At 41.6% G+C, this 143,899-nt stretch overlaps 2 protein-coding genes and 1 pseudogene across 6 annotated transcripts; all 3 read left to right on the top strand.

Annotated features, from left to right (window-relative positions):
* The first annotated feature begins 8,596 nt into the window (after positions 1-8,596).
* Positions 8,597-92,927, top strand: Intu (inturned planar cell polarity protein). Of its 5 annotated transcripts, none has more exons than XM_039103628.2 (17): positions 8,597-9,057; positions 30,860-31,407; positions 42,060-42,145; positions 51,215-51,418; positions 54,014-54,129; positions 56,884-56,991; positions 58,600-58,689; positions 59,204-59,281; positions 62,906-63,095; positions 73,457-73,510; positions 76,360-76,422; positions 77,367-77,588; positions 78,253-78,723; positions 79,793-79,890; positions 86,143-86,332; positions 88,189-88,346; positions 89,838-92,927. In XM_039103628.2, exons 1-17 carry the CDS (start codon positions 8,966-8,968, stop codon positions 89,947-89,949), a joined length of 2,880 nt encoding a protein of 959 aa, XP_038959556.1. In that variant the 5' UTR covers positions 8,597-8,965; the 3' UTR covers positions 89,950-92,927. The 5 variants fall into 5 exon arrangements, with proteins under 5 accessions (XP_038959556.1, XP_063137202.1, XP_038959555.1 ...); XM_039103627.2 differs by lacking the exon at positions 8,597-9,057 and adding an exon at positions 17,395-17,651; XM_063281132.1 differs by lacking the exon at positions 56,884-56,991 and having other exon boundaries at positions 8,604-9,057.
* A 148-nt stretch (positions 92,928-93,075) lies between these two features.
* Positions 93,076-96,512, top strand: Mynn-ps1 (myoneurin, pseudogene 1; annotated as a pseudogene).
* A 6,450-nt stretch (positions 96,513-102,962) lies between these two features.
* On the top strand, positions 102,963-118,787 carry Slc25a31 (solute carrier family 25 member 31). The gene is made up of 6 exons (XM_039103630.2): positions 102,963-103,394; positions 109,944-110,071; positions 113,815-113,932; positions 114,834-114,988; positions 115,879-116,004; positions 118,042-118,787. Exons 1-6 carry the CDS (start codon positions 103,160-103,162, stop codon positions 118,240-118,242), a joined length of 963 nt encoding a protein of 320 aa, XP_038959558.1. The 5' UTR covers positions 102,963-103,159; the 3' UTR covers positions 118,243-118,787.
* The last annotated feature ends 25,112 nt before the right edge of the window (positions 118,788-143,899 follow it).

The raw sequence follows: 143,899 nt of genomic DNA on the forward strand, positions 1-143,899 counted from the left end.
GTAATTTCATAAAAGTGAAGTTAGCAATAATAATAAAACCTTAGCAGACAAACGTGCTTCAGTTTAAGTGTTCGCAAGTGGTTTTTTTTTTTTTTTTTTTTTTTGGTTCGGTTTTTTAGGTTTTTGAGGGGGTTGTTCTGTTTGTTTTGCCTTAAATCTGAGATGGATATTTGTTTCTCTGTCGGATACAGAAACAAGCTAACAGCGGCATGAGATTCACCCAGGTTTGAAGTCACCCAGCAGTTCAGACTCTGAACTCCGCCCCATGCTCCTTGTTTCCTTTCTGTCTCTGCCCCTCCACCTGAAGCCTTCTTTCCTAGGATCCTGCCACCATGTGGTGTCAGGAGACAAACAAGAGTACAGTTTCTAAAAGCTGTAACTTACTGTGGCTTTTCTATCAAGAACCATAAACCTTCTGTTCCCCCACAGCACCAACAGTCCTCAGTGACAGTAGTGTCCTGCATCCCATTTCAGTGGTATAAGTCCTACGAATCTGACTCCCCAGAGGAACTGGCCCTTAAGTGTAACAGTCAACATGACGCGTTGTTTGTTTCCAGAGATGACACCCATGGTTCGTCGCAGAAGTGTGTTTCTAGAAGGGATTTGTCTTGACACATCGTCACTGCTGTCCGAAAGTCGTCGTGACTGCAGTGAACAATGAGGCAGACGGCTACGTTAGAAGTCCTACCTGTGATCTTGGAGTTTCTGAGCCCACGGCAACCCAGGACACCTGCCCGTCAGCAGTAGGCACTGATAACAGGGCAGTCCAAATCCTAGAATCTAAGTCTCCTGTCTCCCCGTTCTCGTTTTCCATGTGCCTTTCAGAAGGGATCTCAAGATAGTTTTGGGTCTTAGAGAAGCAGGCACCAAAGCAGAGGATTCTGTAAAGGGAAATGTTTGCATGAACAGAAGGAACAAAAATCCAAGACAGCTGTCCTAAGTGGGCAGGCGGAGTCCCACCTTTCCCCCAGGGTGCGGTCTATCTCTGCCCTCCTGTGCCAGGTCCTTGGGGACAGCAGCCTGGCGGGAGGTGTGCCCTAACCAGGAGCCAAAGACAGGAGGGATTTCAGACCCTGTAAGTGGGGACCCTACTGTCCAGTGTGATTTCTCCACCACACACGGTTTGCAGGGAAGGTGTGAGAGAGAAGCTTCTAGGACCTTCCAAAATTAAAACAAGACACCCCCCAAATATTAGATAATTCGTAAAATGGACTAATTCCATATGACTCAAGAACTTCATCAACAGCTTTTCTATAGGAAGGAAGTGTAGAGGATATTTAGCAAATACAAATTGGGCATTACCTCTGCTAACCACCAGGTGGAGCTCTTTTGCTTTTTTAAAACAAAAAGGGATTTTTTTTTTTCTCTTAATTTGAAGTGGGTTAGGATTGTTTGAAAGCTCTTAATCATCTTTTAAAATCACCTGAATGGTTTCACATCATATTTACAAACTACTTGTAAACCTGATTTTCTCCCAGTTATCACAGACTGATCGAATTGCAATGTTACAGAAAAACATTAAGCCACCAAGATGAAAATAAACAATTAAATCACTAAAATAAAATCATAGATAATATTGCTTTTTAAATTAATTTTTTAGGTTGGCATAAAAGTGATGGGTTTCATCATGGCATTTCTTTACATGTATGTCTTGGTCCTTAATGCACGCGCGCGCGCGCACACACACACACACACACACACACACACACACACACACACAGCAGTGCTCTGTGGATCAGGCCGTGGCCCTGAGCTCAGATTTTCATGCTTTTGAGGGAGGTTACTTTTTATCAAATTGTCTCCCGAGCCCAAGCACAATATCTTTAACAACCTCTCTGTGCCCACTCGCCAGAGAAGGCAGCAGACAGAACACACACTGCAGACGGTGACGTGGACCAGGAGCTGGAATGTGTTGGCAGGAGTGTGGTGTGTACTGTGCTTTAGGATGCTGTCACTATCGTCCCAGGGAAACTTTTTTAAAAGAATGTTGTAATAAAAATGCCAAAACATAATAATAAAACCAGTGACACCGCTGGCAGACCTGCTAAGCACGGAGCTAGAGGTCCAGTTTTTACCCTCAGCTGATATTTAATGGTTGCACGTACCACGGGGTAGGTACAGTGTGAAGTGATGTGCGTGTGTCCTCATCTACTTCCTATCACTGAGGTAGAGTAGTGACCAAATGCAACTAGGGGACGAAGGGTCTCGGGAGCCACAGCGAGGGAATCTAGCAGCTGATACAATCTAGGAGATAGAAAAGACCCTGCCACGAACTTACACTCCATCAGACCTGAGACACCACAGAAGAGGAATGGGGAACAGAAATAAAATTAAATAAAAATTAAAATAAAAAGCAACAGGGTTTTAAGGGGGAATTTGCTTTTACAGAGAACGGCAGATGAAAGAGGATGTCAAATTCTCAAAGATGAGTTTTCAGCCTAGCCAAAAGAGCACTCTAGGGTAACTGTGAATAGCATAGTCTGCTTTCTGCTGCTGCAAGGGACACCACCAACAGAAACAACTTGGGAAAGCTTTATTTGGCTTACAGGTTTCAGTCTGTCATCCAGATAAGTCAGGCAGGGACTCGGGCCAGGAACCTGGAGACAGGAACCGAAGTAGAAAGCACAGAAACACACCTTACTAACTTGCTTTCTGTGGCTGGCCCAGCCTGCTTTCTCATACCACCCAGGCCCATCTACCCCGGGATGACATCACCCACAGTGGGGGTGGGTCCTCCTGGGGGACCCTCCCACATTGACCGGTAACTAAGAAAATGCCCTACAGACATCCGTGCAGGCCAATCTGATGGAGGCTATTTCTCAGTTGAGGTTCCTCTTCCAAGTTGACTCTAGGTAGTATCAAGTTGACAAAAACTAATCAAGACAGTGAACATAAAAGATTGGAGGCGTTTGTGAGAATCAGATTGCCAAGGGTCTTCCAACAGAACTAAATCGTCTTTGTTTCCTCCAAGAACCATGGAAAAACTCCACCAGAAAGGATGCAATAACCAGCCTACGAAAGCTCGATATCCAAAGGAGCAACATGTTGAAAATTCGGGAATATCCAAGCAAGATAAACGGATTTGACAGGATTCACTTATTTTTCTTATCCATGAAAATAACTGTGTCCAGTGGGTGGAGAGATGGTTCGTATTTAAGAGCAACTTACTGCTCTACATGGTGGCTCACAAGCATCTTGAACTCCAGTTCCAGGGGACCTGATGCCCTCTTCTGGTCTCTTCAGGTACTGCATGGACATGGTGAACAGACTTACACAAAGACAATGCCTTTACATATAAAATTAAAATAACCATAATAACATTGAGATGCAGGTGCATATGACTCTTCATATCAATGAGTTTTTCATTCTCCTTTTGAAAAGTTCATACCTCTCTCTTCTTGTAATATCCTGTTACCCCCGCACCCTTAAGTGAATTACTCTAATACAAAAAAGTGAGATTTCAATATTTCAGTTTATGAAAAAGGCAATCACTCATTTTCCCCATTTCTAGTCAGGAGATTTCAAAAGGAACAAGTCCAGCTTTTGTGCCATGCTTTGGGTGGTTAAAGAACCCTGAGCTCTGTGGGTCCAGGAGATCTGGGCTCTACATTAGGTGGCCGATTGGGAAGACTACTACGTGCTTCAAAGCACCAAGACATTCACCTCACATTTCGACCTGAAGGTCTTTTCAAGTTATTATAACCTTCACCTTTAAGAGTAGCACGAATGTGGACATCACAACTGCCTTAAAATTAAACAACACATACAACTGAGAGAGAAAATACCTTTGAAAGAATGAGTGGTTTCCTGACACCCGGAAACCGCTGTCCAGGCACCTTGTCTCCAGAGATTACGGTTAATCAATGTGTTACACTGTGTGAACAATACACAGCCATTTACGTTCAAGCTGCTGTTTACCGCTAAACTTCACGTTGTTCAGTTGACTTGTTTTACACTGTGAAGAAGGGGTTTGGTTGAAATGCTGTGATTTTGTTTTTGTTTTGGTGTGTGTGTGTGTGTGTGTGTGTGTGTGTGTGTGTGTGTGTTTTAGCATTGGCACAGTTGTTAAAAACGATGGCGTGATTTCAGTTTAGCTCTACTGCTATCACTTGAAGTCAGACACCTGCTTCCTGTGCAGCCACCGCCTCATGGCAGTTTCTATCTCCTCTCATTTCTTTAACTCCTAGTTATGTGAATACTTCGCCCTGGCTACGCAGAAGGGCATGATCGCCTCCAACACGAAGAGAGAGGCCAGTGATTAAGGTGCTCCGTGCTTTGATTTCCCTTTACTGTGCTATGGGTAGAACCCTGGGCTCTGCAGGGTTAGGCGCGTGTTGTACCACTGAGCTGCTGGCCATGCATTGTCCCCGGCTGCGTGTTCTTCCTAAGGCACAGAACACACAGACGGTCTCTGCAGTAACGAGACCATTTCCAAAGGCGAGCCAGTGGCAGTTTGGACTCCAGAAGCAGCCAGCAATGCCGGAGAAGGGTTTCGGAAGTTGTAAAGCGCCCAGACTCCATCAGCTGTTGTCGAGTTGGTTCCACATTGGGCCCAGGATGCAGCGCCCAGATGTTGCAATAACCCCTATTGATAAACCCTCTGGTAGAGAAGCCCATGTCAGACGAGCCCCTCCTCCACCACCCCCTCTTAGTTCTCCACTCCTTCCCTCTTTCCTCTATATCTCCTTCTGTTGCTCAAGACAAGGTGTCCCCTTACCCCGCCTGCCCTCTAACAATCTGCTTGCCTCCATCTCTAGTGAGGGGATGACAGGCTGGCACGGGCCACCTCATATAGGCTAGTGGGCTTCTTTTTATTCAGTTAGATGCTATGAAGCCTGTCTTTAACCCCTGCTCTCTCATTTGCCCCTTCATTCAGAAACCAACTGTTCCTCGTCCTGCTGAGGACACTGACAGCGAAGATTCTCTGCTGAGTTCCTAGTAACAGCCTTCACTGGAAAAGAATCACCCAAGCAAATGTCTTTACTGGATGCAAGGTCCTCTCCCACTTGCTTCAGTACAGGACAACGCTGCAAGATCATCCCATGCTGGGGACATGGAATTGGCTGAAGATTTGTCCAGATTGTCTCCTGCCCATGTGACTCCTTCATTCCCCTCCTCCCACTACCCCCCCCCAGTAAACTTCAATGTGTGAATCTCCCTCTCAGCAGCTTCCCAAAGGGTCTGACTGCCTTTGTTTATTAGTAAATGTGCTGTTGTGGAAAGACTACTTTTCCTGACTGTAACCTCAGGAAAGAGGTTGGTTTGACGAATCTATTCTACTTGAGAGCCTTTTGGAACTTTGTTGGAAGTTGCTCTGTGTTTGGGAGGGAGAGTCCCAACTTTTATGGCTTAGGAGAAAGAAAAGAACCAGAAAAATACAAGAGCAAGAAACTCAGGAGAGCTCGAGGTGGAGAAGTCCATGCCTGCACTGCACCTGCCAAGGAGCTGCTCCTGCCCACAGACCCAACGGGGCGGGGTCTGCTCCATGTGCAGCCTGCTATCCTCATCCCTGGAAACACCCTGTGTCATTCTCTTGAACCATAGAAAAGGCATAAACTTCGCAGCACCCGACAACTGATTCCGAAGTCTAGTGACAACAGGGGCGCTCTGCTTATGGTGTCCCAGAACAAAGTTAAGGCTTCCCTGAGGTTAAAGCGCTTAAGGATTACAGGAAATCCTCTTCCAAGCTCACACACATTGGCAGAATGTAGTTGTTCCCATTTGCAGTCTGGCTCTCAGCAAGCTCTCTCACTCTCCACTGCTAAAGCTACACAGAGACTCTCCATGCAGCCCCTCTCCCTCCAGGCCATCAATGCTCCAGAGGGATCTCTCCAACTGGGCTGGCTAACCAGCAGGCACCAGGGATCCACTTATCTCTGCCTCCCCAGGGCTAGAACCACAAACAGGGCGACTGATAACACCTAGCTATTCTGACAGTTTCTGACTATCTAATACCCATCCTTGTACTGGCAAGGCAAGCATTTAATCAATTAGACATCTACCTAGCCCTCTCAGCAATCCCATCACAGCGCTCTGCTTTTTAGGACTCATGCAACTAGGTCTCCCTCATAGAATAGTCTCTCCACACTGCATCACCTGCTGCACCATGAAGATTAGCATAGCACAGGGATGATAGCCCATCATGTTCCCAGGCTGTGTGGATTACAGTGTGGTATCTTTGGGAAGAGGTTGAGAAATCCTGCTTATCACAACTCTCAAAACGTTTAGCAAACACTTTACATTAGTGAGTCTGGTCAACCTTCCCTTCTTCTGGCCCACACAGATCGCCTCTTCTGTGCTTTCCTCAGACCTCTGCCTCAGCCTCCTGCTGTGGCCAGCAGATGACCTTGGTCTCTCACTTTCCACACGGAGGAAGCTAGCTGTACTCTCTAGCTCCCTGGGCTTATACAGACAGAGTAGCTGCACATTGGAGGCTTAAAACACCAGAAATCTGTCTTCCCATCATCTTGGAGGCTAGACACCTCAGACGAAGGTGTGTGAAGGACCGTGTTCCTCTGGGGGAGTGATAGAGGACACTTGTCTCCGTGCCTGGCTTCTGGTGCTGTGGTACTGCTAGCTGCTTCCATGTGGTCATTGACTGTCCCAAAAGGCTCATGCGTTTCAGGCTTGGCCCGCAAGGTGGCACTATTGAGGAACCTTGAACACATGAGACTAAGTCATTGGGGCTCTTTCAAGGAAATCTGGTACCTTGATCTCTTCCTCTTTCTCCTCTACTTCCTGGCAGTGAAATGAGCGCCTTGCTTTTCTAAGTGTCTGCTGCTACTGTCATCCACCATCCCTTTAGGCAGTGGGTCTGCCTGTTCATCAGCTGGGACCATGAGCCAAGATAAGTTTCTTGCTTTATAAGTCAATTCTCACAGGTATTTATTTCATGCCAGTGATGGAAGCTGGCTGACACAGGTACAGACCCACCACTCCATAACTGCTGTTCCCTCTCTGTGTGCTGACATGTCCTTCCATGTCTTTCTTTTTCCAGTTCTTTTCTATTTTATATTTGTTTATGTTTTATGTGTATATGTGTTTTTGCCTGTGTGTGTATCTGTGCACCAGTGTTTTGAGTGCTAGCATGTCTGTGCACCACAGGGCAGCAGAGGGCAGAATAGGGCATCAGATCCCCTAGAACTGGAGTTACTGGTGGCTGGTAATCACTGTGGGTGCTAGGAACCAAATCCAGGCCCTCTACAAGAACAGCAAGGATTCTTAACTGATGAGTCATCTCCCCAGACCCTTTTCTCTCTTCTTATAAAGGCTCCCCTGACTGATTAAGGAATGCTCGATAAAATATAATTTCATCTTGGTTCCATGTCAAAGACTATTTCCACTATTAGGACCCACTTGGGAAGGAGGAGTTCAGAACTCCACAAACACTTAGAGAAACTTATGATAGTACCAGAAGACCTTCACTTCCATGGCTGGCAGTACACTATGTGGCCAATAAGCTACACTGAAAATTTGACGATGTTGAGAATCGCTGTGGAAACACAACTCTGGGTCTGTCTAAGGAGCGTTTCCTGAAAGGTTTAACTGAGAAGGAGAGAGCCACCCTGAGTGTGGACAGCCCCGTGCCATAATCTGGGATAGCCAGCCTAATGAACAGGGGACAGTGAGCTGAGCACCGCAGCCCCAACCACTACCCATAACAAACCCTTCTGTTTTTCAATTGCTCCTGTCAGGTAATTTTTTGCTCAGAAAGGAGACACATGACTAGTACAAACTGAATATATAAGTTTGCATTTTCAATATGCACATAGACCTAAATTATAATTATTTTACTGCCATCAAACAATTATCGATTTGTATATTTATTTTTAATTTTTAATAGTTGTTACAATGTTTGTTCATTATTCATACTTATCTTTCACGTTTTTTGCTATGATAAATTATGCTTCAATAAATACCACATTCTTTGTTGCCTTGGATCGATTTCTGAATCAAAAGACAAACACCAGATGAGTGACTGCAGAACAGTCAAGCAAACACTGCAGGCAGGAGGGGTGAGTAAAGGTATGTCTGTGTCTCTGATATACCATGTTTGAAAACACCTTTCAGCTTCTCAGTTTATTCTCCCTACCGTTCTGTCTGATTCTGACTCGGGACAGGTTCGGAACAGAACCTGAAGTCACTACTGGGTCATCCTTTCCCTCAACCCCTATTGAACATGAGTTAAGCTTCCACTTTTATAAATTCCTCTTTCCCTTCTCTGTCTCCCGACCATAGAGGGTAAGGGTACATGTCGCTTTGAAACCAAGGGACAACTGAGGTCAAGAAAACTTCAACCCTATCACCTAAGGAGGATAAAAGGTTCATGTCAATCAGGCCTGCGATCACTCTTTACACTCTTAGCTGGCCTCCAACTGCTAACTATCCTCTGCTTTAGCCTCTGAGTGGGAGAAGAAACGAGAGCCCACAGCGCAGCACGCATATGGTTAAAGTGTTTAAATTCCCACCCACAGGGGCATCTGGCTTCTCTTCTCAACTCACTCTCTCAGTCCGCAGCACAGCCCCAGGGCTGGCGCATCTGTCCCGCAAGCACCTCCTCCTCTCCTGGCTTGTTGGTGGCCTCAGGTGACAGTGCCCTTCCCTGGGGCGGCGTCTGGACACTGGTGTCCTAGCTAGGACTGCCTGATGTAGGCAAACTTAGGGTAAGGCGCTGAGCGCGCACTAGGCGGCGAGAGAGCGCCCCCGGAGCGCGGTTCCCAGGGCGGTCTCGGGGACCCCGGGCACAGACAGGGGCCTCCGTTACCCTGGCCCTGGGGACCTGGGCGGGGCCCCCAGAGCGCCCACCTGCCAGGACGGAGCGATCGGTTCCGCGGGTGATCCCGGCATACGGACCCACGGTGTCACCCGGACATTTGTGTCCTCCATCAGATCCTCACCCGAGCTGGGGACCCGCTGACACCCGCTGCCGCCCGGAGGTCCGCCCTCGAGGCGGCTCCCTACGGGAATGTTTCAGGGGAGCGGCAGGACCAGCATCCCCAAGCCTGCGCCCCGCAACCTGGAGGACCTAGACTCCGTGCAGCGCGTCCTTCTACACAGGTCAGTGTTGCTCACTGGATGCAACCAGGCTGGGCTCAGAGGTGGGGTTCGGCTAGGTGCTGGGCTCCTCTCCCCGAGTGGTTCAGGGACTCAAGCCCAGCACCAACCGGCTCCGTGAGGCTCTAAAAGGAACGGACTATAAGAAGCTAAACTGTCTGTCTTCAAAAAGTGTCTGCACTTTCTGAAGGTGGTTGGGTGAAAGCTGGGAGCTTTGCCTGGACTTTGTGAATAAAATTAGAAAGAATTTCTTTTTTTAACAAATCCAATTTCGCCCCACCCTCCTAGCACCTCGGAACATTAACTGTACAACATAGGAGTTCTCCTGAAGAAGAGAGCCCTAACTTTCCATCCGCTTATCCAACCCTATCTTTTATGCAAAATAGACGAACAAAGATTAAAACGCACGCCTATCGCGGGCGATGAGTTTATTGGTGAGAAAGGAATCCAGGAGAACAAATTTGGCTTGAGGAGTGAATGGATGAGCCGCATGGCAGTTAACGTTGTTAATTCCGAAGGCCTGGCCTGAATGAGATATGATGGGAGGGGGTTTCAGAAGTAAATTACTTTCTCTTGAACACGTTTGTGGTAAAGGAGAGGAGGTTTGTGTGAGTTCTGTCATCTGTAAACGTTTCAAATGACCCTTTTAAGCCTCTGTACAAAACCATATGCGCTGTAGGAAGTGTGCAGGAGGTAGCAGTATGCAAGGGGTTTTAAAGGTGGATTACTGCGACTTGAGAGCTGTCTTCTGAAACTTGAAGTTTTCTGGATCCCACTCTCCACCCAGCAAGGCAGCTGTTGCTATGTAAAATGAAATATTGCTAAATTCCCAAGGCCGATCCCCGCCCCCTTGTGTTTGATAACATTGCAATTCAGGAGCGACCGGGAGTAATACTCACTATAAATGCACTCAAGCCATGAGGTTGGCCAAGTTGGGAGGGATATCTGTTCGAAGCACCGGACTCCACTGCAACAGAATTTTTTCATACTTCTCTTGTTTGAAATATCAAGTGGGGGGAGGGAGTCAAACTTATTAACACCACTGGACTTCAAATCGAAAGCACCAGCCTGCTTGAATGAAGGGGTTGGGGGGAGGGAGTTTAAACTGGAGTCCTCGAACTGAGGTGCTCACTTCAGAATGAGTATTTCTGGAATACACCAGCTCAGCATTAGAAAGAAATTACAAATAACGCCTCCCATCTGCTGGGCCATGGAATCTGAAGCCAGTACCATGGCTAACAGTGAGTCTTCTGAATAGCATATGAAAAATCTTTTTAGCTTTGCACTGCATTGATGGTGTTTTATTATTTTGTATCTTATTGTCATTTTGTGTTGTCAAAACACTTGCTTAAAAACTTGCCACATGTCAGTTCCTCTCTCCCTTGGCTAAGGTGTATTGTCCAACACATTCATACTTTTCAAGTTTTATTTTGCTTACATATATAAAGGACTGTGTGGATATAACAGAAAACCTTTAAATCATATCCACCCGTCTATCCGCATTCTCATGAAATAGGCCAGTGCATATCTGTGTTTTAAAGTCGTTTTGGCAACATTTTTATGTTTTCCTTTTAGAAACATCTCTTGCTTGTTCAGGCCAGCCAGTGGGTTGCGCACACACTCAGAGACTTGAACATAGGAGAGTGGGCAACTCTGCTCAAAAGCAGAGAAAGGGGGTCTTAGCAGGGAGGGGAAGAGGCAGGATAATAGGGAATGAAACAAACTAAAATTCATTGTACATATATGAACCTGCCGAAGAATAAAAAGAAGTAAATACCTTGTAAATCATCGACCAAGTTTCCACAATTGCTTTAAAGAGGCCACAGGAAACCCTGATGGGAGAAAGGGGTACAGTACTTCGTTTTATTTTACATTTACATTTAAAAAGCAGGCCTTCCAGGTGTTTGTTAATGACTTGTGTATTTCCCATCGCAAATACGGTTTTCAACCCCACAACACTGGCTTGCTTTACTGTTGAGAAAGGTGCTAGAAGGAACATGCCAGTACTGAAGACGGTCACTCAGCAGTGAGTGGGGACTTCAGCTAGTCTGTTCAGGTGGAGAGGTCTGTGGAGAAAGGCTTCAGAATGGTATTTGCCAGTTATTTTACTGAAGCAAGCTAATGTTTTTTCTGTTGTCTCGATTATCCCTACTACTCATTAGTATTCCCAAACATTTTTGAACAACTTATGCACATGACTTGTGATTAACCTTCTCAGAGTCATCTTTCTGGGGTAGAGCCATGTAACTTGGTGATCTGGTAACTTCTTCTTCCATAATATGCATGACACCCACGTCAGAATGGTACTGTGAATTTCTGACGACACAGCAACACTCTATGGACACAAAGTCCTTTCAAACATAAGGGATGGTGTTTGTCACTGTCCCCTGAGCTCTAAAACAAAGCACAGGTGGATGACTATTCTTAGAGACTTCCAGAAACACAGCTAAGTCAGTTTGTCTCGTTGTTAATAATAACACTAGACATAGAGAAAGGGTTCTGTGGATACAGTAGAGATGAAAATATTGGATGATCTAAAGTCCATACTCTTTTCAAGAGCAAAATTATGTGTATTCAAAATGTATCAATTACCTAATAAGGTAAATGTAGACCCTATTGACTGACAGTTGTAACATAGTAAAAGATACCTTTTTAAACTCTGGAAGTAAAAAATAAATAGCAATAATTAAATGGAAAGCTTAGGAAAATACAGTGTAAATGTATACTGCTTTATGGTTTTTTTTTTAAGTTCTGAGGCATTTGTCTTTTAACAACACCATGTGGTGGGTAAATTATTAGTACTGTCTTCACATGAGAAAACTTACTTTGTCCACATTCAATTTGTCCTTAGTTCTAGACTCAGAGGACATAGACCTCTAACCAAGGAAAGTATGTAGCTTCAGTACTGTCCAGCATGTGACCATCCCTGCGGGTGACTGCAGGTGACTGCAGGACTCACACCACCATAGGTTTTAGATGGTGCTAGCCATGCTTGTGCACTCTTGTATGCTGTTGTCTTTCCTGACTCTCCTGTCTGCCCTTTGTTTCATTCTTTTCTCTTCAGTAGTACACTGTGGGCCATCCATCAGGAATTCCCCAGGCTGCACATTCCTATGGTAGAGGCCTCCTCTCCTTCTGGCTGGCAAAACAGTTCACCAAATGCATTATAATTTGCAAGTAGAGATAGAAGACAAAGACAAGAAATAGACGAATCATCAGGCTTGGTGCTGGAATGGTGGGTCATCTGTTCTAGTCGCCGGGAGTCCTACACCCAGTGGGAATAATCTAATCCCCTTGGTTTTTGCAGAGGTGGGGACCAAGTTTATGGTCTTGTGTGTGTTAAACAAGTACCTTTCTCTGAGCTCCCTCAGTCCAGGCCTGCTTCTTGAGACTCCTCTATGTTCTTTTCTCATTTAAATGATCTTGCTAAGTCCTATACAGAAAGGGATTCCATTTTCATATGAGAAAATTAAAATTTCAGACTGTAAGTTCATTACCTAAATTTGGCATTGCAGAAGTATCTTTTGTATATTATGATTGTATCTTAAATTTTGGAAAATTCCAAAATTTAGAAAGTTAGAAAGTCATGATGTTTTAAATGATATTTATTGATCTAACATCATTTTAGAAAATAATTTCCTTAAAATATTTTTTAAAATAATTATGTTTAGTTCATAAAGTAAGATTCCTGTGTTCACATTTAAGGCAGTATCAATTAGTTTCTTACAAAGGTCTATGGCATACATTTTTGTCCTGTGACCCTGTTTGCACTTATCCCTCATCGCTACCTTCTTCTGCTACTAAATAAAGAGCCTTCAGCCTGCTGCTATAGTAAATATTTAATTATGTTCTTATCTGGCGTATTTTATGTCTGAATTGTATTGTTTGTCTAATTGAGATGGTAATCTGTGGAAATAAGGGCTGTGAGTCTCCCACGTATTCAACTAAAGGTTTTTGGGGCCTCTATTTTTATACAGTCAAAAACAGAAAATGAGAACATACCCCAAGTCTAAATCTCTAAAGTTTTCTCATGATTTCCAATTATTAAGCCCTTGGACTAACAGAGTATCTTCATAAAGCCCTGAAAATGCCACCTTAATTTTCTTTCTCCATCCTTTCCCAACACATGTAAGGATATTAAATGTTAACAAAGTTAGAAATATAATTTGTTTGTACCACATCCTCTAAATTAAATTATAATAAAAATCACCGTGGTTATAATGTATGTGTGTGTGTGTGTGTGTGTGTGTGTGTGTGTGTGTGTGTAAAAGATCAAGCAAGCAGGATAGACTTCTCTCTCTCTCTCTCTCTCTCTCTCTCTCTCTCTCTCTCTCTCTCTCTCTTCTCCTCTCCTCTCCTCTCCTCTCCTCTCCCTTTCTTCCCAATCAGCTAACAGGTAGAACTTACTTAGTCAAGGAAGCTGATGCGCTGAGTGGCTAATGCAAGGAATCCATCTTAGACAATACGCTTTTATGCGGATCATTTTTTTTCTGTGATTCAAGTTTGCGAAAGGAGAGAAGTTTAACAAAGAAGCATCCAGTCATCTCCCATCTTCAGGAGACTGTCATTTGGTAGCATATGCATACTACATATACATACATATACTCATACACCTACATACACACAAGTGTATATGAGAGACAGCTATTCTCTAGTGAGAATTTCATGGGATATTTGATTGAAGAAAGAAGATAGAGATAGAGGGAAGAGAAGTGTCTGGGGGCTTTGTAAAGACAGCTATTGTGTCTTAAAAAGTTGTATTTGAAGAAATGCATTATGTAGAGGTATCAAGAGAACTCCGTAAGTCTACAAGAGTGGTTCAGTTTACAGATAATGCTTGCACTAATTGTTTTACATGCATTCATGCAAACTCCAAACAGTCCTGGGCAGTAGGAACTCTATCTGAATTTAGAGAGCAGGAAAGTAAAGTGTGTAGAGACTGACGTGCTGGAGGTGGTACAGATGTGGATTCTGTGGAGAGATTCAGAGACAGGTCATATTCACCAAGTGGGAGCTGTGGCAGAGTGCTCAAAAGTGCCAGCCTTCCTGTCTCAGAGAAGCATGGGGCTTAGGCAAAACTTAGGGCATCGTTTCCCAAGACTGAAGAAGCATTCAGGGCCCTCACTTAACTGGAGAGGTGGCTTGAGGTTTAGAACACTTGTTCTTGCAGAGGACCCAGTTTGATTCCCAGCACCTACATGGCAGCTCACAACCATCTTTAACTCCAGTTCTGAGGGATCCAGCACTCTCTTCTGAGCTCTTCAGGTACCAGGCATACATACATGCGTGCAAGGAAAAACAAATCTTTAAAAATAAACAAAACCCCCCAGAGATTTCTAAACTTCTCTGGAGATTCTGATCCTGTTGGTGTGGGGCAAGGTCTCAAATCTGTACCATTAGTAAGCCCTGGGTGATTCTGTTTGATCAAACAAGTTGGACACATTTGCTTAATTTCGTTAATGTATAATAGGAATTAAAGTATCTAAGTCCTAGCTGATCCTCAGTTTTTTGATTTGGGGAAAAATGTTTTTGAGGCTGGATTTCATTCATCCCAAGCTGACCTCCACTTCTCTGTGTAGTTAAGGATGACCACAAACTTCTGCTCCTCCTACCTGTGTCTCCCTAAGGCTGGGTTTGCAGACATGTACTCCATGACTGATTTATGTACTGCCAGGGTGGAACTCAGGGCTTCCTGTATGCAACATAAGTACTCTATCAAGTGAGCTGCAACAGAACATGGGCTCTGTTCTCTAGGGAAGCAACTTTGGCGGGTGATGAGCACAGTGTAAAATTAATAGATGTGCATAGAAATAAATTACAGACTACTGCTTGTGGGGAGAAAACTGGACATTTTGCTATTGAAAATAGCAGTCTTTTACAGGGCTGGAGAGATGGTAGTTGAGAGCACTTGCTGCTCTTCTAGAGAACCCAGATTAGATCAATTCCCAGAACCTGCATGGCAGCTCACAACTGTCTGGAACTCACATTCTAGGGGGTCTGCAGCCCTCTTCTGGCCTCTGAAGTCACCAGGCACAAACAGAGTACACAGATATACTTGCAGGCATAAAAAACCTTATATACATAAGATAAACCATTCTAAAAATCTTTTACTTTTTAAACGTCTAATAGGCTGCTTTAAAAGTGAAGAAACGCAACCAAGCACAGTAGTGCACATCTTTACTTCCAAACACTTGGGAAGCAGAGGAGGGACAATCTCTGTGCATATAAAACCAGTCTGGGGTGGGGGTGGGGCTGGAGAGATGGCTCAGCAGCTAAGAGACACTTTTCCAAAGGTCCTGAGTTCAATTCCCAGCACCCACATGGTGGCTCACAATCATCTGTAATAGCATTAGATTCCCTCTTCTGGTGTATATGAAAACTGAGCAATCCTATACATAAAATAATTAAATTAATCTTGAAAGGAAGAAAGGAAGGAAGGAAGGAAGAAAGGAAGAAAGAGAGAAAGAAAGAAAGAAAGAAAGAAAGAAAGAAATCCTTGTCTACATAGTGAGTTCCAGGCCAGCCAGGCTACACAATGAGACCTTGTTCCAAATAAATAAGTAAACAAGCAAACGAACAAAAGGCTAACTCATCAAGTAGATGCCTAAAGCACTTTTATTTTGCAATAGAATCTTGGGTAAATTTTATTGTTTAAGTGGTAAAAGGTATACACATTTTATCAAAATTTTACATAACTATTATGGAAAGTCCCTGTACTGCAGTGACCTGTCTGACAGTAGGCCATAAGATGATTGTCATCTCAGAGGGGTCCTGCCCCATCCCCGGAAGAAAGAAATGCAAAAGAATAGACACACCTGTCTGTCCACCCAGCCTGTCTGTGACTCCATTTCTGTAAGAACCCTAAAGGACGGATGAAGTTCAGAGTGTGTGGGGTTGATGAGCATGAGGAGGATCTTGGAGAGAGAACACCAAGGAAAGCCACTGAAACACGGTCCCTACTCCCACACCTCACCTATGAGTCTTTTTGTCTATATTCTTTTTAATGACGTACGGTAAAAGGGTAATTATAAAAATTTTCCTGAATCTGGGAGTCACTCAAATAGATTAGTCAAGTACAGGGAGAGAGTTCCAGACATCTCCCTTTGCAGACAGTAGACAAGTAAAAACAAGCCGGGGCTCATGGCTACCATCTTAAAGCCCAGGGCAGTCAAGCGGTAGCAGTCTCAGGGAGTGAGCCTCAGCATGTGCAGTCTGAGATTATATGTCCACTGGATTTCACAGACACTGTGGATGGCCACTGTATTGGACAGATGCTGTTGATGCCCACTGCTTGCTTGCTTGTGGGAAGAAGTCTCCATTCCTTCTGAGGTCACGGGCATCTTCCTTGGTGATTGTTTTTCCTAGACAGAGTGATATTAGGAGAATAATGTAGGCATTGTAACCTACTGTTGATTACCTTACTTAAATACAGTCACTGTGGTACTGATGCCTTGGTGGCTTGTCTTCTAGCCAGTCAGCTACTGTAAGTGACTAACAGGTGTGTTGCATATACAATGTGTGCACACTGACAAAAGTGGGTTTACTGCCAAGTGGGATGGAGCAAGACTGTGAGATTTCCCCACATAACCCAGAGTGATGGACAATCTAGAACTCGTTGTTCAATTCTGGAACTTATCACCCTATACTCTCGCACCTTGGCTGATCTTTGAAACCACAGGTAAGGGGACCTGGAGAAGTTACTCCTGAAGAGAAAATGTAGTGTATTGTAAAGCTTCAAGTTCATTTCTTAGTTGACTTTGTTGCTAGCTGTATACTCGTTCTTAATTCATTAAGCCCTACTTTTTAACTTAAACATAAAAGAACTATTTACTTCGTTGTATGCAAATATTTAGGATGGCATATGAATAGACAGAATGTAACTGAGTCAGCGATGAAGGACTCAATGGATAGTTATTATGTACCTTAAACATACTTGATGTACCTATTCACAAATCACAAATAAATTAAAAAAAAAGAATTGAGGGATTTTCACTAGCACCTAGAAGTGCATGAATGCAGAGGGTCTTTACCTCTAAGGCACTGTTTGTCAAAAATAAAACAAACAAACCCCACAAAAACTAGCTAAATAGAACCTATCCTTTTGGATCACGATTTTAAAACATAATAGAAAAAAGAAAATAAGATATCGTACAAACTGTCAATATGAAAAGAGTAAAAGAATCTTTGCTTGGCTCTCCCGTGCAAGAGCGTGAGGAAATGCCAAACAGGGAAGTTTGTACTAGCTGTGAAAAGAGCACTTTAGTTTCCAAAAATGCTCCGCCTCTGTACCGAGAAGCTTCCCTGTCTCCCGGGCAACCGGCGCCCCAGCCAATCGCAGCTGAGTACCAGGGTCACGTGACCCGGCCTGGCAAAATGGCGGAGCTGCTGAAGGCAGGGCTGGCGGGCTCTAGAGTCTGATTTTTCTCCCCGGGAGCTCTCGCGACCGAAAGGATGGCGGACCCTGCGAGGAGAGACCCGCGAGGTCGCGCGCCCGAGCTCCCTGGAGACCTGTCCTCACAGGAAGAGGAAGAGGAGGAAAGCGACTCCGACGCCGGGGCCAGCAGCTTGGGCTCCTGCTCCTCAGCCAGCAGCGACACGTAAGGCTCCAGGAAACCGAGGGTCCTCTCTCCTGAGCACACGTATGGGGAGTGGGGTGCTGGCCTGCTTGCTGCGGTCTCCGAATAAAAGAGTCCCTGCCTCTGGGTGGATTCTGTGTCTGTGAAGGATCTCTGTGGTGCTCCTGAACCTTCCCCCGTAACATTGCTTCTTACCTCACTTGTGTCTTAGACTCCAGAGCATTCTTTAACATTTATATTTTTATTACTTTTTATTATATGTACCTGTGTGTCTTTGTGTGGGTATCTGCACATGAGTGCAGGTGCCCACAGAGGCCAGCAGAGGGCATTGGATCCCAGGAACTAGAGTTTCCCGGGTTATGAGCCACCGTGTTGGTGGTTGAAACTAAACTCCAGTCTTCTCCAAGAGCAGCAAACGACCCAACCTATGACTTCCCTCTGCACCCTCAGACTCCAGAGTATTTACTGGAGAGAGACACCGTACACACACTTTATAAAGCAACTATTTTATATTGGAGAGATGTTTCTTGTGGAAGTGATAGCAGAAAGAGGACCCTCGTATCAAGACATCCTCTCTGTCTTCAGCATATTCATGCTGTGTTTTTCTGTTCAACTCCAGGGTTTCTACTTCAAGCCAGAATCCTTGGTAATACTATGAATGAATTATTTTGAGTGACAGTATTTCAATTCTTAAGGAATCTGTCCCTGTTGCTATGGATTAAGGACTTCTTGGAAAAGCCACGGGTAACTTACAGTGAATGGCAGGGAAAAGGTTCAGGCCACTGTGTACACAAAGACCATCGGTAGTTTTAGGAGGACATTTTATTTGCAGTTAGAGCTAGCAGTTACAAATAATTGTGACCATCTTCAACCAACCGTATGTAACACATTCTTTCTTTTTTAGTTGTCACGAAAAATAAGGGAAAACCCTGCTTAAATCCATGCTAGAAGCTTACTACAGATAGATCGTGTTCTTAAAACTCTGAACAGATGTAAGAACATCAACTTTTTATAAGTTGTTGTCATCTTAAAAAGTGATTCAAAATGTTGTAGTTTGTTCTAGATTCACATCTGTTGCTCTGGTAAGAAATTATGACCAAAGGCAACTTTGAGGAGAGGGGAGTTTTTTTTTTACTTAAAATCCCAGATCAGAGTCTATTACTGAGTGAAGGACTTCAAGGCAGGACCTTGAGGCAGGCCTGCTTTGCCATTCTACATAGCAATCCTTCCAATCAAAGAACTCACTTCACAGCCAGAGCTTCAAGGCAGGATGCATGGAGGGCAATGATGGCGGGCCGGCTGGTGGGCTGGCGGGCAGGCAGGCACGCTGGTTAAGCCCAGCTAGCTTTCTTGTGTAGTTTCAGAACCACACTGGCTTGGGATCTACATCAGTTATCAATCAAGACAATTCCTTACATGCCCACAGATCCATCTGATTTAGGGCACTTCCTCAATTGAGATTTTCTTCCTAGATAATTCTAGGTTGTCTCAAGTTGGCAGGTAGTACTAACCAGGACACGGTCATTTCATGAGTTTCCTGGAAGGAAACGGACATTACAAAACCTTATTGTGCTGTGGAAGCATCAGACTGAGGTTCTCATGCTTGATTTCTCTACATCTTAGTCACATACCTTTCTCCTAGGAATAATTTGTACCTAAGTCCTGAAATGACCTCGAGCATCCAGTGGGGTTTTCTTGAGAACCTTGTAGGAAAACCTGTATTTTGTGGTCTGGAATACATGTGTCTATGTCTTTATCACTCATTTACCAACCACTCCAAACATCCCAGTGCCCTTGTGCTGATAGTACACGCCTATTGCCTGTTTCCCACCAACATTCAGATTTCTTTTTTGTCTGTTCCTTATTGGTATGTGTAACATGAAGGAGAGATTGCTGACCTGCCTTGGGAAGTTCAAATAGTTTGTTTTATTAGGTATTTACTGCCTGCCATAAGCTACAGTTACAGTGTGAGTTGGGTCATCCAGCTTTGGGAAGAGCCACTCTGATGAGAGGTTTAGAACTATGAATCAGAAGCTTTCAAATCAGAGATGTACAAAGTGCCTGCTACCCCTGTGGCCTCCATGAAGTGTAGAAAGAAAGGCATATTCCATATCCTGGACTTTCAAGATTCCTGTTATTGACTGACTCTTCTTTTTGCAAGTTATTATTTCATGCATGTTTTAATCAAAATAGTTTGACCTGTATGTGATCACGTTAGTAAGTTTATTATTTTTGAGATGAAATTGCCTTAGGATAACATTTCTGGTAGAGTTTTAAAAATATTTAATGTGCACTTAAGTGTCTATATATGTGTGTGCCTGTGTATGCCTGTGTGTGTGTGTGTGTGTGTGTGTGTGTGTGTGTTTGTGCCTGGTGTGTGTGTGTTTGTGTTGTGCCTGGTGTGTATGTGTGTGTGTGTGTGTGTGTGTGCATGCTTGCTCACAGTTGCCATGACATAATTATGGAGGTCAGAAGACAACTTGGAAGAGTTGATTCTCTCCTCCCTACCATGTGGGTTCAGGGTATCACATGTAGGTCATCCAGCAGCAAGTGCCCTTTTGCTGAGGCATTTCTCTGGCCCCAGGTTGTTTTTGTAGTAGATTTATTTTAGGCTTGTTATGGTATAGGGAGGTTTTATGTAGGAGATGCCATTATGTCTAAACTGGCACATGGGCATGACCTCAGGGAGCCTTCAGAGACAAAACTAGTTAGAGAATTGGGTTAAGGAATCCACTGATTGCTTCAGAACTAAGACAATCAACCAGGCATCTCCTTAGCAGTGAAGCCAGGCTTCTTTGCTTTGGTGTATAGTTACCAGTTAGTTCATTGAGGCAGCATTGACTAGTTCCTGTTGGCCAGAAGCTGCCAATTTTATGACATCCATTTTTTTTGGGGGGGTCATTGTTAGTTTTATAACTAGGGCTGAGGGGCTAAAAGAGGAATGACTAAACAATAGATTCTAACTGAGACAGTTCTATCTAAAATGAGATTGGCTAGAGAAGAGAGCAAATACTTCCTTTACATTTCGCTGGAGGCTTTCAGTCACTTTATTGAGGCATATGTGAAAACCTGCACTTCCCTCCATCCACATAGCACATTATCTCTCACCCAGATGTTTCTCCACATGTCTGAGACCATGCATCCTTCTCTCCTATGACCCCTCACTTTCTGCTACTGCAGGTGGCTTTGTATGTTCTAGAGTTTTGAAAAATGCTTAGTCTCTGTTTTATCTTCTCTTTTATTTTTGCTATAGTAGTCCCCTCCCCCCTCTGTGTGTGTGGGGGGATAGGATTCTATCATTTGTCTAGATAACCTTTTTCTTGGGTTTTGACACGGACAGGAACGACTTATGGGATCATATTCATGGTGCCATATTATTATTATACTCTGTTCTAAGTAGTAGTTTCCCCTTTTCTCCTGTTTTGACCCTGACTTTGCTTTTATTTAGTTCTTTTATGAACTCACGTAGTTTAATAAGATAAGTAACCGGGAAGTGGGTCAGTGATGAGAAGGGTCACTCCCAGCTGCCACCTCGAATCACTCATGTTCAGTGTGTTAAATTCTCTCCCTTCCCTTCCCTCCATCCTCCCACCACCACCTTGCTTTACATCTTTAGACTTGATTGCTGTGCACACCCTGGACTGTACCCCACCCCTCACTCCTCTCCCCTCGCTACACTGCCTTACTGCAGGGGCTTGCTTCTCCTGTCTCACACACTCCGTGGACGTCACTTTAACAGATCTGGATGCTCTGCCTCCAGGCATTCCGCCATCCAGCTGCAAGAACTTACTTTCTCAAACACAGTTCTAAAGATTGGAGAGATGAGCCCGGTATGATGGTGCACATCTTTGGTCCTCCCACTTAGAAGGCAGAGATAGGAGGATCTCTGTGAGTTTGAGGCCAGCCTGGTCTACAAAGTGAGTTCCAGGACAGCAGGGCTACACAGGGAGACCTTGTCTTGAGAAATAAAAACAATAACAAAGACTGAAGGAATGGTTCAGTGATTAAGAGCATGGCATGTACTGTTCTAGAAGAAGACCAGAGTTTGGTTTCTAGCATCCATGCCAAGTGGCTCACAAACATATGTAACCCTACCTCCAGGTAGATCTAATGCCTCAGCAGGTACACAGGAACACACACACACACTTCTCTTCTCCATCAATGATGCCTTTCTGGTTTTCTGTATTTAAGATTTGTCAGTAAGAGCCATGAGATCAAGCAAGTCAGCATTCCCTCCTGGAGGGGAAGAGGTTCATGAATGCTTACCCCTAACTGGGGTACTTGATGGTTTCTGAGAAAGGGTGTGGTCCCTAATAAGGGTACTAGGCTCCAATGTATGGCCCCATATCCAGGAATGTGTAGTAGCACTGCTGATCTTGATGCAGTCTTTAAATATTAAGATGACAAAGTTGTGCAGATGCAAGTGAAGGTGGATCTGGAAATCATTAGCAGGAGAAGTTGGGGTAAATACGATCAAAAGACAACCATGTGAAATTATCAGAGAATTAATAAATGTATTTAAAATAAGTCTTTAAAAGATAACACTGTTATAAACCATGTTTCCTGCTCTACTCAGGATAACTTTGACAGCTCTTTTCCTGGCTTAGCCCATCTTTGTTATGTGTGTAGTAAATGTATATAGGTGCGTGTGCCCATGTACTCATCAAGATCAGCTGTGGACATTGGGTGTCTCCACCTATCAGGAAGGGTCTCTCACTGAGCCTGGAGGTAGGCTGGCAGTCAACAAACCCCAGCAATTCTCCTGTTCAGTGCTGGGGTTCTGTGGTGGTTTGGATAGGAATGGCCCGCATAGACTAGTGTGTTTGAATGCTTGGCCCATAGAGAGTAGCACTATTAGGAGGTGTGGCCTTGTCAGAGCAAGTGTGTCAATATGAGGTGGACTTTGAGTTCTGTGCTCAAACTGCACCCAGTGTGGCACAGTCCCCTTCTGCTGCCTACAGAACCTGATGTAGAACTCACCTGCACTCTGCCATTTTTCTCACCATGATGATAATGGACTGAACCTCTGAAGCTGTAAGCCTGCCCCGATTAAATGGTTTTCTTTGTAAGAATTGCCACAGTCATGATGTCTCTTCACAGCAATAAAATCTAAACAAAGACAGAAGCGATACCAGGGACTGGGGTATTGCTGTGATAGGCCATGCTGTAAAAGACCATGACTTTGTTTGGAGGACTGTGGATTTGGGGACTTTGGATTAGGAAAGCAGTGGCATGGCTTAAGTGGCCTAGTAGAGACACGGAAGACAGTGGTGCTGAGGATGATTTGAACTGTGCCCCGCCCCCACTCGACTCAGGAGGTTTCAGAGGATAAAAGAAATTTAGTATGTTGCCTAGAGATCATTCTTGTGATATTTTGACTAAGAGTGTGACTGCTTTTTTTGCCCTTGTTCAAAAAATGTGCCTGAGGCTGAATTGAAGAGTTTGGATTAATTGCATTTTGCAGAAGAGATTTCAAAACAGCCTAGTACTGACTGTGTCTTGTGGTTATCAGTGGCCATACTTCTGAAGATACATAACGAAAAGGAACGAGCCTTTCGCTGTAGCGAAGAAAGCTACAAATGTACAATTTAAGGAAGAATAGAGCTAAATCCTGTGTTCAAGAAGACAAACAGATTAAAGAAAAGCCCGATGTTAAATGGAATAAAGGGATTGTGAACTCAGGAGAAGATTCAACCCAGCTAAGTTTCCAATTTGTGCAAAGGAATTAAAGAAATGCTTAGATCCAGGGATGTTGCTACATATCTTTAATCTTAGCACTTCAGGAGACAGAGGCATACAGATTTCTGAGTTCAAGGCCAGCCTGGTTTACAGGGCCAGTGCCAGGACAGCCAAGCATAAGTGGCAAAGGAAACCATCAAAACCAGAAAGCTGGTGAAGATGTACTTGAACATGGAGGCCATGTTCCAGTCCCAGTAAGCAGCAGACTTGACACCTTCGGCCACATGGTTTGTTCTGGCTTTAGAGTCAAGGATAAAAGAAAGGCTTATGGAATCTCCCTTCATGACTAAGGAAAGACACTGAGGCCAGGTGTGTGGCAGGGGTGTCCCTGGAGACCCAGAGAGACCATTGTGTGAAGCTCTGAAGGTGAAGCCTGGATTGCCTTTGGAGAAACCAAGAGGTTAGAGATGTAAGAGCTGTAGGATACCCGCCCATAAAAGCTGCTAACAGGGAGTAGAGCCAGTCCGATAGATAGAAATGTGCTGCAGTCGACAAAGCTGAGGGGGTTGGAGATCTGAAGAGCACTTTGGCATCAGACATGGAGTGCAGAGTTTGGAGTTTGCCCAGCTGGTGTTTGGTATTGATTTGGTCCATTACCTCTTCACTATGCTTCCTTTTAGAGCAATAATGTAGATTCTGTGCCACTGTATGTTGGAGGTATGTGATCTGCTTTTTGATTTTGATTTTGCAGTTAAGAGTTTATGTGAATATCAGAAGAGACTTTGAACTTTGTACTTTTAAACACTGTTGTGACTGGGATAGACTATGGAGACTTTTGAAGTTGAACTAAATGCATTTTGCATTATGTTATGGCTACAAATCTATGGGGGCCAGGGAGTGAAATGTTGTGATCTGAATAGGTATGGTTGCATACTCACGTGTTTGAATGCTTTGCCCATAGGGAGCGGCACTATTAGAAGATGTGGCCTTGTTGGAGGAAGTAAGTCACTGGAGGTGGGAGTCTGAGGCTTTATGGCATGACCCTGTTTGCTGGTCTCTATCTGCTTCCTGTGTGCAAATGAAATATGATTAACCATCTCCCTACTCCTGCCTCCACTCCTTCCTTCCTGTTGCTATGTTATCCCACTCTGTCCCTTTGGAACTGTGACCTTTCTCCCTTAAGTTGCTTTTTGTCAGGGTGTTTTATCACAGCAACAGACTGAATCTAGGACTGATCCACATCAAGCTGGCAAGTGAGATTAGCCATCGCCCATTAGTCATCACCTCATAACACCCCATCACTGTTTTGTTTTCTACTCTGTAGTTTTTTTTCTGTCCCTAAAGTTGTCCTGCTACTATACCTGTTAGTGCCACATAACTTTGTGGTGATTACTTTGGTAAAGTGCCTTGTACTTTCTGCAAGAGGAGGAGGATGTAATTGTTTGGGACAGTGCAAATTTCTGTTTTCCTTAAATGAGGGAATGTGAAGGTCAGGCTCTATACTGCGTGGCTCTTCTTGCAGTGGTTAAGGAAATTGCCATGCTGTTTCAAATGAAACAAAAAATAATAATAATTTTGGCATTAATGCAAATGAAGACCTAAGAGAGTCGTAAGTTTCAGAAAGGGAAAATAAAAGGTTTCCTATAAACTAAGGGTTTCAGAATACATTAAGAATTGAGCGCTACTAACATTATCTTAAGTCCATTTCCTTTGAATATTATGGAACAACTGTGAGTAAATGTGGTGATTTTCACATTGGCAAATCTTTCCAGGGCAGATGCTGCCCCTGTACACATTATTGCTGGGAGTCTTGGAAACCATTCAAAGCACCTTCAGACCTGTAAGCAGCTAGTAAACCTAAGGTTGTTTCTGATTAGAAAAAGGTAAAATAAACAATGGTGGCTTTCAGGGAAAACATTATTACTCATGAGAACTTCCTGGCTTGTACCATGGAGTCTCAGAGGTGTTTAAAGTACACTACTGCTGACTCTTGAGATCCATGCACTACGAAATGTGAACTGAAACAGCTAGACTTCACTCCTTTTCTAAAAGATTTTTCTAAGTTAAGTTTTGACTTACAGAAAGTTGCAAAGGTGCTGCTGTGCTCCTGTAAAGCCTGTCTCTTTGATGTTAACCTCCTACACAGCTGTTACTCACTCGTCGGGAAGAAGTTAACGTTGGTCTGAGCTGACTCCAGAGCTGGTTTGGATGCTACCGCTCTTCTATTACTGTTCTGTTTTGGTTCCAGGATTCCACCCAGAGTCTCATGTTGCCACCCGTCATCAGTTCGCCTTAATCTCCTGTGGTTTGTGACAGTTTCTCAGCCCATGCCTGGTCTCCTAGCATCCATCTCTGGGTTAAGGCAATGTCTGCTCTGTACCCGGTTCTATGAATGACAACTGTTAAGTCCTCTTTTTCTTCTGCTCCCTAACCCTCTCCTGTCATTTATCCTCTGTGCCTCTGCCTTTTACCTGTCATGTGCACCATCCTAGCTTCTTCTCGTCTTCTCTTCCTCACAGAGCAAAGGTGTTTATTTTTAACTTTGATTTTGTTTTGTTTATTAGTATTGCGTGTATTTGCAAGTGTGAGTGTACAACTACATGTGTACCATGTAGCATACATGGAGAACAAAGAACAACTTTGTGGCATCTGTTCTCTTCGTTCCACTGTGTGGGTGCCAGGAATCGAACTCATGTTGTCTGGCTTGGCAGCAAGCAGTTTTATCTGTTGAGCCTTCTCAATATCACAGGAAATGTGTTTCCTTTACTACATTTGCTACATTCTGTCCACGTGGATCTTTAAAACATAACCAAAAGGTGAATTCATACTCAAACGTTAACAATTCAGATGAACTGGCCTTATATTTAGCAAATGAAAAAGTGCTCTTGAATCTAATATGAAGAACACAGCAAACTGCAAGGATACGATGTTAAAACACACAAGCCACACATTGTTGAAGTTGATAGGAGTATCCGTTATTAGGGATCAGTTGCTTTTCAGCACTGTGACAAGTTAGTTACGTGTGAGGAAGGGTATATGGCAGGGTATATTGTGGCTCCCAATTTCAAAAACATTTGTTTTTTGGCTCTGTTTTTGGGCCTGTGGGGAAAACAGTGCTCGATGGCAGAGGAAGCTGCTCACCTCATGAAAGCCATAAAGGGAGGGGACAGAACATAGTTTGAGAGCATGCTCCTAGCAGCCTCTTCCTCCTCAAAGCCCTGTCATGTGGGTTCATCAGTGGATGGTACCTTCATGATCTCTCCTTTCTCTCTAGCCCACTACCTAGCAACAAGCATTAACACCTCAGTTTTGGGAAAACTTCATAGGCAAACCACAGTGATACCTGATCATATTGTTTGTAGTGTACCAGTGAAATTCATTCTGTCCACAGTGTGCCAGTGATCCTACTGCCCACAGTGTGCCAGTGAGATCCTACTGTCCACAGTGTGCCAGTGAAATCCTAGTGCCCACAGTGTGCCAGTGATCCTACTGCCCACAGTGTGCCAGTGAGATCCTACTGTCCACAGTGTGCCAGTGAGATCCTAGTGCCCACAGTGTGCCAGTGAGATCCTAGTGTCCACAGTGTGCCAGTGAGATCCTACTGTCCACAGTGTGCCAGTGAGATCCTACTGTTCACAGTGTGCCAGTGAGATCCTACTGTCCACAGTGTGCCAGTGAGATCCTACTGTCCATAGTGTGCCAGTGAGATCCTAGTGTCCACAGTGTGCCAGTGAGATCCTACTGTCCACAGTGTGCCAGTGAGATCCTACTGTCCACAGTGTGCCAGTGAGATCCTACTGTCCACAGTGTGCCAGTGAGATCCTAGTGTCCACAGTGTGCCAGTGAGATCCTAGTGTCCACAGTGTGCCAGTGAGATCCTAGTGTCCACAGTGTGCCAGTGAGATCCTACTCTCCACAGTGTGCCAGTGAGATCCTACTCTCCACAGTGTGCCAGTGAGATCCTAGTGCCTACAGTGTGCCAGTGAGATCCTAGTGCCCACAGTGTGCCAGTGAGATCCTACTGCCCACAGTGTGCCAGTGAGATCCTAGTGTCCACAGTGTGCTAGTGAGATCCTACTGTCCACAGTGTGCCAGTGAGATCCTACTGTCCACAGTGTGCCAGTGAGATCCTACTGCCCACAGTGTGCCAGTGAGATCCTACTGTCCACAGTGTAACAGTGAGGACTATTGATCATTTGTCCCCTAAAGGCTTACAGTAGGCCCACAGTTATTTGGAATCTTGAGAGCAGAGCTTCAGAGCTGACCTGTGTGAGCATAGAGGGTGAGGTTGAAGTGGCCAGTGTATGTAGCTGGAGACCTGAGGTCAGGGATACTGAGCATCTTAAAAGATGCCACGTTTGGGAAGGCAGCTAGACCAGTGAAGTGTTAGTTGTGGTATTCTATGCCATTTTTTTTAATGACTCATACACTTGAAAATTTTGTGTTACTAACCAGCTATGTAGACCAGGGAAGGATATTGTATTTTGGGGGACTTTTTTTATAGTATTCAAAAATCAGTATTTGACAGAAATTTAAGTTAAAGAACCAGAGTTGCTAATAAACACTTAAGAAAGCAGAGAAAACTTTTCTATTTGGTTGAAGGATTAGAACACAGATTACATGGCTACTCTTTTTTTTTTTTTATAAGACCTTACATATTTAATACAGTGTGTTACCCCTGTACAAATGGAAAAAACTTAAGTTCAACATTTCTAGACCAATATGGCTGTTAATTTCTGTACAGTGCCAACTCAACACAGTAAACGGGGATACTTTTTTCGAAAGTTGACAGCACAGGTAAAGTTTCAAAAAATTCAAATTATATATCTGTATATATATATTTATATTTATATAAAAAGACCAATAATAGCAGTGTTATGCATCAACAGCAGCAACAGCTTTTCCAGGTTCTGCAGTCATCTGAACAAAACTGTAGAGACATCCAGCACACTCCATTAAAAAAAAAAAGTAAAAAAACAAAACCCGAGAAAACAGCACAGTTCTGTTACTCTTGTGGTACCTGGCACCATTTTTTTTTAAATTAGCTTCTCAATCATCATCTGGAAAGAAAACATTCTGAGCAACATCATTAAAAACAGCTCTGATAAAGCACGGTCACTACTACGTATCATAAAGCAGGTACAAGCTATTTTACATCCACAGAGGTATGATACAGTACTGTCCTACATCTATAATACTAGAGGATACAATTTAAAAGGCATTATTTGAGACTTGATTCTACTTTTCCAGCAGAGGGCCCAAAGGATGGTGTGACACAGCTTTGTAAAGAAACATACTCTAGACAGGATTTCCTTTCACTAGTGGCACACTTCTAAGGATTCATTCTCTCCATGAATGTCAGCTAAAACCGTTATTAAAAAAAATGAAATATCCCTAGAACAAAACCGTATAACCACCGGATTCACATGAAGATGACCTAGTGGAGACAAGCTGGACCTCACCTTACCAACAAGCTATCAAATCTGTTATGTTTAAACAGTGAGACCTCCAAGGAAGGAGATGCCAAGTAGTGCTTCAAAGCTTCGGACCACAATCAAACACAGCATCCTTTTCAACAGAAGCAGAAGCTCATCTGAATATTACATGGCTACTCTTAACCTGTGGCTTATGACCCTTTCATAGGGGTCACCTAAAAGACCATTGAAAACCACAGATATTTACATTATAATTCATAACAGTAGCAAAATTACAGTTATGAAGTAACAATGAAAATAATTGTATGGTTGAGACGGGGATTCACCACAACATGTGGAACTGTATTAAAAGATCCAGGTGTTTAGGAAAGTTGAGAACTGCTGGAGTACACCCTTTCCCACTGAGGTGCTCATCTTAAAGCTCTCCCCACATAGTGGCTTTACAAGGAAACAAGTGTCACTTAATAGACTGGCAGCTCAGAAGGGAGATCAGAGTGTGATCAGTTATGCCTGGGATAAATGTTGCTGCTCTTTAATGCTCTTTCCATAGTTTTAATGGCAATAATTTGGGCTTTTAATAGCTAGCTTCCCATCTGTCCTTTTTTACAGCCACAGGATGAGTTATATAAAGTGTTGGCTTTTCTTTTCTTACTATTACTGCTAATGAGGAGCTGGGCAGAAATTATAGGTTATAGCTAGGCTCATTATGAACTATGATTATAGCTGGTCTGGTTCAGCCACGGCTACAGTTTATGGAAAGATGACTGCTGCTGTTCTGAAAATTGTTATCTGGACAAAGTAGGTAACGCTTAGCCTCGTAGCCTGAAGCCAACCTAAGTACTCATCATGCAAGTAGGATGTTTTCCACACTTTCAATGGCTAATGTGAATTCTGGGATATCCATAGTAAGCTATAATTACACAGGGGATGGATTGGTGTGTGTGTGTGTGTGTGTGTGTGTGTGTGTGTGTGTGTGTGTGTGTGTGAGAGAGAGAGAGAGAGAGAGAGAGAGCGAGAGAGCGCACAGAGGAAGACTAGAGGTTAATAATAGTATTGGTCTTTATCGCACTGTGTCTTATTTGTAAGTCAGAGTCTTTCACTGAACCTGGAGCTTACCCTTTGAGCTAGACATGCGCTACCATGTTGTCATGTGAGGCATTTTTCCAGGAAGATACATAACAGAAGGAGACCCATGGTAGACTGAACCTGTAACCTGGTGAATCAGTGAGGTTTTGTTGGGGTCACTAATGGAAGTTAGGAAGGGGTTAATTACAAGGGGTAGGGACAACTCAAAAGCAAGTATGTCTGTCACCCCAGTACTGGTGAAGCTTGGAAGCCTTAGAGCCCTCTGCACAGTTTATGGGCAGTTCCACATGCCCAGGTGTCTGCTCTCTGCAGCTGCTGATGAGGGTCTCTCCCCAGCAGCTTGTGTCTTTTCTGTAAAGCTGGGCCTTCCCACCTGGGGCTTTCAGGTGTTTACTTCCCCAGATGTGTGCCATTTTCTTTATCTCCTGTGAGGTAAAAATCTTGTGAGCCTCCCCTTCCCTCCTAGAGGGAACATTTCAATTCAGAATTCTCTGCTATACAGCATCGTCCCTCAGCCTGGCTTTCCTGTGTGTGCTGGGGATCTGAACCCAAGTCCTCATGGTTGTGTAGCAAGCACTCTCCCCACCTCCAAATGCAAGAAGCATCTTCCCAGCCTCTGATGTAGGTTTGTGGTTGTGGTTTTGCTTTATTTTTGTCCTTCAAGACAAGTCTCACTCTGTAGCCTAGAACGCACTGTGTAACCCAGGCTGGCCTTGAATTCATGGCAGTCCAACTGCCTTAGTTTCTCAAATGCTAGAATTACAGGTATGAGCCTGAATCAGTTTTATTTTGTAAAATACAGCCCTATACATTAATAAAAAAGGTTTCTTTCCCCTATTCCTTGCCCTTTTATTGGTTTCTTTGGTATCACTCTTCCTGTTTGCTTCCTGCTCCCATTCTTTACAACTCTATATCCTCCTCCCCACCTCCATCTCAGCTGTCAAGGCTGCTGCCCCTCCTACCCAGGAAGGAGAAGCTGTCTTTTTCACATTAGATGACCATTCAGGTGGCCTTTTCTCTCTCCCACAGTGATCTGGAGCCCGAGTGGCTGGACAGTGTGCAGAGGAACGGAGAACTGTTCTACCTGGAGCTGAGTGAGGATGAGGAGGAGAGCCTCCTTCCAGAAACCCAGACTGTGAACCATGTGAACCACGTCAGGTTCAGTGAGAAGGAGGTCATCATTGAAGAGGACGATTCCAGAGAAAGAAAGAAGTATGAGCCCAAGCTCAGACGCTTCACCAAGATCTTGAAAAGCAAAAGCCTTTTACCTAAGCGTCACCACAAAAAGAAAAGCAGTAACACTGGACCTGTGTCCATTCTGAAGCATCAGTCCACCCAGAGGACTGGAGTCACTGTGCAGCAGCGGTACAAGGATGTGACTGTCTACATCAACCCCAAAAAGCTAACGGCCATCAAAGCCAGGGAGCAGGCCAAACTCCTGGAAGTGCTGGTGGGAGTCATCCATCAGACCAAATGGAGCTGGAAAAGGAGCGGGAAGCAGGCAGATGGAGAGAGGCTCGTGGTGCATGGCCTGGTGCCCGGTGGCTCTGCTATGAAGAGCGGTCAGGTACTGGTTGGTAAGTGCTGACACCAGCTCTGGTCCTTGTTTGCAGAGATACATGGTTAAGGGCGGAGCGTGTGAGCTATGGGGTAGAAGACAGAATTTTCAGTCTCCCACTAAAGTCGGTACAAATGGTGTCCCACATGGTCTTAAAAGAACTGCTTTCAGGTACCAAAGACACATGCCGCTAGTTCAGACTGGCAGTCTACCTCATCTGCAAGTTTTGAATAATATAATTTTATTTCATCTTGCTTATGTTTGCTACAAGAAGAAAGTAAGTTGATTATACAGTGATCATTTAGACTGTAACAGCTGTATCCAATAACATGATACAAAATATGTAATTTATGAATAAAAATACTTTTAAATTGTATGTTTGCACTTGAGGACACCGAGTTCTTGGAGTGGATGTAGACTGTTTCAGTCGGCCCTCTCAAGGGCAGTGCTTTTATGCATAAGTCCCTTTGTAAAGGCACTTGTCTAAAATATCCCACCAGTTTTGAGCAGAAAAATACAAGTTGTTTTGAACTTATTGAGTATTTTTGCATTGCTGATTTTAAGCTATGTGTATGAGCTAGTTAGCAACTTTATTCTATTTTATAAAGATAAAAGATAATCAAATATGAAACTATATTTCCTTGTAGCTATTTGTTTGGGCCTGAGCACTTGCTCCTGGACATGTGTGGAGGTCAGGGGCAGCTTGTTAGAGTGGGTTCGAGGTATAGGCCTCAAAGCACTAGGCTTGTTGGCAAGTATGTTCACCCACTGAGCATCTCCCTGGTTCTGAAAATACATTCTTAACAAAATTTCAAACTTGTAATCATCCTGAAAGGTGCCAGTCTTCTCAGTGGACCTGGCTTAAGGCAGGAATATTAGAAACATTTTAAAGTGTGTCTGACTGAAGTCTAAATTCCATCGTTTGTTCATTGATTCAGAACATCTCTGAGCAGGTGCTAAGTGCCAGGCATGCAAATGACAGATATAACAATTTATGTAAGGAGCTCATGTGACAGTGAAGGAAGCACATCGGAAATAGGCAGTGTGGCGGTGTGACAGACACATGACAGAGCATCACACTGCTAATTCTCAGGAGTCAGTCTGAAGGGCATCTGTCAGAGCATGGGTTCCGAAATGCATCTCCACATTGTTGTAAAGTGACATGTCGTCTAGCCAAAGCAGCAGGCATCCGATCCAGTGGGAGACCCTGTCTCAAGGCAGGAAGGCAGAGGCTGATGAAGGAAGATAGCCAACTCCTTGTTCTGGCCTCTGCATATACATCGGGACAACAACCACACACTTGTGCATGTGATACACACACACACACGTGCACACAAACAAACACACACAGCACATGCACATGTCTCATGGGAAAAAAGGCCACATAAGAAAGGTAGAACACTGAATTCTGGGGAAAGGATTTACCTTATTCCAGTGTTTTCTTTGTCTGCACTGGCGTTCATTCTAGCTGATGCAGCTCCAGGAGTTTTTAATGTATGAAAACCTCCTTGCTTGAGGAAGCCAGCAAAGATACTGACCACTTGTGAAGTGCGTGGTGGTATATAAAGACACTCGGGAAACAACAGTGCCATTCCATCATCATTGCTTTTTCTGCCAGACGTGTGGTCTGAATGCAAGTGCATGTGGAACAGCTTCCCACATACTCGAGGGAGAGCTGAGGATGGGAACATTTAATGCGGAATGTTCATGTTGGTATATACAGAATCGAGGGAGTGTCAGACAGAGCAGCCCCATGCAGAGACAGTCTGTGAATGCCAAGTGTTGTGCTCTAAAATAAGCTGCTATTCATCATGATTCAAAACCTTCAGATAGCTTGTGATCACAAGAGGGGGCAGCTGCCAAGCCGTGGTGCATGGTGTGTGGTGCATGGCCTGTGGTGCATGGTGTGTGGTGCTTGGTGTGTGGTGCATGGTCTATGGTGCATGATCTGTGGTGCATGGTCTGTCGTGCATGGTCTATGGTGCATGGTCTGTGATGCATGGTCTATGGTGCATGGTCTGTGGTGCATGGTCTGTGGTGCACGGTCTGATCTGTGATGCATGATCTATCCATGTAATTAGTGTATTTCTTTACACGCCAGATAATTCTTTTACCAGATAATTCTTTTAGCTTTGGGTGTTTTTTTTTAAACTTTAGACATTTTTCCTCTACTATTTTAAGGTGTCAGCAGAGTTTTGTATCATTTATTGGGTTGAGGTGTGTGTGTGTGTGTGTGTGTGTGTGTGTGTGTGTGTGTGTGTCTGTGTCTGTGTCTGTGTCTGTGTCTGTGTTTTCCCCCTATATACACTTATCTTTCATCTCTAATATTGGAGGTATAAATAAAATAAAACCTCTTACAAAGTTTCAATTCATTTTATTTATGTATTAATTTTCAGATTAGACTCCAAGAGAATGAATTGTTACTAAGTTAGCTTCGCGGGTAAATTCGGGTTCCTCACACATGTACTCCTGACTCTCCTGCCTCCACATCCCAAAAGCTAGGATTACAGGCATGTGCCATAAAAACCTGGCTCAAATTTTCCTTAACAAATGAAAATCTTTCTTTTTCCTACACCTGCATTTGATGGCTTGAGATTTCTCAAAATCTTAGCTCTATCAGTAACAGACTCGGTTTCAGTAGCCATAGCTAGGACAGTGCACCTCTACAGACTATAGAGATATGCCTGTAACATCTCTCTCTGTGCGTGTGGCTCGTGTGCTCTCAGCTGTTAGAACCATGCCTGCTGTTAACAGGACAGTCAGGCCAGGGATGTATATCCTTTTACAACAACAGCCCACCCCACATTTCCTTTGCTCAGATCTCGGACACTTGCCACTCGTGGGGTGGTGCCAGGTTTTGCTGCTCCCCTACATTTCTGTTTCTGAGTATCTCCTTCCAGTTTGGCAGTCGGCTGAGAGCAGTGTGCAGCTGTCATCTTCATCCCAGAGCCAATGGGGTTTGCTCTCTTACATCCGTGGTAGGTGCTGCTGAGCACCTTGGGGCTTCTTTCTTCAGTGTCATTCATTTGGTCATCATGGCTCAGTTTTTTCCCAGAGACGAAACATGAGTTTATTGGGCCATGGCTACTTAAAGGGTGTATTAGTCAGGGTTCTCTAGAGTCCCAGAACTTGAAATGAATCCCTGTATATAGTATGTAAAGGGGATTTATTGGAATGCCTTACAGGCTGCAGTCCTAATCCAACAATGGCTGTGAGTGGAAAGTCCAGGCCTCAAGATCTGGATTAAAGACATGTGTCTTCAAAAGGCCGTTCCATCTTTCTGTCAGGCTACCTGCTTCGGAATTGTATGGAACATGGTAACACCAGTGGATTCCATGATGGTGGGCCCACTATCACACTTCTTTGGCTGTCAAGTGAGTTCTTTGGTCAGAAGCAATAGTTCATGGAATATCATGATAGTGGATAAGGCATACTATAAGTCCACAGATAGTGGTTTTAGTAGAAGCAGGAAAGGCAAATCCATAGCCAGAATAAGTATCTATCCAGTAAGGATGAAGAGTTGTTCTTTCCACGAAGGAAGTGATCCAGTGCATTCCACCTGCCACCAAATTGCTGACTGATGACCCTGGGGAATGGTGCCATATCTGGGGCTCAGTGTTGGTCTCTGCTGTTGGCAGATCTGGCACTCATCAGCAGCTGTAGCCAGGTCAGCCTTAGTGAGTGGAAGTCCATGCTGTTGAGCCCATGCTTAAGCCCCACCTCTGCCACCATAGCCAGTTTGTTCATGTGCCCATTGAGCAATGACAGGGATGGCTGGAGAAAGAGGCTGACTATCCACAGAACAGGCCATCTTATCCATGTGATTATTGATGTCACTTTTTTGATGAGAATTTGCATGAGGCACAAGAAATCTTCACATTCTTCATCCATTTGGAGTGCTCGATCCACCCTCCTCCCTAGATGTCTTTCTCACCAATTTTTCATTTGTTATCTTTCCCAAGTCCCTGATCATCTGGCCAATCAATTGGCTACAGTCCAGGAAACAGTAGGCCCTAGTCTTTTCTTCCTCAGTCAGCTGATCATAAGGAACACCCCATGAGGCTGGAGGTACACACTTGACAGCAGAAGGCATTGTAATTGTAACAGGAGTAGAAACCATAGACATTGGTGGGTGGTTTACTAAACCACCAACTGATGAGTATACATGGAGGGACCCATGGCTCCAGCCACTTATGTAGCAGAGGATGGCCTTGTCCAGCATCAATAGGAGGAAATGCCCATGATCCTGTGAAGGCTCCTTTCCCAATGTAGGGTAATGCCAAAGTGTTGAGGCGGGAGTGGGAGCATCTTCATAGAAGAAGGGGGAGGGTATGGGAGATGGAAAGGGGATAACATTTGAAATGTAAATACATAAAATATCCAAGAAAAATAAAAGTAAAAAGTAAAAAAGAAACCATAGGCATTTGGAGAACTTCTTCATGTAACTTGTCTGTGCCTTCCGGACCTGCTCCTGATCAAGTATACACCGCTTCCTTCTGAAACTTCATAAACCAGGCCTCCATCCCTCCATCTTCTGCACTGCTCTCTTACCTTCCAAGCTGCTAAAGGACATCCCACTGAGATCATGACACTCAATGGCTCTTCTAGCCCAAAGTTTAAAAGTTCCTCCTTGATCCTTCCAAAAACATGGTCAGATCTGTCACAGCAATACCGCATGATACTAGTACCAACTTGTTTTAGTTGGGGTTTCTATTTGCTTCGAAGAAACAAAAGCAAATTGGGGAAGGAAGGGTTTATTCATCCTACATTGTCACATTTCCACATTGTCATCCATCATTGAAGGAAGTCAAATAGGGCTGGAACCTGGAAGCAGGAGCTGATACAGAAGCCATGGAGTGTGCCATTTATTGTCATGCTTCACTATGGTTTGTTCACCTGCTCTCTCTTATAGAACCCAGGACCAACAGCCCAGGAATGGTACTACCCACCATGGGCTGAGCCCTCCCTCACTGAGCTGGATCACATGGGGGCATTTCCTCAACTGAGGCTACTTCCTAGCTGATGCTTGTTTCAAATTGACACAAAGTCAGCTTGTACATAAGGGATGAAGCGGGAGGAGTCTGGAGCACTGATGCCATGCTCCATGGACTTGTAGGCCTCGGAGAACTCACCCAAGTAGTGGTCCATCATTTCTGGCTTGCTTATCCCCTGGATGAAAGTCTTGCTGGTGTACACACCCCCACCCTGCCTACATCCTGAGCACGATGGTCAAGTCCTTTAAGTGGGCCTTCACCACTTTGGGCTCCTTCATCCGCAGTGCCTCCTCCTTGACCTTTCTCGGTATTTGAGCAGTGAGTGATGCTTCCAACACAGGTGTGGCTCAGGCCCTGCCGCTGGTAGGTGCTGTACAGCTGTACCAGTCGCTCTAGGACACGTTTCCCCCTCCGTTCCACTTCCACCCCGCTGTTGGCTGCTGGGTCAAGGGTAGATAACTGGATTTTTCTAAGGTTAAGAAGGGAGAAGAAAATCAAACGTTATCTAGCTAACTAACTATAAATAATGTTTATCTATTCATTGATTTGTTTGTTTGTTATTTGTTTTTTGAGAAAATATTCCACTATATAGTCCACAAGCTGGTCTCAAGCTTTTGATTTTCTTGCTTCTGCCTTCCAAGTGCTAGGATTCTATATACCATTGATCTCGGTTTACATATTACTTTTCCAGATTACCTATCTGCAGACTGTTTCTGATAAAGAATGAAGATTTTAATTCCATACTATTTTGTATAGTTTCTTACACCTTCAACTATAGATTTATTTTTTATGACATATGTGGTTTTCTACATTTTTTTAAAAAATGTTTGAAGATATTTGCTCACTTTTCAGAAACGTTTTTGAGGTGTGACATCATTCATAAGTGTATATTGGTCATTTTGTGTGTGTGTTCTCCTGTTCAACAGCCTCCTTGGACCAAAAATCAACATTTTCAGTACTCAGAAGGCTCTACTGCATGCCCACAATCAGTCAGCAAGAAGCCCTGATTCTTCAGATAGAATTGCTTTAGCTTATTCTTCAACTTTGTTTGAATGGGAGTGTGTGTGTGTGTGTGTGTGTGTGTGTGTGTGTGTGTGTGTGTGTGTACATGGATATATTCTCTCTCTCTCTCTCTCTCTCTCTCTCTCTCTCTCTCTCTCTCTTTCTCTCTCTCTCCCCATATATATTCTGTATCTTTTCTTTAACTCAAACTACATCTGTGAGATTTTGTGCCAGGGACAGACTTAGTGACTAAAGCTCCTGCTGCATGAGGTCCTGCATTCAGATCCCCAGCACCCACATAAAGCCAGATGCAACAGCAGGTATGGGCAACCTTGGTGCTTGTATGCAAGGATGGGGCACGATGAGACGGGAATCCCTGGAAGCTGAACAAGAGGCCCTGTCTCAAGCAAAGTAGAAGGCTAGATCAATACCCAAATGTTGTCTTTTGACCTTCATGTGTATACTGTGGCTTGTATGCTGCCAACACCCTATACACACACACACACAATCAAACATGCCATTTTTAAAAGGGGAGAAAAGGGAAGTTCCATGTGACTGCCATGCAGACTTCTCTTCTTGTTTGTTCTGTTTAGATCTGGGCTTTTCTCGAGACAGTTTTCACTGTGTAGCTCAGGCTAATCTCAAACCTGCAGTCCCCCTGCCCCAGCCCTCCAGGGCTGGGATTACAGGCATAGCCACCTTGGTTGGCTAATAGTCTATTTTATTTAGACTATTTTCATTCCATTGTTGTTGAACTTTTTTTTACAAGTAAAATATTTGGAATCCTTTTTAAAAAGATGGTTTGGTTTTCTATGAATACCTAATGTGTTGTTCTCTATGCATTTCTGTTTCCTTTTCGGAATACATTTTCATTTCCCTGTTTGTGTTCCTTGTGCCTTCCTGACTTACTCATGAACAGTGACTCTGCCACAATCTGTCTCCTAGAGCGCTCCTTCTCATGTTTTTGTGCTCTTAGAAGGAGGCTGGAACCCAGAGTTTGTTGGAAGGACTGAATTTCAGAGCTCCCGCTCTGGGAAGCCACTGGGACAGTTATTTCCTTCTGCAGAAGTGAACAGGAGCATTAACAGCACTACTTAGGGGCAAATGGCTCGTCACCAGTAGACCTGGGTCTGTGTGTTCTGATTCCCACTCGTGACTCCGGCCTGTGGTGTTGGTTACCTCGGTCAATGGAGATAGCACCAAAGGATTTATTTCACATTGATGAAAAAGAAGAAGAAAAGAAATTATTTACTCTGTTCAAAATATAATTTAGATGTAAGTATCACTCTGCAGCAGTGTATAATTTAATCCAATCAATTTATTTTTGGACATTTATCTTGAAAAACCATCCAGAGCAGATAGGCACATTAGAGTTGGCAGGTCACAACAGGCTTACTACCTGTGTTTATATAGCCTGTCTAAGACCCACGGCTCCAGCTGCATATGTAGCAGAGGATGGCCTTGCTGGGCACCAATGGGAGAAGCCCTTGGTCCTGCCAAGGCTCGACACCCTCTCCCCCCAGTGTAAGGGAATGTCAGGGCAGGAGGCGGTAAGGACTGTGTAGGTGGGAGGGGGAACACCTCATCGGAGAAGGGGGAGGGGGGTGGTTTTGGATTTATGGACTTATGGATGGGAAACTGGGAAAGGGGATAACATTTGAAATGTAAATTAAAAAATATCCAATTAAAAAAAGTAGCTTGTCTGAAAGGCTTAACTAATTTACAGCATAGGAAAAGGATTTAGAACCCAAATCAAGTATTATTGTACACAGCCCCTGTCTGTTTATCTGTTGTCTGGCAGAGTTCAAGATGGATCTGGTGGGGAGAGTTGAGCAGTTGAACAGAGCATTTATCCACCAAAGCATAAAATGTTTTCTGTGTGATTCTTTTTTTTTTTCTTTTTTCCGGAGCTGAGGATCAAACCCAGGGCCTTGCACTTGCTAGGCAAGCGCTCTACCACTGAGCTAAATCCCCAACTTTCTGTGTGATTCTTAACAGAAAAAGTTTGCTAAGCACAGATCAAAATAGGAAATAAAAGTGGGGGAGGGTAGTTGGGGACATGAGCACCTGAGTTAAAATATCAAATGTGTGTGTGCGTGTGCGTGTGTGTGTGTGTGCGTGTGCGTGTGTGTGCATGTGTGTGCGTGTGTGTGTGCGCGTGCATGCGTGTGTGTGTGTGTGTGTGTGTGTGTGTGTGTGTGTGTGTATGTAATAGTAGTAGTAGTGATTCCACATATGCTTGTAACCCCATTGGTATGGGACAGAGAAGGAGGATCTAAGGGGTTTGCTGGCTCCAGGTTCAGTAAAAAGTGTCACAAGGGACTATGGCAGAGAGAGAACAGGACATCTGATTTCTTTCCCTATCATCTTGTTCACATGGGTACACAGACCAATATACATGTGTGCATATAGCACACACATAAATGGAGGAAGAAAACCATGAGCACAAAAATATTTATCGAGTCATTTACAAATTGGTGTCTTAAATATTTAAAGCATAAAAATGTCAAACAAGTGTATGAATATTTACATTATAAGTTATGTCACTTGCCCATAAAATTAAAATTCTTATAAACTATTTACCAGCACAAACACTGCTGCTACCTGAGAGGCTTAAAAGAATAAAAACATTTTATTCTTCACGCTGGTGAACATAGGAGAGACTAGACTTAGTGTTCGGAAGCCATCGCAGCTGTAGTGCTGAACTGTTTCTGAGCATCTCTGCAGTACTTTTTAACCTGCTGTGGAATAAAGTTGTCATGCAAGCATCTTCTCTGCTTTCCACAGTGGAAACATTTTACATTCATAGAGACAATTTGTGTCCTTGTCACTGTACAGTAAGCTGACTTACTATGCTCAAGAGACTGTTCAAGACAGACAGCTTCTCTGACATTGAAGCCATTTACTGTACAGATATTCTAGAAGAGATGGCCAAGTATAGACCCAGTGCCTTGTGTTGTAAGGCGTGCAGAAACCTAAGCGACCTGTGGAGAAGCATGTGCCATGTTGTGTCTGCCCACACGCATGCCTACTACTCCCCTCAGAGTAGAGTTGGTCTTCTGTAAACCTTTTCTTGATTCTCTATTGCAGTGGTTCAGAACAAGACTTGACCTGCATAGTTTGAAATTACGAGAAAGTACCTAATATATTCATGTTAACACAGCTCACCAGGGTTTTGATAGTACTTTTTAATTATGTTCTTGTAAACCAAAAGTCCCAGGAAAAAAGCTAGACCCTCGGCTGAAAACTCTACAAGGCTAAATGTTGAGTTGGAACATCATGATTGAGCAGATTTGGGGTGTTGCAGAAACACCTGTCTTAGGGTTTTATTGCTGTGAAGAGATAACATGACCAAGGCAGCTTTTATATAGGAAAACATTTAATTGGGCTGGCTTATAGTTTCAGAGGTTCAGTCTGTTATCATCATGGTAGGAAGCATGGCATCATCCAGGCAGACATGGTGCTAGAGAAGGAGCTGAGAGTTCTATATCTTGATCCAAAGGCAGCAAGAGGGTCTTTCCACACTGGGTGGACCTTGAACATAGGAGCTCAAAGCCCATCCCCACAGTGACACACTTCCTCCAACAAGGACACACCTCTGAGGGGTGTCACTCCCGGTGGGCCAAGCATCAAATACATGAGACAATGGGTATCATTCCTATTCAAACTATTACACAGACCAAAGTTATCTTGAACTGTCGTTAGCCCTGGTCATCACCAACCCTGCGTCTGTCTTTTAGGCTCATATAACTTTCCACTTACAGCCTTTTGACAGTCAGGTAAGACTTTTTGAAGTATATTCTTACCAAATCATGAGTTTCCACCAACCCCACAATTCAGACTATTCCCAGAAAACATCTAATACTTACGGAAGCATCTCATGGTGTGCTAGTCTACCTACCTGGGATCCTCACCAGTAAATTTGGTAACTGTTGATTTACAAATTCCTTTTTTTCTGGGTCATGTAACCACTTCCACAGCAGAACATCTTTGGAGCTCCCTGAATCTCTGTCCCCTGGACTGTGATCATTCATATTTAACTCAAGAATAAATTGACTCTTACTTTCTTTTGGGTGAGAGCTGTGTTTTGAATCAATAGTTTGAAAGTAAAATTTCATCTTAATAGTGATCCTGATTTTGAAATGGGATAAATACAAGCATTTGGAGAACAGTCATGGGAAAGAAGATTTTGATTGACATGTGCTGGCCGTGTTGATCCTGTCAGAAGTTGTTGTGTGGACACCAGGGAGTGATGGCAGCAAACATCACTGCACCAAGATGTACCACATGGACTTAATTAAAATTTCAGCTGGATTTTTTTAATTATGGGTCTGAGTGGTTAGATTTAGTTTTTTAAGTTCAGTACTTAACAAAATTTCCATTTGTCCTTTGGGTTCACATAATTCACCCAGTTACACCAAGACTAGAAATATTCACATCTTTAAGTATTCATGGGTTGCAGTGAGTTCTGGAGCAGTGTTGGGCAGCACAATAGATGAGTTGGGAGATTGGCTGTGTCACTAATGTGTGGTGTAACTTTGGATAAGTCCCCAAATGCACCACATTTTCCATTATAACCTTGAGGACGTCTGGATAGCTATTTTCTCATGTTGCAATTCTGGAGCTCTTTGGTTTGGAATATTCACACAGTCGTCTTTTGTTTTTCTGTTTTTAGGCGATGTCCTTGTTGCTGTGAATGATGTAGATGTGACTTCTGAAAACATAGAAAGAGTTCTGTCCTGCATCCCTGGGCCAATGCAGGTGTGGACGTCCCTTCCTATTCTGTGTAGAGTGTTGCTTAAAGTGCATGCATTCTGTGCTGTTTCCTTTGTAAGATGCAGAAGTTTTCATCCTGTGTAATCAGTGAATCCTTGAGCAGCAAGGGCAGCTTCGCCTCTTGCTAACACTTACCTCTGGGGCACTGTTCTAAAAGTAGAGGGATAGCTACAAATAAAACTCATCCTAAGTAAAGGAAGCAGCAGCAGTCATAAAAGTAAGCTTGATTGCCAGCCTACCCTTAGAGTGCCCGTGTTTGCCAGTGACAGCACAGCTCTGGGAAGAATCCCTTAAAAGCCATGGGCCAGGGGTTGGGGATTTAGCTCAGTGGTAGAGTGCTTGCCTAGGAAGCGCAAGGCCCTGGGTTTGGTCCCCAGCTCTGAAAAAAAGAACCAAAAAAAAAAAAAGTAAGTAAATAAATTAAAAAAGCTGTAAATGTATCTCTTAGGTTATAGAAGTACATATTTGTCCTGGAACTCAGAGATCTGCTTGCCTCTGCCTCTGAAGTACTGAGAGTAAGTGTGAGTGCCACCATGCCTAGCAAGAAGTGTTTTTTGTTGTTTCTTAATATGGCTTTGGTTGTTTCAAAACCTGTCTCAGTTAGGGTCTCTATTACTGTGAAAAGACACCATGAGCATGGCAACCCTTATAAAGGAAAATGTTTAACTGGCGCTGGCTTACAGGGTCTACTCCGTTGTCATCATAGCAGAAAGCATGACAACGTACAGACAGACTTAGTGCTGAAGGAGCCAAGAGCTCTATATCTTGATCCACAGGCAGCAGAACGGAACCATGTCCACACTGGGCAGAGCTTGAGCATAAGAGCCCTCACAGCCCACCATGACAGAATTCCTCCAACAAGGCCACACCATCTAACAGTGCCACTCCTCCCCATGAGCCAAACATTCAAACATACAAGTCTCAGGTCATACCTATTCAAATCACCACACACCTAACTATGGTATTTCTCTTAGGCCTTGTAAAGTAGGAGTTTAAGGCATGCAGGAGCATAGAAGCTTGGGCTACCCCATGCCAGCCAGCAGACCGTGTGCACTGCTAATGCCACTTACCTTAAGCTCCCTAGCACTGTGACATGGTGTCAGAGGTTTGAGTCCATGGCCAATTGGCTCTGTGTGTCGCCGAGGAGGACTCTAGGGAGAGGCAGCTATAAGGCAGGCGGAGCCTTATTGTAAGTGATAGCTATAGAACAAAGTGGCTTACTTCCTTATAGCTGAAAGGCAAAAAGAGAGCTAGGAAGATGCTGGGTCCAGATGTCTTCCTCAAGAGCACTCCTCCAGTGACCCCATTTCTCCCCATGTTCTTCAAAGCTCCTTTTAACCCCCCCAAGTGATGTCACATGCTGGCAACCAAGTCTTCGTCATGTGTGCACAACAGGCGTTTAAGACCCAATGCATAGCATTACGTCCTGTATTCACAGGCATGTGCCTACATTATAATGAAAGTGCATTGAGTTCCTCCATAAGAATTTCCAGAGCTGTAACAGGTCCTCATTGCTCAAAAGCATGAGTCCACAGTCTCCTCAGGACTTAATGAAACTAACTCAGTTGTGAACATCCATCGAGATGAGAATAAACTGCGTATTTTCCATGATGCCATAAGCATTCTCATTACATAGGAAGAAACAGGGAGACTGAGGAAGAGCCAGACCTAAGCAAGACTAAGCCAAGCAGCCAGGTCTGCCTCCTGGACAGACAGTGGAACAGTGACTCCAGAAGCTTTGGCGGCCTTGCCCCTGTGGCCCTGCTGGCCAAAGCCCACATGGCAACTACCTTAGGCTGGCTCTGCTCACCAAGACGGCAGCTTCCCTCAGCCAATGCTCCAAGTTCCTGGTGTTTCTGACTTGGTAGGTTTTCCATTGCAGCTTCAGGTTCACTCTCATACCTTCACACCCAGCTAACCGTCAGGGCTGCCTACAGAGTCTATAAACCTGCCACACACTCGATGGCCTCCTCCACTTGCCTTTGAAATTTTGGTTGAAGCCTCCAGGGTCATATCATAGCTCTAGCATTCTGCATGCCTGCAAAACGTATCATCACATGGTTTGCCACTTGTCTAAATCTCGGTAGCCCTACTTAAGCCATGGCTACTACAGTGGCCCCCTTAGCTTTACCAGCTAAACAAGACAAAGAATCCTAGACAAGCAGTTATCTGTGCAGTCTGGGTTTTTAGAGCTGTTCTTTCAAAAGGAGTTATAATTTGACACTTTTGAGCTACGGCATGTAATGTGGAGCTAGCTGGAAAGGGGTCCTGGTCAATCCTGAGGTTTCTTCAGAAGACTTTTCCTATTGTCCCACTGCAAAGTCCTTGGCCTCTTTTGAATAGTGCCAATCTCTCCATATTTATTAGTAGCGACTTTAAACGTATTCAATTTCTAGCTAAAATACAAGTTTTCCAAATGTTTCTGTTCTTTTTCTTACTTTCAATTCCCACTCTTAATCTGGCAAAAATCAGCTATCAACACCCACGCCTGGATGTTGTGTGGCTTTAGACTTCCTGTTAGATTAATTAGTCAGCCCCCCTTTACCTCAGTCTCTCACAGAGTTTGGGTGCATAGGTAAACTGCATTCCCTTTCTTTCCTGCCATGTACAAAGGTTGATCTGCCTCTCAGTCGTAATTTATGCCTGAAACCTACTGAGCCTGGTCTTTGCTGCCTGCAGTTTACATTTCTGTCAGGCTTCTGGTTTTCTAAGTCCTTAAGCAAACTTCCCATTATGTTGCTTAGAAAACCCAGGCTTCTCTATCCTGTTCCTCAGACACTTCCTGCAAACCACCTCCCCAGGCCTCTGAACCACATCAGGCATAGATGTCATGGCAAGAAATCACTCTTTTTAAAGTTGCTTAATTTAAAAAAACTATTCTTTAATAATTTCATGGATAAATACAATGTTTTTCATTCTGTCTATCCCCATCTCCTCCTGTTCCAGTCTTCCTAGACTCCCCTCCCAGTCCAATTAGAGCTGCTTGCATGTACATGGGTGTGGAACATGGTCAACATACCATGATACCAATGAAGAAAGATGACCCTCTTCCCTCAGTGACCACCAGCTGCCTGTAACTCCTCAGGGAAGAGTGGGGCCTTGAGCTCCACCCCCCATCCATGCTGCAGTAAAGATTGGCTTGATCTTCTGCAGATCTTGTGCAGTTGCTGAGGGTTTCAGAGTGCAGTGTCTCCAGAAGACACTTAGTTGCAGACCCTCTGCTCTTCCAGTCTTGCTGCCACCTCTTCCTGAGTGTGTCTCCACCTCTTCAGACAGATTTTCTCACGTCTTAGGTCCTTACCATAAGACACCTGTAAGATTCCAATGGTTAGTCTTCCTATGTTATACTTAAAGGAAAGGAATCTGGAGCACCCAGCAGGCTGAGGCAGTAGGATTATGAGCTATGCTAGCCCGTTTAATGAGATCCAAAGAAGGAGAGAGAATTTAGAAAGTGCTTAATGGTTTTCTCTAAGTTGCCATAAGTTATTCAAAGTACTAATTTTTTTAAACTAACTCAAAGCATGCGCCTTCCTTTTACTTTAACCTATGTGGACCCTGATGTCTCGGTTCCAGACGCGGCTGAGATAGGCCTGCCTGAGGCTTTGTTCCACTGGCTTGTGACTGTGGCATGAGCGAAACAGTCCCTCCAGCAACAGGAAGAAGAAATGCAGGTTTATAAATAATCCCACTGGAGACTTCAACCCAAACGGACCGAACAGTGATATTAAGTATGCACTCGGGGTTCTGCAGCTTCTTGTCCTCCAACAGACAGTGTAATGGGAAGAAAGGCACTGGGAGACCACATCATACCTCTATGCCACACCTCATAGATGGAAAAAAAAAAAAAAAAGAAAAAGCTCAGCACACACAGCATCATGAAAAAGAGGCCAGAGAACTACTACACAATAAGACAGTCTGAACTGTGTATAACCACAGTAATATTTGATATATTAGTAGTATAGGCTGAATATTCCTTACCAAAAATGCTTGCAATCAGGAGTGGTTAGTGCTGAGAAAAGAAGAAAAGGAGGAAGGGAGAGAGGGAGAAAGAGAGGGAGAGAGGGGGAGAAAGAGGAGTGGGGGGAGAGAAATAGCCAGCATGTGATCGAGCAGGATCATGGGAGCACAGTTGACTCAATTTGGGAGTATTGCATGGCTGAACCTCCCTATATAGAGCAACCTGAAACACTAAATACTTAAAATTTAAAACTTTTTTTTTGGTTCTTTTTTTCGGAGCTGGGGACCGAACCCAGGGCCTTGCGCTTCCTAGGTAAGCGCTCTACCACTGAGCTAAATCCCCGGCCCCAAAATTTAAAACTTTTAAAGCACCACATTGATGCTCAAAATATCTGGAATTTTATAGCATTTCAGATTTAGAGAGTTTTGCCTTAAACAACTCAGTGAGATTGCCTAAAAGGGGAAGAGGCTGGAGGAGGATTTGCTGCATCAATTAGACTAATTCCTTACCCATTGTTCTTGAGTTTTGAAAGTGCCACTTGCCAGCTGAAGGAGAATGGATAAGATTGCTGAGAGCCTTGGAGCTGAGAGACGGGCCCTTGCTGACTCAGGTGCAAGGCAGACCAACTCTGCCAGCATCAGGCCCTCACAGCCCGCAGTGTGCAGAGAGGGCTGGAGCTAAGAGGGAGGATGTGTTTGATAGAGGTTAAAGAGGAATTGCTTCTTACATAGCATGAGTTGAAGACAGAAGTGGGGAAGAGATAACCAAAGCCACAAGGTTGGGAAACAATGGGTTATAGAAATCTCATCCATGGACCCGAGGGAACCTGGGCATCATTACTGAGCCGGGAAGGGAGAGGGATAGGCTGGGCGTGTCGCACAAGTAAAGGAGGCAGGAGATATGGGATGCATGTTAAATGCTGTGGAAGAGCATCAGAACACTAAAAGGAGTTTCAAATAAGGTTTATTAGATATGTTTTAAAAAATGTTATCCTGGGCTGGAGAGATGGCTCAGTGGTTAAGAGTGCTCTTCCAAAGGTCCTAAGTTCAATTCCCAGCAACCACATGGTGGCTCACAACCATCTGTAATAAGATCTGATGCCCTTTTCTGGTGAGTCTGAAGACAGCTACAATGTACTCACATACATAAAATAAATAAATCTTTAAGGAGAGAGAGAGAGAGAGAGAGAGAGAGAGAGAGAGAGAGAGAGAGAGAGAGAGAGAGAGAGAGGAAGAAAAGGTTATCCCTGTAACCACATAGTGCCTTTAAGGTTCGTTAACCTTTTTTAAAAAATGGTTCTTATCTTTTTATTTAGTTATAAGTTGTCCCTTAATGTCTCCTTGTCCTAAGGCAGCTGAATTTCTCAGCATTTATAGTTGCTTACCATATTGGACTTTAGACATGTCTTTCTGAAGTGTAATTATCTTTGCATGATGGAACTGACCTTTCTTAAATCAGAGTAGTGCTAAAACAGTTCCTTAAAGAATTTTAATGGGTGACCCCATAGGGTGTGTTTCTCTTCTGGTCATGGCAAGGTGTAAAGGCCCCTGCATCACAGAAAAGAGGTGATGGTGTTTGCAAAAGACACTAGCAAAGTTAGGTTTAATGCACATGTGCCCCTTTCCATAAGCATACTGGAGTGGTATTAAATGTTAGGTTATTGCTGCTTTCTAAAGTATAAATTAGTAAAACTTTTAGTTTACCAACTCATTTTTCCCTCTTCTTATTTTTTGAGGGGAATCAGACCCAATATTTACACCTTCCCACCCATAAGAACCTAAGCTGGAGAAGATGCCCTCCAGCCATGGCTTTCTCTGAGGTTCCTTTCTGGGGATCCTCCTACTGTGAGTAACCCCCCCTAACACACACACCACAGAACAGCTGTCATCTTTGACACTAAATACTGCTTACTCTTGTAGCCTGTTTGTGTCTGTTTTTGTAACATTTATTCATTATGCACACTTATTGGAGGTCAGCGTACAACCAGGAGTTGGTTCTCTCTTTCTGTCATGTGGCTCTCAAAGATCAAACTCGGGTCATCAGGAATGAAGGCAAGTGTGCTCACCCATAGAGTCCCCAAATAGTCAACTCACATCTAAGATGATAATTCCTAAAACTGGGTGCACTCAATTCTCTCTCACTTTAATTATATGTTAATTTTCATCAGTTTAAAAATAAAAACACCTTGATCATCCTTACGTAGGTTTGCTAACTTTTCAAAATTTTTGTTTAGTTTGTTTTTCTTTAACCATACATTAATTTTCTACCCAGATGTTTTTGATACAGTGTCCAGGTACCACGACCCCATGTTTTCACATTGTGTTTACAGGAAACATTTTTTTTAATTCCATAGACACCAGGCTTTCCCACTTGCAGTTTTCCTTCCTGCGCTCCATGTAAGACCCTGCTAGTGCCAGCACACTTCATCTTCACTAAGTGTGTGCGTCTAAGTGAATTTGAACTCCTGTCTTTGCTACAGTAGATTAGCATCCATCACTGTAGTAGCTATCTTAAGCATCGACTGACAGAACAGTTCGTTCTGGCGTGTAGTTTTAGAGGTTCTCTGCTGTGAGCTGTATTTGTTACTCATCTCAGAGTTGGGACCAAACACCTGACCTAATGCAGCTTTCAGGACGCAGGTTCATATTGGCTCTTGGTTTGAAAGGAGAAAGTCTGTCACAGCAGGAAATGCTGTGGCCACAGGAGCCTACAAAGAGACTCTTCACTCTGGGCAGTCCTGGAAGTGAGCAGGGCAGTCTAGGAAGTGCATGCTCAGCTGGGTTTTCTTTTTTCCCCCTTTGATTCAGTCTGGGACACCACACCATGGAATGGTGCCTCCCACATCTAGGATGAGCGTTCCCCACAGTAAACTCTAAGGAATAGGGATCAGACTCCTTCATATTCCCCCTAGGCCCCCACTGGCACTATACCACAGACCAGGCCTTTATCATGTGAATGTTTGAGAACACTTTTCAAACAAAAGAAACTTTTTCACACAACAAATCTCAAATCTTAGAAAAGAATGTGTGTGTCTAACTTAGTTCACTTTGGTACAAGCCACTACCAGCTCCAGATAATCAAATTGAACACAATCCCAAACACTTACTTCTCTGCCGACAAGAAAGAAATACCTGATGCTTTCTCTTTTGGAAGATTTTTTTCAATATGTTTTATATTTTTTTCTTTTAAACAATATAATACTTGTAGCAGTTGGATAGTTAGATTAGGGTTGTAGGTGGTTTTGTTTGTTTTGTTTTAACAGATTTAATACTTTAAATGAAAGTATATAAAAGTTATTTTTTTCTCCATCTTTATTAAATTGGGTATTTCTTATTTACATTTCGAGTGTTATTCCCTTTCCCGGTTTCTGGGCAAACATCCCCCTAGGTCCTTCCCCTCCCCTTCTTTATGGATGTTCCCCTCCCCATCCTCCCCCCATTGCCACCCTCCCCCCAACAATCTAGTTCACTGGGGGTTCAGTCTTAGCAGGACCCAGGGCTTCCCCTTCCACTGGTGCTCTTACTAGTATATTCATTGCTACCTATGGGGTCAGAGTCCAGGGTCAGTCCATGTATAGTCTTTGGATAGTGGCTTAGTCCCTGGAAGCTCTGGTTGCTTGGCATTGTTGTACTTTTGGGGTCTCGAGCCCCTTCAAGCTCTTCCAGTTCTTTCTCTGATTCCTTCAACGGGGGTCCCGTTCTCAGTTCAGTGGTTTGCTGCTGGCATTCGCCTCTGTATTTGCTGTATTCTGGCTGTGTCTCTCAGGAGCGATCTACATCCGGTTCCTGTCGGCCTGCACTTCTTTGCTTCATCCATCTTATTTAGTTTGGTGGCTGTATATGTATGGGCCACATGTGGGGCAGGCTCAAAGTGTTAGTACTTACCACATATTTAGAGTTAGAATGGTACTTCATAATAAATTATTAAAATAGGAATTTTTAGTATTGTTCTTAGTCTTTAAATATTTTCCTCAAATGGAACTTTCTGCCTTAATACAATGTAACCTGCTTTCAAGTTAGTCTTATTTATTCTTGACCAAACATTAATTAATTAACTAATTAATTAATTAAAGGCAGAGTCTTACTGTATAGTCCTAACTGGCCTGGAACTTTTGGTATAGACCAGGCTGACCTTGAACTCACAGAGGTCCACCTGCACTTGGGGGATTAGAGGGAACAGCCGTCATGCCCAGCTTACTCTTATTTTGACAGACACCATTTGGCTCTAAACTTAAAACTTTATGAATTGTTCCCTTTAAGGGGACATTTTTTAAATGTAAACATTCAAAGCACTGTGTGGCTACTGAATTCATGATGATGACAGTAGCGTTCATCATATGCTCACACCGGTGTATCTCTGAAATGGGTGGATTGGTGATGGCCAGCTGGCACTGGGTAAGTGTCTCCGTTTCCAAGGGGAGGTACCTGAGAAGTGGAAGGTGCCTTTCAGCAGCTGGAAGGCAGCCACATTCTGGATTCTGACCAGTCTTGACATTAGGCTGTGAAATTAAAACTATCCTGACAAAAGTGACAGGTAATCCTCCTGGTGGTGCAGAGTGCCACGTGCCAGCGGCTGGTTGTTTGATGCAGCCATCTTTGACCCTTTAAAGAGCTATAAAGGCTGTCTGAGAGAAGAATATTTGAAACCTGTTGCACTTAGAAGGAAAGACAATTCCCAATAGGCAAGGTGGCCCTTGGGCTCCCTCTTCACTGCATTTGAGGGGTCAGAGCCATTAGCACTGAAGACGTGCAGTGACTATTCTGCACTCAAATGAGGTGGATTTCTGCTCTTCCATGCTGCTTCTCTGTGTAGTCAGTGACTGCAGCTGCGTGAATGAGTTTTGTGTAGAATATTGTACTTTTCAATCAATAAACATTTGTAATTTCATATATATGTGTACCCACCACTGTGCAAGGAGCTAGATACAGACACAAGGGGACTCACTGTCTTCACCTTTGACCTTGCTCTGAGGTGCTAGCTCCACTCTGTGCACTCCTGGCTATACCTGTCAGCGCATGTCTTCCTTTGTTAAAATGAATAAATAAAATGATATCTGCCTTATTGAAAAACCAAACATTTTGTTTTCTTCTTTTCAGGTAAAGCTGACATTTGAAAATGCATATGCCGTGAAAAAGGAAACAGCCCAACCAAAAAAGAAAAAGGCACAGTCGAGCACAAATGATTTGGTGAAACTCCTCTGTGGGTCAGAGGCTGATGCTACCCAGCACAGTACCCTGAGCATCCCACACATCACTATGTACCTCACGCTGCAGCTCCAGTCAGAGGTAGCCCGGGAGGAGGTGAGTGTCTGTTCACATATGCTGAGGAAGTGGGGAGACTTTCCATCCTGCAACCTTAGACTTACAGAAGAAAAAGAAGGGTTAGCTGGGCCTTGTCTGTCTGCATATCACATGCTATGCTGTATATTACATGAGCTAGCTGGGCCTTGTCTGTCTGCATATCACATGCTATGCTGTATATTACATGAGCTAGCTGGGTCTTGTCTGCATATCACATGCTATGCTTTATTACATGAGTTAGCTGGATCTTGTCTGTCTGCATATCACATGCTATGCTATATATTACATGAGTTAGCTGGGCCTTGTCTGTCTGCATATCACATGCTATGCTATATATTACATGAGTTAGCTGGGCCTTGTCTGTCTGCATATCACATGCTATGCTGTATATTACATGAGCTAGCTGGGTCTTGTCTGTCTGCATATCACATGCTATGCTATATATTACATGAGCTAGCTGGGCCTTGTCTGTCTGCATATCACATGCTATGCTGTATATTACATGAGTTAGCTGGGCCTTGTCTGTCTGCCTATCACATGCTATGCTGTATATTACATGAGTTAGCTGGGCCTTGTTGCTGTCCTCTATGTATCACATGTTACAATGTGTTTTAAAATAAACAAGAGAAAAGCAGATGCACCATTCAGGTGTTCTAAACAACAGGGAAAGACCAAAAGCTCTCTTCATGTGCTTTTGCAGGTTGTAATGTGATGTGTGTGTTTCCTTGTGTTGTTTTTCTGTCTGTTTAATAAAAAGTTGAAAATGGTAAAGGTCAGCTTAGTTGTAGATGTACCACCTGGCATTTTCTGTGCTCTGGGGAATACATAGACACCCAGTGATAATCACTCTAATTTCCCACACCTGCTGACTCCTCGTATCTTTAGAACAAATGAGACCTTTAGTTTTTTAACACTCCCACCCCCAGGTTTTGAGGTACTATCCCGAGCTTTTCTAGTCAGAAGACTGCTGAGCCCACACGTCATTGCCCGTTTCTCCCTGGGAAAATGCAGATGCCTCACAGATGAACAGGTTCCTGAATGTGGTCAGTTCTGTATCAATACCATAATTAGGAGAGGCTCTTTATTCTTGCCACGCAGAGTGGAAGCATCTGTAAGTGCAGGCTCCTAACAAGGACTTTAAAAATACAGCTAATTAAATTGGCTGGGCACTTCAGAGCCTGCCAGCCCTTCAATACCAAGGCTTTTAAGACTACTGTGGAGACTTCTTTAAATGGCCTTTTTACTCATATGATACTTTACAACAAAATGTCATGGGGTCATTTCTTTCCCTGAGAGTTACATAATTGATACAGAGCTTGTCTTTAAATTACAAGATGGAGACTTGTAAAAAGCTAGTCAAAGACTATTTAAAGCAGCATTTGCTATTTCGCCAAAACTGAATGGAAGAATTTGTTGGACATGGTTTAAATTTATTATGTCTATATCACAGAAGATTTTAATTCCTTTGACTTAATTTCTGGAAATAAATAATAAAAATTATAAGAAAACACTTTGTAGCTATTTTCATAATGAAAAGTGCGGAAACATGTGAATCATTATTATTCAGTACTTGGCAGACACATCCGTAGCAGATATTGAATGATCTACATATCTTAGGCACTCACAATAAATATAAGCAGAAGGTATGCACAGTGTATCATATCTGTGATAATGTAAAAGTGTGCATTCATGGACCCCACAGCAGGTAACTATTTCTCAGATAGATGTTTAACAATCTTTAGAAAAAGAACCAAGGAAAGCTAGGCCGGCGTGATCAGCAGGAGTGTGCACTTCCTATTGTAACAATTGTAGTGATTTGAGCAACTAGAAGTTACTCTGAATTCTTCAGGGTTTCTACTTAGAAGTTTTAATTTTGTCTGATTTTTAAGTTGCCCTTTGAGAAATTAGATATTGCCTCAGTCTCAGCAGGGAGAGAGGCTCACGCTGCCCATCTCTGCCTTTGGAGCATCAGCACAGTGGAGCGCCTACGTGGGGAGTCATTATTTTATTCCAGTAAAAGCTCCTGGAAATAGGTTCTCACTAAAAATAGAAAAACATTTAGCATTTTGTAAATTATCCTGTAAATTAGCATTTTCTGTAATTTAAAATAGAACATGACTTGCCATATGGGATTAATTTGTGCTAGTTAAGCCCTCTCAGACTCAAGTCAGTTTTTATAATCCTCTTTCCTTCCCGTTTGCACTTCTTCAGTTTGGTATTCCCACTTTGTAAATTAAGTGCATACTAATAACATTACCAGAAGTATCTTTTAAGGTTCACTATAAAAGAAATTAAAGGCTCCTGTGGGTTTCATGTGGGGATTAAAGCTGAAAGCACTATTTGAAATCAGTAATTTCAGTTAATTGTGTAGATTTTGTCTTTGTAGTCTCTAAATGACTTTCAAGCGTGGTGTTGGAAATGCTTGCTGAAGTGTTAACATACCAGGCATAGCTCTGTCCTGGGACTGAGCGAAACTGGCTAAGGCTGAAGCTGAAAGGATCCTGTTTTGTTCTTAATACAAAATCTGAACTTTGGGACGAATGTTGGTTGGAGCATCTAGGAGCCTGATCCTCTGTTTCCTTTCTCCAACCGCAGGAAATGCTTTACCATTACCCTGTGTCTGAAGCATCTCAGAAACTCAAGAGTGTGAGGGGGATTTTTCTCACACTCTGTGACATGCTGGAAAGTGTAACTGGGACACAAGTCACAAGGTAATGATGCTTAACTCTGTATTCACGTTCTCACCTTTAGTTATCTCTGATAGGAACCATTCCCTGTTGTGGGGAGGATAGCTGTGCATTGGTTTTGGCCAAACATTGATTTTATCTCAAGTGTGTGTTTTTAATTCAGCTACAGGTCTAGGATTTTCTAGCATCATTTAATTGACAGAGTTAGCTATTTACCTGTAGTTACAATTCTTAATGAAAATGTTGTCTCTGAGTTGGAAAGATGGTTTAAGAGGAAAGGTGCTTACTATCCCTGGAACCAGATGGTGAAATGAGAAAACAGCCTTCTATAAATTGTCCTCCAACTTCACACTCAAACTATGATACACACACACACACACTCACACACACACTCACACACACACTCACACACACTCACACACACTCACACACACACTCACACACTCACACACACTCACACACACTCACAAACTCACACACACTCACACACTCACACACACACTCACACACTCACAAACTCACACACACTCACACACACACTCACACACTCACACACACACTCACACACTCACACACACACTCACACACACACTCACACACTCACAAACTCACACACACTCACACACACACTCACACACTCACACACACACTCACACACTCACACACACACTCACACACACACTCACTCACACACACACACACTCACACACACATGCAGGCATGCGCACACATCCGCGTGCACATAATCACTTTATAAGAAAGTTTTATCTTTTAAACATGTCATTTTTATGCATCTTGGCTTCCTTGCATTTTTATTGTGATTGTCAAGTCACAAAGCTAAATTTTTACACCATTAGAAAATACTCTGACTTTACAATAATAATAGAGAAATACAGACAGTGCTTTAGAATTCAGAATTCAGGGTTATGTGAATTTTATTTAGTGACGGAAAGACAAAAGTCACAAGTCAGATGGTCCTGCAGAGGTGGAACTGTAGTCAGCACACAGCAAGTGGCCTTGGGTCCAGTCCTACACTAGGGGAGCGAGAGGAGAGGGGAGGGGAGGGGAGGGGAGGGGAGGGAAGATGGGGGAAGGGAGGGAGAGGACAGGAGAACTTCTTAGCCAGTAAAGAACTCCTCATAGATTGTCAAGCCTGGCTTGGATGTTATTGTTAAGGCAAGGGATGAAGAGCCCAGAGCTTTCTATTTTAGCTTTTTATAAAATAAATTATTATAATTTTTATACTTTAGTATTTCAAGTAATCTAAAATTCGTCATAAAAAGCTTACTTCAAGCTTTAAGAGCTTCCATATTACTGATAAAATATGAAGTTGGATTTTTTCAGATTTTTATCTTTATTTTTCCCATCTCCTGGTAAAAATTACACGTAAACATTTTAGACAATGTGGGATTTGTAAAATAATGGGGAGAATTTACTTGTTTTCCTAAGTAAAAGTGAGGCACAAATCTCTGACTGTTAATACATGGGCAGACTGATCCCATAGATTTTAATACATGGGCAGACTGATTGTATAGATTTTAATACATGGGCAGACTGATTCTATAGATTTGCGGACAGCGGTTCTTGACACTTCATTTCATATATAAATTTATATCTATTGAAGCAGCTTGTCAAACCTCTGTTTATTCTTCTGTTTATTCTTTCCTTCATTCACTGGAGGGATCAAAAAGGTACACATCTACCAGTCATAGGCTGAGAACCACTGAGCTAGGTCCCAGCCAGTTCCACACTGAATACCACTGAGCTAGGCCCCAGCCAGTCCCACACTGAGAACCACTGAGCTAAGCCCCAGCCAGTCCCACACTAAGAACCTCTGAGCTAGGCCCCAGCCAGTCCCATACTGAGTACCACTGAGCTAGGTCCCAGCCAGTCTCACACTGAGTACCACTAAGCTAGGCCCCAGCCAGTCCCACACTGAGAACCACTGAGCTAGGTCCCAGCCAGTCCCACACTGAGTACCACAGAGCTAGGTCCCAGCCATTCCCACACTGAGTACCACTGAGCTAGGTCCCAGCTAGTCTCACACTGAGTACCACTAAGCTAGGCCCCAGCCAGTCCCACACTGAGAACCACTGAGCTAGGCCCCAGCCAGTCCCATACTGAGAACCACTGAGCTAGGCCCCAGCCAGTCACAGGCTGAGAACCACTGAGCTAAGCCCCAGCCAGTCCCACACTGAGTACCACTGAGCTAGGTCCCAGCCAGTCACAGGCTGAGAACCACTGAGCTAGGTCCCAGCCAGTCCCACACTGAGAACCACTGAGTTAGGCCCCAGCCAGTCCCACACTGAGTACCACTGAGCTAGGCCCCAGCCAGTCCCACACTGAGTACCACTGAGCTAGGTCCCAGCCAGTCCCATACTGAGAACCACTGAGCTAGGTCCCAGCCAGTCACATACTGAGAACCACTGAGCTAGGCCCCAGCCAGTCCCACACTGAGAACCACTGAGTTAGGCCCCAGCCAGTCACAGGCTGAGAACCACTGAGCTAGGTCCCAGCCAGTCCCACACTGAGAACCACTGAGCTAGGTCCCAGCCAGTCACAGGCTGAGAACCACTGAGCTAGGCCCCAGCCTCTCTTTTTAATTTTTAATAGCTCTGTTCAGCTATACTTCATAAATCATACAGTTTACCCAGGCTTAAAGTATAGATGTAGGAGCTGGAGAGATGGCTCAGAGATTAGGAACATTGGTGCTTTTGCAGAGGATCTGGACTTGGTTCCTAGCATCCACACAGTATCTCAAATTATCTGTAACTCTAGTTCCAGGGGATCCGGTGCCCTCTTATGGCCTCTGGTGGCACCAGGTGAGCACATGGCTATACAGACAAACATGGAGGTAAAACAGTCAAACACACAAAATAAAAACAAGTAAGTCTGTTTCAAGTATATTCAGAGATATTGGCCATGGTCAATGTCAGAACATTTTTATCACCTTCAAAAGAAACCCTGTGCCCCTTGTCATCCTGGATATCACAGCTCAAGCCCCAGGTACCCGCTGACTTGCTAACCATACCTGGTAGGGGTTGCTACAGTAGACATTTGAAATGAATGCAGTCATAAAATATAAGTGCTCATTTATTTCTTAAAGATACTTTTTAAATTGTGTGTGTGTGTGTGTGTGTGTGTGTGTGTGTGTGTGTGTGTGTGTGTGTGTGTATGGGTATGTGCCTCTGCAAATATGAGAATAGCTGCCCACAGAAGCCAGAGGTATCAGATTCCTTGAAGCTGGAGTTACAGGCACCCGTGCTTACCTGACATGAAGGCTGGGAACAGCACTTGTCCTCTGGAAGAGCAGCGAGTGCCCCTGACTAGCAAGCCATCTCTCCAGCTCTGAGTAATGTTTCTAACAACATTTAAGGTTTTTCGTGTAGATTTGTTCTTTGTCTTTCTCTGCTGTGTAAGATGGATGCTACTTCACTTCTTGTCAGTAGTGATAAGACATGAGGTAACCTGTGCAAGCAATGATGACAGCTAGGAAAGCCTTTTTGAGGAAACAATAAATGTGAAATGTTGTCTTCCAGTTCTTGTTGCACATTCTTTTTTAAGAATTGTATTAAGATTAGTATGATATAAAAGAGGTTAATGTTTGCCTAAAGGTATATGTACCTTATGCTTTAACATTAAAAACAATATTCTGTTTGGAAAAATCTTTTTCATAGTTCATATTTAAAGTAGCACACACTTGCATTCCCTATATTCCCATAGTTGGTTATTGTATTTCTTTTGAGAAGTTATTTAATTGTTTGCAGCTGTGTGAAGTATAATCATGAAGACATTGCATGAAATATACATAGCAACAGCTTGTGACAGAAGCACTCTCTCGGCAGCCATCACGTGGTGTGCCCCTGCTCTGTCCAGGAGTCCCCTTGAGCTCCTATGTGCGCATGGCCCGAATTCCATCACTTGCTTCTAACCCGTGTCTCACACTGGGCTGTCATCCTCCAGGTGCAATCGCTGTTTTGTCTTTGTGATCTCCTTAGTGACTGTGCCCATACATGGGCAATCCCAGAGGGGCTGTGGAATTAATGAGCTAGGACACAGAGTCTTTTAAAAATATCCTAAACTGTGTGTAGATACTTCATGTCAAGAAAACATTTCACACATCCCCGAGTTTTAGACAGGGTCTCATTATGTGGCCCTGTTGGCCTGGGACTCACTGTGTCACTCAAACTGGCTTCAAACCCATAGCAGTCCTTCCGCCACAGCAGTAACCTCCTGAGAGCCAGGATTGTTAGCATGTAATGATTCTACTTTTGTGTGTCTTGGAGGTTTGGAGATAATTCCAAATGTGCTTTTGTTGTTACAAAACCCCTGCCTTTTCTGTGTGTCAGTTAGGTATGTGGCAAGAAATTTGCTTATTAAGCAATTCAGTTCTTAAATTATACCATGTGTAACCTTTTAAGGATATTTTTAAAGTTTTGTAACAGTTAAAGATATTCTAACTGCATGTTGAATTTATGTTTTGTTTTTTTTTAGCTCATCCCTCCATGTAAATGGGAAACAAATTCATGTTGCTTACTTGAAAGAGTCTGACAAGTTGCTGTTAATTGGCCTGCCTGCTGAAGAGTGAGTTGGGATCTTTTTGTTTCCCTTTAAACATTTCTGAAACTATGGCAACAACAACAACAAAAGTAAAATAACAGTAACAAGGCCTGCCTCATTACCATCATGGCGCTTTTGTCAAAAAGCAAACTCCCTGTGAAGGGTCCATGATCCCAAGGCGCTGCACTGGGGAAGTGCTATTGCCCTGTCTTCGGGCTGTCAGTGTAGACACCACAGTGGTAACTGGGCGGGGTGTTTTCTTCCACTCAGACTTCACAGGAATGGGCTTTGGACTTAGTGAGCCCATATTTTATTCACTGGAGAATATGGGGGTCAAGGCTCAGCACAGGGTATTTCTCCCCCTGATGTTGTACATCTTTGGTAAAACAGTGACTCTGCAATGCCAAAGTGACTTCCTACGTCTGGGTGACCTCGTTATGGGGTAAGCTCCCTTTACACTCTGCCCGCAGCTGACCAAATGGAGGTCGGTGTCATCAGATCATGTCACAAACTCCTCTTTTATTTTTTTATGTTTAAGAGTTCCTCTCCCCCAGCTAAGGAACATGACAGAGGACGTCGCCCAAACCCTAAAGTTCATGTATGGTTCTTTAGACAGGTGAGTGTTTCTCTGAAATCTGTCTCACATCCAGTGTCTTCTGTGTCATCCTCTGGGTCTGGCAGTGCCCTTGCCTGAGAAGCAGGCTGTTTGGTTTGTTTACTCCTTGCCTTGCGACAGTCCCCTCATGTTTTCTTTCTCTTTAAATTTTTATTTAATTCAACCATGAATTAATTTTCAAGGCAGGATCTTGCTGTGTAGCTCACACGGACCTAGACCTTGCTCTGTAGCCTGGGATGGTGAGAGCTCATAATTGAGCTCCCTCAGCCTTCAGGTGCTAGGACTGTGGGCGTGAACCGCCACACCAGATTTTAGTGAGCCGTGATGCTATTTCTCCTTCCACATTGTATCCCGTAATGTACAATGTGGAAACTCATATAAACTACTAATTAGTACAGGATCTAGTGATTACAAGGCCTTATTGTGATGTATAGTAACTGGCACATACTGGTTCTCTTGTTTAGAGGCAGATAGATAGCACATGTCTGTGTAGCATATAGACAAGAGTGAGGTTTTAAGTAAAATATTTTGGTTTTCTTGCTATCATACTGCCCCAAAATGCTTCTTTATTCAAAAAATTTAATCCAAAATGTGCATTTAGTTAGGCATAGTGGCTCACATCTGTAAACTCAGCATTTGTGAGTCTGAGGCATGAGGATTACTGTAAGTTCAAGGCTGACCTAGGCTATTTAAGTGGTTTTCAGGCCAGTCTGAGTTATAGACCTTGTCTCAAAAGCCAAGATAAACGAACAGAGCACAGTTAGTAGGAGTCAGATGCACAGTACGGAATGGTACAGTGCTGTGTGTTCCTTCACGTATTCTCTGTAAACACGAGTATGCCTTCCGTTTCATGATGACCTTCTGCTTCTCTTTTCTTGTAAGTTTGTAGTCATCCTCACTCTTCATGACCCTCTCACCTCCTCCTACTACTACTGAAACCCTCTTTCCTCCCACAAGCCCCCTCCTACTTACATGTCTTTTGTGTGACCCACTGAGTTGATTGAGGTTACTTACAGGTGTTTGAGCATTATCTGGAACTTTGCTAGGGCCCTCCATCCATGGCAAAATGCCTACCATACCGTCTTGTACAGGTCTTGTGTAGATAACTGTAGCCGAGTGAGTTCCAGAGGACATCTTTGTGTGTCACGCCTCCTTCCACACCCTCTGAGTCTCACCTTCTCCTGAGATGTCGCCTGAGCCCTGGGGAGGATCATGCAGATGTCCTATAGGGTCAGGCGCTTACCCATCGCTCATTCTTGGAGCTGTGGCCTGTTGTAGGTGCTCTTGGTTTTTAGTCTTATAATGTGATACATATTTCTTGATTTGAAGGGGAAAAAATTGAGGTAACTGTTAATCATTTGAATGTACAGGATTATGCCTGGAAAATATTTTTCTCCAGTAGGATTTCTGCAGATTCCGGTGCCTCTGCAGGCAAACGTGATGCCTCTGCTCGAACACCAGAGTACACCAGTATAGAGACTGAAAGATAGTTGATGCATTTTTTTAAAAACATGGTGATATCTCTCTCTGATTGTCTATGGGGAAAGTTTAGTAGGACTGTGCTCAAGGCATCAGAGATGAACTTCTGTGATTATATTAATCTGGAGAGATCATTTTTTAATCACATTTTCTGCTGGAGAACCTGTGGGGAGCTACGTCCCTCCCAGACTTGATTACTTATGAGGAACTTTCAATAAATGAGGTGCAAAAGGCTGGTCATCCAAACACAGTACCTTCTCCCTTTCCTAATGTGACTTAATCTATGTGGAATGAGATTGTGGTGTTAATTGCTTTTTTAGAGTTCTGTTAGACTGGAAACTCTGCTGTATTGTGCCCTAGTTGAGCTGTTTGCACAAATTGAGAAATTATCAAAGATAAACTTTCTGTGGTGGATTTCATGCATGTCAACAAATGCTGAAGTTATGTGGTCCACAGAGTAGGTTAAGGGCAGATGGGCCTAGTTTCTCTGCACTTCACCTCCTATTGATATGAACATTTCTCTTTATAGCAGCAAATTTAATTAATTTTTCCTTGTTCAAACAGGAATTTGAAGGGCAAACCAAGAAAACGAATGGGAAAATGTCTGTGTTCTTTAAGAAGCACATGGATACAAGCAGTTACTAATAGACATTTTGTAACAATTCTTAATTAAGCTTTTTTTCTGTAAAAAGATTTCAAAAAGGTTTTTCAAAGGTCCCAAGACTTAATGATCATTTAAAGTTATGAGCTATTTCCTATTAGTGTTATGATCAAATTAAAGCTATATTTCCTTTCTCTGTCTACAGTGCCTGTCCACTCCACCCATTCCTCTCTGTATGTACCATTTTCCTGCCTAACAGCAGCTCCATGGTACTATAGTAGCTGTTTCTGGGTCTCTGTTTTTATTCCTGCTCCATTAATTAATTTCTGTAAAGCAGTTAGAATGACCAGCATTACTACCTGAGTCCCATCTACCTACCTGTCTGATCAGATCTCAAACCACGCCAGTCCCTGCTTATTTATACATTGGCAACATTTGCCCCACCATAGACTCTGCCCTCTTCCCTCCTGCTTGGTCTTCTTCAGACAGGAATATCAACTTAAATGGCCTATTTTCAGAGTGTTTCATAATCATTTTCTCTAAAATAGCATGCTGACCAGGTACAAAGTTGCATGCTTATAGTTGCAGCTCTTTGGGAAGCTGAAGGGACCTGTGACCTCACAAGTTCATGCAGATCCTCTCTTTAAAATAAAGACATGAATAAAACACCTGACTGTCCATCTGTCCCACCATCCGTCATCTCCTTGCCTTAGTCCTTCAGCATGTGTGCGCAGCAGGCATTCATTGTCTTTTGTCTGATTCTGTTGTTGTACTCCCAGCAAAGAGAACGGTGACTGGAACAAAGTAGGCACTTAGATATTTGCAGGATGAGTCAGCGAGTGTTACTTCGGTATGATACAAAACAGCCGTTGTGTCATCTCCTGAGCTGGTCCAAGGAAAAGTTGTGATTATTGCTGGGCTGCTCTTGCTTGTCTAAATCAGCTATTTAATTCCTCCAGTCCCCTCTGTCTCTCTGTATCCTTTCTTTTTGCCTTCCCTTCCTCCCTCCAATGCTTGTGCCACTATTGAGGAGAAAAATAACTTAGCTCTGTGTTTTGTACTTCCCGTATACTCATAATAAGCCCCATAAGAAGCTGTGTGTAGTGACGCTAGGTGATTTGAAGGTGAGTTGGGTCACATTAACCCCAGTTTTAACTTGGAAACCAAAATTCAGAGAGAGGCCTGCTGATTGGCCATATGAGAGTTGCCTAGTAAGAACGATTCAAAGCCAAATCTATTGTACTGCAGAGTTCAGAATCTCTCTTATCTTATCCTCCATGACCTGAAAGACATTGGGAGTTGTAAATGGTTGAAAGATAGAAAGAAAGGAAGTGTGTATTTTGGCCCTTTTCTTGTGCACATGGCCCTGTGTTGGCCCAGCAGTTCTTCCCTGGTGTCCTCCTTCAGTCACCCCACAGCAGTAGCTGTAACTTCAGGAACTGGAGGAGGGAGTGTCAGTGCTGGGGCAGGGCCAGTCCCCTGAGCTAGTGCAGGTCCTGGTCCCCTCCACAGCCTGGGCTCACTTCCAGCTCCTGCTTCCCCAGTGCCTTTTGCCAGGTTGAGAACACACCTCGTCTGGACCATTTCTTCAGCTTGTTCTTCGAACGAGCTCTTCGGCCCGGGAAATTACATCTCAGCGCCAGCCCCAGTGCCCAGCAGTACGATGCAGCCAGTGCTGTGCTTTTGGACAACCTCCCTGGAGTCCGTTGGCTCCTACTTCCACAGGAACTTAAGGTAATCAAGGGGTCCCAAATAAGAATCCGAGCCATCCACCTTATTCTTATTCTCGTTTCCTTTGTAAAACAATTTTTTAAATTTATACTTGGGGCATGCCTGCCACCATGGTATGTGTGGGTCATAGGATAGGTTAGTGTGCTTGGTTCCCTCCCTCTGCCTCTGTCTAGGTTCCAGGACTGAGCTGGCCCTCTTCTCCCTTTCTCTATAGGATATGTGCATGTATGTGCACATGCACGTGTACATCTGTGTGTGTGTGTGTGTGTGTGTGTGTGTGTGTGTGTGTGTGTTTCAGGATTATAGGTGACAACTGAAGAAACTGCTGAAGTAGGAGGTCCAGTGATACAACCTTCAACAAATGAGCCTTAAAAGTAGAAATTGGTTCTCTCGTCATATTTTATATTTAAGCTTTCCAAACTCAGAATTCTTGTCAGAAATCTAAGATGAATGTCTTCCTTGGCAGTTCTGTGGCTCTGATTTTATAGCCCAAGGTCAGCTTTTGTTTCTGTCCAAATTAAAGCTGTAGAGTGTTACTTTCCTTGACGCTAGTAAAAGACTGACTAACCGAATCCTTTGCTGATCGCGTTCGCTGGTTTAACATCAGTCTTAAGAATACAAGGTCCACTGACAGCAAAGCATTCTTTGTTTTGTTTTTGATTCTGAGGGTGAACCCTCAGCCTCTTGCATTCCAGATCATGTTCTACCAACTGAGCCACATCTCCAGGTCCCTGCTGTGTACAGACCTGTTTAGGTCTTGCTTGGTTCCATATGCAGCTGGCCAACACAGGCCTTTGTGATGTTTCGGTGACTGTCCACCACGCATGACTTTGCAAAACTGACAAGATCACTTCAGAAACCTTAGTGTGACCCACCATTAAATTCCGTTACTTATAGCATTTTCTCAACATTAAATGAGGTGGCATTGTATGGCCACCTCTCGGCCCATGATTAAACTCAGACTGTTTTCCTAGAAAAATACCCAAGACTCTGTTCTTCATGAAGTTCTTCATGAATACCCAAGTGACTGACAATTTACTACTAATCATTTAAGTCATATGTCGAGATGGGAAAGCACTCAACTGTAAAAGGGGGAAGGGCTCACTGTGACTGTCGTCACAGCTGTGCAGGCTCCAGTACATGGCTCTTAGTTGAAGTTGGGGTGTCAGCCCATATATACAGGACATTTCATATGCTGCTCTTTGATTTTGTCCTTGGTTCTGTGAGTTGACAGTCTCTGACTAAAATGACCATCTTCTTTTCTTTTTCTTGTCCGAGAACTTGATCGTAGGAGCCCATGCATGCTGGCCAAACATTCTGTCACTGAGTTATATCCCCAACCTCGTTTTCTTAAACCATATCAAACATAAAAGTACCACACATCAATTAGCTGTAGTACAACCACTTTAAGCTTAACCCCAACCAGCTTACAAATATATGAGATTCAGACTATGGTCATTTTATTTGGCTTTGACAATTACTTTTCTAACTGCTGACCTGGCTACCTGCCTGTGGTGTGCCCTAGACACTTGCTGTTTCTCCCAGCCACCTGCTCATGGTCCATCTCCCCTCATGGTAGCTTCCTCCTCTCCCTCCATTCTTCTTCCTTCTCCTCCCAGTCTCTCTCTTCTCATCTGTCTCTGTCTCTGTCTCTCTCTCTCACTCTCTCTCTCTCTCTCTTCCTCTCTGTTTCTCTGTCTCTCTCTCTTTCCCCCTCTCTCTCCAACTCCCCTTCTCTCCCTCTCCATCCTTACTTTTTTTTCCCTCCATCTTTATTAACTTGGGTGTTTCTTATTTACATTTCGAGTGTTATTCCCTTTCCCGGTTTCCAGGCCAACATCCCCCTAGCCCCTCCCCCTCCCCTTCTATGTGGTGGTTCCCCTCCTCATCCTCTCCCCATTACCATCCTCCCTCCCAACAATCACGTTCACTGGGGGTTCAGTCTTGACAGGACCAAGGGCTTCCCCTTCCACTGGTGCTCTTACTAGGATATTCATTGCTACCTATGCAGTTGGAGCTCAGGGTCAGTCCATGTATAGTCTTTGGATAGTGGCTTAGTCCCTGGAAGCTCTGGTTGATTGGCATTGTTGTTCATATGGGGTCTCAAGCCCCTTCAAACTCTTCCAGTTCTTTCTCTGATTCCTTCAACGAGGGTCCCGTTCTCAGTTCAGTGGTTTGCTGCTGGCATTCGCCTCTGTATTTGCTGTATTCTGGCTGTGTCTCTCAGGAGAGATCTACATCCGGCTCCTGTCAGCCTGCACTTCTTTGCTTCATCCACCTTATCTAATTGGGTGGCTGTATATGTATGGGCCACATGTGGGGCAGGCTCTGAATGGGTGTTCCTTCTGCCTCTGTTCTAAACTTTGCCTTCCTATTCCCTCCCAAGGGTATTCTTGTTCCCCTTTTAAAGAAGGAGTGAAGCATTCACATTTTGGTCATCCTTCTTGAGTTTCATGTGTTCTGTGCATCTAGGGTAATTCAAGCATTTGGGCTAATAGCCACTTATCAATGAGTGCATACCATGTGTGTTTTTCTGTGATTGGGTTACCTCACTCAGGATGATATTTTCTAGTTCCATCCATTTGCCTATGAATTTCATGAAGTCACTGTTTTTGGTAGCTGAGTAATATTCCATTGTGTAGATGTGCCACATTTTCTGTATCCATTCCTCTGTTGAAGGGCATCTGGGTTCTTTCCAGCTTCTGGCTATTATAAATAAGGCTGCTATGAACATAGTGGAGCATGTGTCTTTTTTAATATGTTGGGGCATCTTTTGGGTATATGCCCAAGAGAGGTATAGCTGGGTCCTCAGGTAGTTCAATGTCCAATTTTCTGAGGAACCTCCAGACTGATTTCCAGAATGATTGTATCAGTCTGCAATCCCACCAACAATCGAGGAGTGTTCCTCTTTTTCTACTTCCTCGCCAGTATCTGCTGTCTCCGGAGTTTTTGACCTTAGCCTTTCTGACTGGTTTGAGGTGGAAGCTCAGGGTTGTTTTGATTTTCATTTCCCTATGACCCCTGAAGTCTTTTTATTGTTGAGGATAGTTTTAGCTATCCTGGGTTTTTTGTTCTTCCAGATGAATTTGCAAATTGTTCTGTCTAACTCTCTGAAGAATTGGATTGGTATTTTGATGGGGATTGCATTGAATCTGTAGATCACTTTTGGTAAAATAGCCATTTTTACTATGTTAATCCTGCCAATCTATGAGCATGGGAGATCTTTCCATCTTCTGAGATCTTCAATTTCTTTCTTCAGAGGCTTGAAGTTTTTATCAAACAGATCTTTCACTTGGTTAAAGTCACACCGAGGTATTTTATATTATTTGGGACTATTATGAAGGGTATCATTTCCCTAATTTCTTTCTCGGCTTGTTTTTCTTTTGTGTAGAGGAAGGCTACTGATTTATTTGAGTTAATTTTATACACAGCCACTTTGGTGAAGGTGTTTAGCAGGTTTAGTAGTTTGATGGGGGAACTTTTGGGATCACTTAAGTATACAATCATATCACCTGCAAATACTGATATTTTGATTTCTTCCTTTCCAATCTGTATCCCTTTGATCTTCTTTTGTTGTCTGATTGCTCTGGCTAGGACTTTGAGAACTATATTGAATAAGTAGGGAGAGAGTGGGCAGCCTTGTCTAGTCCCTGATTTTAGTGGGATTGCTTCAAGTTTCTCTCTGTTTAGTTTAATATTAGCTTCTGGTTTGCTGTATATGGCTTTTACTCTGTTTAGGTATGGGCCTTGAATTCCTATTCTTTCCAGGACTTTTATCATGAAGGGGTGTTGAATTTTGTCAAATGCTTTCTCAGCATCTAATGAAATGATCATGTGGTTTTTAATCTTTCAGTTTGTTTATGTAGTGGATCATGTTGATGGTTTTCCATATATTAAACCATCCCTGCATCCCTGGAATAAGCCCACTTGATCATGATGGATGAATGTTTTGATGTGCTCTTGGATTCAGTTTGCAAGAATTTTTTTTTCTCTTTTTTTTCAGAGCTTGGGAACCCAGGGCCTTGTGCTTACTAGGCAAGTGCTCTACCACTGAGCTAAATCGCCAACCCCTAGTTTGCAAGAATTTTATTGATTATCTTTTTGTTGATATTCATAAGGGAAATTGGTCTTAAGTTCTCTTTCTTTGTTGGGTCTTTGTATGGTTTAGGTATAAGAGTAATTGTGGCTTCATTTTGGGAAGGAATTCGGTAGGACTCCATCTCTTTCAATTTCATGGAATAGTTTGGATAGTATTGGTATGAGTTCTTCTATGAAGGTCTGATAGAATTCTGCACTGAACCCGTCTTGACCTGGGCTGGTTTGGTTGGGAGACCTTTAATGACTGCTTCTATTTCTTTAGGAGTTATGGGGTTGTGTAAATGGTTTATCTGTTCCTGATTTAACTTCAGTACCTGGTATCTGTCTAGGAAATTGTACATTTCCTCCAGATTTTCAATTTTTGTTGAATATAGGCTTTTGTACTAGGATCTGATGATTTTTTTAATTTCCTCTGACTCTGTTGTTATGTCTCCCTTTTCATTTCTGATTTTGTTAACTTGGACACACTCTCTGTCCTCTGGTTAGTCTGCCTAAGGGTTTATCTATCTTGTTGATTTTTCTCAAAGAACCAACTTTTGGTTCTGTTGATTCTTTGTATGGTCCTTTTTGTTTCTACTTGGTTGATTTCAGCTCTGAGTTTGATTATTTCCTGCCTTCTACTCCTCCTGGGTGTATTTGCTTCTTTTTGTTCTAGAGCTTTTCGGTGTGCTGTCAAGTTGCTGATATATGCTCTCTCCTGTTTCTTTCTGCAGGCACTCAGAGCTATGAGTTTTCCTCTTAGCATAGCTTTCATTGTGTCCCATAAGTTTGGGTATGTTGTACCTTCATTTTCATTAAATTCTAAGAAGTCCTTAATTTCTTTCTTTATTTCTTCCTTGACCAGGTTATCATTAAGTAGAGCATTAATCAACTTCCATGTATATGTGGGCATTCTTTAGCCCGTGGTGGTCTGATACGATGCATGGGATTATTTCTATCTTTCTGAATCTGTTAAGACCTGTTATTACTGATTATATGGTCAGTTTTGGAGAAAGTACCATGAGGTGGTGAGAGGAAGGTATATCCTTTTGTTTTGGGATAGAATGTTCTAAAAATATCTGTTAAATCCATTTGGTTCATGACTTCTCTTAGTCTGTCTATGTCTATGTTTAATTTCTGTTTCCATGATCTGTCCATTGATGAGAGTGGGGTGTTGTGTGAGGTGCAATATGTGCTTTGAGCTTTAGTAAGGTTTCTTTCATGTTTGTAGGTGCCCTTATATTTGGAGCATAGATATTTACGATTGAGAGTTCACCTTGGTGGATTTTTCCTTTGACGAATATGAAGTGTCCTTCCTTATCCTTTTTGATGACTTTTGGTTGAAAATTGATTTTATCTGATATTAGAATGGCTACTCCAGCTTGCTTCTTCCGACCATTTGCTTGGAAAGTTGTTTTCCAGCCTTTCACTCTGAGGTAGTGTCTGTCTTTGTCTCTGAGATGTGTTTCCTGTAGGTAGCAGAATGCAGGGTCCTCGTTGCGTATCCAGTTTGTTAATTTATGTCTTTTTATTGGGGAGTTGAGTCCATTGATGTTGAGAGATATTAAGGAATAGTGATTATTGCTTCCTGTTACATTCATATTTGGATGTGAGGCTATGTTTGTGTGCTTTTCTTCTCTTTGTTTTGTTGCCAAGATGATTAGTTTCTTGCTTCTTCTAGGGTATAACTTGCCTCCTTATTTTGGGCTTTACCATTTATTATCCTTTGTAGTGCTGGATTTGTAGAAAGATATTGTGTAAATTTGGTTTTGTCATGGAATATCTTGGTTTCTCCATCTATGTTAATTGAGAGTTTTGCAAGATACAGTAACCTGGGCTGGCATTTGTGTTCTCTTAAGGTCTGTATGACATCAGTCCAGGATCTTCTGGCTTTCATAGTTTCTGGCGAAAAGTCTGGAGTAATTCTGATAGGTCTGCCTTTATATGTTAGTTCACCTTTTTCCCTTACTCCTTTTACTATTCTTTCTTTGTTTTGTGCATTTGGTGTTTTGACTATTATGTGACAGGAGGAGCTTCTTTTCTGGTCCAATCTATTTGTAGTTCTGTAGGCTTCTTGTATGTTTATGGGCCTCTCTTTCTTTACATTAGGGAAGTTTTCTTCTATGATTTTGTTGAAGATGTTTACTGGTCCTTTGAGTTGGGAGTCTTCACTCTCTTCTATACCTATTATCCTTAGGTTTGATCTTCTCATTGTGTCCTGGATTTCCTGTATGTTTTGGGCCAGTAGCTTTTTCCATTTTACATTATCTTTGACAGTTGTGTTCATGATTTCTATGAAATCTTCTGCTACTGAGATTCTCTCTTCTAACTCTTGCATTCTATTGGTGATGTTTGTATCTATGGCTCCTTGTCTCTTTCTTTGGTTTTCTATATCCAGGGTTGTCTCCCTTTGTGCTTTCTTTATTGCTTCTATTTCCATTTTTAATTCCTTCACCTGTTTGATTGTGTTTTCCTGTAATTCTTTCAGGGATTTTTGCATTTCCTCTCTATAGGCTTCTGCTTGTTTATTTGTGTTTCCCTGCATTTCTCTAAGGGAGTTCTTTATGTCTTTCTTGAAGTCCTCCATCATCATGATCAAATGTGATTTTAAATCAAGAGCTTGCTTTTCTGGTGTGTTCAGATATTCAGTGTTTGCTTTGGTGGGAGAATTGGGCTCCGATGATGCCATGTAGTCTCAGTTTCTGTTGCTTGGATTCCTATGCTTGCCTCTTGCCATCACGTTGTCTCTGGTGTTACCTTGTTCTGCTATTTCTGACAGTGGTCGGACTGTCCTATAGGCCTGTGTGTCAGGAGTGCTGTAGACCTGTTCTCTTTCCACCAGTTATGGGAACAGAGTGTTCTGCTTTCAGGCATGTAGTCGTTCCTGTCTACTGGTCTTCAGGTGTTCCTGTGGGTGTGTGTCCTGATTCCACCAGGCAGGTCACTTGGAGCAGAAAAGTTGGTCTTACCTCTGGTCTCAGGCCTGTAGTCACTTCTCAGAGCCAGGTTTCAGCTCTCTGTGAGGGTAGCAACCAGAAGGGCCTGCCCTAACTTCGCTTGGGACCCTGTGCACAGGGGCCCCAGATGGCGGTAGGCGTTTTCCTCTAGAGTCAGAAATGTGGGCAGAGAGTAGTCTTCTTTGGCTTCCCAGGCGTGTCTGCCCCTCTGAAGGTCTAGCTCTCCCTCCCACCGGATTTGGGTGCAGGGAGCTGTTTGACCGTGTCCCTTCAGATCCGGGCAGTGTCTTGACCACAGCGTTAAGTCCCCCTATCTTCTTGTTCCCAGAGTCACTATACTCTTTCCTCTTGGGCTAGGGATGTGGGCAGGGGTGGGCAGTACTGGCGATCTCTCCTGCCCTGCAGTCTCAGGAGTGCCCACCTGTCTGGGGGGTAAGCTCTCTCTCCAGTGGGATTTGGGAGCACAGAGCTGTGGGCTGGGATCAGCTAGGTTAGGGCCCCAGCTAGAAACCGGAAGTGTACTGTCCTGGAGGAATTTTGCCTTTGTGAGTCCTGAGTTCACCAGGCAGGTCACTTGGAGCAGAAAAGTTGGTCTTACCTCTGGTCTTGAGCCTGGAGTCGCTTCTCAGAGCCGGGTTTCAGCTCTCCATGAGGGCAGCAACCAGAGGGGCCTGCCCTGCCTTTGCTCGGGACTCCCTCTCCATCCTTAACCAGTCTGGAATCTCTCCAGTAATTTGGTGTAACCAATTTTATTTAACCAATCGTTTTAAGCTTGTAAATGTGAGAAGTGACTCTAGGCCCAGACTTCCTAAGGAATTTAGCATTGCAATACATAGTAGCAGACTAACGCTCAACCCTCGGCCTCACCAGTGCTTTCATGAGGAAACACACTTTTTGACATAAGGAAGTACCTAGGTAATGTTGCCTTTAAGATAGAAGGACCCTGTCTCTAAAGTCTATCTCACAACCAGTGTGAAGCTTTTAACCCAGGAGAGGTACCAGCCCTCCAGATCTCTTTCTAATCAGAAGGTACCAGTGAGAGCTGACCTGGCTAAGAGTCACCCCAGACTCATGCCCCTGTCTCATGTTTGGTTCTTTCTTAGGAACTTCATCTCAGCTTATCTTGTCTTCTTTTCTTGCACAGTGTCTCATTCATTTTATTTTAAATTTTCTGGCTGTTAATTCTAATGTACCCATATCTAGTTTAGCCACATCTTAGCTGATACTTTCTATCCTAAATTTGTGGGCTTGCTCTTTGGGGCCTTGTGACCCTTTTTTCTTGGTAGTTAGACATGCTGTATATGTGAAAGGACCACCAGATGTAGGCCCTGCTAATGAAGTGATCAAGTGTTAAGAGGGGAAGCACTCAGTCCAGTGGGGCTGCAGATTGTTGGACTGTGGACCTTAGCGTCATTTGTCAGGCTTCTTCTCCCCTCTGCTGGGACAGGCCGGCTAACTAGCGTGAGCTGGAGTTGGGCATTTCCCTCCACCCAGGTAGGAGGTTACACAGTCCTCTTCTGCACTGAGGAAGGCTCTTGCTGACTGTGCTCACCACCCCAGGTCTGGCACATCCCATGGGTTGTTCTATAGTTAACTAGTTTCTCCATAGGACAGACTTTGTTAAAGGAAGCCCAGTGCTGGAGAGTACAGCTCCATGGTTCCCTTTCTTTCCTAGTGTTTCCTAGAGTCAGGAGGCCATTCACTATGGCAACCTGGTTAGACTCCTGGTGAGAAAACTCACAAAAGCTTGGGGAACCCAACTATGGGAATTACCAGCGTGGAGCCTCTGGCAGCTTGCTGACTACAATGCACATTTTTCTGTGCTGGCCCTGACTGTGACAGTGGCTTCTGCAGTTGTGAGTGTCTGTCTGTCTTTCCGTCTGTCTGTCGGGCCTTGGGAACAGCAGTTTGCTGTGTTCTTGTCCTTCCAGACACAGAAGAAAGAGTTGACTGTTTCTTCTGTTGAGCCTTGGATGTGTTTGGGCTGAGTACCTATGACAGGGTTTGTGCTTGTGTGACCAGGAGCCAGAAGCCCTAAAGATTTTCTGTTTTACTAAAAGGTTCAAAGAATCTTATCTTCTTTTCTTTGAGATTTTTCACTGTCTTAGATGAGTAGCTTTTATTGACAACCTATCTTGTAATGAAAATAGTAAGGAATTTAATCCCACGAAAAACTCAGGTTTGAAAAGTAATTGTGAGGCAGCTTGGCGAATGATCAGTGGAAGTTTTGGTTTTAACTTGGGAACAGTTTGTTTTGTGTGTAGTATTTGATGGGGCCTCCCTTTGGTTTCCTTTCCCAGATGTTTGAGAACTTTTCAGTCTTACTTTCCTGGGACACACTGTCATGGTTAGAGGGACAGTTTTTTACCTATTTTAATGTAAACAGTTTATTAGTCCCATATCAGCCCAGAGACCAAGTAGAGTGAAATTCAAAAATCACAAGTATTTGGTCTCTTTGTCCGACATTTTTCTCAAGGTGCAGGGTTCTCACCAAACAAGAGAACACAAAGAATTTGCTCGATGCAGGAAGACATGGGTCACAAATGAGTAGTAAGTCACACTGTGTGACAGTGTTGAAAGGCATGACTAATGGTTCAGGAGCTTTAGTGCTCAGTACAACGCAGTGTGAGACAAGCCCGCAGAGAATGCCTCAGCCTGTGAGGAAAGAGGGGCGGGGGAAAACGGGACTCCTTATTTATGCATCGTGTGTGTGCTACATGTTTAAGTAACTATTTTTGTATGTACACACATTTATGCACTACAGGTTAATTTTGCTCTGTGTTTAAGTTGTGGATGATTTAAGGGAAAGTTCCAGCAATTTCCATAGAAACAAAAGCCAAATGCTATGTAAAAGATTTTTGTCTAATAACTCTGTGGGGAAGTTCAGCTCTGCCAGATCCCAGGAGAACTCCTGCCTTGATGCTTTAATCTGAATAACGATTGGCAACGCTGTTATTCACAACATTGTTTCCAGGAGAGAGACAGGGAAGAATGTTGGTATTTTCCAAGAATTGAAATTACACAGGAAGCGGAAAAGCGACCTAAAATAGGTTAGCCACATTAATAGTGATTTTGCTTTGAGAAGTTTAACAAGTTAAAAAAAATTAAAGTTTTTTAATCTCATAAATTGTTTTGTGTTGACCATTAGATTTTTTACACTTTGCAGCAACTTTTAACAGAAAACACATATGTTAAATAAGTTACTGTTTTGTGTTTGCAAAGCTTAAAAACAGCATATTCCCTATTGAGATACCCCTTAAGTATTGTGACAGCAAAGGACAGCTGTTTACCCCTTCAGACAGTTCAGTGTTCCTCCTTGTGTTCACATAGGTAGAACTGGACACAGCACTGAGTGACCTTGAGGCCGCCGACTTCCAAGAACTGGTAAGAGGTAGGGGATTTCCACCGAGGCACAATGTTGAACTGCAGTTTGTAATCAGTCATTCTGAGTGTTTGACAAGTGAACTTACAGAGTTCAGCCTCTGGTTTGACAATGGCAAATGTCTACTTGGCCCCAGGCTTTGTATTTAGCCACAGATGCTGGCTGTGCAGTGACTGCCTAACAAGTGCTGGGGCTTCTTGAGGACAGAGATGAAGATGGTTTGATGACTTGAGAATGAACATTGTAGGTGTGAACTTAACTTAGACTTCAAAGTGTGGCTTTCGACTTTTTAAATTTCTACTTCCTTGGTCCCCGGATGAAAAGGCCAGCAGATAAGTTGTCAGTATCTTAATATCTAAGTAGTAGATATCATTAACACTCAAGCCACTGTTTGTAAACAACAGTACCCACCGAAAGGGGCTTCAAGGTGACTACACAGAGATAACAGAAAGATGGCAGGCGGCACATTGCCTGTACTTGTCTTTGCTTCTTTATCTGTTGCTGTAATAAAATACTCTGGGGTTTATTCTGACTCATGGATCAGGTTGCAGCCTGTCATGGAGGGGAGGCCCAGCAGCAGGAGCCAGATGGCCAAGTAGAGCATGTATGCATGCAGGGATCAGCCCGCTGTCTCTATGGTCCAGAAACGCTGCGTAGGGAGTAGTCCTGCCCACTGTTAAGATGGGTCTCCCTATGTCAATTAAGATATTCCAGAAAATCCCCCCAAATATGCCTAGAAGCTTACTTCCCAGATGATTTAGATTCCTAAGTTGACAACAAACACTGTTCACAGTGAGGAAGCACACAAACCACCCATGACATACTTGGGTGAAGCATTAGCTCGTCTAACACCATTAGTAAAGGGCAGATCAAGACCATTTGTGGAAGGGAAGTTATAATCAGTCAAATCCAGACTGGGAAACATGGGATCGTTTCTCTCTATAACAAATAAATCACAGAAAGATGGAGGGAGGCAGAGGCAAAAAGAGAAAGATCCTGAAAGAGACTTAACCATGTGATCCAGTTTCAGTGTGAAGTCTTCCTTGGGCTTCTTCATCATTTGTTCAAAAAAATAACCATAAGGCAGGGCATGGTGGCGCACACTTTAATCCCAGCACTGAGGAGGCAGAGAGAGTTGAATTTCAAGTTAAAGACTTTCCTGGATTACACAGTGAGCCCTGTCTCTAAGTAATAAATATATAAGTAGACATCTGTGAGGTGATTAAGAAAATGTAGTGTTAATGGCTGTATATAAGACAAGAATAAATCTTTAAATAATGGCGTTAATGGCTATATATTTTTTTTAAGATTTCTTCTATTTTAGTTTTTCAAGACAGGTTTTCTGTTTTTCTGTGTAGCCCTGCTGTCCTGGAGCTTAGTTCTGTAGACTAGGCTAGCCTCAACCTTTGAGATAGCTGTCTGCCTCCCAAGTGCTGGGATTAAAGGTGTGCAATACCATTGCCCAGCCAAGCACATTATTTTTTAATTATTTTATTTTATGTGTACGTGTGTATCTGCATCTATTTCTGTGTACTGTGTACATGTTTGATCCCATAAAGGCTAGAAGAGGATATAGGATCCCCTGGAACTGGGCTTGCAGGTGGTTGTGCTCCAATTCTGTGTGTTGAGAACTGAACCTGGGTCCTCTACAAGAGCAGTAAGCTCTCCTAACCACGGAGCATCTCCCTGGCCCCTTAGGGTACACTCCGAAGTTACTTACAGAACAAGTGTGTCTGGGATTCCTTAGAAATAATTTAGTATGAGAGAGGGAAAGAGCAGGATGTGCGGAAACAATATGAGCCCCCACTCACTACTCAGACTCAGGCAGTGACAGGCACAGGGGAACTGATGACGCTGTTCTCTATCTCCCAACTGCAGCGCTCCGCCTCAGCCTCCTGAGCTCTGTGCTTACAGACACGTGCCACTATGGCTGGCACTGCTCAGTCCTCATTGCTGAGTAGCAGTGACGTTACGGATGCAGCGGTTTCAGATGCTTAGGTTCCTTCTGATCTTTTCATTTCCTCTCTGTTCAGTATAGAATTAAAAGATGCCTGTTACAAGAAGAAAAAACACAAATGTTTCTCCTATACTTTCTTCTTAGTGTTTGGAATGGATGTTTCTAGACTTTTCTATATTCTTCATTCCTACACAAAGCCCCACATGTATGGTCATATGTTTTGCATGTAGCTGTGGGAAGGTGCACACCATTCAGCAAAAACCTGAGCTACTTTGTTCTGGAACTTGCTTTTTCCCTACCCTGTAACTTGTATGCCTGCACTATCCTAAGACCTGTGCTGTTCTCTAACACGACATCAAACTTAGCTGATCATCCCTCCATCACTGAATGTGGCATTAGCTATAACTTCTCTGTAGTCCAAAGAATTCACTTTCGACCTTTACAAAAATGTCTTAATTCACTCTGTCATCTTGTAGATCCCTGGAAGAGAGATTACTCAAATAGTATGTGTGTTCAGAATTTTTTGAATACCACTCACTCTCCCACAAACAGAGTTTGCTATTTTGTGCTTTCAAAAGTAGTGCATGGTAATATCGGATAGTGTGGACCGTAGTAGGAGTTTCCTGTCACAACAGAATTATTTTCAAAGTCCCTCAGAGAGTAGCAAATGCTGTGTGTTCAACCATAGATAAAGCTGTGGGACAAGTAAGCACACATGGGCCTCTCACCTCGGTCCTCTAGCACTGATGTCATAGGTACCATAACAAGTCGTTTCTAATGAATCTAATCTTTACATCAACTATTGCAACTCAACTAGAATATTTTTATCATCTGCATAAATTAATAAATAAGTAATAATTATAAACCAACTGTGAATCCCCCCCCCACTTCCAGTCCGAGGACTACTATGACATGAGACGGCTGTATACAATTTTGGGGTCTTCTCTGTTTTACAAGGTAAGTTGAAACCTAAAATATTTTCAATATCCAACTGCTATATACATAGACCTAAAGTAGATTCCAACTTTTACACGCATGGAAGACATGTTACCACCTTGCAGACAATACTGTGATCTGGAAATAAGACCTTAGAGATTTATAAATACAGTAAATATTCCTGTTTTACTGTGTGCTAAGGCATTTCCGAGTGTGCAAACATGAAAAGGTACTAAAAGAAGAAGATATATAAGACAGAACAACAGTATGTTCCTTTCTTCAGAATTTTAAAAATTACATTTATTTAGTGTGTGTTTACATGGGAGCCACAGAGCATACGTAAGGCCAACAACAACATGACAAGTTGTTCTCTCCTTCTACTGTGTGGGGCTCCTGGGATCAAACTCGTGTCATTGGGTTTGGTGGCGAGTGCTTACACTAAGCTGTCTCCAGCAATATCTTGTTAACTTCCTTTTGCAATAGTGTTCCTGCTCTTTTTATTGTCTTCTTCAGAAGTGAAATACATTGCATCTTGTGTATGTAGCATTGAGTTACTACTTCCATTAAAGGAATCAAGACAGTTAAGTATTTCACTTTAAAATATCTTTAAGAACAATATGTAACATGTTTAACAGAGTCAGATGATTCAGGAGGCACACAGAAAAGAATGTCTGTGCTGACCTTGACCCTGCTTCTCTTTCTAGCCCTAGTTTAACCAAACATTCAAGATAATCAGTGCTACTTGAGGTGATCTTGTTTTGGGCAGTAATGTGTCTTCTAAGTCCCTTCAGTTGTCAAGTTTGATCGGCAGCTTGGCTCAGATCAATAGCATGGACTTCTGACAAATCTTGCTTAGTTCCTTTAAAACTGCACTGGTTTAAGCATTAGTTTATGCATGTCTTCGAGATATGGGATCGTTGCTGCACGCTGCTAGCTGACTTTGGCTCTTCGTGACTGAATCCCAGGGTTATATGGTGTGCAGCCATCTGCCTAAGGACGATGTTGTTGAGATCGCTGCGTACTGTCGCCAGTACTGCCTGCTGCCTTTAGCAGCACAGCAAAGGATTGGCCAGCTGATAATATGGAGAGAAGTGTTCCCACAACACCACCTCCAGCCCGCTACAGACTCAGACCCTGAGGCCTTCCAGGAACCAGAAGGGAGATATTTCTTACTAATCGTCGGGTTGGTGAGTTACGTATTCTTTCTTGAATTCATTTTATGTTTTCTAAACCTACTTGCTTAAAGAGCACAAACAGGCTTGCTTACAGTATGAATATGTTACTTGCTTACATTCAAGACAATGTTAAATGCTTCTCTATTCTCTTCCTTCTGTATCTGTTTAATAGTCATGAAGAATTATTAGTGAACTCCAGTGTAGGATTTTAGCAGAGTTTGACGATGTTTCATTCCCTTCCTAAAACAGTGGTTTTATCCTTTCATAAAATGATACAGAGCCAAGTCTGGCATGTTAGTGATCCCTGTGATGCCAGCACTTGGAAGGCTGAGGCAAGAGGATTGTGAGTGTGAGTTTGAGGCAGCCTGGGCTGTACGTAAACCCTGTCTGAATGAGGGTGGTGAGAATGGAGGCTATTTGAAAGTAGTATTAGGGATGTCTCTGGACTAAGAGAAATGATTGATGGTGCACTGTTGCTTGACCAAAACAAGCTAAGCAGGATTGTTTCCATTGTGGCTCAGGGAGCTTTGAATGATGGTGAAAAGAGAAAGAAGAGATTTTTCAGAATTCACTGAGTACTTGCAAATGCCTATATATGTCTTTAGTATTTACAAGCATATACATACAGACTATATTAAATATCTCCAATTGAACATGTACCAATCTTCCTCTACAGCGACATTACATGTTGTGTGTGCTGTTAGAAGCTGGAGGCTGTGCATCTAAAGCTACTGGGAACCCTGGTCCAGATTGCATCTATGTCGATCAGGCCAGAGCAACCCTTCACCAGCTGGAAGGAGTGGAGTCCCGCATAGAGGAACAGCTAGCTGCAACCCCGGGGCCCTGCTTGTCCTGTGCTGACTGGTTCCTTGCTGCACCACGCGAAAAGGCAGATAGTTTGACCACTTCGCCTATCCTCGGTAGGCTGCAGGGGCCTTCCAAAACAGCAGCCTCTCCAACATGCAGAAGAACCTTTTTCAGTGACTATTCATTCAAGGCACGGAAGCCCAGCCCCTCACGGATTGGTGGAGGACGTGAACCTGGTGAAGGGGAAGAAAATGTTGGTCTGAGCCCACACACTACCCCAGACACTGTACGGAAGCAAAGAGAATCTGAAGGTTCAGACGACAATGTGGCCTTGCTTAAGGTGTGTGTCCATTCGAATGTTTGCATTGTGAGCAATAACTAATTGTTAGAGAATTGTTTTTAATTGGGAGAGTGTTCCTTATTTGAAGTGGTGTGTTTTAGTGATTAATGAAAAAATAAAAAAACAGAATTGAAAAGAGAAAGAAATATCCAGGGCCAAGACATAAGCCTGCGGCACTAGAACATTTTTTCCCCAGTGCTTCCCCACATACATTGACATACATTGACCTTTCTTCTGCGTTGATAAGGGTGACAGCGTCCTGGCTTGGGGCAGTCTCAGTGTCAGTCTTAATAGCCAGTAAAACATTTAACAGAAACAGATGATCAGAATGGGGAAGAGGAGGTGCCTATTTGTAATAAGCTAAGGTTCTTGATCTGCATTTATGAATGTCACAAACATTAAAGCAGAGAATGCTCATCCTTGAGGTTGACATCCCATGACTTTCCCTACACACACTAGAGATATGTCCACAGTTGACAAAGTCCACCCCACCCTTGGGAGCTTCGCACTTACTCTGGGAAATTGATGTCTCTCCACAGTTTTGAAACTTGCCATCAGGAGGAGGGAGGTGATGCCAGGCCGATTCTGACTGGGCTACAGTGCTTCTGAGTGCTGTGACATTTGCAAGCATAGTTTCCCCTGCTCCCATACAGTGATGCTGTTGAAGCCAGAACACAATATGTTTGTTCCATGCATGTTTTGCATCCTAGCTATAGACTGTTACCTCATTTGATAAACTTTGTAGGAAAGAGAGATCAAGACAATTTGGATAATTTATGTATAGCCAAGCTCTACTCAGCTGCCATGAATAAGACCTCAGACCTGTGTGACCTTGAGGAGTTCAGACAGCAGCGAGAGAGACAAGCACACATGTATACATTCAGTGATGGACCTGGTGGGGAGTTTTCTGTGACTTCACCTTGGAAACCTTCTTAACAAAGAGTAAGAGATGTAGATTAGTATGGAAAATATTTAAAGGGAGCGGCACAAAAATAGTGCTCTTAGGTTTTGAATCATTACTACTGTGTGATCCTGTTCTTAGATAAAAACTAACATACTTATCTTCCAGCTTGCTAGAAAGAAGTCAACACTTCCAAATCCGTTTCATTTGGGAACTTCGAAAAAAGAACTTTCAGAAAAAGAATTGGAAGTCTATAACATGATGAAGTAAGAAACTTCTAGCATGCCTTTTCACTTAAGCTCCTTGTCTTTGAGGGAGTATAGAGATGGTTCAATGAGCATAATTCTGATGCAGCACAGATATGCGGTCATGTTTCATTACACAGTTAGGAAAAAGAATATAGTCATACTCTAATGAAAATACCAAAAGTAGTATTTGAAAATGTGAGTGACCCTTTACCTCTTCCCACAAATAATATACTTTTTGGATGTCTTCTTTTTCTTTTTTCTATCTTTATTAACTTGAGTATTCCTTATTTACATTTCAATTGTTATTCCCCTTTCCAGTTTCCGGGCCAACATCCTCCTAACCCCTCCACTCCCCGTACTCCCACCATTACCGCCCTCCCCCCAACAATCACGTTCACTGGGGGTTCAGTCTTGGCAGGACCCAGGGCTTCCCCTTCCACTGGTGCTCTTACTAGGATATTCATTGCTACCTATGAGGTCAGAGTCCAGGGTCAGTCCATGTATAGTCTTTAGGTAGTGGCTTAGTCCCTGGAAGCTCTGGTTGCTTGGCATTGTTGTTCATAAGGGGTCTCGAGCCCCTTCAAGCTCTTCCAGTTCTTTCTCTGATTTCTTCAACGGGGGTCCTATTCTCAGTTCAGTGGTTTGCTGCTGGCATTCGCCTCTGTATTTGCTGTATTCTGGCTGTGTCTCTCAGGAGCGATCTACATCCGGCTCCTGTCGGCCTGCACTTCTTTGCTTCATCCATCTTGTCTAATTGGATGGCTGTATATGTATGGGCCACATGTGGGGCAGGCTCTGAATGGGTGTTCCTTCTGCCTCAGTTCTAAACTTTGCCTCCCTATTCCCTCCCAAGAGTATTCTTGTTTCCTTTTTAAAGAAGGAATGAAGAATTCGCATTTTGGTCATCCTTCTTGAGTTTCATGTGTTCTGTGCATCTAGGGTAATTCAAGCATTTGGGCTAATAGCCACTTATCAATGAGTGCATACCATGTGTGTTTTTCTGTAATTGGGTTACCTCACTCAGGATGATATTTTCCAGTTCCATCCATTTGCCTATGAATTTCATGAAGTCACTGTTTTTGATAGCTGAGTAGTATTCCATTGTGTAGATGTACCACATTTTCTGTATCCATTCCTCTGTTGAAGGGCATCTGGGTTCTTTCCAGCTTCTGGCTATTATAAATAAGGCTGCTATGAACATAGTGGAGCATGTGTCTTTTTTAATATGTTGGGGCATCTTTTGGGTATATGCCCAAGAGAGGTATAGCTGGATCCTCAGGCAGTTCAATGTCCAATTTTCTGAGGAACCTCCAGACTGATTTCCAGAATGGTTGTACCAGTCTGCAATCCCACCAACAATGGAGGAGTGTTCCTCTTTCTCCACATCCTCGCCAGCATCTGCTGTCACCAGAGTTTTTGATCTTAGCCATTCTGACTGGTGTGAGGTGAAATCTCAGGGTTGTTTTGATTTGCATTTCCCTTATGACTAAAGATGTTGAACATTTCTTTAGGTGTTTCTCAGCCATTTGGCATTCCTCGGTTGTGAATTTGTTGTTTAGCTCTGAACCCCATTTTTTTTTATTTTCTTTTTTTCAGAGCTGGGGACCGAACCCAGGCCTTGCACTTGCTAGGCAAGCGCTCTACCACTAAGATAAATCCCCAACCCCTGAACCCCATTTTTAATAGGGTTATTTGTCTCCATGTGGTCTAACTTCTTACTCTTATACCTAAACCACACAAAGACCCAACAAAGAAAGAGAACTTCAGACCAATTTTCCTTATGAGTATCGACGCAAAAATACTCAATAAAATTCTGGCAAACCGAATCCAAGAGCACATCAAAACAATCATCCATCATGATCAAGTAGGCTTCATCCCAGGCATGCAGGGATGGTTTAATATACGGAAAACCATCAACGTGATCCATTATATAAACAAACTGAAAGAACAAAACCACATGATCATTTCATTAGATGCTGAGAAAGCATTTGACAAAATTCAATACCCCTTCATGATAAAAGTCCTGGAAAGAACAGGAATTCAAGGCCCATACCTAAACATAGTAAAAGCCATATACAGCAAACCAGTAGCTAACTTTAAACTAAATGAAGAGAAACTTGAAGCAAACCCACTAAAATCAGGGACTAGACAAGGCTGCCCACTCTCTCCCTACTTATTCAATATAGTTCTTGAAGTCCTAGTCAGAGCAATCAGACAACAAAAGGAGATCAAAGGGATATAGATTGGAAAGGAAGAAGTTAAAATATCGCTATTTGCAGATGATATGATAGTATATTTAAGTGATCCCAAAAGTTCCACCAGAGAACTAGTAAACCTGATAAACACCTTCAGCAAAGTGGCTGGGTATAAAATTAACTCAAATAAATCAGTAGCCTTCCTCTACACAAAAGAGAAACAAGCCGAGAAAGAAATTAGGGAAACGACACCCTTCATAATAGTCCCAAATAATATAAAATACCTCGGTGTGACTTTAACCAAGCAAGTCAAAGATCTGTCTGAAGAAAGCCTCTGAAGAAAGAAATTGAAGAAGATCTCAGAAGATGGAAAGATCTCCCATGCTCATGGATTGACAGGATTAACATAATAAAAATGGCCATTTTACCACAAGCGATCTACAGATTCAATGCAATCCCCATCAAAATACCAATCCAGGGGCTGGGGATTTAGGTCAGTGGTAGAGGGCTTGCCTAGCACAAGGCCCTGGGTTCGGTCCCCAGCTCTGAAAAAAAGGAAAAAAAAAAGGAAAAAAAAATCCAATTCTTCAGAGAGTTAGACAGAACAATTTGCAAATTCATCTGGAATAACAAAAAACCCAGGAAGCTAAAACTATCCTCAACAATAAAAGAACTTTAGGGGAATCACTATCCCTGAACTCAAGCAGTATTACAGAACAATAGTGATAAAAACTGCATGGTATTGGTACAGAGACAGACAGATAGACCAGTGGAATAGAATTGAAGACCCAGAAATGAACCCACACACCTATGGTCACTTGATTTTTGACAAAGGAGCCAAAACCATCCAATGGAAAAAAGATAGCATTTTCAGCAAATGGTGCTGGTTCAACTGGAGGGCAACATGTAGAAGAATGCAGATCGATCCATGCTTATCACCCTGTATAAAGCTTAAGTCCAACTGGATCAAGGACCTCCACATCAAACCAGATACACTCAAACTAATAGAAGAAAAACTAGGGAAGCATCTGGAACACATGGGCACTGGAGAAAATTTCCTGAACAAAACACCAATGGCTTATGCTCTAATATCAAGTATCGACAAATGGGATCTCATAAAACTGCAAAACTTCTGTAAGGCAAAGGACACTGTGGTTAGGACAAAACGACAACCAACAGATTGGGTAAAGTTCTTTACCAATCCTACAACTGATAGAGGGCTTATATCCAAAATATACAAAGAACTCAAGAAGGATATCTTCTTTTTCAAATAGAGTTTAAATACTAATTTTATACTCTAGTAGATGCCTGGTTATCTCCTTAGTCCTGTGTCTGGAAGTGATATCTGCTAATACCATACAGTTTAGAATGTTCACTTCTAAAGAACAAAGGGCTGGCCATTTGCCCAAATACAAGACATCTGGACAAGGCCCACCAAGCTTCCTGGTTCCACGTGGTACATGAAGACCTCTGTGGCAATTTCAGTACAGTTCATCTTCTCTCTCTGACACATCCTGTTTCCATCTCTCACTCCTCTTCTGTGGTTCCACAGAACACATCCCACTAACTTCTCCCTGTGTATCGCCCTCTCTGATATGGGTCCTAAAATCTGGTCCTGAGCAAACAGGCAAAACTCAAACTTACACTGAATAAGGAATTCTGAGGTAAAAAGTTCTAAACAAAGAAGGAATGTGTAGTTACCTTATGAAGTATTATAGAGTCAGTGTGTGTGTGTGTGTGTGTGTGTGTGTGTGTGTGTGTGTGTGTGTGTGTGTGTGTGTGCGCGCACATGTGCTGATGTATAGAGGCTAGAGGATAAACTTGATTGTCATTCCTCAGGCTCTGCCTAGCTTGTCTGTTGAGATAAGGCCTCTCACTCTCACAGGTCCTCATGTTTGTAAGGTACTTTCCTGACTGAGCTAAATCTTCTTTTACGTTTATTTTGTGGGTGGCTCCCTAATCTTCCAGACTCTTCTTGCCTGGTGTTTAATTTTGATGTCATGGTAAAACATTAGTTGCACTTAAGCTATGTGCAATGAATGAGAATTTATTTACACAGGAAGAGTGGGTGCAGCAGCCTCTTAGCCGTGGAAACATTTCCTAAGTGCACGTGTGTTCCTAAGTGCCGTAGCAGTTGCCAAGAAGTGCTTTTTATCTGAAGTTAGTGCTAAAGTATCATGAAAATAGCGCTCTGAAAATCTAATATGTCAAAATTTAGTATTTAATGCCTCCATGTGTGAGTGTCTGATTTTTAATAGTTAAAACACTTTAAACAAATAAATGTGAATCTAAGCTTCTATGGTAAGTTGAACACCCTTTGAAAACCACAGCCTTCCATTTAGAAGTTAATTGCTAAATTAACAGTCATCTCATTACTACCATAGCATATTTTTAAAATACATACATTGTTTTGACATTACGTCCAGTAAAAGGAAATTTCCGATTTTATACTTTACGCAAATCCACATGTACAAATAACAGGTTTTCTTACTTTAAAAGATGCCAGACATGTATAACTTATTCATTAAAGATGTGGAGAGTTCATTTAAAAAGCATCTTATTAGATAAATGTATTATTCTAACTTGTATGTACCACCTTTGTAAATATATGATATAAAAATATCTTTTACACTAAGCATTTTATTCAATGGCAAAATCACATCCCCTCTCTACTTCAACAATCCCAGCTGACCCCTATCCTCATGATACCACTTTGCATGATGGTCCCTGCTTGTACTGCCTTGGCCTCCCAACTCCTGACACTCAGCAGTGGAGAGTACAAGATGGTACAGACAGGACAGGCTACAGGGTCAGGCAAACCCTAACTGGCATCTGAAGTCAGGCACATCCCAGGCCTGGATACTTCCATATGGCTAAAAGGACCACAATAACATTTAATATCATGCATGGCCATTATGAAAATTGAACTAAGGTACTTTCAAACACACACTGTGTGTGGCACATAGAAGACATTCATGACAACTGTTGTTATTTCTTGCCTTTTTGTTATTCTTTTAACTCTTCTTCCTTTGGGGAAACATAAAGATTATTTATAGGCTCTGCTGACCTATCTGAGATTAAATACAGGAGGAGGGGGAAGAGATAGGAAAGAAAAGAAAAACGGAAAACAGTAAGCAAATATTGTCGGAACATGGTCCAAAAATGGAGTTGTGTGAAATTTCTGAGTACTTGTGAGAAAACTGCAAGAAACCAAGAAAAGAATCTTGTGACCTCAGATTCTTCAAAAATTTGAAATTGTTCTTGGAATGTTCTTTCTATGCCCGTCCCAGGTGTAGCAGTTAAGCATGAGTTTACTTCAGATTAATCATTACAACTGGTTATTATTATTTGTTTAGATGCCTCTATGGAAAGAATATGTTTTTGCTGCATGTGAATGTAACTTTACTCAAGTGACTCCTCTTAACCATCAGAGTATAAACTGTCTGATGCTCTAAATAAAGCTGGCTATTACGTGAGACTTTTGTCAGCCTCCTTTTAAAGGTTGCACCACTTTTAAACAGAATATAAGTGAGAAGAAGGCTGTATTATATTGTGGAATCTGTTGGCTCAGCGATAGAGCCTCTAATCTAACTTCATTATTGCTAATAATCTTATCTTCCTTCAGGGTCATTGATGCCATGGCCAAGAAGTCTGGTGCTGCTGATTTCAATGAGTTTAGTGTGGTGGGAGATAATACTGTACTTGTCCTACTCTAAACTCATACCATTTTATGGCTTGTTGAGATCTATGCGAAACATAAGCTCAGTTATTCATTAGGAACCGTGGAAAAAGAGGGCTTAGCCAATTTGGTTGTTTAGTGAGGACACTTAAGTTACTTACAAATGAATTGGTGTTTATCCATTCACAGCTGGCACTGTTTGTCTCTACTAAGAAATTAACAATAGCCTAACATGTGCTTTAGTTAAGGAGAGAGAACTAAATATTTGGGTCAGTTTTCCCTCTATAACAGTACTGCGAATATTATTTCACATAGCCTTGTGAGAATGCTACAAAATTCAAAATGAAGTAACTCTTCTAAATTTACTTAAATTTCCTTCTCTCTCTCTCTTTCAAGATTGACCTCCGGTCCTGAGAATACACTCTTCCACTATGTTGCCTTAGAAACAGTGCAAGGCATCTTCATCACTCCCACCCATGAAGAGGTAGCTCAGCTAGGTGGTTCCGTCCACTCTCAACTAATAAAGAATTTCCATCGATGTTGTCTCACCATCCGTGCAGTTTTCCAGCAGACGTTGAAGGTGGAGGTAAGCAAATATCAGCTGGCCACGCCTATCTAATATTTGTGGTTTAACCATTTGTTAGTTGGTGGCTAGTGTTTCAATCTGGGATGAAATTTCATTTAATGTTTCACCCCATGTTTAAGTAAATATTATATATACTTAAAGATCAATTGAATTCTTGTGATGATAGGGGAGCTGGTATTGAACTCTCATTATGGAAAAATATTGAGAGGTTTATATCTAGGACTGCAGCTTAGTTGGTAAAGTGTTTAATCTCATTCGTGAAGCCCTGGGTTCCATCTCCTACTGTGAATAAAATGGTGCACATCTGTAACCCCAACACCCCTGACTTGGAGGCAGGAGGACGAGAAAGTCAATCAATCATCTTTAAACTCGTGGTAAGTCTGAAGGTATCCTGAGCTATATGATCCCAGTCTCAAACATTTAAGGGTGGCTCAGCAGTTAGGACCACTTTCTGGAGTTTAGTTCCGAGCACCACATCAGACCGCTCACAACCACCTGTAATTTCAACTCCAAGGGACTTGATGGTCTCTGGCCTCCTTAAGCACCTGCACACATGTGGTGCATGTAAACTCACATGGTCCCACATAGTCTCATAAATAAAAAAAAGAAAGAAATCTTTAAAAAACAAAAGAAGGGAAGAGAGGGAGAAGAGGAGGGGTTTGTAACCCATCTAACAAGTGTCCAGGAGCACCCCCTCTGAAAACACTTGGGATGTATGCAGCACACCAATTTTGTGAAGAGCATTGGGTTGGGAGTAAGCAACCCTGACTCTTTGGATTATATCACTTCTCAGGGCCCATGCAACAGTAGAGTTGTGTCTTCCATGCTTTGGGTTCTTAGAAACAAGGTTATGCTGGACCAGGGAGCCCCTCCTGATTTCAATTCTTGGGCTTTCTCCCCAATATTAACATTGGAGTGGATGCTCTAGGAATGTCCTCACCTTACTTGGTCATATTCAACAACAGAAACTGGCCTTTTTTGTTACACGTTAAGGTACTTGCTCTACACCAGACACTATTCTAGGTACTATGAAAGAAGACAAACTCAAGCCTTTTTCTGAATCCTATCTCTAAAGCTGGAGTTAAAGACATTAATAAATAGTAAATCCAGTAGAACAAATGTCAAGAGGAACTTTAATCATAGGCCAAATGGTGTGGGTTCCCATTTTAGAAGTTCCCTTGGATCACGTCGAGCAAGCTTTACAGAAAAGTGTGGAGAGGGAGAAGGCTGCTTATAGGACAGCTGGCTGCTGTGAGCGCACACTGGCACTCTACCATGAGCTACATTCCCAGTTCCAAACATTTTAAAATAACACACACACACACACACACACACACACACACACACACACACATACACACACACACACACACGCACACTCATCTCTAAAAAGAAAAAAATAAACCAAACATGCTAGCACATGTCTAATCCAACCACACAGAATGAGATACGGAAAGAGTGCTAGAAGCTTAGGACCAGCTCCAGCCAGCCAGGGATATATAGTGAGAGTCTGACTTGAAAAAGGAACAAGAATAGAGAGAGAACAGTACTTGCTCTCTGCCTGGGGTGAAAGCTTGTAATCTATCTTAGGAGATAACATTTAAACCAAGAATTGAAGAATAGGGATTTTCTGCGGGATAACAGGAAGAATAGCATTGTAGACACTTAGTACCAGTATCATCATCATCATCAAATATTTATGTGAAACTATTGTATTATGTAGTTTCTGGGATTAAACCCCGAGGCTCTGTGCCTACCAGCCAAGCACTCTACCATGAGCTACATCCCCAGTTCCAAACATTTTAAAATAACACTATCAATACTAGTTAATACTTATAATTGATGCTAATTTGCAGAAAAAGAAAGCGCTAAGTGACGGAGATCATTTGGAGTCTGCAAACTCAGTGTCTTCTCTGAGTCCTGTGAAAGAACACGGTGTACTGTTTGAATGCTCACCTGAAAACTGGACTGACCAGAAAAAGACACCACCAGTTATGTCGTACTGGGTAGTAGGGTAAGTGTGCGAAAAGTGTGTGCATGGCAAAGTGGGCTCAGAATGGGAGGGAAACCATAGGTGTCTCAAACTCAGCCTAGGAGTGTCATCAAGCTAAAATCTCTTAATATATTCTAGAGTTTTGATCTTTTATTTTGGGCTTTTTTAACCTAATACCTCACTTGTTTCCTTCCAGTGTAGATAAAAGAGGATGCTTGGGGGAAGGATTTGATCAAAGAAATTGAAGTTGTGGAAGAAAAGAAAGGAAGGAAGGAAGACAGAAAGAAAGAGGGAGAGAAGGAAGGAGTGAGGGTGGTGGGTGGGTCGAAGGAAGAAAAAAAGAAAGAACAATCAGGAAGAAGACTGCTCAGAGATCTCCCCAAGTTACTAAAAGGACACCCCAACATTCCTTACTCTTTCCCAATGCATCTTCCTTTTCTTTTCTCTCTCCTTTTCCCTCTTCCCTTTTAATCTTCACCTCCACACACTCCTCTGTCTGTGTCACTTTGTCTGTCCACTGTGGGCCAGCCTCATTGCCACTGGGCCACTGTTTCTGTGTTCCTTCTGTGGAAGGTTTTCCCCTTTTATATCCATCAACACTGACAGGTTATCTTCTCAAAGAGGATCACGAAGATCTTCCTTCCCCACTGAAGCAATACCCTTTCTTTCTCTGCACTACCCTGTTTACTGGTTTTTTTTTTTGGGGGGGGGGGGGACAGGAGGATTTGCCTACTGGCTTTCTTGTCTAGTGCCTTGGAGCAGAAACAAGAATGCCAGTCTTATGAAATCAGGATTCCTACTTGTCTTCCCCACTATTGATGTCTGTCTGTAGCTGGCCCTAGCACTCAATAGCAGCTTGATAAAATATGAAGGTGTAATAGATGGAATTGTATTGAGCAGATGAGGTGGATGGAGAGTGAATAGCTTGGTGAACCCAGAAAAAGACCAAAGAAAGTCATCATCTCCAAGCCTTACATAGATACAATATTGACATATCTATATATTTATGTGCAACTATGTTCCTTATGCACACATTATAGATTAGACCATACAACCGTACTACTGGAATCCTGAAGAAAAGAAATGCAGTGTTAGCCCAATTTTATCTGCAAATGAGTTGTCACTGCTACAATGTTTTGACAGTATTGCAGTTTAAAATATAAGTGCCAATAGAATATTTAATGGCTACTGTGCTTAAAATGATGTGGGTAGTATTGCCTAGATGTTACTAATAAATAGGTTTACTATTCGAGATTGTGTATGGCGATGGGCATTGGTTAAGTATCTACACTCTTAAGACAATAACATTAATTAAGACATACATTATTTATTTAAAAACTGGGCCATATTCTATTTTCTGTAGATTTTAGATTCATGAGGTTTTGGTGGCGGTGGTGGCTTTTGTTTGTGTTTTTAGATTATTGCTGATTTCCCCAAAACTGAAAGAAGACAAACAGAAGGGATGATGTCACCCTTAATATCTGAAATGGCCATGTTTTTTTCTTTCTGCAGGAGGCTTTTCCTTAACCCAAAACCTCAGGAACTATATGTCTGTTTTCACGACTCAGTCTCAGAAATTGCCATTGAAATGGCATTTAGATTGTTCTTTGGGTTAACGTTGTAGCTGTGTTTGTAAGATACAGAGCAACACACAGATGGACCACAGGACAGCATTGGAATGGCTGAAGTCATGCAGAGAAGAGGCTCATTACCGCCGTTGTTCATGATTGTACTCGTTAGATACTGAGATGTAGTAGTACTGTTGGGTTGGTGCATCAGTTCATGTGTGGTAGCATATAAGACATCTGAGCTGATACTTGATCAAAATACAGAGACAAGATTGCTAACTTATTGCCATTTTTGGTATACCATGCTAATTTATTGAATAGTTTTAAGTAATGTGAATTCTTTAATAAAGATTAATATAGGAGATGTTTATTTGGGGAGGGTCACATTTAAATCATTGTTTGTTTTCATAAAACCCAATACTGACTGACTGATACCCTGTGAAGGAATCCTGACTTGAAGAGACAACAAGGTTCTGTAGTCAGTGAGTGCTGTGCTGTGAGCGAGCCCTTGTATCAGTTAGACCTCACAGTATGTGCGGACTAATCACATTATTATTGCATTGGGATTTTGAAATGCCCAGTTAAGAAAAATGCGTTGTTTGCTTATTGGTCAATATCTAAATTTACAATGCCTGTGTTCTGGTTTCTTAGCAAATCAAAAGCCTCCACACTGGTTTAAGTATCTTAGTAGATACTCCACTACTGAGGCGGAGCGAAAGATGACAGTTTATATTTATTTGATTCTCTTTATTCTTCATGGTAAACTTAATTTAGATTAGGGTACACATTTGCAATCATCTGTAAACTTCCATTGCTTTCTTCCTGGTTCATATACATTTATATCAACTCTTATCAAATCATATTTAAAACACTAAAATGGGGATAGAGCGATGGCTCAGAGGTCAGGAGCGAATTCCCCATTGGAAGAGACCTGAGTTCAGCTCCCACATCCATGTTAGGCAGCTCAAAACCACCTGTAACTCCAGGGAATCCTTTGGTCTTTGCAGGTACCCCACACACAATTAGAAAATAAAGCTCTTTTTAAAAAACTGGAGCGGGGGCAGGGGGAGAACAGGCTAAAACTACCTTATATTAACTTCTTCTATAAAATACTAATTTTTGTCTTACAAATCAGTATCAGTCTGTATTGGGTTTTCCCAAAGGAGAGGGCTCGCTTTCCCCAACTGTAGCTAATGTGAGCTTCAGCGGGACAGAATCTGACAAGACAGATTTTCTATGGCTGTGAGAATTCGGTGTATGCTACAGGCTCAATATCCCTCACACTTTACAGTCCTGAGTAATTTCTCCCTCAGGGATTATGTATGTTGGAAGACATGCTGTCTAAAACCAATCTAAAGTTTGTCTTTACATTTTCCCTCCCTCAAACATAAGCCCTCCAGCTTAAAACTAGAAGACATCCAAGTGTACCCCTGGCCATTTGGTCTTATAAAAAATATGGTTACCTTGGCCATCACTGTAAGATTCTCATCGAGGCCTGGGTGACAGACAGCAGCTGTTTATATCATTAGTGACTTCTGGGCCTTAATTTCGACTTTCAAGTCAGATAGGAAAATTATGCGCCTTAAAATGTAGAAAACAGTTTGAAACACTTCCCCACTTAACTGAGTCAAATCAGTTAAGACTCTCTTCTGTCTTAATCTGTGTTCTAGTATTTCTAAAACGGTATTTATTAGATGTCTTAAACTTCTGGATATGCCCTCAAATCCTGAGCTGTTCTAGTGCTGATCATTAGGATGAATGTAGCAGTTGATCACTCAGCGTTCAAGCAGAGCAAACTAAGACTTGGGATTTAATAGGGAGAACATTTTTCCCATTGAAAGTTCGATCTGTTGGTGCTTCCCTTGTGTCAGATGGCCATAAGCAACACTGTTCCAAATGTGGTGTAAAAGACAAACATAGCACAATGGTAAAGATGGGCCATTGGCAGTGCTGTGCTTGTGCACTGCACATTACATAAGTCCATGTTGAAAAGCCATTGCATTTTTAAGGAATTAATATTGCCTTCCCTTTCATTTCCAAGTGAATATTGAAGGCAAACGTAGCTGACCATGTCTGTAAATAAATTCACACTCACATCTGAAAGTCAATCAGTCTGACCGTTGGACAGTAGAGTCCCTGTCTGTCTCGTTTTTGGGGAGGGAACAAAGTGTCAAGTGCAGATAGGAGAAACCTCCTTGAGTCAGATTTTATCCACATCCTGGTAGTAATGTTCTGTATGAAAGTAACATGCTTAGAGCTGTTATGTCAGGCTTAGAATTCCTAGACACCAGTGTTCAGGGGGCTGAGGCAGAGGGATATAGTAAGTTCAAGGGCGGGCTGGGCTTTGTGACAAGACCCTATCTATAACAAAAAACAAAACCACAAGTACTTTCCTACTACTGTCTCGTGCTTCTTAGCCCCAAAGAAACTCTAGACTCTCGCTTTTTCTTTCCCTCTTCTCTCTCCTCTTTCCTTAGCTTTCTTTGTTTCTGTCTTGTCAGAGAACTGTGCCTAGGAGGGTAGGTAGTGTCTCACTTTTTTGTGCCAAGACGCTGTGGAGAATGATACATACCTAACAAAATGGTAATTGTAAAACAATCTTTTAAATATTTCTGACACAAATTGGAAAAACTGTGAAACCAGTCTACTAAGTTTTGTCTGCCTGAACCATTGTTCATTTCTGTATGCTCTCCCTAACCCATGGTTGCCACATATTGTGACCTGAAGCAGAAGCCGTGGATGCCTTTGTCATCATTAAGTGGCCACTGCTTGAGAACCAAAAGGGCACAGTTCAGTCTACCACAGCATAACAACAGTGATCTGAGAAGATTACTTCACACTATAGTTTTCAGAATAAGGATTTATATTTTGGACTTTTTTTGAACTGGTAAGTTCTGTTAAAGCTTGAACCTACACACCAAACCATATGTACTAATTTAATTATGAAGAGTTTTATTTCTGTATGTAATTAAAACTATTTTTCTACATTATCCAGAGTTTCAAATAAAAATGTTTTGGAGGTTTGTTTGCAGTATTATGTTTGCCTTTAAAAATTATTTGTGTGAGTGAGTGTGTGAGTGTGAGTGTGTGAGTGTGAGTGTGTGTGTGTGTGTGTGTGTGCATGCACACTTGTATGCTTGTGCTCACACACTAGCACCATGGCCCAAGTGGCAAGGCAGATGAGGTCAGTGTACAACTAGAGTTTGTTTCTTCCTACCTCTGGACCTGGGGATGGAACTGTATCATCATGCTTGAAAGTGGTTACCGTGACTCACTGAACCATCTTGCTATCCTCACATTACCTTTATCTGCACTTACCCAACAAATGTCTCCTGAACTTCTATGCACTGCCAAACACTGCCGAGCACTGCAGATGCAGCCGTGAACAGACTGCCTAATGCTTTCTGCCCTCACAGAGTTTGTGTTCCCATGACAGAGAGAGACCACACAAAAGATAAAGTATGTTGCTGAATTCCAAGAGAATTAACAGGGGAGTAAGAAAAAGTGGTGAAGTTGGCCATCAGGGTGACCCAGGAAGGGTTTGCTGAAGTGACCTCAGACCAAACTGAAAAAATTAACCATGATGACTGATGAGGAGAGAGGAGGAAGCAGCACAGAGGCCCTTAGCCCAAGCACTTTTATATCAGTTAAATCACACAATTTCTTCCCTTCAGGAAATTGTCACACAGCCCATCAATCAGTTTCAGGGCCAGACTTTGAAAACTTAACTAAGCTCCCATAGTGTTAAAGGCAATGCTCCTGAGTGAGTACTTTTTATCGGTTGTGTGTCACTGGGGGCAGATACGTGGATGCAGATTATATCATAAAGGAATAAGCAATAATATTGCCAGCTCTTGGGTCAAAGGTGAGCATGGAGGGTAAGGCAGAGCAAGGCACTGAAGAAAGCAGCAGATTGGGTTTTCTGTCCTTAGAGATCCCGTGTCCTCTGTGATTGGAGATAGAGCCTCACCTTGGAAACCCAGTCTCACTGGAAGAATGATTGAGGATGCCTCTTTAAACTTTTGTTACATTCTTGTTGATGTGCTTCATTACGTAAAGGAGTCTGAGACGTTCCACCTTAGAGGTCTTGGCAAATAAGCTGATCATTTCTGGAATTTGCAGTGGGCCTCACAAAGAATTTTTAAATCCATGTGATAAGACAAACTGAAATATAAATCCATGGGTAATGATTAGAGCATTCGCTTCAGGAAGATTAATCTAGACACAGGATATGAAACAGAAAGACCAGTTGATCTCTCACCAAGATGGTGGTGAGAGTGAGAAACTGTTTCCCTTGGGTGGATACAGATCACGGGTAAAATTCCATTCTGATATCAAAATACAGTATTCACACCACTGTGGGCATCCTTTAGAGAGACTGAATAAACAACGGGAAGTGCGATTTTTTTCTGACTGTACCATAGTGATTGGAGAATCCAGTTTAAGGCGCCTAGGACAGTGCTTGCCTCCTTTATTGGAATGTTAAGGAAATCCACCAGGCTGCTGACTATCTCAAAGTTGAAGAGGTAGTAACGAAATGTAAAATAAAGATGACTTCTCTTTCATTACTAGTCTCTTCTACAGAAATATCTAGTATTACTGGAAACATTGAGTTGAATCAACAAACCTGTCTTCTTACTCTTCAAGATTCTAACAATTCGGAGAAATCAGAAGTCTCCACAGACTCAGTTCAGGTAAACCCTAAACAACGAGCATTGACAAAGAAATGGTGTCAAAATGAAAAGAAGAAAAAGGCTTTCAATTCCCAGAACCCAGGGCGAGCTAAGGCAGTGCAACACCACAGTGGTGTTTCAGAGAGTGCGTCTGTCAAGTTATTCCTGGATGCGAAAGTCCTCACCTGCAGTAGAACAAGTCATTCAAGGAAATGACACTTCAGAACTTGAGTTGACCTCAGTTGTGGAGAATACTTTTCCTGCACAAGATATTGTGCAAACTGTTACAGTCAAACAGAAATGTTGAAAATCACAGTCATGTTGTGCCCTGAAAGAACACTCCATGTCTAACATAGCCAGTGTAAAGAGTCCATATGAGCTGGAGAACACCGGGGAAGAGCTGGACCCAAGGTATTCCAAGGCCAAGCCAATGTGTAACACATGCAGGAAGTTGTTTTCAGAAGCCAGCAGCCTGTGAAGGCACATGAGAATATACAAAGGAGTCAAGTCATATGTCTGCCACTTGTGTGGAAAGGCGTTCACCAGTGCAATCAGCTGAAAACTCATGTGAGGACTCACACAGGGGAAAGGCCATATAAATGTGATCTGTGTAATAAAGGATTTGCTCAGAAATGCCAGCTGGTCTTCCATAGTCGCATGCAGCATAGTGAGGAAAAACCCTATAAATGTGATGTGTGCAATTTACAGTTTGCAACTTCTAGCAATCTCAAGATTCATGCAAGGAAACACAGTGGAGAAAAGCCATATGTATGTGATATGTGTGGGAAGAGATTTGCCCAGGCCAGCACACTGACCTATCATGCCCGCAGGCATGCCGGAGAAAGGCCTTACATGTGCTGCAACTGCAGAAAGGTCTTTGCTGTCTCTAGCTCTCATCACTCATTCTTGGAAACACACAGGTGAAAGCCCATATATATGTGGTATTTGTGGGGAAAGTTTTATTTCCTCAGGAGAGCTCAACAAACACTTTTGATCCCATATAGGAAAACGACCATTTATCTGTGAATTACGTAGAAATTCTTACACAGACATTAAAAACTTAAAGAAGCATAAAACTAAGGTCCATTCTGGTTCAGATAAAAACGAGATTGCAGTGTAGATGACCATGCTGTATTCCATACAGAGAAGTCCTTTGTCAGAAATGCTAGATGTGAAGCCTTCTGATATGACTCTACCCTTAGTGCATCCTCGTGGGAACGAGGACTACTATATGCTTCTACCTGTCACAGATAGTCAGTCTTCTACACCAGACACACTGCTGAGGTCAACTGTGAATGGATATTTGGAATCACAGTTTTTTGGGGTTTTTTTTTTTATAACTATTATATTGACTTTGAGGACATGGAATTGCTAAGGCATCCTTGGCAGTAAAAATAAACATGTCTGCTAAGGTGCATATTCATATTAACTCCCACATAATTGAGCTGTGTGACCACTAGTTTTTATTCACAGAAGTAGAAGTTCTTGATACTGCATCAGTCAGTGCTTGTTCTGGCTTTAACTTCCATTGTAAACAACCAGCCTGTCAAGGAGCGACTTCCACCGCAGAAGCATGGTTTTGGGTGGGTAAGTTTTGGACACTGCTAAAGCTGCCTTAATTCCATCTTTCTTTTACATTGTAGACTTACTTGTTCCTTAGGTAGAATCTGACCTGTGGGCTTTTCGTTGTTCTCTCCTTGCTATTTAAACAAAGTCTGCAGTCATAACAACTTCAAACTGTTTGTTTGTGAGGCCTGTGGACCAGTGTGGAAACTGTCAGAGGGATTGGAGTTCATGTTTATGTCTAAATATTTAGATACTAAGGAAGACTTGTGCTATTTATTAATATATTCCTTTAGAGGTAACTTTTCTAATGAGGCCAAATGAAGTATTTCTTTTAAAACCCAGAAAATGTGTGTACATTTTTGTTCATTTAGGATGAATTCAGTATTCTGGAGAAAACCAGTACTCAGATCAATTTTTGTTTGAGTTGAAGCTAAATTTTTTTAAATAGATATGTGCTGTTTTTAAGTGGCCAGAAGACAGTTTTGGAATTTGATTCATTTTATTTTTTGTTAGATTGGTAGATTATTGGAAGTGAATATATAAATAGTTTTGAAATTTTTTGATAAACCTATATTGTATTAGTTATGCACTTTTAAAATAAATGTTCTAAAAAGAATTTTCTAGATATAAAATACATACTCGAAGTCACTTGGCTTCTAAATTTGATATATTAGAAAAAAATCAAGAAACTTGAGTTGCATGCCTAAGGCAACATACGTACACACAAATAGAACTAATATCAAGCCATTGTCAAAGACAGCAAGACAAGCTAAAACCAGAGACAACCTGATGGCAAGAGGCAAGCCCAGGAACCTAAGCAACAGAAACCAAGATGACTACTTGGCATCATCAGAGCCCAGTTCTCCCACCAAAGCAAATACTGGATATCCAAACACACCGGAAAAGCAAGATTTGGATTTAAAATCACATTTTATTATGATGATGGAGGACTCTAAGAAGGACATAAATAACTCTCTTAAAGAAATACAGGACAACACAAGTAAACAAGCAGAAGCCCTCAAAGAGGAAACACAAAAATCCCTTAAAGAATTACATGAAAACACAACCAAACAGATGAAGGAATTGAACAAAAGCATGCAGGAGTTAAAAATGGAAATAGAAACACTAAAGAAAGCACAAAGGGAGACAACTCTGGAGATAGAAAACCTAGGGAAGAGATGAGGAGTCATAGACGCAAGCATCACCAACAGAATACAAAATATAGAAGAGAGAATCTCAGGGGGAGAAGATACCATAGAAAACATCGGCACAACTGTCATGGATAAAGTAAAATGCAAAAAGCTCCTAGACCAAAACATCCAGGAAATCCAGGATACAATGAGAAGATCAAACCTAAGGATAATTGGTATAGAAGAGAGAGTGAAGACTCCCAACTTAAAGGGCCAATAAATATCTTCAACAAAATTATAGAAGAAAACTCCCTAATCTAAAGAAAGAGAGGCCCATAAACACACAAGAAGCCAACAGAACTCCAAGTAGATTGGACCAGGAAAGAAATTCCTCCCATCACATAATAGTTAAAACACCAAATGCACAAAACAAAGAAAGAATATTAAAAGCAGTACAGTAAAAAGGAAAAGTAACATATAAAGGAAGACCTATTAGAATTATACGAGACTTCTCAACAGAGACTATGAAAGCCAGAAGATCCTGGGCAGATGTCACACAGACCCTAAGAGAACACAAATGCCAGCCCAGGCTACTATATCCAGCAAAACTCTCAATTAACATAGATGGAGAAACCAAGATATTCCATGACAAAACCAAATTTTCACAATATCTTTCTACAAATCCATCCCTACAAAGGATAAGAGATGGAAAACTCCAACACAAGGAGGGAAACTACACCCTAGAAAAAGCAAGAAAATAATTTTCTTACAACGAAACCAAAAGAAGAGAGACACACAAACATAATTCCATCTAACAACAAAAATAACAGGAAGCAACAATCACTATTCCTTAATATCTCTCAATATCAATGGACTCAATTCCCCAATAAAAAGACATAGACTAACAGACTGGATATGTAAGGAGGACCCAGCATTTTGCTGCATACATGAAACACACTTCAGAGACAAAGACAGACACTACCTCAGAGTAAAAGGCTGGAAAACAATTTTCCAAGCAAATAGTCTGAAGAAACAAACTGGAGTAGCCATTCTAATATCGAATACAATCAGCTTTCAACCAAAAGTCATTAAAAAAGATAAGGAAGTACAGTTCTTATTCATGAAAGGAAAAATCCACCAAGATGAACTCTCAATCCTAAATATCTATGCTCAAATGCAAGGGCACCTACATTTATAAAAGAAACCTTACTAAATTTCAAATTACACATAGCATCTCACACAATAATGGTAGGAGATTTCAGACAACAAAAGGAGGTCAAAGGGATACAAATTTGAAAGGAAGAAGTCAAAATATCACTATCTGCAGATGATATGATAATATACTTCAGTGACCCCAAAAGTTGTACCAGAGAACTACTAATCCTGATGAACAACTTCAGCAAAGTGGTTGGGTATAAAATTTACTCAAACAAATCAGTAGCCTTCTTCTACTCAAAGGATAAATAGGCTGAGAAAGAAATTTCTCTGAAGAAAGAAATTGAAGAAGATCTCAGAAGATGAAAAGACCTCCCATGATCGTGGATTGTCAGCATTAATATAGTAAAAATGGCCATTTTGCCAAAAGCAACCTACAGATTCAATGCAATCCCCATCAAAATACCAATCCAATTCTTCAGAGAGTTAGAAAGAACAATTTGGAAATTCATCGGGAATAACAAAAAACCCAGCATAGCAAAAACTATACTCAACAATAAGAGAACTTCTATAGGAATCACCATCCCTGACCTCAAGCAGTATTACAGTGCCATAATGATAAAAAAAAAACAAAAACCCTGTATGGTATTGGTACAGAGACAGGCAGATAGATCAGTGGAACAGAATTGAAGACCCAGAAATGAACCCATACACCTATTGTCACTTGATCTTTGACAATGGAGCTAAAACCATTCGATGGAAAAAGGAACATTTTCAACAAATGGTGCTGGTTCAACTGGAGGTCAGCATGTAGAAGAATGCAGATGGATCCATGCTTATCACCCTGTACAAAGCATAAGTTCAAGTGGATCAAGGACCTCACATCAAACCAGGTACACTCAAACTAATAGAAGAAAAAGTGGGGAATAGTCCTGATCATATGGGCACTGAGGAAATTTTCCTGAACCAAACACCAATGGCCTATTCTCTAAGATCAAGAATCGACAAATGGGACCTCATAAAACTGCAAAGCTTCTGTAAGGCAAAGGACACTGTCATTAAGATAAACCACAAGCAACAGATTGGGAAAAGTTCTTTACCAATCCGACATCTGATACAGGGCTAATTTCCAAAATATACAAAGAATTCAAGAAGTTAGACTCCAGAGAGCCAAATAACCCTATTAAAAGTGGGGGTTCAGAACTAACCAAAACATTCTCAGTTGAGGAATACCAAATGGCTGAGAAGCACCTAAAGAAATGTTCAGCATCCTTAGTCATCAGGGAAATGCAAATCAAAACAACCCTGAGATTCCACCTCACACCATTCAGCATGGCTAAGATCAAAAACTCAGGTGACAACATATGCTGGAGAGGATGTGGAGAAAGAGGAACACTCCTCCATTGTTGGGATTGCAGACTGATACAACCACTCTATAAATCAGTCTGGAGGTTTCAAGAAAATTGGACATTGCACTACCTGAGGACCCAGCTATACCTCTCCTGGGCATATACCCAAAAGATGCTCCAACATACAACAAAGAAACATCCTCCACTATGTTCATAGCAGCCTTATTTATAATAGCCAGAAACTGGAAAGATCCCAAATGCCCTTCAATAGAGGAATGGATACAGAAAATGTGGTACATCCACACAATGGAGTACCACTCGGCTATCATCCTGAGTGAGGTAACCCAATGACAGAAAAACAGACATGGTATGCATACACTGATAAGTGAATATTAGCCTCAAAGTTCAAGTTACCCAAGATACAATCCACAGACCACATGAAGTGTAAGAAGAATAATGACCAAAATGCAGATGCTTCACTCCTTCTTAAAGGGGGAACAAAAATATTCATAGGTGTAAACACAGAGACAAATTTTGGAGCACAGACTGAAGTAACAGCCATTCAGAACCTGCCCCATATGTGGCCCATATATATACAGCCACCAAAACTAGATAAGATGGATGAAGCTAAGAAGGGCATGCTGACAGGAACTGGATATAGATGTCTCCTGAGAAACACAGCCAGAGCATGTCAAATACAGAGGCAAATGCTAGCAGCAAACCACCGAAGTGAGAACAGGACCCTGGTTGGAGGAATTAGAGAAAGGATTGAAAGAGCTGAAGGAGCTTGCAACCCGATAAGAACAACAGTGCCAACCAACCAGAGCTCCCAGGGACTAAACCACTACCGAAAGACTATACATGGACGGGGAGCCATGGACTGATCCATGGCTCCAGTTGCATATGTAGCAGAGGATGGCCTTGTTGGGCACCAGTGGAAGAAGCCGCCCTTGGTCCTGCCAAGGTTGGACCTCCAGTGTAGGGGAATGGCAGGGGGGACAGAAGGAGGGTGGATGGGGTGGGGAACACCCTTATAGAAGGAGGGGAGGTGGATGGGATAGGGGGGCTTATGTCTGGAAAACTGGGAAGGGAATAACATTTTAAATGTGAATTTAAAAATATCCAATAAAAAAATAATAGTAAAAAAACTGTTTATAAACTACTCAAATTTCTTCCCATAGATCAGTGCTTCTTATAGCTACAGGTGGTGGTTAACAGGGTACTAACTCAGAAGTGATCTGTGTTCTAAGAATGAGTGACAGTGCAATGCTTGGTCCTAAATGAGGTGTCTGTATCACCTGTCCAAGATTCTGGGAACATAACAGATGAGGGCCATACTCTGCTACATATGCAGCTGGAGCCATGGATCAGTCCATGTATAGTCTTTTGGTAGTGGTTTAGTCCCTGGAGGCAAGGATGTTAGATATAGAGGATAAGGAGGTGTGCCTCAGTATCCAAGTCTTCTGAACACAATCTCTCACTATTCATGAATCCACTGCAACTGCAGTTACCTGCATTTAGACCTGTCATACCGAAATTGCTTCTTGGATTCTGGAAGAAGCTTGTGAAGCCCACCCTCCTCAAGAGGAAAATGCTAGTGAAGAGCTTCTGGGGGTTAGAGTGCCATTATCTTCAGAAGTGTCACCACTGAGAAGTAGCCCCTGATACTCCCACCCATGCTCTCACAACCAATCATAAGCAAGCTCAGTTCTAGAGGGCTGGGGAGGGATAAAGTGAGGAAGGGAGGAAAGATGTCTGATGAGAAATGAATCTTAACCAGGTATGGTTTACAGAAGTCTCAGCAAGACTGAGACTAACAAGTTTATTCAAATCTATTAGTTTTTTTTTTATATCCTTCCCAAAAATAGAGACTAATGGTGGTTGGCAGGATCAATACATGTTAGTATCCAGGATACAATGATGTTTCCAGGTTATACAAGGTATAAAAGATTCATATTTAAGAACGATTGTCCTGTCAAGCCTCTATATGCTTCCCTGACTTCTAGGGAACACAGAGAAACACCTTGTCCTGAATGTTTCACTGCCTCAAGGAATGCCTTAGTTTCTCCAGAAGCGTTGTCCTAGGAGCCAAGGACTCTAACCTAAAAAAAACCTATGATGCATGCTTCTCAAGGCAGCTAGACCAGGCCAACTCCATGATTCCTTTCAATTAACCAGGGTGAAGACAATTAAAATTCACTAAATGTAGGAAATAAAAATATACTTTTAGGTATGCACAGTGCCTCACACTCCAGAGGCTAAGATGGGAATCTTGCCATAAGTTGGAGGCCAGCCAGGGCTGGAATAAGATCCTGACTCTCAATTTAAAAAATGAAAATGATTCTAAATTTATAGATGTACTTTCCAATCGACCTCTTATTACCTTAACTGGATACGTGTACATTTTTAAAGATCTTTAATGTATCTGTCAGCACATTTAACAACAATAACAACAAAAAAGGTTTCTATAGACTTTAATACATTTAAGAGTAAGGTTCTGTGGTGGAAAAAAAAGCTTTCGAATTGTTCTTTTAGAAAGTCATTGGTTCTTAAACCTTCAAGAATACCCCCAGAGGGAGCCCCAGGCATGGTGGCTGAGGATTAAAGGTACATGCCTGGAGACAGTGAGGCTACAAAGAGAAACACTGCCTCACATAAGTTCCCCTGGAAGATTTAAATATCCCATAAAACCTAATTTAATGAGTAGGACCTAGCTTAATACATCAATTTAAACAAACTAACAACACAACATGCGACTGTCCTATGTCACTTAAAAATTCCATCCCAATCTAGAATCACTACTCAATAGAAATTTCAGTTTAAATAAAATATAACAGAGGAACATGTTGACTTCTGAAGAAGAACCAGCAAGTCCAGGATAAGTAGACAAACGGTCCTTGCTAAAACAGAATGTCGACGTCTAAGATGTCACGTAGCCCAGTCTGGCCCTCGAATTTGCTGTGTGGCCAAGAGTGCCTGCACTTGTCAGGATTACAGGCATGCATCGTCTGGCCAGAGTGTGGCTCCTGGTAAGTAAAGCAGGAGGTAAACTAACCGTGGACTGAATAGTGTTCGGTTAACCACAGGGTAGGTGTGGGCTGAAGGACCATCCACCCAGCAGGAGCCCCCGCCCAGCTTGCAAAAGCAGTTCTGCACTGAGCATGCGCAACTGGAAACACGTGTTGGGGTCACATGCCCCACGCCAGACGTCAAGGCCGTTGGGCGCGCCTGCGCAGCTCTTCGGCCCCGTGCCGGATGCGCTGTTCTCACAGTATCCTCATCGCTGCTTTCCCGCCAGGATAAAGCTGAAGCGGTTTTCCGGTTCTCCTCCGGTTTGTCGCTTGAGTGTTGGTGTGGCTCTGCAGCTTTTGGGTTGTGCGTCCTTTGTCCAGCATGTCGAACAATTCCTCCAAGAAGCAGTCTTCAAAGAAGACGTTGTTCGACCCCGTGTCTTTCGCAAAGGACCTGCTGGCCGGCGGGGTCGCGGCCGCGGTGTCGAAGACAGCTGTGGCACCCATCGAGCGAGTGAAGCTGCTGTTGCAGGTGCAGGCGTCCTCCAAGCAGATAAGCCCTGAGGCACGCTACAAGGGCATGATAGACTGCCTGGTGCGCATCCCTCGTGAGCAAGGTGTGTATGGCGCCGTGCTTGGCCTTAGCGTCCCAGACAAGGTGGGGTGGGGGTGAGGGGTGACACCAAAAAGGATGACCCAAAGGAAAAGGGGGATCACCCAGAGGGGGAGTTGACATTGACAGGGTGGTCCAGAAGAAATGGTCTTATCCAGAGAAAGGGTGGCCCGGAGAAAAGGGGGTCACCTAAAGAAGGGAATCGGAATCATCTAAGAAGGTGACCAGACGAGGGGGTGATTTAAAGGAAGAGAATGACACTGCAGAAAGGGGGTCATCCAGAGAAAGTCATTTAAGGGGTAGGGTGACCCTGAAGGAGTGATCCAGAGGAATGAAGGGGACTATCTTCTAAATCAGAAAGTCATCCAGAGAAGAGGTGACCCGGAGGAAGAAGTGATCCTGAGGAAGAGGATTGACCTAGTGGAAGTAGGAGTCATTCAGATAAGGGGTAATCCAGGGAAAAGGGGTCATTCAAAGAGAGGGTCATCTAACCAGTGGGGTGACACCAGAACGGGTGGCCCAGAGGAATCGGGTGACTCAGTGGAAAGGAGTATGTTTTCTAGAGAAGGGGTAATCAAGAGGAAAGGGAAACCATCCTGAGAAAAAGGACACAAAGAAAGGGGGAGAGGGTCAATCAGAAAAGTGTGTTTAGATAGGGTGTAAGCAGCTGCCTGCTGTAGCCTAGAGATGTTTCTTTTGTTTTTGTTTCTTGGTTTGGGGTGGTGGTGGGTGGTGGTGATGTTTTGGTGAATGTGCAGGACCACTGTTTTTTGTTTTTTGTTTTTGTTTTTCCTGAGAGGGTCTATGTAGCCCTTGCTAACCTGGAATTTTCCATGTAGACCAGGCTGATGCTGAACTTGAGTTGACCTTCCTGCATATTTTGAGAGTACTGGGATTACAGAACTGTTTCTTTACTGCCCGAATTTAGTGTCTTTACCCATCTAACATGAGTTCCCAAGGCCAAAAGGGCCTTAAGTGTATCCTGTGTGCAAGTGAGACCTTAGCCTTCCCTCTCCCCGTAGGTTTGATAGATCAGTATTTGTACCTTGAGTACTTGTGCCTGGCCCAAGTTGCATGGTACTGTATGTTAAGTAATAGCTAAATGGCTTAGATATTTCTTGAAGTAGTAAGCTTCTAAGAATACAGATACACTGTGGCCTCTGAATATTCTGACCCTCAGTCAGTGAAAAGCTCTGCTTATTTTGGAGAACCATCAATGACCAGGCCTTTCGATAAGGCAGTCTTCTCCGCACAGAATATAAGAGTAATCATGGCAAATGGGATTTCAGTATAACTTCTAAAAGCATTTATTAAAAATGTACTTTGTGTGTCTTCGTGTATGCATTCACATATGCCATGCATGTATGTGGAGTCAGAAAAAAAACTTGCAGGAGACAGTTCTCTCCTTCCACTCAGGTCATCAGGCTTGGCAGTGGGTGCATTTACCTGAGCCATCTCATCAGCCCTAACATGATCATTTTAAAATCAAAGTCACAGAAAAAAAGCAACACTGAACAGAATACAAACAAATCATAGAATTAGTATTTTTTTAGCTTTTATGTTTTGGGTTTGGAATTTTTATTAACATTGAAATTGATTTGACATAATAAACAATGAAAACCCTTCATGAACCATTGTTGAAAATGGTTCCTATATTAGCTGACCAGCTTATCAGAAGTCTTACATCCTTTAGTAATTTGGGTTCTATTGAAAACCTTGTACAAACTTTTAAAAGAAAATAGATTTATTTATTGTTTGTTCAGAACAAGAAATGAAGTGGCATCAATCCTTTCTCTTGCTGCTAGGTGTGTGGTACAGTTTTCTCAAAATAAAGCAATGAAACAACAGTCTCTATCCAAGGGAGGCATTGCTTAGCTGGAAATGCTGGGGAGCAGCTTGGGCAGCATACTAAAACGTAACCCTTGAAAAAAGAAAATGGGAGTCCAGGAAGGTACTTTATTTTAGAGATGTGATAACAACTATTCATAACTGTTTTGTAGAGTAGAGTAGAGTGAGGGTAGGACCTATCTAAACTGAATCTAGAACACCCATCTGCAGGGCTGACAAGATAGCTTAGTGCTAAGAGCACCTGCTCTCTTGTAGCGGACTCAGCTTTGGTTCTCAACACCCATGTGGCAGCTCACAAGCATCTATGATTAGTCCCATGGGTCTGATGCCATCTTCTGTCTTTGGTGGGCACCAGGCATGTATATGATACACATACTTGGATACAAACAAAACACTCATACACATAAAACAAATATTTTTCTGAAAAAAAATTTAGATACACTCTTACTGTGTATTGAACTGTTCTAGAACTCAATATGTAAACCAAGCTGGCCCTAAGCTCAGAGATCTGCCTGTCTCTACTATCTCCTGGGTGCTGGGATTAAAGGCACGCACCATCACATCAGGCTTATAGCTAAAAACTTAAAATTAGAATGCCTATGTAGTGATTGAGCAGGATGATAACTTCAAGGGCCTATGAAGGCTACATTTGGAGGCCTGTTTTTAACTTAGCTGCTTTGAATACTTAGGTGAAGTGTTCAAATCAGGCTGTGCTTTCCAAAACTAATGTAATTGTATCTTAAGTATTTTTAAGTTTTTTTTCCTGAAATTTTAAACACATTTATTTTTAATTTTAAAAAATATACCTCCTGAAATATGACTTTTGTAACGTGAGTTAACTTTATATATTTTTCTGGTCCTCATTATTTTACCTTCCAATGTAATCATAAGCAGAACTTGAGAAATTTTCTGTTCTTAGGTGTGAATCATTGTTACATGCATCAGGATGTAGCCTGTATTACAGGATGATTCACAGCAGGGAGAGTATTGCCACCTAGAGGCATTCTTGAAACTTTATGGGGGAAATTTTGTCTGTACAGTTCAGAGGAATATACTTGTAAATCAAAATAGCATGAAACACAAGGAAGGGTTAGGAGGACTAACCCTTCTTCCTAACTTCCAAGTTCAAGGACCGCCTGCACTGCTGCACAGTAAAATCTTTCAAAAAGAAAGGAAAGATTAGTTACACCATTAATTACAAATGTGATACTCGGAGCCTTATGTTGATTTAAAGATATTTTTGTCATGAAAATTTTCATTTGTATTCAGTATGTTAACCAAAGCTACAAGATTTCATTCTGTTCTTTGGTAAAATGAATATCTGGAGCAGTAATCATTATTACAGAATTACAATGAGTAATTCGTGATCTGAATTGGCCATTTCTTTTTTTTTAATTTATTTTATTTTTTTTATTGGATTTTCATTTACATTTCAAATTTCATTCCCTTTCCCAGTTTCCTGGACATAAGCCCCCTATCCCATCCACCACCCCTTCTTCTATAAGGGTGTTCCCCTCCCCACCCCACTCCCACATTGCCCTACACTGGGGGTCCAACCTTGGCAGGACCAAGGGCTTTCCTTCCATTGGTGCCCAAGCCTTTCCTCTACTACATATCAAATTGGCCATTTCTAAAGTGATCATTAATGTGTGTGAGAACCATGTACAAAATGGAAAGACCAATGTCTTTCTTTGTGTGACTGCAATCCAGTTTCTTGGATTTTGTTTTGTTTGTTTTATTTTTTATTGTTTTTGTTAATCTCCCTTGATCAGTTGAAAAGACTCCTACCAGAAAGTTCTTTCTGAACCTTTGCCTGGTGTGGTACCATGGCCATGGTCCAGAAGTTTAAATCTTACTCCATATCATCTTCATAGTCATGGTTCTCTCTCTCGTTTCTCTTTTATAGAGGTCAGACTCTGAAAAAACAAATGTGTAGTTATGTTTTTGAAAGTGTTTTCTTAACTGGTAATAATTTAAATACCACTAAAAATAATCCAAAAAATAGATTTACCACCATCATCAGTAATTTAGCACAACTCTCACTAGAAAGAAATAACTCCCTTATTATTTGCTCAAATTTCTCATGTTTAATTTTTTTTTATTTTACTTTGATTTGACATTGTCCCCCAACCCCTTTTAGACCCTGTCTCTGTAATTCTGACTGGCCTCAAATGCTAGAATTACAGCTGTGCACTGCCACACCTGGAAATCAGTCTTCTTAGTGCCATAAGCATATGCATGATTAAAGTGTTTTTAGACACATGAGGTATTTTCGAAGTCTGCTTGTGTTTCCATTCTAATTCTATAGAGTTACAAATAATGCTAAACAAATTCCCTGTGCCCTAGAAGCTGTTTTAACCCAATACTTCACCTGAAAAGGGGGCGGGGAAATGCTACTCTTAAATGGTAGGCATTAGTGGTAAATGAGTTAAAAGAAGTATCTAGCAAATTAGTGTTTTTCTTGTTAATATTGCCTCAAAAATTATTTTTCTAGTTTTCTTGAAGGGGGACTGGTTAAAATGTTATGAATTTATCACATATAAAGGAATGTTTTCATATATGTATGCTATCTTGATAACGACTGTAAGGGTTGGTGATTTACTGAAGAATTATACCCCAGACTCAAATAATATGCAACAACAAAGAACATTTACTCAGCAGAACTTTCTGCATGCAAGGCTTTTCCCATTTGGGAATGGAGATGCCTAGTGGATTTGGAGGTCCAGCTTTTATTGTCAGTTAGGGAATTCCAGGGAGGGATGTGTGCCCTTTAACTTTGATTGGTCAGCTCTATCTCTAGGGATCTGACTGATGGTATAATTGGGTAGGGCTCTGAGACTTTCCAAGGTGGTCACTTACTCATTCTAGCTACCTATTTTTGCTTCAGGCCAGATGACAAGGTGTCCCCAGATTGGCTGCCCAAGACTATGGTTGGCTGACCACAGGTTCCTGGATCCAGGGTTTCATTTCTGAGAAACTGAAACTTAGGCCTAGTCTCCCAAACTGCCAGTTTGTAGTCTATCGTGGAGTCAGCCCCGCTCTGGCTAATTCGGTCCTCACACCACAATCAAGCAAACTAACATATTCATCACCATATATAATTAAATCATTTTGTATGTTTTCAGAATGTTTATGGTCTACTTTTATATGAAACTTGAAGTATATACCGTATTATTACCAACAGTCACCATGCTATAGATTCCCAGTTCTGGGACTCCTCCCTCCCCAATGGGAGCTATTTGCTAACTTTAACAAAGTTTGTCAGATTCCTTTAAAGGGGCAAGGGGAAGGCAGAGGCAGATCTCTGTGAGGTCAAGGCCACCCTGGTCTACAGAGCAACATTCAAGGTTACACAAAGAAACCCTGTCTTAAAAAATAATAATTTTTAAAAGTCCCCGTATATTTTGTTAGATATCCAAAACCTCCTCACCCCATATAACCAACATCTCACTTTCCCTATTTACCCCCAAATAACACCCCTGCCCAACCTGTAGGAGCCACTATTCTACTGTCTGCTTCTGTTAGATGTTTTTAGATTCTACATACAAATGATAGTATGTGGCATTTTTCTTTTTGTGCCTTCCCATTTCACTTAGCATAATATCCTCATGTTTATAAATGTAGTTGGAAATGCTAGAACTTTCTTTTGAGGAACAATGATTCTGTTGTGTTCATTTTCTTTATCTGTTGATTGATGCTTAGGCATCCTGTATATTGACTATTAAGGCAGACATCTTCAACATCCTAATTTTAGTTCCTCTGTATAAGTACTAAGTAGTGTGATTGTTGGCCCTATGGTACTTCTCCCATATATTATACAACGGTTCAGCTTTTTCTCTACATACTTACTAATACTTTTATCTTTTTGAAAGTAGCTAACAAATACAAAATAACCATGGCTTTAATTTTCATTTTTCTCAATTTTAAGCCTGGAATAAGAAAACATTTCATTTTATGAGATCACTGTCCTTTGAATGTTTGTTTTTAAAGTCCTGATTTGGGGCATTCTCCAAATTGGGACTAGAGATACCTTACTCAAAAGTGCACAGTCAAACCACTTGAGGCTTTGACATCTCCTGAAAATAATCCAAGACTATGGAAGCATTAACTGTCATACTCTAGAGGGACTCTGGAATATCAGGATAACTTTGCATTTTAAGCATATGGTGATTGAGTCATGAAGGTTGGGCAGTACATGGAGAACTAAGATGTGGAAATTATTTATTTCAACAGACCAGGAGAAGCTACTTTGAAATAAAATAGACCAACTCCCCTTTCCCACCCAACATTCCTCCTCACCCCTTTTGGTAAATTCCATCCCTCTTTCAACTTGGTTCCAAAGCATAAAAAGAAGGAAGTATAGTTTCTGTTACCCTACTTTACTTCTCATGGCTATGTGTGTAATTCAGTAGCTGGATCTGTTTGGTCTAGTGTACTCACAGATAACAGCTTTATTACTGTAGGAATTGGCACCAAGGTTCTGGGATGAGACCAAAGGTTACTAGTGAGCTCTGCTTTTTCCCCAATGAATCTTGCTGTATTTGTTTAGTTAATGACTTCTTTTGTTAAGTTCTTTAGATTTTCTTTTTAAAGTGAACAAAATTGGGATGGGCTGCATAGTAAATGCATTTTCTTCCTTCAGTAGAAATGTGTTTTAGAAAATTCTTTACTAATACAAAATGGATTTATGTGTTTAATTCTATAGGATTTTTAAGTTATTGGCGTGGCAATTTGGCAAATGTTATTCGATACTTTCCAACACAAGCCTTAAACTTCGCCTTTAAGGACAAATACAAACAACTTTTCATGTCTGGTGTTAATAAAGAAAAACAGGTAATCATGTTTCAATATGTCTGAAATTTTCTAAGAAACTATTGAATTTGCCTTACCTATAATGTCTTATTTGGAGTGAAGGTACTCTGGTAAAAATAATAAAATAATTGTAAAAATAATAAAAATAGAATACATTTAACGTTGAAAGTATATATTAAGTAATAAAAATATATAAAATTTGTATATTATCTTTCTTTTTTTTTTTTTTTTCAGAGCTGAGGACCGAACCCAGGTCCTTGCACTTTCTCGGCAAGCGCTCTACCACTGAGCTAAATCCCCAACCCCTGTATATTATCTTCAACAAGTTTTATGAAATCTCTTAGCTTCAGTAACTTGGGATCATTTGTCTCAATGCATTATACCCCAGAGTAAATATTAAATGTAATTCATATCTTATAATTACTGTTTTTCATAAGCATAAAGGAGCAGCCATCAGATTTATATTTCTTAGCCCAGTGGGTTGCTTATTCCCTAAAGATGTGAATTGTTTTTTCTTTAAGAAAATCAAGTATCACAGGAGTTCTTGGAGTGTAGTTCAATACTAGTTGCTTTGCATGTATGGAGCTCTGGGTTTAATCTCCCAACACAGAAGCAAAGTCAAGAAGAGAGATCAAGCCCAGAGAAAACTGTATAATAAGAGAAATAGCTTAGATAAAATATTTGCTGCAGAAGCAGGGTTTGAGTTTAAACTTCACAACTCATATTTAAAAAGAATGGAGCCTGGTAGTATGCACTTGGAAGTCTCGTGCTGGGGAGGAGCCACACCCTCAGGGCCTACTGCAAGCCATCCGAGCCTAATCAGTGAGCTTCTGGCTCAGAAAATAGATGCATGGCAGATAGTACCTGGGGAATGACACCTAGAATTGTCCTTTGACCTTCACGTGAATGGACACACACAAACATAGCAAACAGAAAATATATAGGAGTGTGGGAAGTTTAATAGTACAGTAAAATTTTTAATAACTAGGACTAAACTAAAAAGTACAGTAAATAAGTAAGCTAGTCACATCATTTGTAACCATCATACCAAAACAGAAACAAAAAGGAAACAAGAAGGCAGTCTCCTTATTGGGCATAGATGCGTTGGGGGAGGAAGGAACCTTCAACAGAATTCTAGTTCATGAAGTCCAACAGCACATAAAATGAAAAGAAACTGTTTTTATGACAAAGTGGGATTTATCCAAGAGTACAAGGATAGTGCAACTTAAAAGATGTTTTAGGTATGGTATGTCACATCAACAGTAGAAATGACAAAATCCATTGTATTTTGATTATCTCAATATCACAGTTTGAACAATGAATGAAATCTTCAGAAAGAAAAGCAATAAATAATTATTGGAATTAAATTTCATGTCAGCCTAAATTGACATGAAAGAAAAAATACATGACATTTTGTCCATCACGGTAGAATTAATATTCTTTGCAAGTGTACATGGAACATTTTTCAGAATAGGAGAATTTTTATGTTAAGTAACAAAGCAAGTCTTAAGGAGACTGAAATATTAAATACCTTTGCTGACTGGAGTGGAAAGACCTAAATATAAGAGGATCAAAGTGCAATATTGTAAAATCTTAAATTAGTAACATAATAATTGAAACTTTTATTGATAAACAACAAAAGTTTCTTGGGTTCTTTAGTTTCATGTTTAATGTAGTGTTGGAGGTGTAGTTATATAAATTCAGGATCATTTTTCTGCCTGAATAGTCTGCCTGCCTTTCTGCTTTTGCTTCTATTTGCCTGCCATACGAAAATAAGCATGCACTACATGAACTGTTTTGAATAATAAAATAGATATTATCCACCCCAAGTCAGTAATCTGCCTTCTTCTTTTATTCATGAAGGAAAAATAGATTTACTAGAATTTAAGATGCAGGTTATAAATCTTTATGTTCTGTGTCATATTTGATTGACTGGTAATAAGTAGAGGAATGAAATACATAGGTAATGCCACTGATTTATTTTCCAACTCTCACTTAAATTTGATCAGTCAAAGGGGGTGCTGAGTAGCACTTACACTTGAGCAGATGGCCTCTGAAGGAACCAACCACATGCCCTTTCTCTCCTAGGTCACCTCCTGTGGGAGTCTTCATTCTTACCTGCTCTTCATGGGTGTATTTTGTATAAGCAGTCTTCCTTAATACTGTTCTCCTGTTGTAGTGATAAATAGATATGTTATATAATTATGTACATAACTTACATGTTTGTAATATAAGGTTAATATCACAGTGATCTTTGATGGCCTTTCTTTAGGTAGGTCAGAGGATCTTAATTTGGGATCCATGGTATATTAGCACTGCCTGAAACACTACATGTGTATCTTTGTACATATGTTATTTTCCTCCTGTCTGGAAACAAGTCTGCCTCTAGCTTTTAAAAAAAAACTCAAAAGCATTCAATATCAAAAAATTAACATTTCCATTTCTACTATTACTAATAACTAAATAGACTCTCTGATGTCTTATGACCAATCCCTAAGAAAGTCTAGACCAACTCATGTTTTTCTACCAGATTTTCATGGATTAGTTACCCCAGCATCATATGCAATCTCTCGATCCAGTTATCTGCCTGTGATTATGTAACATGATACATAGTAGTACAGATTCATTTCACTTAAAAGGAGCCATGAGAGTTGGAAAATAAATCAGTGGCATTACCTATGTATTTCATTGAAACTCTGGGCAAAATCCCATGACTCATTCTGTGAAAAAATAGAAGACCTACGAGTCTGGCATCCAGCCAATGAGAACAATTAGTTGATAGATAAACTCAGATGTATCATCTATATAGCACAATCATTTGGCAGTTAAACAGGATGAGGTGTAGTAGTTGATGTTGCCACGTGAATCACCTTCGAAAGCATTGTCACATGAAAACAAAACGACCACAGATAATTCTGCATATTGTATTTGTTCAAAGGAAATCTCCACAATTAGCACTCTAGAGATAAATAAGTTCCTAGGGCTTAAGAGTTAGGGAGTTAGACTGACTTATAAAGAATATAGGATTTCTTTGGAGGTGATAAAAGTATTTTAAAAGTGTAGTGATGGTTATTTAACTCTGAATCTAACTTGTTGAATTGTGCGAATTGCAACTAAATTTATTAAATAAAAATAATCTTGGCCTCAAGAATTAAAATCTATAGGAATGTAAGTATATATAAATAAGTACAGTTGAAAAATTTAAGTACAATTTTAAAATAAAAGTCTAGTTACAGACTTTTGGTTACAGATTTTGGGTTGGTCTTATGATTCACATTTAGTTCTCTGACATAAAATGTTTATAGGAAGAGGCTATGGCTGTCGAGTTTTACAGGGCTGGAGATAAGATGCTTCATAAAAGAAGTAGATGTTAAAGCATGAAACAACTGTTTGCTAGGCCAGGATAAAGTTAGGAGCTTCAAAGTGTCCAAGACTTAAAACTAACACGAGAAATATTAGCATTAAATGTAGCGGGAGACTGCATACGACTTGTACTATTTCATTTTGTGTTATTTTGTAGTTACAAAGGCCTTCTGCCCTGCATTTTCCTTAACAATTCCAGTTCACATAATCTGTTCTTTTCCCATAAGCCCTTGATGCTGTCCTGGGAGCATCAAGGGAAACATTTTGCATATTGTTATAGATGTCTATAAGAGCAGTGTATAAATCTTTGCTTTTTTATTTTACCCTTTGTGAAAATTAGTTCATTAGCTATTTGAACAGTTAGATTCCATAGTTTAATGCATTTGAAATTTGTGTTTTAGTTCTGGAGGTGGTTTCTAGCAAACCTGGCTTCTGGAGGGGCTGCTGGAGCAACATCCTTGTGTGTGGTATATCCACTAGATTTTGCCAGAACCCGATTAGGTGTTGATATTGGAAAAGGTACAGGGTTTTTTTTTGTTTTTGTTTTGGTTGGGGGGGTGTTTTTCTTTTCTGAGATGGGTTTTCTGTGTAGTCCTGGCTGTCCTGGAACTTACTCTGTAGATCAGGCTGGCCTAGAACTCAAGAGATCTGCCTGCCTCTGCCTTCTGAGTGCTGGGATTAAACAGGATATAGTAAGTTTTTATAAGCATTAATCCTTTGTGCTTTGAACCATTTGTGTATCAATATTGTTACCAAATAAAAGTTTTTTGAAATTTAATTATGTGTATCTGTCTGTGTGAGTGGATGCCATGTGTATACAAGTGCTGGTAGAGGCCAGAGGAGACTCTGGATTCTCTGGAATTTAAATCTGCAGGCACTTGTGACCCATCTAGCCTAAGTGCTGGGAATTGAACTCACATTCACTCTTAACTGCTGAGCCATCTTTCCAGTCTCTACTCTACAGAATTTATTCTGCACCAGATATGTAGTTATCAGGAATAGAGTAACTTTTTCTCTTTCTTTAAAATTAGAGAAAATGGAAATGGGAACAGTAGTGAACCCAAAGCTTGTTTGTAACTTTGTTTTTAAATCACAGATCCTTCTGTACTTGTTGCTTATAGTGAATCTTTCTTCTCTGGAGATGGCCTTTGATTCTTCCAAAGTATTTTTTTTTCATAATTTCTGACAATTTGGATAAAATATTTCAAGTCAAACTGCCTAAATTACTTTTGTAAGAGATTAATATTTTCAGGTAATTTCTTTTGAAATACTTTTTGAAACATTCCTTGGATGAATGGGAAGATTATTTGTGTCCTTTAATTAGAAATTTTACATTATTTGAATGTTTAAAATGTTTAATTACTTTGACTAAGCTGTTTGATATAAATGTTACCTAACAATTTTCATTGCTTTATTTTAGGTCCTGAGCAACGGCAGTTCACGGGTTTGGGTGACTGCATTATGAAAATAGCCAAGTCAGATGGACTTATTGGTCTATACCAAGGGTTTGGTGTCTCCGTTCAGGGTATCATTGTTTACCGAGCCTCTTATTTTGGAGCTTATGACACTGTTAAGGTAATTGAGTGACTTTAAATGGGTCTAATAATTACATGGTTTGTTCTTTTTACTCTAATCAGTGTATTCTAATATATGATTAATTACATAAAACAAAATGAATGATAAAATAGGGGAAAGAAATTTTATTTATCCATCACTGCAATAATTAGTTAAGTTATAACTTATGACTGACTTTACATGATCATTTTGTCAACAGTGAAGCATTTAAGGTTTTGCATCATACACAGGATATCACAAAAAGCATCCTGGTTTGGCCTCCATATCTTTAGCACATAAAAAGACATGTTCTAATTTTTTCTGATTTACGTTCATTTTATTATTACTTTATATGCAGATAATTGATGTGGGAACTAGGGAAGGGTTAATTAAGTGTGGCCTGGTTTACACACTGGCTGCTGTCGGACTCTGTGTGGTATTTTCCGAGTTTCTTAGTAGTTTGCCTTTTGGGTTCAGACTTTAATAGCACTTTTTATGCAGGAAAAAAACAGATTATAATAATGGCTGCCATTTTTAAACTGCTACTTAGTTCCAGAAACCCATCAAGGGCTCCACAACGTCATAATCCTTAATTACTAAGAAACATATTCATGAAATGACAAGCAAAACATGTTTGTTCTTAACCACTAGTGGTAGCATGTTCCCAAAGGAATCTGGATACCAAATCCAGGGCCTTCTGCTTGCTAGGTAGGCACTACTGACCTTTTTCAGTTCCAGTTGTTTTTGCTTTTGTTTTTTTAATTGCATGTTAAATATTATTTCATCTGATAGATAGATAGATAGATAGATAGATAGATAGATAGATAGATAGATAGATATTCTTTGAATTAAGAATTTAAGATAACTTTGGAAAATTAGATTATTACTTACTTGATACATTTTTTTCCTAGGGCTTATTGCCAAAGCCAAAGGAAACCCCATTTCTTATCTCTTTTATCATTGCTCAAATCGTGACGACTGGCTCTGGAATACTCTCCTATCCCTTTGACACAGTTAGAAGACGTATGATGATGCAGGTAATGTATTTGTAAGTTTAACTGACTCAGTCCGTGTCTTACAAACACAAATGTGATATGTTTGAGTTTCAGAGACCTTTTGCTGAAAATCAGTTTGTTTCCTACTGTAAAAGAGCCCACAGCCAGCAAAGCTTCTTCCTTTCTGCTCTGAAAACAAAAATGCCTTTCTACTCCTGAATTCCTGGGAGTATGGACAGGATGGTCGAGACTGGATGAATATATTCATCTTTTCACGTTTTTGGAATAATTATTATTGTTTGATGTGTGGTTGTTTTGCCCTTGTGTATGTCTGTGCGCCACTGTGTGCCCAAGGAGGATAGGAGAGGGGATTTGATACCCAGGAGCTGAATTTACAGATGGCTGTGAGCTACCATGTGAGTTCTGGAAATTAAACTTAGGTCCTTTGAAAGATCAGCAAGTAATCTAAACACTGAAGAATCTCTTCAACCTCGAGTATATCCATCTTAACTGAAATATTACCTCAAGTAAACTCAGTTATAGGCTATTAACATAATAATGTCCTGTTTTGTATATTTTGATAAAAAGTATGTAATTTTGAACTCCAAGGTTAAAAAAGTATAATATCCCATGTTCCAAACACAAATGTGTAAATTTTATATATTTCATTTCTTTCGTGTTGTATTCATTTCTTCAGTAAACATTTGTATGCTTAATCTAATTAAATTCTGGTGATACAAACTGCCAGAACCTGTACCCAAACCCATAGTGCAATACTGAGGACACAGTACTAAAGACTGAAAAGAAGTGTGCAGAAAATCCAGGAACGCGCACTGCCTAAGGGGATCCAAAGCAGCTCCCAGAAGCCAAGTCTGAAGGAATGCTGAGTGGAAACCATGGCAGATGCAGCTTTTCTTCTGACAGTGACTTTGGCACTTGCCTTTCTGAAGCAGTAATTCTGTAGTTCTAGAATTGGAAGTTATAAATTATGTTTTTGATAGGTTTACTTTCCTGGTTTCTGAGTTTCAGAAATAACTGTCATGCAGCTTCTTGTATGTTACTCAAGTCGCTCCTCCTTTGCATCCACATTCTCCTGTACAGTCTTAACAATTCGGAGCCATTCTTCTTCTCTGAAACATAGCTTATAGAAAATTCCCCAAATGTTTCAAAAATTTAACTGATTTAAACTCTTCATGTTTTATTTTCATTATCTTTTAACTTAAAGATATCTTTAAGTGCTTGTGTTTATGCAGTCTTGTGTGTGTACATTATTCTGAAGGTCAAAGGACAATCTCAGGTGTCAGGCCTCACTTTGTACTTTGCTTAACACAGGGTCTCTGGTTTACCTGCCAGCACTAGGTTTGCTGGTCCTCAAGCTTCCAGGAAACTCCAGTCCCCACCTCCCATCTCACTATAGGAGCAATAGGATTACAGGGGTGCCCTAAGATTTTAAGTGGATTTGGGGGATCTGAAGTCAAGTTCTCACACTCACAAGCCCTGAGCCATCTCCCCATCATATACTGTGTTTTCTACATCTTTTATGACTTATGCTAGTTCCCACGTAGGTAATTGGATTTGGGTTTTTCAAGACCTCAGATACCTCTCTGCCTCTGCAAGTGTTGGGATTAATGACTTGCACCATCACCACCACCCAGATTTTCTTACTTTTTAATGTTTATGTTCTTTAAAAAACTTTTAAAGCTCATCAATCTCTTCCTAATGTTAAAGTAATTAGCCCAGATTTAATTTAAAGTCTTGGGGTTCTTCAGTTTTCCAAGTTTTCTTTAAAAAGAAAAAATTTTGTGCTCTAAACATACATATTTTGTAGTGTTAATTTTGTTGAGTCTTTCAGTTAATTGACATGTGGTAAGATTAAGCTATGATTTATGTCATGTCATCCTGTAACATTTGTCAAATGATTCTGAAAAGTGTGAATGAATACTCTTCACTCCCTCGATAGAGTATCAACTATATTCTCAGTAACTCAACATAGTATTAGTTTTCATCTATAGTATTGATGTTCTAAAATGTCCTAAAAGATAATAAACTAATAGAAAATTATTTGTCTTTTTAACATAGAGTGGGGAATCTGAACGGCAATATAAAGGAACCATAGACTGCTTTCTGAAAATATACAATCATGAAGGGATGGCTGCATTCTTCCGTGGTGCCTTCTCCAACATCCTTCGTGGTACAGGGGGTGCTTTGGTCTTGGTGTTATATGATAAAATCAAAGAGCTCCTCAACATTGATGTTGGAGGTAGTTCATCAGGAGATTAAATTGAGAAATGCATATTTCTAATGTAAAAAACATGAAAATTACATAGCTGCCATTTGTATATATTTTGATAGTGTGTCTCTCTAAGCATACTACTACTGTCAGTGTCTCTTACAGTATTTGTTCTGCAATAAAGAAAAGACTTTTTTCAAGATTTTAGTATTAAAAGTCAGGGCAAAAATGGTTTTCTTCTCACTTAGACCCAGAATCATTTAGTGAGGCATTTTATTATAGGTAGTGTATGTTCCCTCTATTTAAAAATTCTTACACTTGTGATTAACACCATATAATGTAAAATATGAGGAAGTATCTTTAAATTTCAGTTTGCTTAGTACACCAGTAATCCCATCTTTTAGAAATTGTATGGTATGACAAATAGTTGGAAAGTTGATAATGACTTGGTGGCACTATCAAACTATTTGAAAAGCATAGGTCGGGTTATTTGCTGATGTTTAGTCTTGCTAGTGTACGTGTATCTTTGAAAAGAAATCTCCTCTGAACAGTAGATTTTGTATTCTGTATTGATAATAAAGCAAGTTCAAAGCGATTGTAATGCGCCTTTTTCCCCCAGTTCTCATGCAGGACACACACACACACACACACACACACACACACACACACACACACACACTAACCTTACCTGTAAGCACACCATAGAACATTCGTGTTGAAGTGGAGCTGGCGTACAGCTAGCCAACCAAAGATGTCTTCAAGCTGAATGTGGGGATGTACACATGACCCTAGCATCGGAGCAGACTGAAGCAGGAGGATCCAGAGTTCAAGCCCGTCTGGCTTCCCAGAGGACACCCTGTCTCAAAACAAACATTTCTCTAAGGAGAGGTTTCCTTAGATGCTATTTCCAAGGTTTTGTAGGAGATTCTCATCTTTTTTCAGAGATGTGAAACCAAGTGCATTCAAAATACACACGATTTTAAAGTTTGGTGGGTAAAAGAATGTTAAGCCAGTAGAGAGAAACTATTTTACGGAATTTTGTGAGGCTACAAGTTGGCATAATGGAGTAGGAAATTTTCCTCTTGCTTGGGCCAGGTATATTTCAATGACAATTATTTAAAATAAATGGTGTTACTGAAAGAAAACATAACTCTTAGAAACTCTTAGCGTAATTTCTTGTAGTGGTCAATGTAGCATAGAACTCATAGAAACAAAAGGGAAGTTCTTTCAGAACAAAAAAGTTACTTGGAATAGTTTCCCACATAAAAATGAACTAAACTATTATTACTTGTGGAATCATGCTTAGAAAAAAAGAAATCTTGAAAGTTCTGAATGGCACAGGTAAAGACCCAAGAAATTGCTAAATTACTATACTCCAGTCAAGGTCTAGTCAAGAAAAAAATTAGATACTTAGCATCCTAGTCAGAGCTGAACCCTGTATGACACTAAACTGTTGTTAATCAAAGATCAATTACAATGAACAAAACTATGTAGACTCCAGAGGGAAATAACTTGATATCAAGACTTATGTTGGGAAAGCACAGCAAAAAATTGCTTAAAGTGGATACCAAATTTGTCAGTGCTGAATTTTACACAGTCTTGTTTCATAAGTTTCTTTACATTCTTTTTCTAAAACTCTAAGAGCAACTCTTAAGTCAATATGTGGACTAAAACAGTGAATTAAAAGATATGTATAGTTTCTCTTCATGTGTAATTAAGTGAATGGGACTTAGCATAGTGCAGTTTATTCTGAACCTGAGCTAATAGTATGTGGATGGCATTAATATATTATTATTTCAATCAGTTCTATAAAATAGTACTGTGGGAGGCTTTATTTTTTACTATTTGAGAATCTCATACATGAATATAATGTTTGATCAAATGAATTCCCCTCCAATTTCTCCCATATTGATACTATTTCTTACCAACTTTTTATATACACTGACTCCATTTAGTTAGCATGGGTGTAGAACAATCTGGTGGGGCGTGGGTATCCTCGCAGGCTGCATCCCTGAAGAAACTGATTCTTCAGCAGCCACCAGTTGCTAGTAGCTCCTTAGTAGGTGATAGTACTTAAAGAGCCCCTCCGCTGTCCATGCTTGGATTCTGGCTGACTTAATCTTGTGCATTTAATCAGCACAACTATGAAAAATATGGGGTAAATACCATTTTTGCTGCAGATCTACCTCTAACTCATGCAGTCACTCTGGGACTCCTTTTCCACCAGGATTCTTGAACTGCTGGGGTGTGAGATAGATGATAGATTGGATGGACGGACGGATGGATGGATGATAGATATCTTCACATATCGACCAGTTGTAGGTCTCTGTTAATTGCTCTATACTGTAAAAGAAGCATCCGAAGGGTTGAGACACTCATCTATAGGTCTAGATAAGAACTGAGCAGCAGTTCATTATCTTCATGTAGCTGAATAGTAGTATAAGGCTTTCCTGCCAGGCCTGTGACCTAGCCAGCAACAGGTTTTTGTCCCAGGTAACTATATCAGGCATGAGTTCATTCAGAAAATGGTTATTCCCCATTTCCTTGAAATCCACTCCACTATTGCCCCTTACTACTTTTCTGCCTTTTGTGGTTACTCCAGTATAGATACACATACATGAAGATTCAAATTTAGGATCCATATCTGTGTCGGGGTTGCCTCACTCTGCATGATTATTTCTAGCTCCATCCATATCTGCAAATTCTGCAATTTTATTTTTCTTACACCAGAATAAAATTTCATTTTGTATATATAGCACATTTCCATTATCCATTTACCAGGTGATGAACATCTAGGCTGTTTCCATTTCTTGGCTATTCTGACAGCATCAGCAACAAGCATGGATGAACAAGTATCTTCAGAGCAAGGCGTCCCTCGGGAATAGGAATGGTACAGGCAGAGCGTGTGGTCACAGATCTAGTTCTAGGTTTTGAAGAGCCTCAGCCTTGATTTCCATAAACTGTACCATCTCCCAGCAGTGAATAAGTGTCCCCTTTCTTCCACATCTACATTGGTATATGTTGTCTTTTTTTTTAATCTTGGTACTCCTGACTGAAGCTAAAAACTCAAATATCTTTTTAACTTTTTATTCTTTGAGTTTCACACCATGCACTTCAGTCTCATCTAGATCCTCATCCCTTCATATACACCCCTTGTGCTTGCAGCCTACCCCCCAAGTGAAAAAAAAAACTCCAAATCATAGGGGCCATCCCATCGTGGAAGCTATAATATGTCACAGTGTGTCCCACAGTATATCCCTCTGTCCACACATTTTTCACTCCCAAATGTTCATTGCAATGAATCATTGGTCTGGTTTGAGATCCCTGGCTTCTGTGACACCATCAATATTGAATCTTCGTTGGGACTCCTGGTTATCCTGATTTTGCTCTGGGTAGTGAATATCCTACAGCTTTGGATTGACAGGACTGTCATGTATCCTAACCACTGGCAGATGACACAGACTTCAGGGTGAGCCAATTCAGGGCACTGGATCTGTACCTGGGTGTTAGCTGAGCTGGTCAGCATATTTGCTCACTCCTATAAATACCGCCAGGGTGAGTTCTCCAGCACTGCCTCAGCTAGGCTACCTGCCACTCAGCTCTCCTGTTCTCGTCCTCAGGGATGTACCCAGGCCCCAAACCAGCTCCACTGTGCTGCCCAGTCAAGGTACAGGGCCTACTTTCCCAAGCCTGTAAGGAGCTGGGCCAGTTCTCCTAACTGCCACAGCTGGTGATGGGTAGGAAGTAGGGAGGGGGCACATCACCCCTGTACCCACACTACATCACAACTGACAAGTGGCAGGGCTAGTTCTCCCTTCTTCTCACCCTTGGGGCTGGCTCACCTGTGCCCCCTAGAGCAGGGCCAATCCTACTGTGCTGCCCAAGTGGGGTGCAGGGCCCACTCTCCTGAGTGCTGCAGCCAGCAAGGGACAAAGCTAGCTCTCCTGCAATCGGGACCCCAGGGCCAGCTTTCCCTACTACCATACACCTATGGTAATGGTGTATGGTAAGGGGTAATGGGGGGAAGGCATCGCCCCCACTACCTCATGGCAGCAGAGTGGCAGGGTCAGCTCTTCCACTCAGGGCTGACTTGCCTGCATCCCCTAGGGTTAGCTTGACTGTGCTGTCTCGGTGAGGGACAAAGCTAGCTCATCACCCCATGGGCAGCTTTTATAACTGGTGGAGGTAGCAGGGGGCATCACCTCTGCTCCTGTGCCACTCCATGCCAGAGGAGTAGTGGGGTCAAATCTCCCAGACTCATATCGTCAGGACCAGCTAGCTCACTCACACACCTGCTACCATGGCCAGTTCCACTTTGCTTCCTGATCAAGGCACAGGGCCAGCTCTCCTGAGTGCTACTGCTGGTAAGAGATGGGGCCAGCTCTCCAGAATGCCACATTCTTGAGGAGCAGCATCAGGTCTGCACATCCACATGGTCCCCTGTGGCTGCCACAACCAGGACACCCACATGTTCTCTAGTGGTAACGTGAACCAGACATCAACATGGAACTCTGCCACTGTGTAGCCACAGAACCAGACATGGTCCTCAGTCACCTCAAACTGGAACCTCACCATGGCCTCAAGTGGCAGGGCTGGCCACTCACAGCAGGCTACTCCCCTCCACCTTCCAGTCTCCAGTTCCATCTCCAGAATGCTCAGGCTGCTCAACTTCTCTTTCTCTCCCATCTGTTTCACTACATACTCCCACATTGTGGTGGCTCCTGCTGCAGGCTGGCCATGGCTGTCAGGTCCCTGGGTGACATCCTCCATCCATGCTGCGTGGCACGGTGACAAACAGGTATCAGTGGCCCACCTGTGCAATGCTCCGGAGGGCAGGTCTGTGCGTAGCATGGCAGCTTACAGGTCTCTGTCTTCCTCCTCCCAGGCTGTGCTACATGGATTTGACTTGACTTAAATTGATTTTTATGAGTCCTAGGCATAAGATAGCTTTGGCCACCAAACCCAGGCATCAAACTAGAATGAACAAAGGACTGCCATCTGCTCTGCCCCTGGTTTATATAAGGTATCTCTTTGCCCCTTGCCAGGAAGGTTCAAAAATCATTTTAATTTACATTTCCCTAATGACTAAAGATGTTAACCATTTGGAAAAAATATTTCACAGCCATTTGTATTTCTTCTTTTGAGAACTCTGTTTAATTCAATATTCCAAGTTTTAATTTGGTTGCTTTCTTCATGTTTAGTTTGAGATTTTGTTGTTGTTGTTTTAGTTTGTGTCTTTGTTTTTTTGTTTTGTGTTCTTTTTGTTGGGTTGTTTGTTTTTCAGTTCTTTTGGTATTCTAGACCCCAGCCCTCTGTCAGATATATAATTGGTAAAGATTTTTTTCCCATTCTGAAGACAGTCTTCATTTGAATGTTTGTGTTCTTTGCTATTCAGAAGCTTTGTCGTGTAATGAGGTACCTGTTTGTCAGTTGTTGGTCTTAATGCCTGTTCTACCAGGATCCTGTTCAGAATGTCTTTTCCTGTGCATATCACCTACTTTCTCTTCTGTCAGATTTAGAGTGTCAGGTTTTCATCAAGGTCCTGGATCCATGTAGAGTTGAGTTTTTTCCAGGGTGAGAAATAAGGATCTGTTTAATTCTTCTACCTGTAGCTATCCAGTTTAACAAGCATCATTTGTTGAAGATGCTATCTTTTCCTCTGTGTATTGTGGGCCTTAAAAAGATCAGATGGCCTTAGGAGTGAAGACTTATATCTTGGTCCTCAATTGTATTCCATTGATCAGTGTGCCTGTTTTTATACCAGTACCATGCTGATTTTATTACTATAGCTCTGTAATATAACTTGAAATCAGGGATGATTGTTCCTCTAGCAGTGTTTTTATTGTTTAGGACTTTATTTTTGCTATAATAGCTCTTTTGTGTTTCTATATGAATTGTGAGTTTATTTTATTTTCAATTTCTGTGAAGAATTACATTGGAATTTTGGTGGGGATTGCACTGGTTCTGTGACCATACTTTTTAGCTACTTTTATCTACCACCCTTTGCCACCCCAATCCCTTTCAACCCCCCAACACTAGGTAGGCAAGAAAGAAGGTTAGAGGGGAAAGGGGATGTTAATCTCATTAGACTACTTCCTGTTATTAAATGTTGAGTTTCTTGGGGCAAGTCCTGTCTTCATCCTTAGGATATCTCCCATTTCTTCTTCTCATCACTTTGCTATGACCACTTGACAAACCACAGCAGCAGTAGGCCATAGCCACTGCCTCTCTTGAGGCTCTGGAATTTTTATATCTTCTCCAGAGTCCCCAGAGTTCTAAATGCAAACTGTCTGCCAGAGCATGAGACAGAGTCAGCTGCTGTCTGAAGCAGCCCCATATCCCACACCTGGGATTAAAACCAAAGCATGTTCACATAGGATAGCTTGGTTTTATTAAGAAACCAAAATTCTCACTACAAGATTCTTTTGATAAGAGGGCCATTTTCACAATACTGATTCTACCAATCCATAAACAAGATGCGTCTTTGCGTCTTATACTTTTTACTGTTTCTCCAGTGCCTGAAGGTTTTTATTGTACATGATTTTTACTTCTTGGTCATATTTGTTCCATGGTATTTTTTTGAGGCAGTTGTGAATAGGATTGTTTTCCTGGTGTGGTCTGTTTAAATTATTAGTGTCTGCTTAATTTTGCTATGTCACATGTATCTAAGAATTCATCTAAGACTTTTTAGTTTATTGGAATATGATTCTTTGTTTTTGGAGATAGGGTTTCTCAGTGTAGCCCTGACTCTCTTAAAACTCACTCTGTAGACTAGACTGGGATTTAGCTCAAAGACCTGCCTGCCTCTGCCTCCTGAGTTTAAAGACATGCTCCACCACAGCTCTCCACTGAATGTAAATTTGTTTTAAAATTTGAATTAACATTTTTTCATTTATTGGATTTTTTATTTATATTTCAAATGTTATTCCATTTCCCAGTTTCTCAGACATTATCACCCTATCCAGTCCCTGTCCCATTCTTCTATAAGGGTGATCCCCTACCCATCCATCCCCCTTCATTTCCCCCAGACATTCCCCTATACTGGGGGCGGGGGTCCAGCTTTAGCAAGACAAAGAGTTTCTCCTTCCATTGGTGCCCAACAAGGACATCTTCTGCTACATATGCAGCTGAAGACATGGGTCAGTCCATGTGTAGTCTTTGGGTAGTGGTTTACTCCCTGGGAGCTCTGGTTGGCATTGTTGTTCTAATGGGGTTGCAAGCCCCTTCAGCTCTTTCAATCCTTTCTCTAATTCCTCCAATGGAGGTCCTGTTCTCAGTTCAATTGTTTGCTGCTAGCATTTGCCTCTGCATTTGACATGCTCTGACTATGCCTCTCAGGAGACAGCTATATCCGACTCCTGTCAGCATGCACCTTTTAGCTTATCTAGTTTTGGTGGTAGTATATATATGGACTGTGTACCCATGTGTGGCAGGCACTGAATGGCCATTCCTTCAGTCTCTGCTCCAAACTTTGTCTCCATATCCCCTTCTATGGATGTTTTTGTTCCCCTTTTAAGAAGGAGTGAAGCATCTACACTTTGGTCATCCTTCTTCTTGAGCTTCATGTGGTCTATGGACTGTATCTTAGGTAATTCGAGCTTTGGGGCTAATATCCACTTATCAATAAATGCATACCTTGTGTGTTTTTTGGGAATTAGGTTATCTCACTCAGGATGATATTTTCTACTTCCATCCATTTCCTTATGAATTTCATGAAGTCATTGTTTTTGATAGCTGAGTAGTACTCCATTGTGTACATGTACCACATTTTCTGTATCCATTCCTCTGTTGAAGGGCATCTTGGTTCTTTCCAGCTTCTGGCTGTTATAAATCAGGTTACTATGAGCATGTGTCTTTGTTGTATGTTGGATATGTTGCATCATTTGGGTATATGCCCAGGATAGCTATAGCTGGGTCCTGAGAGACACAGCCAGAACATGTCAAATACAGGGGTGAATACTAGTAGCAAACCACTGAACTGAGAATGGGGTCCCTGTTGGAGGAATTAGAGAAATGATTGAAAGAGCTGAAGGGGCTTGCAACCCCATTAGAACAAGAATGCCAACCAGAGTTTCCAGGGACTAAATCACTACCCAAAGACTACACATGGACTGACCCATGGCTTCAACTGCATTGTAGCAGAGGATGGCCTTTATGGGCACCAATAGAAGGAAAAGCTATTTGGTCTTGCCAAGGTTGGACCACCAATAGGCGAATGTCGGGGGTGGGGGAAACGGGGTGTGGATAGGGAGGGAAGCACTCTTATAGAAGAAGGGGTAGAGGATGGGATGGAGGCTTATGTCCACAAAACTGGGGAAGGGAATAACATTTGAAATGTAAATAAAAATATTCAATAAAAAAAGAAATTGAATATTTTTTTGATGAATATAGAGAGACCTTATCTCTTCCGACTAGTTTTCATTTAGTCTGTTAATTGTTGGATGTTAGAATAGACCTTCAATTTTTTAGTTCTCAATGCTTGGATACCATTTCCATCCCTTTATCTACATATAGTTTGATGGTAAGGTGTGTTTCTTGGAGGCAGCGTGTAAAAGTACCTTTTATTCTCCTGAAGTAATTGTCATTTGCAAGGCATACTACCTGTTTGCTAACCTAAGCCTAGTCCTGGAAGCTTCTATCCTTCATATATTCTAATCTATGTCTAAAATATCTTCAACCTCTGAGACTTACTGCTGAATAAGCTCACCTTTTCTAGTTCTTTCTGAACTCTGGCTGGCTGGTTCAACTCAGCTGCTTTGACTCAAACTCCTCCTCCAATCAGACTGATTCAATCTGGCTTCTTTCAGCTTCTCCTGAATTATTCTGCTTGGTCTCAAAGAAACTCTGATTCTAATCTGGCTCCTTCTCATTCTCTGGTTCATTCTCTCTTCATCTGTATCTATCTTGTCCTCTCTGCAACTAGTCTCTGTATTCTCTGCAGAACTGGTCCTTTAATTAGTCTTATGATTGAAGTCTTTAAATTTCTCCTTTGATTTTAATAACTTGCATTGCTAGGTATAATAGTCTGGGTTGACAATGACAATTTTTCAAAACATAGAATATATCTTTCTGGGCCTTTTCTGATTAATAATCAACTGCTATTCTGAAGAGCTTCCCTTTATAAGTGACTAGAGCATTCTCTCTTGCAGCCTTTAAAACTATTCTTATGAGTATTTAATGTATAAAATGTAATTCATTATGAGTAGTTTCTTTTCTGTTCCTGTCTGTTGGAAATTCTGTAGGCCTCTTGTACTTGAATAGGCATCTCTTTCTCTAAGTATAGAATTCTTCTTCTGTAATTTACTTGAAAATATATTCTATGCCTTTGGTGTGGTAGTCTAATGCCATAAACTGAAGGATAAGTCTTTTCATAGTATCCCAAAATTCTTCCACATTGAACTTTATTGAGCAACCCAATTCCTTGCTATGTCTTCTGGTCCCAACACTATTTTCTACATGATCCATCTGTTGCTGAGGCTTTCCTGTGTGGTTTCTAGTTGGTTTTCTGAGTTTTTTATTTCCCATCATTTATTTCACTTTGGCTTCTCATCAGCAATTCTCCTTATCAACTTCTATTTTTAGATCTTTTATTGGCATCCTTAGCTCATTCAGCTTTGTATTCTCTTTTTGTTTCTTGAGCGCAGTTTTAATCTTTTGAATTTTTGGGAAATTCTGTAAAGTTGTTTGAATTGGAATGTTAAGTGATTAATAATTTTTGGAGAATACATGCTTTCTTGTACTTCTATTCCGGCTCTCCTTTTGTGATATCTGTGGCAGGAACAGATAAGGCAGCGCAGCAGAGTGCTTAGGACATGATGGGAACCCTATCTGCCTTAGGGTAGGGGGCTGGGTGGACTAGTGGGGACCTTATTCTTAGAAAGATAAATTAGTAGACTACATGGTAAAAGGACTTATTAGCATGGCTTACCCAATGCTTAATGACATTTAATTGTAGACTTCTGCTGTACATTCTACCTGACCATCAAAGGAATTTTAAGCACCCAAAAGCATCTGACTTCCTCACATAGTCAGTGCTTTTTGAGGCCTTTGCACCATTCTTTCTTGTTATTGTATATTTATTTTCTTTATAACCCCTTTTCCCTTTGACTATTTCCTCTCAATATCTACCTAGAATTTTACTTATTTTTAATAATACTAAAGTTTTTAAAGGGTTCCTATCTACAAAAGTAGCATGCCACTTCTGGTCTTTCAGGGTTTTTGTTTGTTTGTCATTTGGTTTTTGGAAACAGGTTTTCTTTGTGTAGCCCTGGCTATCCTGGAACTCGCTCTGTAGACCAGACTGGTGTAGAAAATATATCAGGAAAGGGGAGTGAAAGTAGATTAGGGCTTCTCTCTCATTTTGTTCTGCTAGAGGAAAATATACTAAGTAATTTGTAAAGAGCACATTCTCCACCCTTGGAGAGACCTGCCACTCAGCAGCTGTGCTGCTGTCTCCTCACAGGGCAGGCAGGGGCAGTCTGACTAAACTGTGAGGCTTTGTTCATAGGGCTCTTGATTCCATTCATGAGAGAGGAGACCTCATGGCCTGATTACCTTTTAAGGGCTTGTCTCAATATACCTTGGAAGGGACAAATCCAAATCCCACACTGAGGATTTTGATGCCAGGCAGTGGAAAACTACTATTTGCAAATGAACAAAGTCAAATCTATGTTTAAGAGGACAAGTTGGCATTGTAACTGGCAGGGGTGGGGGCAGGCAATGAAAGAAGAGACAAGATAGCAAATCAAAGTCTTACTCCAGTGGAAAAAGAGATTCTGGGTCATACAACTCTCAGGTGTGTAAGGTGAGAAGTAGTGTGTCAGATTTTGCTGGTATGGTTGTCCATGCCCAAATAAGCAATAAATTATATTCAAATGAGGCTCAAGAGCACTTTTCTTAGTAAAATGAAATACCATAAGTCAGAAGGAAGATACATACAACCTGAGAAATAAGCAGGAGCTACAATTGCAGCGTCTTGCAGGTTTCAGAAACACCAATGCTAAGAGAAGCTTTGACACCCATATGAAGATAAGAATTTCAGCTTTGGTCAAATTGGAGACTTGAAACTAAGCTCCCTGTGACTGCCAGCTGCATATACTAGCCAGTAAAGCCAAAACGTTGGGAATCATGTTTATGAAGTCTAGTAATACACACCCGGAATCCCAGCGTTTAGGCAGATACAGAATTGCCACAAGTTCAACTATAGCCTGAACTATATAGAAAAACTAAAAAGGCAAAGAGTAAGGAAAAGAATGCAAGTCTGTGTCACAGCACCATATAGGGCACACATACATTCAAGTCTGTGTCACAGCATCATATAGGGGACACATATATTCAAGTTTGTGTCACAACACCATAGAGGGCATACATTTACATTGCATGGTACCAAAGTTCCAAGTTCCATTTTAAAAATGTGCTAAGCTCTGAAACTTTCATCCAGCAAAATAAACAGGAAATATATCTGGGCGACTTTCACGACTTAGAATATAATGCCTGGAGGTGAGTCACTCAGAGCTGCGGGGTGGAGCTACACCTTCCAGCTTTGAAGTTGTGCCAGCAAGTGAGCAGCTCCTGCCCACTCTGGGCACTGCTGCCACCCTCAACAGCCTTCACACAATGGTCCTTCCACTTGGCTCCAGTCCTCCTCCACCACCTGGAGTTGTTTTCCCTTGGGCCAACTCCTGACTTCTTCCATACCTCATCTAGGTTCTAGAGGTGTAATTTTCTCTTCAGAGGTGAATGAGATACATTAACACTGGAGATATCTCTTTCTAAGCCAGTGGTGGTGCTGCACACCTGAAATCACAGCACTATATTAGAATGAGGCAGAGAATCACAAGTTGGTAGCCCACCTGAGCTACAGAATAAGACCCAGATTCAAATCTAAGTGTTCAAGGACTTCAATATATAATTTGGAGCCTGATATATCTGGGATTAGAGTTTGAGATCCTCTACTTTCATTTTAGCTATCTGCAGACCTTGAAAAGGTATTTTGTTTCAACCCTCTCTTGTCTGTGGGTTACGTTTCCCACAGTTTAATTCTCCACAATTGTTTTAAAACTCATCTCCTAAACAATGCTGGATGTTTGAAGATGAAGAATTTGAGTTTATTATCAAATTAAATGCCCTGTGGAAAAGCAGCCAGTTAACTCTATGTCAATGACCATGAGATGTCACTGCTCTTTGTGGGTTCTTCTTTTTCCCAAGCTTTTCCCCACATGGCTTCACCCACTATTAGTAGGAGGGAGAGAGAGAGAGAGAGAGAGAGAGAGAGAGAGAGAGAGAGAGAGAGAGAGAAAGAAATCTAATTTCTTTTTTCTTCTTTGAGCATAACTAACAAACCTACCACCACCACCACCACCAAGAACAACAACCACCCACACCACCAACAAACAAACAACAACATATCAGGGCTCCAGCATTTATATACCCTCTGAAAAATTCCCAGAATTCCAGCGTCACACAATCCCAGAAACTATCTGCAGCTGACAAAATGTCTCTGCTAGAGCACAAGGCCCCATATCTAACACCTTGGATTAAAACAAAAACAGATTCTTACATTTCTGTGGTTTTTTAAATGAAACCAAAGTCCAAACTTCTCTCTCCAGTGAGAGTGAGTCCATGGAGCAGTGGTGCATGCTAGTCCCTCTCACTGGTCCGACCTACCCTGTAAACTTTGGAGTGCCACTGAATCAGTCACTCCTACACTGGTGGCTGAATGACACTCAGGAACTAGTGCAAGATAGTGCACAGCAATGGAAGACTGAGCAAGGACAATGCTGTCAGTTTGAGGTAATTGCCACCGAGAATGGATGTTGCCTACTATGTTCCATAGTAATTTTGCAAACTATGTGTTTGCGAGACTCTGTATTAGCCAGGGTTCTCTAGAGGAACAAAACTGATTGAATGAATATCTATAGTATTTATGAGTATCTTATCTGCTAGTCCAAAAGTGGCTGTATACCAACAGAAAGTCCAAGAATCTGTAGTTGTTCAATCCAGGAGGGTGGGTGTCTCAGCTAGTCTTTAGTATACTCCAGAGTCCCAAAGAAGTAAGCTCTAATGCCAGTGAAGGATAGTTAAATGGAGGATCGTGACTTGTATTCTGCTTGTATTAGAAGGTGTTATACCTGCCAGTGTTTAATAAGATTTAATCTTAGCAATTTTAAAAATAATTTAGTGTAATCTCAGTAGACTTCTTGTTGAAATGAAATATGGCATATTTGGATTATTGTAGCTGGTGTCAGTGAAAAGAGAAGAAACTGGGATGTTCTGTTCAAATCCTAACTGTGCAATCTCATATACATTTGCTCCCACCCCCATTACCAATGCTTATTTGAGTGAAGTTGCTGAGAGTGGCATAGTAATAATCTTTGGTATTTGAAACTTGCTGACAATAGGATATCTAATTTGCACAGTGAAGAATAGCAAATTATTTTATACCTTCTAAGAAATTATGGTTTTGGCATTAACGAAAGCCTAAAGGGAGGACTTGCTTGAAGAGAATGAAACCACACTAGGTTTTTCAATGCAGCTTTTATTAGATTTATGCTTTGTTCCCTCTTAATTCATACAGAAAAACATACTTGGGATGATTTGCTATCTCATAGACTGTGCTACATAACTAAGTTTTGATGCCTAAATATTCGTTATGGATGAAGAAATCCTTACACCATGGGGTTAATATCCACAAATGTGTTCTGAACTCATTCATTAACTAAGGACAGTCAGTAAGAATGAACTTATGTAGAAAATACTCACCTAGCATCTTACATCTGAAATAAATCACGTGAGATTTTAGTATACAAGAGCCTAATGAGACAGCTAGGGCAACTTCATTAGCTACCTGTAGTCAGGTATTATCTTCAGATGTTTCCCTGGTCACTTGCTATATCTTTCTTTTCTGTTTCACAACCACTAAGAAGGAATTGGTTTGCTTGATTTCTGCGTAGTTTCTTACTAGCCCTCTAGTGCTTTTTTCTGGACACACCCTAACCCTAACCCCAACCCTAACCAACCCTAACCCTAACCCTAACCCTAACCCTAACCCTAACCCTAACCCTAACCCTAACCCTAACCCCAACCTCAACCCCAACCCCAACCCTAACCCTAACCCTAACCCTAACCCTACCCCTACCCCTAACCCAACCCTAACCCTAACCCTAACCCTAACCCCAACCCTAACCAACCCTAACCCTAACCCTAACCCTAACCCAACCCTAACCCAACCCTAACCCTAAAAACTTAAGTAGCTTAGCAAGTTTGAATGAGCCTAATGTGATGACTGTTGTATACAGGAATCTATATTTCTTCTGTTTGTCACAAAGAAAAACATTTTTTTATTTTATTTTTTTTAACTTGAGTATTTCTTATTTACATTTTGAGTGTTATTCCCTTTCCTGGTTTACAGGCCAACATCCCCCTAGTCCCTCCCCTCCCCTTCTTTATGGGTGAAAGAAAAACATTTTTTAGTTGAGAGAAAACTCTGCAAAAAACTCTGCAGTAAAGACGAGTTTATGGTTATAAGTTAGGGTTATAAAATCATTATGTGGCAAAGTTGATAGGTATGACAAATAGAATTAGTACCTCATGACCTTAAAAATGCCATAGGATACTCTAGTGACTTTGTAAATTTATATTTTAAATTATTAAATTTTTTTAAGAAAAAGACAGTGTTCAGATACAAGCAGGTCTGTAAAAGAAAATCTAAAGGTAGTAATAGTTTGGAATTAAAGTCAGGTGTCACAATATGCTCCAAGAATCAAAATATACTCTAAGAATCACCAAGGCACAAATGAAGAAACACCATGGATTCTAACAAGTCCAAAAAGAAATAGAAAGGAACAAGAGGGAGGCAGCAGAGAAAGGATTGATGGTTGTTACTTTCAAGGATTTCAACCACCTTGAGGGGTGAATTTGTACAAAGCACAATGATACCTGTGTATGAAAATGTCATGAGTAGACACACTCTTTCTAAAAGATTGCTTTAGGTTTCTGTGTGTGCCTGTGCGAGGTAACTGCAGTAGATGCATGCAGATTCCCTGGAACTAGAATTACAGCTGGTTATGAGCAAGTTGATGTGGGTGCTGGGAACCCAACATTGATCATCTGCAAAAGCAGCAATCACTCTTAACTACTGAATAATTTCTCCAATTCTCCTTTCATTATTTTCAGTAATTTAAAAAAATTGACCCAAATCCTGTGGGGGAGAGAGCTGGACCCTCAGAACTGTGGACAATCTTGAGAACTCGGAGGAGACAACAACTTTCTGCCCACATTCCTGACCCAAAGGAAAACACCCTCTGTGCCCTGTGGGCATAGGAACCTAGGAGCAATCAGGGGCAGGACCCTTCAGGTTGCTGCCTACACAGAGAGCTGAAAGCCAGTCGCTAGGAGCACCTATACCTGAGAAAGGGGTAAGACCAACTCTTAAGAACCAAACAAACCGCCTGGAGGCTTCAGGTCACACAAACACAGGAGCAGCTCTCTGTTCCCAGACTCAGCTAAAAGAAAAAGGTCTAGGAGTACTGACACACAGGCCTACAGGAAGGTCAAGCCAAGCCACTGTCAGAGAGAGAAGACAAGCCAACATCAGAGAAAACCTGATGGCAAGAGGCAAGAACAGGAACCTAAGCAAGAGAAACCAAGACTATTTGACATCATCAGAGCCTGGTTCTCACACCAAAGCAAATACTGGATACCCAAACACACTGGAAAAGCAAAATTTGGATTTAAAAATCACATGATGATGATAGGGGGCTTTAAGAAGGACATAAATAACCCCCTTAAAGACAACACAAGTAAACAAGTTGAAGCCCTTAAAAAGGAAACACAAAAGTCCCTTAAAGAATTACAGGAAAGGGAGGGAGAGCTAAACCTTCAGAGAGGCAGACAAGCCTGGGAAACCAGAAGTGACTGCTCCCTGCACACACATCTCGGACGCCAGAGGAAAAAGCCAAAGACCATCTGGAACCCTGGTGCACTGAAGTTCCCGGAAGGGGCGGCACAGGTCTTCCTGGTTGCTGCCGCTGCAGAGAGCCCGTGGGCAGAACCCCACGAGCGAACCTGAGCCTCGGGACCACAGGTAAGACCAAATTTTCTGCTGCAAGAAAGCTGCCTGGTGAACTCAAGACACAGGCCCACAGGAACAGCTGAAGACCTGTAGAGAGGAAAAACTACACGCCAGAAAGCAGAACACTCTGTCCCCATAACTGACTGAAAGAGAGGAAAACAGGTCTACAGCACTCCTGTCACACAGGCTTATAGGACAGTCTAGCCACTGTCAGAAATAGCAGAACAAAGTAACACTAGAGATAATCTGATGGCGAGAGGCAAGCGCAGGAACCCAAGCAACAGAAACCAAGACTACATGGCACCATCGGAGCCCAATTCTCCCATCAAAACAAATATGGAATATCCAAACACACCAGAAAAGCAAGATCTATTTTCAAAATCATATTTGATCATGATGCTGGAGGACTTCAAGAAAGACATGAAGAACTCCCTTAGAGAACAAGTAGAAGCCTACAGAGAGGAATCGCAAAAATCCCTGAAAGAATTCCAGGAAAACACAATCAAACAGTTGAAGGAATTAAAAATGGAAATAGAAGCAATCAAGAAAGAACACATGGAAACAACCCTGGACATAGAAAACCAAAAGAAGAGACAAGGAGCTGTAGATACAAGCCTCACCAACAGAATTCAAGAGATGGAAGAGAGAATCTCAGGAGCAGAAGATTCCATAGAAATCATTGACTCAACTGTCAAAGATAATGTAAAGCGGAAAAAGCTACTGGTCCAAAACATACAGGAAATCCAGGACTCAATGAGAAGATCAAACCTAAGGATAATAGGTATAGAAGAGAGTGAAGACTCCCAGCTCAAAGGACCAGTAAATATCTTCAACAAAATCATAGAAGAAAACTTCCCTAACCTAAAAAAAGAGATACCCATAGACATACAAGAAGCCTACAGAACTCCAAATAGATTGGACCAGAAAAGAAACACCTCCCGTCACATAATTGTCAAAACACCAAACGCACAAAATAAAGAAAGAATATTAAAAGCTGTAAGGGAAAAAGGTCAAGTAACATATAAAGGGAGACCTATCAGAATCACACCAGACTTCTCGCCAGAAACTATGAAGGCCAGAAGATCCTGGACTGATGTCATACAGACCCTAAGAGAACACAAATGCCAGCCCAGGTTACTGTATCCAGCAAAACTCTCAATTAACATTGATGGAGAAACCAAGATATTCCATGACAAAACCAAATTTACACAATATCTTTCTACAAATCCAGCACTACAAAGGATAATAAATGGTAAAGCCCGACATAAGGAGGCAAGCTATACCCTAGAAGAAGCAAGAAACTAATCGTCTTGGCAACAAAACAAAGAGAATGAAAGAACACAAACATAACCTCACATCCAAATATGAATATAAAGGGAAGCAATAATCACTATTCCTTAATATCTCTCAATATCAATGGCCTCAACTCCCCAATAAAAAAACATAGATTAACAAACTGGATACGCAACGAGGACCCTGCATTCTGCTGCCTACAGGAAACACACCTCAGAGACAAAGACAGACACTACCTCAGAGTGAAAGGCTGGAAAACAACTTTCCAAGCAAATGGTCAGAAGAAGCAAGCTGGAGTAGCCATTCTAATATCAAATAAAATCAATTTCCAACTAAAAGTCATCAAAAAAGATAAGGAAGGACACTTCATATTCATCAAAGGAAAAATCCACCAAGATGAACTCTCAATCCTAAATATCTATGCCCCAAATACAAGGGCACCTACATACGTAAAAGAAACCTTACTAAAGCTCAAAACACACATTTCACCTCACACAATAATAGTGGGAGACTTCAACACCCCACTCTCATCAATGGACAGATCATGGAAACAGAAATTAAACAGTGATGTCGACAGACTAAGAGAAGTCATGAGCCAAATGGACTTAATGGATATTTATAGAACATTCTATCCTAAAGCAAAAGGATATACCTTCTTCTCAGCTCCTCATGGTACTTTCTCCAAAATTGACCATATAATTGGTCAAAAAACGGGCCTCAACAGGTACAGAAAGATAGACATAATCCCATGCGTGCTATCGGACCACCACGGCCTAAAACTGGTCTTCAATAACAATAAGGGAAGAATGCCCACATATACGTGGAAATTGAACAATGCTCTACTCAATGATAACCTGGTCAAGGAAGAAATAAAGAAAGAAATTAAAAACTTTTTAGAATTTAATGAAAATGAAGATACAACATACCCAAACTTATGGGACACAATGAAAGCTGTGCTAAGAGGAAAACTCATAGCGCTGAGTGCCTGCAGAAAGAAACAGGAAAGAGCATATGTCAGCAGCTTGACAGCACACCTAAAAGCTCTAGAACAAAAAGAAGCAAATACACCCAGGAGGAGTAGAAGGCAGGAAATAATCAAACTCAGAGCTGAAATCAACCAAGTAGAAACAAAAAGGACCATAGAAAGAATCAACAGAACCAAAAGTTGGTTCTTTGAGAAAATCAACAAGATAGATTAACCCTTAGCCAGACTAACGAGAGGACACAGAGAGTGTGTCCAAATTAACAAAATTAGAAATGAAAAGGGAGACATAACTACAGATTCAGAGGAAATTCAAAAACTCATCAGATCTTACTATAAAAACCTATATTCAACAAAATTTGAAAATCTTCAGGAAATGGACAATTTCCTAGACAGATACCAGGTATCGAAGTTAAATCAGGAACAGATAAACCAGTTAAACAACCCCATAACTCCTAAGGAAATAGAAGCAGTCATTAAAGGTCTTCCAACCAAAAAGAGCCCAGGTCCAGACGGGTTTAGTGCAGAATTCTATCAAACCTTCATAGAAGACCTCATACCAATATTATCCAAACTATTCCACAAAATTGAAACAGATGGAGCACTACCGAATTCCTTCTACGAAGCCACAATTACTCTTATACCTAAACCACACAAAGACACAACAAAGAAAGAGAACTTCAGACCAATTTCCCTTATGAATATCGACGCAAAAATACTCAATAAAATTCTGGCAAACCGAATTCAAGAGCACATCAAAACAATCATCCACCATGATCAAGTAGGCTTCATCCCAGGCATGCAGGGATGGTTTAATATACGGAAAACCATCAACGTGATCCATCATATAAACAAACTGAAAGAACAAAACCACATGATCATTTCATTAGATGCTGAGAAAGCATTTGACAAAATTCAACACCCCTTCATGATAAAAGTCCTGGAAAGAATAGGAATTCAAGGCCCATACCTAAACATAGTAAAAGCCATATACAGCAAACCAGTTGCTAACATTAAACTAAATGGAGAGAAACTTGAAGCAATCCCACTAAAATCAGGGACTAGACAAGGCTGCCCACTCTCTCCCTACTTATTCAATATAGTTCTTGAAGTTCTAGCCAGAGCAATCAGACAACAAAAGGAGATCAAGGGGATACAGATCGGAAAAGAAGAAGTCAAAATATCACTATTTGCAGATGACATGATAGTATATTTAAGTGATCCCAAAAGTTCCACCAGAGAACTACTAAAGCTGATAAACAACTTCAGCAAAGTGGCTGGGTATAAAATTAACTCAAATAAATCAGTTGCCTTCCTCTATACAAAAGAGAAACAAGCCGAGAAAGAAATTAGGGAAACGACACCCTTCATAATAGACCCAAATAATATAAAGTACCTCGGTGTGACTTTAACCAAGCAAGTAAAAGATCTGTACAATAAGAACTTCAAGACACTGAGGAAAGAAATTGAAGAAGACCTCAGAAGATGGAAAGATCTCCCATGCTCATGGATTGGCAGGATTAATATAGTAAAAATGGCCATTTTACCAAAAGCAATCTACAGATTCAATGCAATCCCCATCAAAATACCAATCCAATTCTTCAAAGAGTTAGACAGAACAATTTGCAAATTCATCTGGAGTAACAAAAAACCCAGGATAGCTAAAGCTATCCTCAACAATAAAAGGACTTCCGGGGGAATCACTATCCCTGAACTCAAGCAGTATTACAGAGCAATAGTGATAAAAACTGCATGGTATTGGTACAGAGACAGACAGATAGACCAATGGAATAGAATTGAAGACCCAGAAATGAACCCACACACCTATGGTCACTTGATTTTTGACAAAGGAGCCAAAACCATCCAATGGAAAAAAGATAGCATTTTCAGCAAATGGTGCTGGTTCAACTGGAGGGCAACATGTAGAAGAATGCAGATCGATCCATGCTTATCACCCTGTACAAAGCTTAAGTCCAAGTGGATCAAGGACCTCCACATCAAACCAGACACACTCAAACTAATAGAAGAAAAACTAGGGAAGCATCTGGAACACATGGGCACTGGAAAAAATTTCCTGAACAAAACACCAATGGCTTATGCTCTAAGATCAAGAATCGACAAATGGGATCTCATAAAATTGCAAAGCTTCTGTAAGGCAAAGGACACGGTGGTTAGGACAAAACGGCAACCAACAGATTGGGAAAAGATCTTTACCAATCCTACAACAGATAGAGGCCTTATATCCAAAATATACAAAGAACTCAAGAAGTTAGACCGCAGGGAAACAAATAACCCTATTAAAAAATGGGGTTCAGAGCTAAACAAAGAATTTACAGCTGAGGAATGCCGAATGGCTGAGAAACACCTAAAGAAATGTTCAACATCTTTAGTCATAAGGGAAATGCAAATCAAAACAACCCTGAGATTTCACCTCACACCAGTGAGAATGGCTAAGATCAAAAACTCAGGTGACAGCAGATGCTGGCGAGGATGTGGAGAAAGAGGAACACTCCTCCATTGTTGGTGGGATTGCAGACTGGTAAAACCATTGTGGAAATCAGTCTGGAGGTTCCTCAGAAAATTGGACATTGAACTGCCTGAGGATCCAGCTATACCTCTCTTGGGCATATACCCAAAAGATGCCTCAACATATAAAAGAGACACGTGCTCCACTATGTTCATCGCAGCCTTATTTATAATAGCCAGAAAATGGAAGAACCGAGATGCCCTTCAACAGAGGAATGGATACAGAAAATGTGGTACATCTACACAATGGAATATTACTCAGCTATCAAAAACAACGAGTTTATGAAATTCGTAGGCAAATGGTTGGAACTGGAAAATATCATCCTGAGTGAGCTAACCCAATCACAGAAAGACATACATGGTATGCACTCTTTGATAAGTGGCTATTAGCCCAAATGCTTGAATTACCCTAGATCCCTAGAACAAACGAAACTCAAGACGGATGATCAAAATGTGAATGCTTCACTCCTTCTTTAAATGAGGAAAAAGAATACCCTTGGCAGGGAAGGGAGAGGCAAAGATTAAAACAGAGACTGAAGGAACACCCATTCAGAGCCTGCCCCACAGGTGGCCCATACATATACAGCCACCCAATTGGACAAGATGGATGAAGCAAAGAAGTGCAGACCAACAGGAGCCGGATGTAGATCGCTCCTGAGAGACACAGCCAGAATACAGCAAATACAGAGGCGAATGCCAGCAGCAAACCACTGAACTGAGAATAGGTCCCCCGTTGAAGGAATCAGAGAAAGAACTGGAAGAGCTTGAAGGTGCTCGAGACCCCAAAAGTACAACAATGTCAAGCAACCAGAGCTTCCAGGGACTAAGCCACTACCTAAAGACTATATATGGACTGACCCTGGACTCTGACCCCATAGGTAGCAATGAATATCCTAGTAAGAGCACCAGTGGAAGGGGAAGCCCTGGGTCCTGCTAAGACTGAACCCCCAGTGAACTAGACTATGGGGGGAGGGCGGCAATGGGGGGAGGGTTGGGAGGGGAACACCCATAAGGAAGGGGAGGGGGGAGGGGGATTTTGCCCGGAAACCGGGAAAGGGAATAACACTTGAAATGTATATAAGAAATACTCAAGTTAATAAAAAAAATAAATAAATAAAGAGTTAAATTTACAAAAAAAAAAGAATTACAGGAAAAACAAACAAATAGGGGAAGGAATTGAACAAAACTGTCCAGGATTTAAAAATGAAAATAGAAATAATAAAGAAAGCAGAACAGGAGACAACCCTGGAAATAGAAAACCTAGGAAGGAGATCAGGAGTCATAGATGCAAGCATCACCAACAGACTACAAGAGATAGAAGAGAGAATCTCAAGGGCAGAAGGTATCATAGAAAATGTCAACACAACTGTCAAAGATAATGAAAAACACAAAAAGCTCCTAGCCCAAAACATCCAGGAAATCCAGCGCAATGAGAAGCTCAAACCTAAGGATAAAGAAGATCAAACCTAAAGAAGAGAGTGAAGACTCCCAACTCAAAGGGCCAGTAAATATCTTCAGCAAAATTACAGAAGAAAACTTCCCTAAGCTAAAGAAAGAGATGCCCATAAATATACAAGAAGCCTACAGAACTCCAAATAGATTGGACCAGAAGAGAAATTCCTCCCATCACATAACAGTCAAAACAACAAATGCACAAAACAAAGAAAGAATATTAAAAGCAGTACAGGAAAAAAGACAAGTAACCTATAAAGGGAGACCTATTGGAATTACATCAGACTTCTCGACAGAGACTATGAAAAGCCAGAAGATCCTGGGCAGATGTCATACAGACCCTAAGAGAACACAAATGCCACTCAAGCTACTATATCCAGCAAAACTCTCAATTACCATAGATGGAGAAACCAAGATATTCCAACAAAACCAAATTGTCACAATATCTTTTTTTTTGCATTCTCTGCTCATGCTTTATTGCTAACAATATGTATATATGTATGTATATATATATATATATGTGCAGTTCAGACTCTCAAAACAGTTCCTTCAAATTTCTTCACAACTTGCATAGATGCATAGATTAATAAGCTGCCTTTTGTAATGCTTCCATCCCTACAAAGGATAAGAGATGGAAAACTCGAACACAAGGAAAGAAACTACACCCTAGAAAAAGCAAGAAAGTAATCTTCTTGCAACGAAACCAAAAGAAGACACACAAACATAATTCTACCCCTAAATATGAAAATAACAGGAAGCAACAATCACTATTCCTTAATATCTCTCAACATGAATGGACTCAATTCCCCAATAAAAAGACATAGATTAACAAACTGGATATGCAAGGAGGACCCTGCATTCTGCTGCCTACAGGAAACACACCTCAGAGACAATGACAGACCCTACCTCAGAGTTAAAGGTGGGAAAACAACTTTCCAAGCAAATGGTCGGAAGAAACAAGCTGGAGAAGCCATTCTAATATCGAATGAAATCGACTTTCAACCAAACGTCATCAAAAAAGATAAGGAAGGACACTTCATATTCATCAAAGGAAAAATCCGCCAAGATGAACTCTCAATCCTAAATATCTATGCCCCAAATACAAGGGCACCTACATACGTAAAAGAAACCTTACTAAAGCTCAAAACACACATTGCACCTCACACAATAATAGTAGGAGATTTCTACACCCCACTCTCATCAATGGACAGATCACGGAAACAGAAATTAAACAAAGACATAGAGAAACTAACAGAAGTTATGAACTTAACAGATATTTATAGAACATTTCATCCTAAAACAAAAGGATGTACCTTCTTCTCAGCACCTCATGGTGCCTTCTCCAAAATTGACCATATATTAAGTCACAAAAAAGGACTCAACAGATACAGTAAGATAGAAATCATCCCATGCATCCTGTCAGATCACCACAGACTAAGGCTGGCCTTCAATAACAAGAAAAATGACAGAGAGCCAACATGAACATGGAAGATGACCAACACTCTACCGAAGGATAACTTGGTCAAGGAAGAAATAAAGAAATCGGGGTTGGGGATTTAGCTCAGTGGTAGAGTGCTTGCCTAGCAAGTGCAAGGCCCTGGTTCGGTCCCCAGCTCCGAAAAAAAAAAAAAAGAAAAGAAAAAGAAAAAGAAAAGAAGTTAAAGACTTCTTAGAACTTAATGAAAATGAAGGCACTACATACCCAAACTTATGGGACACAATGAAAGCTGTGCTAAGAGGAAAACTCATAGCGCTGAGTGCCTGCAGAAAGAAACAGGAAAGAGCATATGTCAGCAGCTTGACAGCACACCTAAAAGCTCTAGAACAAAAAGAAGCAAATACACCCAAGAGGAGTAGAAGGCAGGAAATAATCAAACTCAGAGCTGAAATCAACCAAGTAGAAACAAAAAGGACCATAGAAAGAATCAACAAAACCAGGAGCTGGTTCTTTGAGAAAATCAACAAGATAGATAAACCCTTGGCCAGCCTAAGCAGAGGGGACAGAGAGTGTATCCAAATTAACAAAGTCAGTAATAAAAAGGGAGATATAACAACAGAATCTGAGGAAATTCAGAAAACCATCAGATCCTATTTAAAAAGCCTATATTCAACAAAACTTGAAAATCTGGAGGAAATGGACAACTTTCTAGACAAATACCAGATACCAAAGTTAAATCAGGATCAGATAAACTCCCTAAGCAACCCCATATCCCCTTTAAAAAATAGAAGCAGTTATTAAAAGTCTCCCAACAAAAAGAGCCCAGGACTAGATGGGTTTAGTTCAGAATTATATCAGACCTTCATAGAAGATCTCATACCAACACTGTCCAAACTATTCCACAAAATAAAAACAGATGGAGTGCTACCGAATTCCTTCTATGAAGCCACAATTACACTTATACCTAAACCACACAAAGACCCAACAATGAAAGAGAACTTCACCAATTTCCATTATGAATACTGAAGCAAAAATACTCAATAAAACTCTTGCAAACCAAATCCAAGAACACATCAAAATGATCATCCATCATGATCAAGTAGGCTTCATCCCAGGGATGCAGGGATGGTTCAGAATAGGGAAATCCATCAACATAATCCATTATATAAACAAACTAAAAGGAAAAAAACCACATGATCATTTCATTAGATGCTGAGAAAGCATTTGACAAAATTCAACACCCCTTCATGATAACAGTCCTGGACAGATCAGGAATTCAAGGCCCAAACCTAAACATAGTAAAAGCCATATACAGCAAACCAGTAGCCAACATCAAACTAAATGGAGAGAAACTTGAAGCAATCCCACTAAAGTCAGGGATTAGACAAGGCTGCCCACTCTCTCCGTACTTATTCAATACAATACTCGAAGTCCTAGCCAGAGCAATCAGAAAACGAAAGGAGGTCAAAGTGTTACAGATTGGAAAGGAAGAAGTCAAAATATCACTATTTACAGGTGATATGATAGTATATTTAAGTGACCCCAAAAGTTCTACCAGAGAAATACTAAGTCTGACAAAACAACTTCAGTAAAGTGGCTGGGTATAAAATTAACTCAAATTAGTAGCCTTCCTCTACTCAAAGGATAAACAAGTTGAGAAAGAAATTAGGGAAATAACACCCTTCACAATAGTTAGTCCCAAATAATATAAAATACCTCAGTGTGACTCTAACCAAGCAAGTGAAAGATCTGTATGACAAGAACTTCAAGTCTCTGAAGAAAGAAATTGAAGAAGATCTCAGAAGATGGAAAGACCTCCCATACTCGTGGATTGGCAGGATTAATATAGTAAAAATGGCCATTTTGCCAAAAGCAAACTACAGATTCAATGCAATCCCCATCAAGATTCCAACTCAATTCTTCATAGAGTAAGAAAGAACAATT

The sequence above is a fragment of the Rattus norvegicus genome, chromosome 2, assembly GCF_036323735.1.
Source record: "Rattus norvegicus strain BN/NHsdMcwi chromosome 2, GRCr8, whole genome shotgun sequence".
Classification (NCBI taxonomy): Eukaryota; Metazoa; Chordata; class Mammalia; order Rodentia; family Muridae; genus Rattus; species Rattus norvegicus.

Excerpts from the sequence above, each read along its gene's own strand:
- Intu (XM_039103627.2), top strand. The coding sequence starts at position 17,506 with ATGGCGGACCCTGCGAGGAGAGACCCGCGAGGTCGCGCGCCCGAGCTC. Across the intron at positions 51,419-54,013 it reads CAGAGGTAGCCCGGGAGGAG|GAAATGCTTTACCATTACCC; the intron begins GTGAGTGTCTGT and ends CTCCAACCGCAG. Across the intron at positions 86,333-88,188 it reads AGCAGACGTTGAAGGTGGAG|AAAAAGAAAGCGCTAAGTGA; the intron begins GTAAGCAAATAT and ends GCTAATTTGCAG.
- Slc25a31 (XM_039103630.2), top strand. The coding sequence starts at position 103,160 with ATGTCGAACAATTCCTCCAAGAAGCAGTCTTCAAAGAAGACGTTGTTC. Across the intron at positions 103,395-109,943 it reads GCGCATCCCTCGTGAGCAAG|GATTTTTAAGTTATTGGCGT; the intron begins GTGTGTATGGCG and ends TTAATTCTATAG. Across the intron at positions 114,989-115,878 it reads GAGCTTATGACACTGTTAAG|GGCTTATTGCCAAAGCCAAA; the intron begins GTAATTGAGTGA and ends TTTTTTTCCTAG.